General features: G+C 39.2%; 6 protein-coding genes and 1 long non-coding RNA gene across 17 annotated transcripts; all 7 read left to right on the forward strand.

The window, feature by feature from the left end:
• The first annotated feature begins 687 nt into the window (after window positions 1-687).
• Window positions 688-8,022, forward strand: gtf3c5 (general transcription factor IIIC, polypeptide 5). Its single transcript, XM_042509356.2, has 11 exons — window positions 688-1,044; window positions 1,819-2,017; window positions 2,278-2,482; window positions 2,601-2,784; window positions 4,358-4,462; window positions 4,708-4,822; window positions 5,568-5,648; window positions 6,470-6,558; window positions 6,795-6,877; window positions 7,449-7,591; window positions 7,679-8,022. Exons 1-11 carry the CDS (start codon window positions 841-843, stop codon window positions 7,882-7,884), a joined length of 1,614 nt encoding a protein of 537 aa, XP_042365290.1. The 5' UTR covers window positions 688-840; the 3' UTR covers window positions 7,885-8,022.
• Window positions 8,023-10,023: 2,001 nt separating this feature from the next.
• Window positions 10,024-15,547, forward strand: cel.2 (carboxyl ester lipase, tandem duplicate 2). Its single transcript, XM_042509188.2, has 11 exons — window positions 10,024-10,153; window positions 10,414-10,561; window positions 10,979-11,098; window positions 11,172-11,369; window positions 11,471-11,601; window positions 12,160-12,267; window positions 12,777-12,891; window positions 13,518-13,704; window positions 13,823-14,026; window positions 14,940-15,149; window positions 15,268-15,547. Exons 1-11 carry the CDS (start codon window positions 10,025-10,027, stop codon window positions 15,446-15,448), a joined length of 1,731 nt encoding a protein of 576 aa, XP_042365122.2. The 5' UTR covers window position 10,024; the 3' UTR covers window positions 15,449-15,547.
• Window positions 15,548-17,805: 2,258 nt separating this feature from the next.
• LOC121959918 (bile salt-activated lipase-like) lies at window positions 17,806-24,079 on the forward strand. The gene is made up of 12 exons (XM_042509465.2): window positions 17,806-17,841; window positions 17,942-18,036; window positions 18,936-19,083; window positions 19,192-19,311; window positions 19,596-19,793; window positions 19,957-20,087; window positions 20,923-21,030; window positions 21,227-21,341; window positions 21,639-21,825; window positions 21,940-22,143; window positions 23,479-23,688; window positions 23,806-24,079. The coding sequence occupies exons 2-12, from the start codon at window positions 17,974-17,976 to the stop codon at window positions 23,996-23,998; spliced, it is 1,677 nt and encodes a 558-aa protein (XP_042365399.2). The 5' UTR covers window positions 17,806-17,841; window positions 17,942-17,973; the 3' UTR covers window positions 23,999-24,079.
• A 1,005-nt stretch (window positions 24,080-25,084) lies between these two features.
• Window positions 25,085-42,307, forward strand: LOC121960166 (cholesterol 7-desaturase nvd). Its single transcript, XM_042509774.2, has 7 exons — window positions 25,085-25,713; window positions 31,009-31,197; window positions 32,148-32,326; window positions 33,466-33,591; window positions 34,230-34,349; window positions 36,299-36,475; window positions 39,799-42,307. Exons 1-7 carry the CDS (start codon window positions 25,326-25,328, stop codon window positions 39,958-39,960), a joined length of 1,341 nt encoding a protein of 446 aa, XP_042365708.2. The 5' UTR covers window positions 25,085-25,325; the 3' UTR covers window positions 39,961-42,307.
• A 261-nt stretch (window positions 42,308-42,568) lies between these two features.
• LOC148186221 (uncharacterized) lies at window positions 42,569-43,836 on the forward strand. The gene has a single exon (XM_088071103.1). The coding sequence runs from the start codon at window positions 42,647-42,649 to the stop codon at window positions 43,454-43,456; it is 810 nt and encodes a 269-aa protein (XP_087927229.1). The 5' UTR covers window positions 42,569-42,646; the 3' UTR covers window positions 43,457-43,836.
• A 3,287-nt stretch (window positions 43,837-47,123) lies between these two features.
• On the forward strand, window positions 47,124-53,962 carry LOC121959516 (uncharacterized). The gene is made up of 3 exons (XR_006106921.2): window positions 47,124-47,370; window positions 48,033-48,125; window positions 49,088-53,962. It is a non-coding gene; the product is annotated as an uncharacterized LOC121959516 (long non-coding RNA).
• Window positions 53,963-55,397: 1,435 nt separating this feature from the next.
• Window positions 55,398-98,719, forward strand: grin1a (glutamate receptor, ionotropic, N-methyl D-aspartate 1a). 11 transcript variants are annotated; one of them, XM_088071570.1, is made up of 23 exons: window positions 55,398-56,328; window positions 60,464-60,598; window positions 63,571-63,747; window positions 68,858-68,920; window positions 69,704-69,801; window positions 71,784-71,905; window positions 72,905-73,079; window positions 74,533-74,677; window positions 76,817-76,903; window positions 77,292-77,427; window positions 77,758-77,885; window positions 79,866-80,030; window positions 81,611-81,729; window positions 82,100-82,212; window positions 83,193-83,341; window positions 83,661-83,818; window positions 84,375-84,536; window positions 84,867-84,976; window positions 85,328-85,473; window positions 85,738-85,788; window positions 91,479-91,505; window positions 92,221-92,331; window positions 96,742-98,719. In XM_088071570.1, exons 1-23 carry the CDS (start codon window positions 56,080-56,082, stop codon window positions 96,808-96,810), a joined length of 2,895 nt encoding a protein of 964 aa, XP_087927696.1. In that variant the 5' UTR covers window positions 55,398-56,079; the 3' UTR covers window positions 96,811-98,719. The 11 variants fall into 11 exon arrangements, with proteins under 11 accessions (XP_087927696.1, XP_087927695.1, XP_087927687.1 ...); XM_088071569.1 differs by having other exon boundaries at window positions 55,399-56,328; window positions 77,292-77,436; window positions 77,755-77,885; XM_088071561.1 differs by lacking the exon at window positions 85,738-85,788 and having other exon boundaries at window positions 55,399-56,328; window positions 77,292-77,436; window positions 77,755-77,885; window positions 96,745-98,719.
• The last annotated feature ends 2,892 nt before the right edge of the window (window positions 98,720-101,611 follow it).

The following is a 101,611-nucleotide window of genomic DNA, read 5'->3' on the forward strand; positions in this document are numbered from 1 at the left end:
TTTTCCTTGTGCTTTCCAAAAAATGCATGAACTTCCCTTCACCGTAAATAATCATATTTCACTGTTTCTGCTTATGAAAAATAGTGTGATTTTGGAGAGTTTTACAGAAACATGCCTTTCAAACCATTTTGTGGGTTTTGAGGGTATTAAAAAAAGAACTATTAAAGCTGAATGTTCCTCCCCTTGGCCAAAAAAAAGCATGACGCCCTCTTCCAGGTGATTAAAAAATCTTTGAAGTGCCTTTCGCTCCTCTCTCACAAATAACAAACAGTCCCTCAACAGTAAGTTATGCTTTCAGTGATGTTTTAGAAATTTACTGTTATTATTTTCAATAATATTTCAGCTGCTTAACCACTGTATTTTTTAACTAATATCATATAATTCAATGAACTGTCATTATTTTTTTCAAATGTTTTAGCAGTCTATCATATATGTTTTCCGTAATATTTTAGGACATTTATATTTTTTTCGGTAATATTTTAGCAGTGTAAGAATATGATATTAACCATAAATTTATGCTTATAATTTAGAGGTAAAATAAACGTGCGAGAAAATATTAGTAATGTTTAAAATTAAATGTTTATCTTAAATGATGTGGACATTTGGACATGAAAAAAATGTTTTGTTTTTTTTTGTGCTTAGCTCGCGGCCTCAGTGATACGCCAGCGGAACTATTCGAGTGCGCTCACGTTTCCGCCCGGCGTTATTTTGCACTTGGACACAAACTGCACGCTGCAGCCCGGCTGTGAGCGGGTTTTCTTTCATGTAGTCTGTGTTTTACATTCACTGCAGCACTCTGGTGTTATTGCCGCTGGAAAAACACGATAAAAAATATCCAGTATGGCGGAATCAAAGGAGCTGAAGCTGGATTTTATTCTGAAGGAGCTGTCTCTGTCCCCTCAGACGGACGCTCAGGATGTCCCCGGCAGCTCGTCCAGCGTGGAGCTGCAGGACCACAAACTGGTGTGTGTGGAGTATCCGGCGGTGGTCACCAGTGTGGACAAGATGCTGGAGACTCTCGGGGGAGAAAAAACTGTCTCCAAAGTAAGCAGAATTTGACGGGGACACTCTGTTGAAAACAGTCTCATATACAGAACTGTGCAAAAGTCTTAGGACACTTTAAACTAAATTTTAGCAACTTAAAAAGATCATACATTTATGTCTAACTAACTAGTTATAACTAGAACATGCAGGAAATATATATACACTGTGACTGCATTAACAACTCAAATATTTAAGAATAAAATGGCTTCAACAGGCTAAAGTTGCAAGTATTAAATGTCTTTACCTTGATGTATGTTAAAATATCTACGTGCCATAAACTGTAAAACACACACACACACACACACACACACACACACACATACACGTCGCCAAGTCTTGTTGTCTTGTTAGATTTCCTCTTTTATTATCTTTAACGTCTGTTATAATTATAATATTTTCTAAAACCTTTGTATGTGTATTTTGTTCTGACCTTTTTGACTGTCCTACACCTTCCTCTGTTTGGCTTGATTGTTGATATCTATTTTTATTATTCTCTGAGTTCCTGCTTTGTCTGTCAGAGCACTTTTTAAAGGTGCTATAGAAATTGTATAAGGTTATTATAATCTATACGTTTTTAGGAACTGTTTAATAATTATTAAAGCACCGGAGAGAGATTTGTTATTATTATTCTTCTTATTATTTTGTATTTTGGCTCAGGGGAAGGGCATTCAACTATAAAGGGCTGTAGTTTTTATTTATTTTGCTGCCAATTTCTTTTTTTTTTAATCACCAAAATTACACCATTTATCATAGCTTTTCCTGTGATTCCCACAGACCTACGCTCACCCCAACAGACGTCTTGAGATGCGTTACCGACCTCAGGACCCTTTCTGTCACTCTCTGTGTGGAAACCGCTTCCCATCGAGCAACCTCGTCCTCAGAGTGCGGAGACGGGTGCGAAAAAAGGACCCAAAGGACTCTGAGATCCACATGGAGATACTCGGAGTCATTGGGACGACATACAAATTCCAAGGTTAGATTAAAAGTCCCCACAGTATGTGATTTTTTTTTTCTTTTCTCCACTGTCAAAGATTTTTTTGATACTTGACTGTAATAATTTTGAGTCATTTTCATAAAAAAAAACTCCATTATGTATTTTTTATTGTATAGAAGTTGTTTGAATATGTTAAAATATTTTTTTCAAAAAAGACTGATGTGGAATTAAATGAATGGCTGAGGTTAGTTGATCTGATTACAGTTTTTTGGGGTTTTTTTTGTTGGGTTTTTTTGCAGGGATGGCAGACTTCCAGTACCTCGCTGTACATACAGAAGGTGGAAAAGAAACTTCTTTGTACGACAAAATCATCCTTCGCAAATCAGAGAATCAGGAGTTCTTTGAGAAGCCCATGCCTTTCTTTCTTCCCCCGGCCAGCTTCTCACGTCTCGACAGTCCTGTGGATTATTTTTACAGAGCTGACCACGTCTATCAAAAGTCACTGTAAGGGCTCTTCAAGTGTCGTCATCCCGCGTAAACAACAATGTGAACTCTACATCTTTGAAGTAATGCAGACTATCAGAAATACATTTGTCACATTCCTCCTCCTCTGTGTTTACAGCCAGGTGCCCATGGACAACAAGAACTTTATCGGCTGGAGTCGAGCTCGCCGACCCCACAATGCCATTTTTGTCAGCTTCGCTGATCCCACCGTGCCCGCCGAGTGTCTCGAGGCAGCCAAGACCAACTGGGTACGAGTCTGCATTAAAGAGAGCGACAAGCAGGCTGAGGAGCAGCTGAAAAAGGTTTGTGTGCTGGTGTCATCATGGCCGCTAATTACTTAAAAATCAACACACACACTCTGTTTGCCAGGGAGTGTAATAACAAATAATTTAGACATTGAGGTAATTAAGATATTAGGAAATCTGAGCCACTCTGATGTAAGTTAGGTCTTTTTATTAAGGAAGGAGGGACCATAACTTACCCAGAAGAGTCCAGACTGACCATTTAAGTGCTTCCCCAGACAAAATGTAATTTCCTATAAATTCTGGCTGTTCTAATCAAATAGGGCGTTTTAACAAATGGCAAACTGCAAAGCTTAAGTACTAAAATGTGTCAAAAGTCACACTGAAGAAAGCTTAGGCTGATGAGGGCTGTCAGATTTTTTTTAGCGCTGAAACAATCAATTAGTAGGTCAAACATTTAGTCTGCATAATTGATTTGATCATTGAACCGATGGTTGATTTAAGTCATCTCTTAAAGTTTTTTGCTTTAAAATTTTATCATGAAATAAATGTTGATTGCACAATGTAATGGCTATAGAATAATCAACATTTTTCCTTTCAGCTTAGAAATAAGACACAACGCGCTCACTCGTTGAATTTTCTTGAAAAGTTCCTGTTTACTTTCAGCGTTAACCACCAAAACACTGTGTGTGTCTCCTTGAGGCTGTGCAAACATGCTGCAAAGCAGAGTTTTTTTTAATTTTTGAAACCTGCATTGTTTGCATCCACGTTCTTCTTCCCTGCTGTTACTGGTGCACTACAGCATTTTGGGGAAATTACTGTCGCCTGCAGTTCAGTGGAATAGTGTGACAGCATTGAAAGTAAACTTTAAGCATTTTATTAGGAGGGGTCAGTTTGCACAAAGTGTTAATGTACACAAACAAAGAGTAGGCCTGGAGCAATTTAACAGGACATGGCCCCAAAAAATAATGAAAATACCTGAAAATAAGCACAAAAAATGTATTAAAAATGAAAGAAAATTACTTAAAATGCTTTTATTTTATAATTTTATAATTACTTTATTGTGTTTTTTTCTGTAAAATTTTAAACATAAAATTATTATAATTATAAATATAGTTCTCTAGACATTTTTCCCTATTTTATTAGATAATAAATAATATGCTCCCCTCTTTTTTTAAACTAATTTTTAGGTATTTTTCTCATCCCCTTAAGCTAATTTCTTGCAATTTTTCTGTAGGAAAACTTCTTGCAGAGTTGGTTGTTGCCTTTTTCCACATTTTGAAAGAAATCAAACCAAAGAGCTCAGTTTTCAAAGGGTAATGTAGCTTGTGAAAGGCATCTGAACGCAGCACGAAAAAAAGTGATGTCAACCGAGGTTTCAAAGGGTTAAAAACTTACTGTACTGTAGTGACTGTATTTAAATCGCTTCAGTTTTCGACAGTTTTCACTCTAAGGGTTTTTTTCCTTAAGTCTAAATTCTTGCTTGTGTTGTACGTCGCTTTGGATAAAAGCGTCTGCTAAATGAAATTGTAGAATTGTAGAATGTCATGTGGTTGAAGTCGGAAAGTTATTTAACTTAATGTTACACAGACATGGCTTTTATCTTATCTCAAACAAAACTTTTTGTACCTAGATGTTTGAGAGTCGGCCCATCTGGTCCCGGAACGCGGTCAAGGCCAACATCAACATCCACCCTGATAAACTGAAGCTGCTGCTGCCCATCTTCGCCTACTACATGGTGAGCTGAGGGGTCACGGTGTGCCCGGAAAAGATTGTTTTCTTTGGCTCTTGCAGCCAAAAAGTAAATACTGTCAAATACGTTTTTACTGATATCATTTAGATATAGTGAAACTTAAACAAGAATCTGAATGGAAATCTGCACAGATTCCAAGCTGAAATCTATCCATTTGTAAACATATAGGAAACTTTTAATGTTATTTTTTTCCCCAAAATGCAAGTGAAACATCAGATTTGTGTTTGTAGGTGACGGGACCATGGAGAAGTCTGTGGGTGAGGCTCGGCTATGACCCCCGAAAGTGCAATGAAGCCAAGAAATACCAGTTACTAGATTTTAGGATCCGCTGCAGCACCAAACACGGTAACAAGCTCACACGCTTACTGCATGTTTTTAATGTTTCATTCAAATGTGTTTTCACTGAGTTCTTTTCAGTGTCACTGTTGGTGTCCTTTTTTTTAATTCATTTTTCTAATAAACATTTTTTATTATTTTCAGAAGATAACACTCACAGTATTACAAAACAAGTCCATAGTGTATATACACAAGGGCTAAAAAGTACATGTAACATACAAAAAGGACATTTGATGCACGATAATATACATTGGTGAAATATGAATGTAAAAACATGGTTTAGGTTACAATTTGGTTATAAAACAAAAAGAAGAAAAAAAGATTTTAAAATATTAATAATATTAACAAGAAATAGCAAATAAATCAAAATACTGACCATAACTGTATCCTGAGAGATGGAGTACATTGTCATCTGACTCTCATCAGCAACGTGTGTCAAAAAATGGTCTCGTAAAACTCATGTGGCCCTGGGTGTAATTTTCTTCCGATCTGAAGGGTATCGATAATGTAGTTTTTTGAGTTCATATGGTAAATAATTAAACAAAGGGCTTCAAATCTTGAGGCTGTACCAGGCTGTCAGTGTGGGTGGAGTATCTTTAACCCAGTTGGTGTCTATTTTTTTATATTAAAAAAGAAAAATTAAGTTGTGTGCCACTTCAGTGATATTGTACGCCATCCTTTCTTTCATTTATGAATCTTAATTAAAGGTGACGACCTGTCTGCCTGACACTGACTGTTGGTCTTCATATTTTAGGGTATTCATTATCTGACATGCCAGTGAAGGCCAAGAGGAGTGCACTGAACTACAGTCTGCCCATCACGTTCAACAAAACAGGTGAGTCTGTGAGTTATATAAAACTCACGCTAAGTAGATGTCAGTTTCCATCACTGCAGATTTTAACATTTCTAAAGACAGACACAATCATGCTGCAAGGAAAAGATAATGATGCAAATTAAATTAAAACAAGATAAAAATGGAGCCTTATTGTAGTTTTGGCAGTTTTCTGCTCACATGATCCATAAACCATCCAGTCAGACCACCAAATTACAACGCATAGTCAGGTTGTCTGAAGGTCCTTAAAAATTCTCCAGTAAAATTTTATAAATATAAAAAAGTCAGGTCTTTATTTTCAAATTTATTATCAATATTGATGTTGTTTTTCTCTTTTTTTTTGTTTTTGTCAAAATGAGTCAAACTCTTCCACGTGAAAGTCCATACGTCTGATGTTACAAATCTTTAAACTTGACACTTGACCTAAACTATATTTTTACTTTATACTTGCACTTACCTGTTTGCAAAGGGCAAATTAACCAAACTCAATCTAATAACCATATTTCTACGAAAAATCCACTTCATGTGGCCACATATTTACCTTAATGCTCAGCTGCAATGCTTAAATGAAAAAGGTGATTTGTCCAAACATCAGTCTTAAATTTATTTAAAAATTGTCTCAAAAATGTCTTGAAAAGCATTCAATTTAAGTGCTTGAAACCTGTTGACACCGTGGAATATTACCGCGGTAAATGGTTAAAACCTTGTCATGCGCGTCCTGTCTCAAACATCTGTAACAAGTCCTCAATAATCTCCTCCGTCCTGCTACTGTTGCCAGGAAAAACTGACAACATATTGGAAAAAGTGCTGTTGTTTTTTCACAGTTTCCCAGGCAGCGAGTGTGATGGAACTGTCAGCTCAGGAGGGTCCGAGCAGCAGTCGAGATCTGGTCCCAGTCTCATACCAGCTGAAGGTCCGTGACGGTGCAGTTATATGATGACATTATTGGAGAGTGGTGATAACATGCTGGTTTCAAGCTGCTTTATGTGTAAAGCTTATATTTTGCATTTATTCAAATTATTATTTTTTGTCTTCATTAGTCTTATCTTCTCTGACAAAATCGGGTGAAGGGATTTCCTGTCATAGTCATGAAAAACTTGAATTAAATCTGTATTTATTTGCCTTCTGACTTCTGTTTCATGTCCACAGGAGTCGTCTTACATCTTCAAAGAAGGCATGCTGCCTCCTCACAGACAGATGTTTTACCAGCTCTGCGATTTAGATGTAGAAAGGTGCTTTACAATGCTGCGCGAACTGAGATATTTGGTTTGAATTTCCTTTGAAAACATGAAAAAAAGAAAGAAGTGTCCTGTAAATTACAAGAAATTAGTAGATTTAAATTATTAATAAAAAAAGCAAGGGGAATGTGTCCAGAAACTTATATTTCTAATTACAATAATTATATATTTAAAATTATTTTACTGAATTTTTGTAATTCTTAAGCACTTCTCCAGGTCATTTTCTTGAATTTTCTTCTTTTTGTCTTTTTTTTTTGTTTTTAACTTTCTTTGTTTTGGTTGTTTGTTTGATTTTCAGGTAATTTTCTTATATTTTAAATATTTTTGCCAATTTTCTTTTGGTCTGTCTGAAGTTGCTCATTGCCCCCCCCCCCTGAATCTACAAAATAAATAAGATATTAAATACAGGTTTTGAAGTAAAAAATACGATATTTGCTCTTCAAAGTAGTGGAGTAGAACTGCAAAGTAGCAGAAAATGAAAAACTCTAGAAAATAACAAGAACGTCTAAATTGTACTTAAATGTTACCGACTGTTTGGGTGTAACGCAGCTGTGTGTGTGTCCAGTATCAAACAGGTGCTCGAGGAGATGGGCAATAATGAGGAGGTGTGTGACGAGCGGGACGGCTGGTGTGTTGTCGGCACCACCGACAAGCTAAGGGACATGATCTCCGCCATGATCAAGAAGGTCATCAGAGCCCAGAAACCACGTAAGGAAACATCCGTCACATCTCTCGCATGTTACTCAGTGTGTGAGTTGATGTTGTGAGTTAACTCTTGTGTTGTCTCTCCTTCAGCGTTGCCAGAATACCCCAAGAAACGCAGACGGAGAGGCCTCAGTTCAAAACTGCTAGAGAGAGATTCGGATGCAGACGAAGAAGAGGTGCAGGACGATGAGAACAGGGACGATGACGATGATGAAGATGAAGATGAGGTCGATGAGTTTCAGCCGTCTGAGGGAAGTGAAAATGAGATGGAGACAGAAATTCTGGATTACATGTAACAAAAGCATTTGATGACATTCATCTTGAATCTGTTAATATTTTTGTCATTACTCGTTTCTATAAAAGTGACATGTTTGAAATATTTTTTGTGTTAAATGTAAATAAAATAGAAGTATTTGTAGTGTTTTTTCCAAGAATATTATCTTTGTCATCAAGTGTTTTTGTCTTGAGGTGTATAATAACTTTAAAATAAGAATAATTGCTTTTTGGTTACCTTAGAATGAGCCGATTACTCTACAGTAGCCCAGAACGGACAAACCAAACACTGGCACTAGATTGGGCCTTTTTTTTTTTTTTTTTTTTTATTTAAATTTGATTATTTAATTTGCATTGGCCATAATAGTCCTCCTCCACGCATTCTGCAACCTCACCACTAGATGACAATAAATCCTATGCACTACACCTTTAAAAAGTCTTAAAACACAATTTTATAAACATTAGACCTTAACAATCTTAACAATCAATCTTCTTTGTCTAAATATGATCTTGAAAAGGTCATGAAAAACACTCAGTGTAAGTGTCTGATAACTGTAGACTAACTCAGGTAATTAACTACCTATTTATAGTAAATGAGATATGTAACATTTTGGATAGATGTTAATTATGTCCACTTTGATTTACTAAAATTCTCATTGTTGCTTCTTAGAGTTGCTCTTCATGATGAAATTCATGAAAACAGAGGAGAAAAAGGTGCAAAGGTAGGAGAAATATTCTCCAAATCCTGGATGATAGCGAGTTAAAGAATGCCACTGATTAGATGTTGTATGGAGAATTTTTGTGATCAATCTCACATCTCTAACCCACTGCAACAACAATATAACGCCAGAAATAAAATGATGACAACATATTAGCAGCAATGTGACCACACAGATAGCACTTTCACACACTCATATTGTGACACAGTTCATCTCATTTCCTCTGGGTGTCCACACCTTTCAGGCTCACAAAAGGGTGTGTCTGTGACAACCAATCACATCTGTTAAAAATGGGTCATACAGGGTTAGCCACACCTCCTCACTAAGGTAAAAGTTACCCCTCGCCCAGAATTTCCTGTAATTTCCCTGAATCACTCCTAAGATAGGACTCTTTGCTGTAATTTTTGACACACTAAGCAAAGAGCACTCGGAGAGTTTTCTCATGGTGTCGGTAAATGCAGTCTCTGATGTTACAACTTACAAATTTTGTACACAAAATCTACCACTAAACCCAATATTTCAACTGTATACAAATAGTGAAATTACTGCAAAAAGCACAATGTAGCTCAACATAACTCAACAACCATATTCTACATGAAACCTACCTTTCCATGAGACTACATAAATACATTTACTTACCTTCCTTCCTTCAGTGCTTGATTTACTAAAAGATGATTCATCCAAAAATCAGTCTTAAATTTGGTCCAAAAAAAGTCCTAAAAATAATTTATTACCTTTCCATAGTAAAACATAAAAATAGCATTTTGGAAAGATGCCGATAATGTCTACATTAATTCACTAAACTTCTCGCAAGTTAAGATAAAGGCATTAAAGTCCAACGTTGCCGAGTTAGTAAAATGGTCACAAGGATTAATATCTGATTTGGTGACTTCAGTGTGACTTTGAGTCCAGTTGGACAGCTGTGTCAACTCAGCAGGGGTTGTTTTCCTGACACACAACCGCAATAGTTCAAAATAGTTTACACAGTTAAAAATCCCATCTCAAAGGTTAGTCACATAAACACAGTGTTTTATGTTTTATCCAGCAATTTCTTAAAGTCCAATATATCTTTAAGCCAAATTAAAGGTCTTTGGTTTTTGTCAAACAAAAACTGGTTTCCCATTCACAAAATTGTGGCTAAGATTAAAAAAAATAAATTAATTAATTAATAATTTTTTTACTGCTGATTTCATCATCAGTTTCAATGTCCAATAATCAGTGAAAACCATTTGTTTCCCATGTTGAAAAGCTATAAAATTGCAATTTTTGTTCAACCGGTTTCAATCTACACATTACTTTGATGTAGCCAAGGAGGTCCTAAAAAGTGTTTGAGATAATCCATAATTAAGCATTGAGGTAAGTGCTGTTGACACAAAGTGGTTAAATATTATGTGTAATTACGTAACAGTGGGCGAAGCACGCCCACAGACTGCACGCTGGTCGGATGCTGTTCAGGGGAGGGGTCTCCTTTATAAAAGCTGGTCGACCTGATGCTCACAGTCTGGTCATAATGGCGATGCTGGGGATTTTGGTAGCTGTTGCTGTGTTCCTGGAGACCGTCTCCGCAACCTCCGTAAGTGTCACCAAAATCTTATTATTATTATTAATTATCTTCATATGTCTGTTTGACAACATATTGTAACCTTTTTATTTAAATGGCTGTCTGATTCAAACATTTTCCTTTGATACATAACTTGTCAAAAGGAAACTGAGAATTAAAATCGAAATGCAGCATGCCAGATTTGATTGGTGCATTTCTATTTCTTCAAAATCTTTGTCATTTTTGGGCTGCCGTATTAATTTCTTGCATTTCTTTGTGTTTGATTCCTGTAGCTCGGGGTGGTGTACACAGAGGGAGGTATGGTGCAGGGCAAGAACATTCGTCTTGGCTTCCGCCGTCACATGGACATCTTCAAGGGGATTCCCTATGCTGACATCCCTGGAAGGTTCGAGAAACCAAAGCGTCACCCAGGCTGGGACGGTGAGTAAACTGCAGCCCCATAACCCAAAAGAAAATGTTGGCATTGTATTTTACATTAGCACATTTGAGACAAATCAGTATTTCTGAAATGATGTAGTTCAGGAAGGAGAGGATGGTGGATGGTGTGAGAGCTAGGCGAGACGCCTGCCAAACTTCAGACCACGGTTTGAGACCAACAAACAACAAAAGCAGTTGTGATTTAGTTGGTCACTACTGTCTTTCCAGCAGCTTTTGAGGCACCAAATGTAGGTGTTCTGTAGCAATCTGTCCTGTTTTTTAGTCATAGTGCCAAGAAAAGCACTAGATTTTAATGAGACATTGATGCTTTGGATCGAGTGTTTTAAGCCAAAACACAGCTGTTTTTTGCATAAACAAAGCAGGTCTTTCCCTGCTTTTATGCTGTTTGTCTCTCGTCAGGTATTCTGAAGGCCACTGAGTACAGGAAGAGATGCCTTCAGGTGAATCTCCTCATGACAGACACCAGAGGCACTGAAGACTGTCTCTACCTTAACATCTGGGTTCCTCACGGACGCTCAGGTAATGACGGAAAAGCCAACAGAGTGTCATCCATATGAGATCTGCACTGCAACTTACTCTCTGTGTCCCGCAGTGTCCACCGATCTGCCTGTCATGGTCTGGATCTATGGGGGAGGCTTCCTGGCTGGAGGCTCGATGGGAGCTAACTTCCTGGACAACTATCTGTACGACGGACAGGAGATTGCAGACAGAGGAAATGTCATTGTGGTGACGCTGGGATACCGTGTGGGCTCACTGGGTTTCTTGAGCACCGGAGAGCCTGACTTACCTGGTAGGTGACTGTTTCTTTCTTTACAACAGGGACAGAAGTTTAGCCAAAAAACACTGTAATAATCTCAGCCATGTTTGAGTAAAAAGTTTGATCTGCGTCAGGAAACTATGGTCTTTGGGATCAGCACAACGCCATCGCCTGGGTGCACAGGAACATCCGCTCATTTGGAGGAGACCCTGACAACATCACCGTCTTTGGAGAGTCTGCAGGTGGAGCTAGTGTCAGCTTCCAGGTGAGATCCTTTTTTCTGGGTGTCCAGCTTAGTGGTTCCCAGCTGGGGGGTCACAGTCCAAAAGTGGGTCGCAAGTCCGTTCTGAATGGGCCGCAAGTGACTCGTGATCATGTAAGGATTATAGAAACACACTTTGCTTTGAAGTACAGTGAATTTCCAGCACATAGCTTTTATTTTGAAGCAATAATTATCACTTTTATTGTTGCAGTGTCCGTTGGAAATTTGAAAATCCAACAGTGATTTCTGTTTTTGCAGATTCTGGCTGTGATAAATGGTGTCATTTTGGCGCTTTATTTTCATGCCTGCGTTTCAAAGGCATGTTTTCTTAAAAACATTGCCATACATTTTTAGATAAAAAGAAAATAACCAAAACATTTTAAAAATCACCCCAAAAAATCATCAGAAATGTGTAAAGAAAAAAAGTTATTAAAAATTACCCAAGATATGAACTAAAGACTAAAATGATAAGTGAAATAAAATTCACAATTTGTAAATGTGAATCTAACTTTCATTTCATTTAGAAAAACATACAAAAATATCTGTTTTGTGTGCCCACAGACTCTCACTCCCCACAACAAAGGGCTGTTCAAAAGAGCCATCTCCCAGAGCGGCGTCGCCCTGTGCCCATGGGCTGTCAACAGGAACCCGCGCAAGTTCGCTGAAGAGGTAAAACAGCTTCTCTCAAACTTTTTTTTTCTCTCAAACATGAGTAATTTGATTGGATTTTTGTCAGAAACATGGAAAAAAAGACAATCAGAAGCTTGGCATGAAGTGTTGTGCAATTGCAAAAACATAGTAAAAGATGAAAAAAAAACATTTAAAAAATGACCTGAAAATCAACATAAAGAAAGAGAGAGAGAGAGAAAATCATTAGATTAAAAAAAAACCATCTATAATTATTATATATTTTATTTTAGCTTTTTTTTTTTATGTCATTTCCGTTTTTACCCCTTTTTTTGATCATTTTTAGGTAATTTTCTCGCAGACCAATTTTTTTACGAACTTTTGCTAATTTTTGGGTCATTTCTTGTGAAGTTGCTTGTCGCCATCCCCTGTTTTTGAAAGTAATCAAGCCCATTTGCTCAGGTTTCAAAGGGTTAACCAGAATGTAAAGGTATATCTGTATAACTTCAGGACTGGGAAACAATTACAGATGATTTGAACCCTCTCCTCAGGTTGCTCTGAAGGTCAACTGCCCCACCGATAGCACCATGGCTGCCTGTTTGAAGATGACCGATCCTGCGCTTCTTACATTGGCTGGCTCTCTTCAATTGAAAAGCTCAGCTGATAGTAAGCACAGCACTCCACACAGCTTAGTTTAAATTTCCATTGTAGACACTGTATTTCTGTAAATATGTCTCTATTCTGTCGTGTTTATCTCAATGCACCTAACTCCCAGTGTTTACATAACAGTACTGGCTGGCATATTCACGTCAGCCCTCGTATTTAGCAGCCCCTCAGCGACAAGCAGTGTTGTAAAAAAACAAAAAAGAAATTATAATTACATAAAACTGCTTTATCGATTGTTTTTTTAACAGTTTAAGTCACCTGGACTGTTTATTTTGGAGAGGAAGAGACCTTTGCGGATAATTTGCCTTCTGGTAAAAACCTCTTGAATAATGAACATTGCAGGAATTGTAACTGGGAGCACTTTCAGCTGGTTGCAATCTTTATTCCCGACAACAAGACGCCACTAAATCCACCTGAATCTTGCGCACTGCGCCTTTAAGAGCTAAGTTTTATGTTTGTTTATCAAAGAAAATCTGTAGGTGTCGAGGTGGTGCTGGGCTAAATTCCTCTTGTTTGGTCTTTAAAAGCAGATCCAGCAAATGTAAGATCACAGTACAAGTCATGTATAAAACATAACCAGTTACTACTGCATGTAATAAGTGTGTGATTGTATCTGCCTCTCTCAGAGCCCCTCGTTACCAACCTGCTCCTTTCTCCTGTGATCGACGGTGACTTCCTGCCGGATGAGCCTTACAACCTGTTCCACAACGCAGCTGAAATCGACTACATCGCCGGAGTCAACAACATGGACGGACACATCTTCACTGGTTTAGATGTTCCTTCAATCAACTCCCAGCTGGTGGACACCCCTATGTGAGTTTAAGCCGTTTGATCACAGCGTGAAACACTGACAATTCTCCAACAAACTACAGTTTGGGGTTTTATGTTTGACTTTTTATCAGACCTCATTTTCAAACTTTACTGATTGCAGCGAGGATGTGAAGAGGCTCCTGGCTGCGTACACTAAGGAGCAGGGCAAGGCTGGTTTGGACAACGCTTTCTCCACATACACCGTACCCTGGGGCTCAAACCCCAACAGAGAGACCATCAAGAAAACCATCGTGGAGATCGGAACAGACTTCATCTTCCTGGTTCCTACTCAGGCTGCCCTCTACCTTCATGCTGCCAACGCAACGTGAGCATCTCATTATAAAGATTTTGCACTCAGTTTATTTCAATCCCTTCTCTTGCTTCAGAAGGCTTTTCTTTAATTCAGAGTGACCACTATCATGGAAGTCCTGGATAAGTCATGGAATCTCACAATCATGTTTTCAATGCCTACAAAAAATGTGGAATAAGTGAAAATCAACAAAGGTTTTGCAAACATCATTGAATTGTTAACCATTTGAAACTTGAAGTTTCAACTTTGAAAAAGAAGGAATATAAAAAAACAAAAATAAACTAGGAAATTACCTGAAAAAAAGTGCTTAAATAATAATAATAATAATAATAATAATTCTGTGACATACTTTTAAATTTGTATATATATAATTATGGCAATTATAAGTAAAGTTTTCTCAATATTTTCTCAGTCTTTTTGAAAATAATTTTCTAATTTTGCTTGTTGCCTTTTTTCCTATATTTTCATAAGAAATCAAACCAATTTGCTTTGTGCTCACAATACTTGTGAAAGGTGTCTGAATGCAAGAAAATCAGTTGAGATCTAGGTTTCAAAGGGTTCAAAATCATTGGAAGTTTTGGAAAAAGAGTTGGAATTTTCTTGTGTGTAATGAATTATTACAGAAATCTACCATGGATACATTTACATGTCACGTGTCTCATCATGTGTCAGCTAGCTGAAATTATGTTTGACAAAAGTTTGATCCTGATAAGTTTGAAAAATGCCAGGCAAGTAGAAAAAAAATTGTCCTTGAAAAGTCTTGAAAAGGTTTTGAAATTTTCGCCCTGAATATGTATGTAAACCCTGACTGTAGTAAGCTAGGAAAGTTAATTTCGAGAGGCGTGAAACTTGGAAATCATCCATTTATCCAGCTCTGTCTTTGGTATTGTCATCGTCACGTCTTTCTTCTTTCCTTGTCTCACCAAAGAACGGGCCGCACCTACTCCTACGTCTTATCCGAGCCCAGCCGTATGGCCGGCCTTGTCATGCCCTACCCCAGCTGGGTGGGAGCCGACCACGCTGATGACCTGCAATATATGTTCGGAAAGCCTTTCCAAACACCACTGGGGTACATGCCTCGCCACCGTGACCTCGCCGGTTACATGATTAACTACTGGACCAACTTCGCCAAAACTGGGTATAACCCTGCAGACACAAGACATAGAAGCATCCCAGAGATAAAAGCAAACCTTAAATCACACACTAAAACAGAATTACCTCAATTCAGTTGCTGTTTTCTCTGATTGTCTCCACAGAAACCCCAACAAAGGAGAGAATGTGCCCGCTACCTGGCCTCTATTCACCGGTACTGGGCACCAGTACCTGGAAATCCATTCTAATATGAACAAGAACTATGTGAAACAGAAGATGAGAATGCGTTATGTGCATTTCTGGTGCAGCATCCTCCCCAACCTTCCCTCATCCATCTATGAATAAAGACCTTGTGCAATCACCTGTGCACCTGTACCTTACAGAGCGCCAGTATCAAATCAGTATTGCTTTATGAAAAATAAATAAATTTATGACAAATAAAAATGATATTTCCTTGGTTTTATTTTATCATGTGCTGTGCTTTAAATGCTTTACAGACTCAATTGCATGTTCAGAACCTGAGATTTGGATTTTGTTGTTTTTTGGAAAACAGATGGTAACAGATGCTGCAGTTAAATAATAGGTTTGGTAATTACTAGAGGCCCCACAATATGATTTTATCACATTACAATGTACAATGGATACAATGTTATTGCAGTTTTTAACAATTGGAAGTATGTTAAGTATTCTAGGTGACTGTAATTAATTGCAATTGATTCATTTTGTAAACTATGCAATTTACTACAGCAAATTATGACCCCAAAAGACAACTTTGCCAATACCTGTTATATCTAAAAAGATAACGTTTTCAGTCTGTGCATCTCACTTCAATCATTTTTATTGCAGCAAAATATTTTTAGTTAAAATAAATAAATAAATAAATAAAATTATTTTTATTGGTCTATTAAGCTACCAAAAATTTAATTAGTATTTGCAGTATTTAATAAATTATTTAATAAAATAATCACCACTTAGTGTTTGTGTATTGATACAATAATGCCATGCAAAATATTATAAAACCATGCTGTTGAAATTTCAATCCAAAACTTATTAAATTATATTTGGTAATGAGCTTATTGACTGTGTAAAACAGTATCGGAATTTAAAAAAACATGGTGCAGAAGAAAAAAAATTATTCAGTTTTTCTTTAGAATGCACTGCCATTTTGTTACCACAACATCTAAATTTAAAAGAGCACAAGTAGCCTAATTTTATTTTAGTATGATGGCAACTAATGTTTTTATTAAACAGCCTTACATTCACATAATTGTGTCTTTAATGTTTGGGTTTGGCTTGTAGACGCCTCAAGAGACAAATGATTTTCATTACTGCTCCAGAAGTCTGTGAGCAGCCGATGGAGGGAAGGCGTTTTTCTTATTTTTGCTGAGTTACAACCTTTTTTTTAGGTCCTACACAAAATAGTCAAAGTCAAATGATTTAAAACAAACTTGCTTAAATAATTCTGAAAATTAAAAAACTTAAAAGTACACATGTATTCATTTGCTTTACAATGGCACCCCAAAATAAGACCTAGAACTACCAATTAGCTCCAGAAGTAACATAATTAATTATATGAAGTCCACTTGTGTGCAATTAAAAGTGTCACATGATCTCAACAGGAGCCAGGACCCAGGAGCTCTCCAAACAGCTCAGGGACAAAGTTCTGGAAAAGTGCATATTATCATTAGGTCGAGTGGCCTTTTGTGACTCTACAGTTGCTGGCTGCAACAGTATCACTGAAGTTGGTTGTGCATATTGCAGATTTCTGTGTGACAGAAGGATATAATGAATGAATAAATGAATGCATTTTTTGTGTGTCATGCAACATATCGCCATAAAATCAAAACAACCCAAGTCCAGAGTAACTAACTAACATAGATATTTTCAGACAACATTACGAAGAAAGAGAAAACAATTAAAGCAAAGCAACAAAAGTATTCATAATCAAAGCATTGTTACATTCAATTCATTATGTATAAATATATGTATATATGTATATATATATATATATATATATATATATATATATATATATATATAAATATAGTTTCTGTTTACAGTAACACAGCTGCCTACAGTCTAACAGTTAAAGCCCTGCATTAAGTTAAAACTTGAAATAATCCTTTAATATTCTTGATTTTTTCTCATAATGTTTATAATATCTGTCAAGTTTTTGTTGTGACGGGACTGCTTAGAGAGAATTCAGCCTCTCAAGTAAAATACTGAAGTTCAAATTTGGTGATTTCTGTGGTTTTATCTAATCTGAAGCCGTGTGTTATTTGCTGATGTGAGAATCAGGCCACCTGTTTCTGTGAGTCAGTGGACGCATTTGCTTCACCACCTGCTTTAAAAGAACTGCTGGGCTTTCTCTCTTCTGGTTGTTAATGTGTCTTAAATATAAACATTTTAATAATATCAAAAAAAGAAAAAAAAATTCTTATAGCCTTGTAAAATGCATATCTACTTCTGTGCTGACATCTGATATTTGGGTGTTTGATCTTAAAGTTTTATCGATCACTTTCATCATTTCGATGTCGGTTATCGTAATGGAGAGATTAGCTGCCACTTAAAAGTGTCTCCAAAACACTTATTCAGACAATCTGTCCTATAATTGTGAATTTAAAACAAAACACATCACATAGCTTGTTCACCTGGAAAGTCACTCACTTTACACAGGGCTGTTTCCAATCAGAGGTCAGAAGTTCAGAGGTCACGGTCAGATGAACCACATGGTGACAGTAAGTGTGTAAAGGTTGTATAACACAACAACAGCCATATTTCCCATTCATTCTTTGCAGGGAGGTGTGTGTGTGTGTGTGTGCGTGCGTATATAAGCAGCTGGAGAGGCATTTGCTGGTTCCTGGTCGGCCATGGAGAAACTAAAGGTTCTGTTTGCTGCTATCGTGTCTCTGGGAGCGGCCTCAGCAGCCTCTGTAAGGACTGAAACTCATTAGAATTTGGAAATATGGAGTAATTAATCTGTGCTTTGCGATTTGGAAATGTTAGACTTTGAAAAAAAAACAACTTTTGTTACTGTTGGGATGTGATAATTGTTAAAACAGTGTTCTGTCTTCACTTACAGTAAGTTCACTTCATCCCTGTCAGATTTCTGGGACTGCAAATTATCAGTAGGAAATTTAAAGGGATAGTTTGGATCTTTTTCAAGTACAGTTGCATGAGGCATTAATCCATAGTCAGTGAACTACATACAGCAGGTGCAGTCGGCACGCCCCCAGTTTGGAGAAACAGGTTGTAGTACTGACACTGAAACTAAGCAATGTACAGCTGTAGATGGTGACAGCAACAAAAAATATTTTAGCCACCTAAAAAGTCCCACCTAGAAGTATTTTCATCAGTTTAAGTTTATGATATTTTAGAATATTTACACCACTTTATCTTTCAGTCACACAGCATTTTCTGATGGGAAAATTAAGCTGTTATATCGCTCTCTTTAAAGCCAGACTCCATTGAAAAAAACAGGGTTGTTTTTTTTTTTAATATATTTTTTAGGGCTTTTGTTGCCTTTATTTGATAAGACAGACGTAGTGTTAAAGGGGGAGAGGGAGAGGAGATAACATGCAGCAAAGGGCCAAAGCCGGACTCAAACCTACAGCCACTGCGGTGAAAATACAGCCTCTGTACATGCAGTACCTGCTCTACCAACTGAGCCACCAGGCAACCCAAAAAATAGTAATTTAACATCACAGAACACAGGAGCTGCTGGTCTAATGCTGCCTTGATCTGTTTGTTTGTGTCATTGTGCAACTTTTTTAAAACAGTAGGCGTCATGTCGTTATTGACAGTGAAAGCTCTTGTCTGACTCTTTTTCTAGCTCGGCGTGGTACAAACAGAAGGTGGCGCCGTTCAGGGAAAAAACATCCCCCTCGGTCTTTTCCGCTCTGTGGATGTTTTCAAAGGAATCCCCTTTGCGGCCAAACCTGCAACATTTGAGAAACCAGAGCGTCACCCCGGCTGGGACGGTGCGTTAACATTTGAATACATTATTTGTACAGCATAAATGGCAGTTTAGAAATTACATTTTTGAACTGCAAAATCACTGTAAGGACCCGATAAATTTTTATCCGCAGGTATACTGAAGGCGACAAAGTTTGCTCCGAGATGTCACCAGATCAGCATGCTGCAGACTTCAAGTTTTGGTAGTGAAGACTGCCTCTACCTCAACATCTGGGTTCCTCAAGGCCGACAAGGTAGTTTTTTTTTGTGTTTCTATTAGGGATGATCACAGTTTAAATGACAATCAATTAGTTGGTCACAAAGAATTTAACTGAACATGAGAAATTTAATAGATCGGCTGTACATTGCTGACAGAGTATATGCAAAATGTTGTTGTGAGCTTTTATTGAGGAAGAAATGCAGTTTGTATTGTTTAACTAAGGTAAGTGCTTACAATTTGCAACCCTAGTTTCTATATATTAATGTCTGAATCACCGATATGGAAGACGTGCTTAATGCTTCTCGTTTTGGCCCAAAGTGTCTTCAGATCTCCCCGTCATGATTTGGTTTTATGGAGGAGGCTTCATGGTCGGTGGTTCTATGGGGCCAAATTTTCTCAACAACTATCTGTACAGCGGACAAGAAATTTCAACCAAGGGAAATGTTATTGTGGTGTCAGTGGCGTACCGTGTGGGGACTCTGGGCTTCCTCAGCACGGGAGATTCTCGCTTACCTGGTAAGGACTAAGACAGTCGCCTGAAACTTTTTTATCAGCCTTTATTGTGTTCTTTACATTCAGATACTGGAATGAAGTTTTTTAAAGCCATCCCGGATGGCCGTGTAACAGCAGACTCCACTGTGTGGATGTGCTTTTGACAAAATATTTGTCACCACAACAGGAAACTACGGTCTGTGGGACCAGCATGCCGCCATTGCCTGGGTGCACAGGAATATCCGCTCATTTGGAGGAGACCCTGAAAACATCACCATCTTCGGGGAGTCTGCAGGTGGAGTTAGCGTCAGCTTCCAGGTGAGACCCTTATATAAAGAACATAGACTCTATGAATAATGGACAAAGCCACCACGATGTCACCTATTGGCCTGTGGACTTGGGCATTTTGGCTGTTACCATCTTGGAATTTTGGAGCCAGAAGTGACCATATTTGGATGAGAGGGTGGAGCTGTGAAGGAGCCAGTGTGGATCTGACTTATAGTTTATGGGAACGCTTCACAGACAGCTAAATAGAATTTAAACGGGTTACTCATTTAAAAATTAGTGATCAATTAGTGATTTTGTTTTTGTTACCAGGCTTTAAACATGTTTATTTCTGCTGTAAAGTTGGTCATTTCATATTAACATGGGGGTCTATGGGGATTGACTTTTGGAGCCAGCCTCAAGTGGCCATTAGAGGAGCTGCAGTTTTGGGCATTTTAACCTTTGCTTCATTATCAGCTCAGAAGTTGATGGTTTGTAAAAACACTTGTACTGCCACCTTTAAATAAGGCATGGGGTTTGTACGTTGCAACTAATGGCTTTATTAACAGCTGATGAATAATGCATTAATACTTTTTAGATAAGCAATGACCCATTGATAAGAACCGTTCAGGGGTTGCCAGGCTACAGAAAATCAGTTTTATTGATGTTTGATTCTCCTGCATAATATTTGTTCAATAAATCTTTCACTTACCTTTGCCATTAGTTACAACTTATTAACCCCTTACTAAGTTTTCCAAATGCATAAGAGCAAGTATGTCTTTCACTATACTACTACTAAGTGCTGTTTCATGCATTTTTCTGTTGCCAAAGACACACAAATTGGCTAACAAATAATAACTATGTAATCTATGTTTGTATTTCTACACAGACTCTCTCCCCCCATAACAAAGGGCTTTTCAAGAGAGCCATCTCCCAGAGCGGTGTTGCCCTCTGCCCCTGGGCTCTCAACAGGAACCCAGGCAAGGTTGCAAAGGAGGTAAGCCATTGTTAGATATCAGTGAGATGGATCCTGATGTCAAATATCCTTGTTTTACAATTATGAGACCATTTATATTCATAATTGGATTAAATACACCAGAATTTCCTCTATGGCAAAGATGGTAAATAGCGCTACAGGTAAAAGAGATCAGGATTTCTGCCAGTTTATTAAAAAACTGTCTTATTATCATCAGGTTGCTGAAAATGTTGGCTGTCCCACTGATGACAGGATGGTGGCCTGCCTGAAATCAACTGATGCTAAGATTCTCGTCATGGCTGCTCCCCGCATCAAATTCGGCACCCCAGACTGTGAGAATTACTGTCTTTCTGTATAACTGCTTTAGTTAGAGTATATATAACAGTCAATAGTCTCAAAATGTTGTTGTAAAATTAAGTTGAATTGATCCATTGTAGTCTTTCAGCCATTTAGTCATAATCCTACAATTCATGACAAAGTGCTAAATCTCTTCATGACAGTCAGATTTGATTGTGGTTTTTAGTGTAAACTGAGCTAAATATACTCAACATACAAACAAAAAATATCATATAAATGTCTGAAAGTGTGTTAAGGTGCTTCCTCAATAATGTTACATCAATTTTTCTCAGATCCCGCTGTGAAATACCTGGTTTTGTCTCCTGTTGTTGATGGAGACTTCCTCCCTGATCAGCCTGCCAACTTGTTCCAGAACGCAGCCGACATCGACTACCTCGCAGGGGTTAATAACATGGATGGACACCTCTTCTCTTCGAAGGACATTCCTTTCTTTAATAACAAGACTCAAGACACTCCTGTGTAAGGCGATTTGTCTTCAGAGGGAAGAAATTTGTTTTTTTCTTTTGTCTTTTACAGCTTAAAAACTTGCAGAGTCTTTGAATAACAGAGCTTTCTACCTTATTTTAACCGCAGAGAAGATGTAAAGAGGCTCCTTGGTGCTTATACCAAAGAGAAAGGGCAAGCTGGTTTGGATATTGCCTTCACTGAGTATTCATCCAACTGGGGATCAACGCCCAGCCAGGTCAGCATTAAGAGAGCTGCTGTGGACATCGGGACTGACTACGTGTTCCTGGTTCCTACACAGACTGCCATCTACCTGCATGCTGCTAACGCCAGGTGAGGCCATCTCATTTTATAGATTAAACTTCAGACTTTCAATATAAAAAAACTTCACCAAACACAAAAAAGTGTTGAAAGAGCGATGAACTTAGACTGATCCTATAATTCAGATATACAAAAACAGATAACTCATTTTGTAATCGTCCAGAGCGCTTCAGTTTACATATTCTTTGAGTTTCAGTTAGACAGAACAGAACAGTATGCACGAGACTACCGAAAACTTTTACCCATTTCAAATGTTATTATTCAATTGAATGGCCATTATTGGTGAATTTGGATTAGAGGGGTCCTTTTACATCAACTAGTAAGTTCAGAAGCTCATTATCAGCCCATTAAATGGCCGTTGTCAGTTGTTATTAGGAGTTTTATTCTCACTTTTGTTACATTTAGGTGTCAATACCACTTGGATAGGTTTCAAAAAACAATCATGATTTAACTTAAAATATATATATAATATACCTTTTTTTTATGTGACATGACAAATTTACCTCAGTCTCCGAGGTGTCCTACAGTCCTATATTTGTTTGACCCATCCACCACTCTGCTTATAGTGGTTACTGGTACAGTGATCAATTGCTTATATGGATCAAACAGCTTTGGGCAGAATAATTCATATATACAAATGCTATTTAAATACTTTGCTTTAAGTAATCAAGTAGTTGGCTTATAGTGTTTATTTTGGATCTTTGCATACATGACAACACATGGAAAACTATGCAACAACAATAATTCATTAAAATTTTTTTTAAAAAGTTAAATAATGATGGAGTGAGGAAAAAAAACAAATGTTACCAGGGAAATCCCCTGTCACATATAATGAAACAACAGTTATGTATTTGGGAACAATCAATAAAATTAAGCAAAAGCGAAGCTGTCCTTTTCATTACTTTATATTATTGTAATAAACATACAAATATCAGTTAGATGGTAATCTGCATGAGAAATAAAGACAAAGAAAAAAGGCAGGTTTTTATAATCAAATGCTTTTAGTGATGAATTTGACCCAGACATATGTGATTTGTATAACCTTTCATCATGAGATTTCCTCATTTGCTCCTGTCGTATTTATCACGGCCACTAGAGGTCACCACCTACCAATAGGCCAAGGTGTAGCAGGGTCCTACTAACCAGTATTGATGTGGTTGATAACGCCCATTTAATATAAAGATAAAATTCAAAGCTTGTGCAACTTAACCCAAAGGAATATTTTCATATAAATCAGTTATACTCATAATAAATTAAAACAGTACGTGGTTGTCTTTCATGTCTTTGGATCATATTGTTGACAACAGGGCTGATACACACTGAAGACACTGTGATGGTCTTTAACAGGTCTGGGCGTACTTACTCCTACCTGATGTCTGAGCCCAGTTTATTGGCTCGACCAGGCAAACCGTACCATGAATGGGTGGGAGCCGACCACGCTGATGACCTGCAGTACGTGTTTGGCAAACCCTTCACCACACCAAAGGCTTACGGGGACAGACACAGAGACCTGTCTGGCTATATGATTGCCTACTGGACTAACTTCGCCAGAACTGGGTAAATGCAACACAGAAAATTTTAGCTTTTTTTAAAAAATATTATTTTATAACAACTAATGGACACTTTCACACGTTTCCTCCTCTACTTTTTATTTATTTATTTATTTTTTTACAGAAATCCCAATGAAGGAAAGCTGAAGGTGCCCGTGGTCTGGCCTGAATACACCAGCACTGGACAGCAGTTCCTGGAAATCAACTCTAAAATGAATGAGAGCTCCATCGGACAGGAAATGAGGTTACGTTTTGTTCGTCTTTGGACCAGCACCCTTCCCAGCCTCCCATCACACAATGTCACAGATGCACAGTGATGCAGTTTTAGTGTTAAAAAAAGACAGTATACAAATGACAAATAAAATTACAAATAAAAAGTGTGTACTATAAATCTTACGAGTAAAAACAGTCTGTCGGGGTCTTTTTACGTGGTTTATTTTGACTACTTTAATATGACTACCAAAGACTTGACACAACCCTCCACCCAAATCATCTTAAGACCTGTTTAATGGCCATCAGCCCTCAATCCAACATCCCCAAAATACTTTCTATGTGCTATTTGGTTCAATGTAATTGAAAAGTGACTTGATACACAGCAAGTAGAAATAAAACTCAACCAACCAAAACAAAGCTGAAAGCACTTAGAAAGTGTGCCACTCTACTTCAAGCCCCCCAGTTTTTTTTTAAAAATGTTATTAGTTTTTAAAAAAAGTACACACATGCACACACACACACACACACACATACACACACACACACACACACACACACACAATAAATTCAGATATGTATTCCAAAAAATCATGTGTTGGAGTTGATAATGTGCCATTAGAGAGTGCATGCAAATCTACCTGCAGTGATTTGCAGACTCACTGGGCCTTTGTGGAGACTGTGCCCTCTAGTGGGGGTTCGTACTTGTAATTGATGCTCTCTGGTGCAGCCTTGTACCACTAACATAAGTGGGACTCCTTCTTAAACATGCAGTTTTGTGTTATATGCATGACTGCATAATGCACATATTCTTATTTATCTAAATTATTTTTTGAGGATGGCATTAAAAACATTGTGGCTTTTTTTCAGTGATGCCGATGTCAAATAGTGCCCATCATCAGTGTTAGGCATGATTAAAAAGGATTTTTATAATAATTTTTATAATAATGATGATATAATTTTCTGGACATTTTACCTTTTTTTTAAAATTATTTTTTAGTCATTTAATTTTAATTTAATTTTTAATTGCATGTGATAGGTGTCTGAACACAGCATAAGAAAAGTCTTGTCCTTCCAGGTTTTTAAGGGTTCAGCCAGTTTCACGTTTGCAGTCTGAAAAAAACTGTTTTTGTGGCGATTAGCGACCTTAAAGAATGAAAGAAGGCCACAGGACCAAATATTCTCAGTGCTTTTATTTTGAAAACATTTGCACGGAGCTGTTCTGATCTCATGTAATCTAATCAGGCAAATCCAGGTGGGTTGTTAGCAGCACAGAGAAAACAAGGGGCCCTAAATAAAAGTTTTGCTCGGTGCCAAACGCCAGCCGGGTGTGGCTTAAACAAAGTGGCAAATCTCGTCTCCAAAGCGTCCAGACAACTATCACATGTCAACCTCACCGACAGAGACGCTGAGAGGCGCGGACACAGTGGGAGCATGTGCACAGGGAAGGTGGCTGTGATTACTGGGCTGGGTGTAGGTGCGATGTTGATCACACAAAGCGGGGACCCAGCAGGCACCGGGTATCCGGTATGGAGGGAAACGGGTCTGCTCGCGCGCGCTGTGCTCTGCGTCTTGACCGGAGTTTCCCTCCTCGCTGTAGGGTGGCTGTACCGGCTGCTCTTTGGTCCTCTGGAGCTGCTCAGGGGCCCCGATGATGTGGGCTACATCGCCGAGGACGGTCGCTCCAGAGCCAGGGCTGCAAACGAGGTGCGCCGCAGGAGGAAAACCGGAGAGCTGCCCCCGGTGTATCCAAACGGCTGGTACCGAGTGCTGGACTCGCACCTGCTGCAGAGAGGGGAGGTCAAAAGTGTCTCTGTGCTAGGTAGGACAATCAGTGATGGTTGCATTGCTTAAAACATGAAATAGATGCCGTAATCTTACAGCATGTAGCAGTAATTGCTGGATAAAAAGGATCAACAGTGGGTAACCATCATAAGACACCAAAGTAGCAGAAATAAATTGTATTTCGTTTTGAAAAATAATTCATCATGCCCTCCAACAGACAATATTTAGCCACACTGTAAAAATAAATGTTAACTAGAGTTGTGTTTTAATAACCTACATATGGAGCAGGTCTGTTTAGTGACTTTTGCGACCTTAGTTCTCCATGCTTGGCACCTGGGAGAAGTTTCAGTTGGTTGCAATCTGCAAACTCACCTATAGATGCCACTAAATCTTACACACGAGACCTTTAACAAGATTTTGTAATTCTCAGTGCACAGAAAATAAAATGTCGTATTTACAGTAATTACATTCACACAGGGCTGGGTAATATGGAGAAAATCAAATATCACAATAATTTTCTCTACATACCTTGGTAAGATATTGCAATAATAATGTAAAAATGACTACTGGTGCTTTGACAAATTATTTACGCAATGAGATATTTGATAAACACTCATCAATAATGTGGATTTAGTGACTAAGGGTGTAAAAGCAAATAATAAAACAGAGCAGGTCTGGCGAGATCCCAAAATATCACCACTTTCCTGTCGCACAGCCTTTAAAACTTACATACAATATCCAGACGATATCTCATATCTCAGTATTGATAATATCGATATCGCCCACCCCTACATCCCTAAATCAGACTCACTCAGCTATGCATTCTTTTTTAAATTACCTTAATTAATATAATTTAGTCTCTATATTATATTAAGTGCTATTGTTAGTACAGATGATACAACTGTGATTATTCTTTGAACATTTACTTTAATTAAACAAAGATGGCACAGTTTCTTGTCTTAGTTGCCACTGCTGGCCTTTCTACAACCCTGATTTTCGCCGTTCAACCTGGCCTCCCTGTGTTTGACTGTGTTTGAGGTTGAGTTGCTTGGATAGGACAAACAAGCTCCATTTACAAAGTTTTTTAAAAGTATACCTTTGAAAAACAATGGCCTGCCCTTTTTGTTTAGCGATCATGGTGCTTAGTAACGCTCGTCTTTATGAACAAAGCCTTATTGTTTCAGATGCGTTAAGCTTTAAACTGCTTGTTTGACTTAAAAGTGTTATGGAGATGCAGGCATTTAAATTATTACATAATGGCAGTAAAGCTTCAACTAACAATGTTTTCAGTATCATTCAGTCTGCCCCTGATTAATCTTTTCCCTGATTAATGTTTTTATGCAGGCTATAAAAGGTAAAAAAAATAATGTAATTATAATTCTCAGAGCTAAGCTGACACATTTCAATGTTTTATTTATTATTATACTAAAAAGCAAAATTATATATTGATAAATCTTCAGTTAAAGGTGCAGCAAACATAAAGTTGAACCTTTTTGAGTCCATTTCTGTAGGTTATATCCTCGTCATTCAAACATTAAGTGGATCCATTTCATGCAGAAGGTCTTGAATTATTCGCATCAAAATCTTTTAACATCACCATGTCTTTTAAAATCAAATGAATCTTATGAAGTCACTTATGACTGACTTAAGAGCACTAGCTGATCTCTTTGACTCAGTGTTTATGATCCGACAGCCAGTCTATCCTGCATCACGTCTCTCTGTGATCATATAAAACTCATCATTCACAGCTTTAAAGCTTCAAACGTGTCATCCCGTCTCTGCATGTGCTGCCTGATATGTTGCAGCTCTGTTACGAAGTTTAAATCTATTTCACCTGGCAATATATATGGTTTATTTCGGCAACTTTTCATCGCTGTGCAATTTAAAACAGTTACGTGGCTCACATTTTAGATTAGTTATTCTCGTGTTGATGCGCGGTGGGACTGTTTGATCTCTTCACAGAGTTTCTTTGAGTTTGAGTTCAAAAAGGTTTCAAAGAGCGCGTGCTGCTTTTATGTGTCTGTCACGTCACCTGCCATAGATAAACAGAATATGAAAGGTTTTCTACCTGAAAAAGAGACACACCAGTAAAAAGAAACGCCTGGTCTTGCAGAGAGGATCAGCCATGATACTTTTCTTATCAACAAATGCTTAATTTATTAATGTCTGTCATAATAAGGTTATTTAGGTTGAGGTGATGTTTTTGACTTGTTTTGTGCAACCAAAAGTCCAAAACACTAATATATTTAATCGATAATAATGGTGATAAAACAAAACAGAGAAAATAAGCAAATAATCACATTTTTAAGCTGTAAATAGAGAATGTTTTGTACACTGTTGAAAACTTATTCAATCCAAATTGCTGTCACTTCATTATTGACTAATTGATCAATCAACTATAGTTTTAGCACCAAAATAAAATAAATAAAAAATACAGTGATAATTTAATAAAAGAATCCCAACTTAAAATCTGTTTATTAGCTTTTCCCAGACCGTGGACCTTCAGTCAAGAACGATGTGTCAAGTTTAATGTTGTGTTTCATTTTATGAATCTTTATCACATGTTGACTGATTAGCTGCTTTATATATTTGATTTTTATGCCTCCTCACCCGTGAATATCTCAAAAATGCCTTAGGGGCTTTTTTTTTTTTTTTAATTTGGCACAAACGTCCACTGGGATTGGTGAAGAAATTGGTAATCAATGGTAGAGGTCACTGTGACTGTGTCTGTCTTATTCTTGTGACTGTGATATCTCAAGAACGCCTTGAGTATTTTTCCTGAAATGTGGCCTGAACATCCACTTCGACTCAACAATTAAATTATTAGAAGTTGGTGGTCAAAGGTCACTGTGACCTCTCAAACAATTGTTTTTGGCCGTAACTCAAGAATTCATACGCTAATTATGACAGAATTTCACACAAATGTCTGAAAGAATAGTGATGAAGATGTGACACATTATTTGCAGAAGGCCAAAGGTAAACTTCACTGTGACTTCAAAATGTTCTGCAAAAACTTTTATTTGGCTATTATTTAACGCCATGACTGAGGAATAGAGGGGGAGATATTTGGTCAGATACTGAACTGGTGACACTTATCTTGGGCACGCACCTTGAAACTGCTATGATAGTATAGATGTTCTGTGCTGCCGCGTTGACGATTTGTTTGCATCCGAGTTTTTAGAATTTGTAGCTTCATTACAACAACATCCGTGTTTGAAGCGTGTCGACTATCATGCTACAAACCAATCTGGACAGACGTGGATGTAAACTGCAACCTGCCTGTTTGGTGGAAGGATACAACCATGAGGCCGTAATTCTAGTTTGGCAAGCACCCGTGCAGCAGGTTATTAGCTCCACACATTAAAAATGTGATGCGTATCAATGGTTAGCAAAGTGGGGGTCGCTAAATGTGTGTACTGTACATGTTGGAAAACAGTAAGTGAAGTACAGACTGTTTTAAATGCCTTTCTGTCTGTGATGCTTAAGTAAATATGACAGAATTGTGTTTTTCTTGCATATCCTCCGGTCTCCTTTCTCCTCCTCTTGTCCCTGGCCCTGTCCCTGTCAAACCGTGGCCCCCTTCAGGTTCTGCATCCTGCTGTGAATGACTGCAGCGTCTCCTAACTTTTCTCTGCAGTCATCTGTTTACATCATATATTAAATTCTGCCTAGTGGGTCTTTTCCCCTGCGCTGCTCCCACGCTCTGCGCTGTGGTTCAGTTCTGGGGACGGCAGTGCTCTGCTGTGTCACCCCTCATTTGGATGAGCCTCATCTTGGATTTCTAAGAATTTTACTGAGGAGTAATCTGACTAGACACTGCTGGAGCTGGCTCAGTGGTTACTCTTAAACACCCAGCCAGTGCTAATCTGGGCGCAATCTGAACACTGCGGTTCAGCCAAAGGTCAGGTCAAATACAGTAGATACAGCAGGCTCAGCATGTGAGCCCGTCTTCCTGCAGAATATGACCTCATACATCTTATGACCCATATTTATGTTTTTTTGAGAGGCAGTGACCATTAGTGGCCATAGTAATCATCTTCACGTTGACAGTGTTGTCACACTGACAATGTTGTCTCGTTGACAATGTCGACACGTTGACATCGTCGTTAAGTTGACATCATCATCAAGTTGACATAGTTGTCTTGCTGAATTCACTGTCACGCTGTCATCATCACTAGGTTGCTATCGTCATCATGTTGACATAGTCGTCACATTGACATCTTTGCTCCCTTGACATGATAGTTATGTTGACATGATAGTTATGTTGACGTGATAGTTATGTTGACATCATTGTCTCGTTGATATGGTCTTGTTGACATTGTCTTCTCGTTGACATGGTTGTCGTCATGTTGACATTGTCGTCACGTACATATCGTCATCAGGTTGAAATAGTCGTCACGTTGTCATTGTTGTCACATTGACATCTTTGTTACGTTGACATTATAGTGACATTAAAATCATAGTTACGTTGACATCATGGTTATATTGATATTGTGGTTACGTTGACATCGTTGTCACGTTGACATCGTCGTCACGTTGACATCGTCGTCATGTTGACATCATCGTCATGTTGACATCATCGTCATGTTGACATTGTCGTCACGTTTTCTGTGTTAGTAACAAACATACTTATTTTACCCCAAACCACAAGATTGTTTTTTTTTTCCAAACTTAAAAAAGCAGTGTTGGTGCGACTGTGACCATTTCACAACATAAACTACATGTTCAAAACTGCAACTGTGCGACCTCTTTTGTCATTTAGGTATGAGCGCGTGTTGATCGCCTGCCACCATCAGGGACACTTACAGTATTTAACAAATGCTCCTGTAGGTCACACTAGATGGTAGACTACAAACAAAAGTCCTATGTGACCAAAAGGTTTGGAGGACACGTTGCAACATATGGCATCTGATTGAGCCCAAATTTAGTTCAAACATGCATCATACAAAGTGGGTCCCGAGACCTACTGTACCGCAGCTGTAATCTATCTCTGGACCAGGCCGAGTGTTACCATCTAAATCAGTGACTTTAACTTTCAAACTTTGCAACTTATCATTTACAAAAGACAGACGGTGGAATGAGGGTGGCGAAAGCCAAAATAAGCATTTAAAGGCACCTACAACATATCTGTTTAAGCCTTTATGTATAGAGTTTGAACATTTCTGATTTTGGGTTCCACCACAGAAGTTTGTGAAACATTTCATACCAAGTTGCTGATTTCATTTTTTTGTATTTACATTTCAGGTGTTGCAGCTACCGTTGTGTTTCAAAGTGGCAGCTCATTCATGAGATAGTTTAAAGTTGTTTTCGTGAATGTTATATTTTTCCCAAGGTGAGCAGGTGGCAGTGTTTCGGGGCCAGGATTGGAAGGCCCACGTGTTGGAAGCCTACTGCCCTCACCTGGGGGCCAACCTGGCCGTTGGAGGACGAGTGGTGGGAAGCTGCATCGAATGCCCTTTTCATGGATGGCAGTTTCGAGGGAGCGATGGCAAGTGTGTGAGGATCCCCTATGCAGAGAAAGGTATGAATTAAAGCTGGTTTCCAATAGATTTTTATTCTGCAAAACACATGTAGCATTAAATAAGAAATTACAGTGTCTCAGCGCTATGATATACCTCGATTTAGTATATAATCTAAATTTACAATTAACTAGGGCTGCAACTAACAAGTGATTTTATTGCTGGTCAATACATTTTTTTCTCTATTAAGAGATTATTCCTCGCTGCTTGCTAATTATAGCTCATTCATTATTTTGAAAAAATGCAATTAATTGAACCCTTTCACACACGTTACTTGTAGGTCTTTTACGGTTTCTAAAATGGGAAAAGCCTTTCCTGGTTGTGGAAGAAACAAGATCTTGATATTTAAGCTGTTCTCAGAGCCTCAGCAGTAAAATGCAAAGGTAGTGCCTGAGGGTGGTGCTGCAGGATATCTTGTGACAGATATCTGGTGGCTAACCTGAACATTTCGGCCTGTGTGTTGGTGCAAGAGATGCTGAAATTTTTGTGTATAGTTTAAAAACTCGGGCCCATGGTGGCGCTTGTAGAAAGGTCAAGGGGTCAGCGAAAAGTATCAAGCTTGATACCCCAGAGAACATGAATATTTACAGCCAATCTGGACATATTTTGTTCAGATCTGTACATTAATTTCTGTACAAAGTTGAGAATTGGTCCAGAAGGTGGCACTAGAGGAAAGGAGTGCCCCCTCATAAAAATGTTATATCCCCTAAGGATCATGAATATGATCAGTTAATTAACTGACTTTATGGTATTATGTCATTTTCTATAGTGTTTATTCATTAAATTAGCTAAAGTTGTCTTATCAAGAGTCAATAGGCCACAATATTTGTTGGTCATATTTGAAATACAGTGTTGAAGCTGGGAATATACTATTAAGCAAATAAAATGCTACCTATTTCCCATATACCTGCAGATGGAAGAAACTGGGTTTTATTTTTATTTTGTCATTCAGTGCCCGAGTTTGCAAAGGTGCGCTGCTGGCCCAGCTGTGAGGTCAACGGTCAGATCCTGGTTTGGTTTCACTGCGACGGAGAAGATCCTCAGTGGACCGTCCCAGAGCAGCAGGAAATCACGAAGGGCGAGTGGGTCTATCGGGGGAGAACTGAACATTTCATCAACGCTCACATAGAGGTAGGTGCATATTTATGTGTGTGGATGTGTTTTTAATTCAGTTTAGTAATTTAAAGAATTGAGTACACACTGTCTGAACTGTGCTTTAATCAGTGCAATATTCTTCCAACTCTTGAATGTGTATTTAACATCTCTTACGCATATTTCATATATTGTATATATTCACACTATTATTCCTACCTACGTATGCATATATTGTGTTGAACATTGTTGCATCATACATACATTCTTTATATTTTTAACTTTGTATATGATTTAGATTATATATATTGTTTTGTAGCACATAGTTTAATATTCTTTACACACTCAACACATTATGCATATTTATCATTTTAAATATTTTACATACTAGTGTTAACATTGTTTTATTATTACTGTATTTTTATCATATATTTTATTTTTTTATATACTTTGGGCTTGTACTTATTTTTACATAAAATTCTCTATGCTTGGCATCAGAGCGACTGTGACGGACCACAATTCCCCCCTGGGGATCAATCAAGTATTTCTATTCTGATTCTGATTTTATTTGCTCACGGTGAAGATGTTTAAGTTAATTTGAAAATAAAAAAAGGTGTCAGGTGTTTGCAGTAAGCAGTATGTGCAGAATGATGCTGCAGCATTAATTCCTCTGTACTCGCCGCCCCCCCACACTGACTCCCTGTCTGTTTTAGAGTTCATTTTAAGACTTAACTTTTTGTTTGTATAGCACTTTATGGATTGGTTAACTCATAATTACCTGATCTTTTAATCTGCTACACCCCACCTGGGTCACTCAGGTCCTGGACTCGGCAGAAGCATAGTGGCATCTTGATTGTGGGCCCCAATCTGTGGAACAAATTGCGAGCCACATTAGATGTGCTCCTCCACTAAACTGTTGAAAAGTACAGCTTAAAGCTCAACTCTCTTTTGGCTTGTTAATGTACTTAAATTGATAATACTAATGGGCCTCTTATAATGGCTGTTTTGCATTACTCATTTATTTTATCTTGGTCTCTGCCTGCGTTTTTGCTTGATTTTGTTGTGTTTTCTGTGACTTTGTCATTCTGCCTTTTCATAAAGCACTTGGATCAGCTCATGTTTTACATGTGCTCCAGAAATTTATTTGACTAAACCTGACTTGACTCTCACCCCTACAGGAGATCCCGGAAAATGCAGCAGACATCGCTCACCTGGCTCACCTGCACACGCCAGGCATTGTCAGCGGAGTAGATCTGCGTTACACCAACAGCAAAACATGGGAATTTTTGCGGCATGACTGGAAGGTAAGAATCTGTCTCAGCTGGAAGATACCACTCATAATGGTGCTTTTACAATCCTCCATGCCAAATTAGTTCAAAAATTTCAAAAGCATTAAGGACATTCTTAACATACTGTTTTAGGCCATGCCAGAAGAGAAATAACCACATTTTCTTTATTTTTTAAATTGAAAATATTAAATGCAATAATTTAAAATCAGGTGTTTCTAGCATGTGAGAAGAAAAAGAAGAAGAATATATGCCTTTTTTTCTTTTAGCAATTTTTGGTCAGTAAAATTTTAGGTAATTTTTTAAAAAAAATTGGTGATTTTTTTTTCTTTTAAAATGTTTTAGAGATTTTTAAAATATTTTTGGCAATTTTATTTTTCTCTAAATTCTTTTGGTTGTTGTTTTTTTTCTCTTTTTGGCAAATTTTAAAGAAAACATGCCTTTAAACTGCAGGCACAGAAATAAAAATGATCAAAATAACACTCTTCAGCCAGAATTTTTAAAAATAGAAATCATTGTCTGAATTCCAAATTTCTGACAGTCCTTTGCACAAATCATGTGGGATGAACACTTGGAGGACTGTTGATCATTGTATTTCTGTTTCTGGATGCGTCTTTATGTTCTTTGTCATCTGCATGTTTGTGTGTTTATTTAAGGTTCAGTGGGAACCAGAGTCAGAGCCTAACAAGCATTGTTCTCGAATGTTGGTGAAGCATTCGCTCACTGTGTTTGGATGCCACTGGCCTCTTCTGGATGTTCGTGTCGTGGCCAGACAGGTACAGTTAAGTTCATATATTTACCCTTTAGTGCAAACATATAACCGAATAAAAACTCAACAATCGATGCTATAAAGATGACGTCAGGAAGACATAAAGATTCTGAGGTGTATTATGCTTTGTTTGTATGGGTCTTATCTTGAGGTCAGAGGTCTAGGGATGATTACGTCTCGGAGTTAGATGAGTAGAATATTGATACTAGGCTTAAATGACATGGACTGTGGCCCCTTGGGGGGTTATTTTTGTGATTGAACACAATAGGTGAGGAATGTTTACTGATGAATGTGTAGATGCTTGTACCTATTTAAGAGACATGCATGAATTGTAAGACAGAGATTCGCATTGGTCCTGAATCTTCTCCCTGGCAGACCATGGTGCCTGGTGGATGCTGAACTTTGTTGTAATAAATTAATTCTTATGCAACCAAGTCGGTGTCAGCGGCGGTTCCTTCGTCTACACATCATTGCTACTTAGGAAACAACGACAATTCTTTAAAAAACAAGAAGAATAACAGACAAAAGTCAATAAAAATAAAAACAAATAAACAAATATAATGTAGATTGTTTGGGTTTAGTCCCATAGTCCACATACACTTTTTTAAGCAATAATTCTGTTAAAATTTAAACAATGATCACTCACCTTCATGGCTTTCCAGATAAAAATATATATTGTAACTCAACTCAAGAGCACAGAACTGTATTTCTGTAAATGAATGTTAAATTATTATCATTATTGTATGACGTCTATTATTATTATTTTTATTATTATTATTATTATTATATAGTGTTTCTCTTAGTGCAGATTTTAAGTGTTCATGAAAACAGTTAGAGCTGTACCGAATAGTTCGAAGTTTCATTCATTACGTTGACATTCAATTCTAAGTCATCATTTAGATGCTGCAGAGTTTTTTTGGCATGACTATTCATGCTGTAGACATTTAAAACCTCAACAGAAGCTTCACATGTAAGAGTGACATTTGGTGCAGCCCCAAAAACTGCACAGGGCCCGAACATGTGAACTGTGTGGGTTAGAACAAAAGCGATAATTACAGAACCAGCAGGTGGTCTGAACTCAGTGTTCATATAGGTACAGCAGAGAAAAATGACGGTCTGGTGCGAATGACGCTTTAGTTTTGCCTGGGTCATTAGCAACTACTCCTTTCATCTTGAATAGTGAATTTTATATGATAAATAAGTGTTCTCTGAAACCACTAATCTCAGGAGTTTCACCAGTTGCAGAGGGAGGAGGATCCTATAAGATCCAACACAAAGGGGGAAGATGGTTACTGTAATGCATGTAGGAGGGGATGTTAGCAGCCTCATTGTTGGATGAAATTATATACATGACAATATGAGAGGCGGTCATTACTGGGCTTAATCATGCATGTAAAGGAGTCGTTCTCTAATAAATCATCTGCGTTCAGGTCTGATCAACACACTGTTTCTATATAAAAACTCTGTAAGATGGGCCTGTGTTTAAATAACTCAAAATATAATTTATTATCATTTTTTTTGTTGTTTTATTTATTTTTTTGTCATGTTATATTTAATTTTGTTAATTACTTTAAAATTCGTTTTAAATAATGTGGAAACATTTGTTGGACAAATTTGATGTTTTATTAGAAATCAACTTGCTCATAATCGTGGTAACAATGCATAACACTGTAAAATTTTAATTTTATGAGGATTTAACATTAATAAAAATTGTGTTTATAAATCTGGTAACTAAATGCTTATTTACCATAATTATGAACACAAGTATTTAAGTCGGTAACCCATACAAATTCATTTATTCCAACTAAGTTTTCCATATTATCTAAAAGAAATTCTAAAGTGTTCTAACACTTTGTTATATATACTGTACATAAATCATTATTTAGATATTTTAATACAACATGCATATGTAAAAAATGAATACACAGTGATCTCATACATCTGTCTGTGTTTCAGGTGGGTCCAGGAGTGGTGTTTCTGCTGTTTGACCACAGTTTCTTGGGTCGGGGGGTCATCGTGCAGTGTGTGACTCCAGTGGAGCCTCTGCTGCAGTCTGTCTCTCACACCATCTTCTATCAGTCTAATATCCCACCGCTGGTGCCCAAATTCATCCTCAAAGCAGAGTGCATTCAGGTGCAGTACACACGGGCCTTCTGCTATCAGTCACACAGTCCGTCACGCTGTTTGGTTTCACTGTGTTTCTCAGTCTCTGCACCCTCGTCAAAATACTGTCCAGCAGCAAAAGACTGCGACAGTATGTACATGAGGTTCATACAAGGTGCTTGAGGTCCTTGAAGTACTTGAATTCAACACTTATGAATGTAAATCATTTAATACCTTGAAAGGTACTTGAATACTTGAGAGGACAAGTGAAAGATGAATTATTTTATAAGATGTATTAGTTTGAACTAGGAAGCAATGCACTGTTGGTGAAAAATTTAAATGGTAAGAAAAACACACACTGGCTCACCGTCAGCCATTAGTTTTTATCTGTAATCATGCAGTCAATAAGCAGCAGTTAATTAACAATACATTTTAGGCCGTGGTAGCACGTTTGCTCCATTTACAAATTTGCACAATTTTCTTGCAACAGCTGGTTGTGGAGAAAACAATTTCACCCTTAAAAATAAAAATGAAAACTTGAAAGTCCTTGAATTTGACCCACCTTTATCTGTACAAACCCTGTATGCATAATATACATAATATGCAACTATTTTCAATAATGTACCCCTTTAAAAAAGAATTCAGCCAAGTATCCCCTCACCAGTGAAAAAACAATCAGTATCAAAAACTGGCTCTGTAGCTGCATTTGTTGCGACAGGCAGTCTGTTCACGCCAGTTGATGATTGCATTGAAAATAGTAGAGTGTTAAATACAAAATGTGGTTTATTAAACGTGCATTTACATTTTTATTGAACTGATTGTAGTGCAGTTGTTTGTAGGAGTTATGTATAACTGATATTACTTAAATTAAAGTATCTGATCTGCATGATTATAATTTACATACCTCTTTTAGAAGACTGTTGTGTATTCGTGGTGAGTTTGTAATTTAGGATTGCTGTGATGTGGAGGGATCTTTGTGTGCATTTGCCTCCCACTCAGCCTTTGGTTTAACTCTTCCTCCTCGCTGGCACCAGAAGTAACACCACACAGTCACAGAAAAGGTGTAAATAGCTCTCATTAAACTTGATAATTAGCTGTGTGGTGAAGCGAAAGAACACAGTCGCTGGGTTAAGAAATGGAAAAACAATGAATTGGCTCAGAAAACAAAAGATAAAAGTATTTTTTCTGAATAGGTAATGGGTGGGCTTGCACTAAAGCGTCCTTAAGAATTTGGCCAAAATAAGTTTAGCAGTTGGATCAGTCACAGAAAACAGATGCAGAGGGTGATTGTGTGCCGTTCTCAAAGACAGGTCCACCCACAGACATGTCTGGAGCCTGAAAAGGTCCAATGTGCTTTTTGTTTGTTGGTCGCATACAAAATAAGAAAAAAAAAATGACCCCCCCCCCAAAAAAAAACCCATAATTTTCAAGAGAAAGGGTTGTCATTATGAAATAGACTAAACCGTTGTTTTAATTAGAAATACTGAAAATGTTTTGTTGGAATTTATTTATTTTATAATTTATATAATTATAATAATTTATTTTGCCAGCCTCCATTGGCGCCCCCTAGCGGCTGAAAGCTTTCCCCTTTTTACCACGTTATTAGCAGCCCCACTTTAAGTGTAACTGACAGTAAGCTGAAGCAGACTCGGATTTTCGAAATTTAATCCTTCCTCCAAAATACTGCACCAACATCCTCTGACCTTTCTGGCTCTGCTGCTGAGGTGCTAATGCAATAATGTGGCCTCTTACAGACACATATCAGTAGATGCCTGTGTTTTCAGGACCGGGCACTGTTTGAATTTTTGTAAATCTTAAGTGTGGATACCATAACAATACTTTTTTCTATACATTTGAGAATATAAACATTTTTCTCTGCTAATCATTTTTCTCATTACCATAATAAGTGAACTGAAAATACGCAGCCTGACAAGAACTTTACCAAAATGAAATGATAATTAAAAAAATCAGAATTAAATGAAGAACTACTTGATTCAAGAATGAAGAGAGTAAGAAAGTTTTTTGCCAATGATTTATGTGAGAATTTACAGTAGAAATACACTGTTTTGAAAATAACCGGGTTCTGAATGGGTTAAATTTTGTCATTTTGTTTCTGGCATTAACAAAGAGCCACCAGAGGAGCCTCGGTTTAACGACATTTCAAGAGGTGGAGTTTGAGTTTGAAACGAAATGCCAAATCTCAGCAGCTGATGGAGAAACAGTGGAGTGACATTTAATCAGCTTCACACAGAAAGCCCTGCCGATTAATTCTAATAAATTAATGCAGCAAGACGGTTAAAAAAGGAAGTTTTTTTAGTCATTATTTGATTTTTAATCCCTGTAAAGTGAAAGTGTGTTTGTTTGTTTTTCTCAAATCTTCTTTAACTGTGTCACCTGTTTTATTAACAAGTGCTGGAGGGAAGTAATGAGGATGAGGAAGCGCTGAGCATAAAAACAAACATGTATAATTGACTAGAAGGTTTTAAAATAAACCTATAATCACGGGTGGATTATGAGACAGTCAGCCTGTGGGTACAGATATGGAAATGTCTCCACCACATAGGAGCAAAGGCTCAGATTCTGGGGTGGTTTCCATCTCTTTTTGTTGTCTTTTTACATCTCTGTGTGGTTATTTTTCATTTTGATTGATTTTGTGGGTTTTTGTGGTCATTTTGTGTCTCTTTCAGGTAATTTTGTGGGTTTTTTGGTCACTTTGTGTGTCTTTGTAGTCATTTTGTGGGTTTCATGGTCATTTTGTAACTCTTCCTGGTAATTTTGCAGGTTTTTCGGTTGTTTTTGTTGGTTGTCTCTCTGCCCCAATTGGTTTGCTCCTTCTCTAGTAATTTTCTCTCTTTGCAGTTCATTGTGGTCATTTCATATCTCTTTCTGGTAATTTTATAGGGTTTCGGTCATTTTGTGTGTCTTTGTGGTTGTTTTGCCCTCCTTTATATCCATTTTGTCTCTTTGTGGTCCCTTTGTGGTTATTTTGTGTCTTAGTGTGGTAATTTCATGGGGTTTTGTGTCTCTCTGTGGTAATGTTATTGGTGTTTTGGTCAATTTGTTTTTCTTTGTGGTTGTTAAGCCCCTTTTTGTAGTCATTTTGTCTGTTTGCACTTCCTTTGCGGGGCGTTTTTATGTCTGTTTGAAATCTCCTCCTGGTCTGTATATGTTAATTTGAGTGACATTTTGCAGGTGAAAGTCAGACGAGTCCCTCCTGGGCTTGTGTCCTGTAGGCCTGTTCAGTAATCCATCCACGCCTACAGTACATCATATGTGTTAACATAAATTACCATTCATATTTACTCAAGTGTACAAGCCTGTGCAGTGACCTTCTTCTGTTTTCTTGTGTGCAGTTTGAGCGGGACGTGATGATCTGGAACAATAAGAAGTACATCTCCAAGCCTCTCCTGGTGAAGGAGGACGCAGCCATCCAGAAGCACAGGCGCTGGTTCAGTCAGTTCTACAGCGAGAACAGCCCGCGGCTGCAATACCAGCGCGACACTTTAGACTTCTGACCCCGCTGAACTACAGCAGGAGAGATCAGCAGAGAAGATGTCAGGTCAGGGTTGACATTAATCAGAGGTCTCAGAGGTGGGCGTCCAGGATTGATTTTTATCTCTCACGTGTAATAAATGATGGGACACCTGCCTCTTTTAAAAGCCTGAACCTTACGTTTAACCTTATAACCTCCTTTTATAAGTCTAATTGAAGTGGATAATTCGACTTAACAGCTTTATATACGCAAGTGCCTATAGCTGTCAGTGTGTGAAAGGATTCAGCCCTTGAATGTGAAATTATAATGAACCAGTGCTAAAATACAAAAGAAGCAATACTACGCACACCACAATTGCCTCGTTTTAACGCCGATAAGATCATTAGATTGTCACTTTTCTCTGCAATATGTGAATTATACATAAACAGGATATACGTGTAACCAGTACAGTCTGATCTGTGTTTTCTTTGATATGAGTTAATATAAACCACCTGCCTGTGAACCACTTCTTCTGCAGTAATGTCTCACAATACTATGATTTGGTATCGCTTTCTTTCTCACTTTGGCTTTATCTGCCTCTGCTGCAGGTGTGTTTGTTTTCTCTTTGATATCTCGGGTTACTCAACGTTTAGCTGATGGTAATTTTTGAGTCATGGCAGTGTAATACGTAATTCATGGACACATGCTTCCATGAAATAGGGGCAGCATTTTACCTGTCTTCTAGTGGGTCCATATGATCCAAATTTATCCTCAACAATTGATCACAATAAGTAAAAAAAAATCCTTTTGAAGGTACATTTATAGGCGTGAACTCTCCTGTAGATTTAATCTTGGGGTTAAGGCAAAGATTTGGTTAAAAAACAGCTTTTTAGGTTCTGGTTTTGGTAGCTCATCCAACAAGTGATGAGACGACCCAAAGCGAGCCAATGAGGGCGCGTCAGGCTCACAGCACTGATGTGTCTGACGCAGGACGTAAGGCACCACACCCAGATGAAACCTCATGATTTTAGAGAGTCCTGCAAGAAAACAGCCATATCACAATCCTGCAGTATTTCGGCATTATTTGGTTTGTTTTGCTGTGTGGTTTGTGGCATGGTGGGCTCGCTCTTTTTTTCCTGAGCTGCACTCAGACACCCGGACCCCTAATTACTCTACGCCAATGCTAAGCGCCGTGTCTATGCAGGTGATGGTCTGCAGTTAGGCGTGGCTGGTTCAGACACTGTGTGTCTTTGTGTTTTGGTTTGTGACTGTGTTTTGTCTCTGCATCGACTGCTTTTACTTTTATTTTTTATTTTTATTTCTATGTCTCTGCGCCGCGAAGAGCTGAGGCCAGAGACGTGATGTTTTTGGGTTGTCTGTCCGTGTGGTACGTTCTTGTCAACATGTCTCAGATTTGACACAAACATTCTCTTGGAATCAACAATGACCCAAATTTGGTGGTCAAAGGTCAAGGTCACTGTGACCTTGTCTGTTTCATCTTGTAAACGTGATATCTCAAGAACACCTTGAGAAAATTTCCATAAATTTCCACACAAACCTTTGAGTTGCCCCGAGGTTGAACTGCTTAGATTGGGGGGTTCAAAGGTCAAGGTCACTGTGACCTTGCATCCATCTCATTTTTGTGAATGCAATATCTGAAGATGGCCTTGAGGAAGTTTCCTCAAATTTGGCACAAACGTCCACTTGGACTCAAGAATGAACTGATTACAATCTGGTGATGGAAGGTCAAAGGTCAAAGGTCAAGGTCACAGTGACCTCATACATAATGTTTTTGGCCATAACTCAAGGACCTTGGATGCCCACTGCAAAACTGTGCTAGCTGTATAGATCTTCTGCAAGATGTGTGTGAAGCAGCCGTGTTTTCACAGACATGGTTGTAAACTGTCAGTGCAGCTTGACTGGTGCGCGGAGGCAAACAACCACGTGGCGGGAGGTCTAGTGGTGTCTTGCACTTCAGCTGGTTCAGCTCTGCGGCGTGAAGTATGTATAGTTTAATTTGAGTAACTGCTGTAGCAGATCTGCTTGTACGACAGTGGACTCATTACTGACTTAATCACTGTTGACTACAATGCTGTGGGGCTTTATCAAACGATACTGTGCTATAATCTGCAGTCGCCTGTGGTGATGTGGTGATTATGTGGGATTGCTCGGCATTACATTTTAATTTCCGTTAGATTGTCAGATGGTCATAGAGGAGGGAAGGCACATTTCACAGCAAATAACCAGCGATGTTAAAAAGCACAATACTTGCTGTGAATATCAGATGACCTTCTCTCTTCTGCTCCCCCGTCAATATTAAAATGTATTTTTGTCGCTGTCTAATCTACAGATGTACTGTTTATTTAAATATGCAAAATAAATCCGTCTGCTCGCCTCTAATGTGTTTGCTCATGCATTTCTCGACTGGCAAAAGCTTTCCGTTGCACTGAATACATTAGCGTGTTAAATTGAGTGGAATAGTGAAATGTTCACTGTACTACTTGGCCAGTGGCACTTCTCTGAGGCTCATGTTATTGCTTAGCACTCCTTATCTGTGAATGTGCTTATCTTATCTGGGTTTATGGTGGAGAGGACTGTGTTGCCTTTGTTATACTGAAGCATTACATTAACAATTGGCTCACTCGAGCTTTGTTCAGGAAGAAAGGAGGTTGTGCTGTAATAGGGAAACAGCTTGTGTTCGAACAGACAGAATCTTTTTGTCATGAAGGATGGCTGAGGCAGATGAAAGTGACAACGAAGGCGTTACACTTGAAGTCAAGCACGTGCCGGCTACAGAAGAGACTCATGTCAGAGTTTTTTACACTACGAGGGGCGAGCAGGAAGACGAGAGCCTCTCCGTCACACAGCCTCTGCTTCAGCACAAACATCAGGACAGCCGTGATGAGAATCAGGAAGCAGACACGCGAGCAGCGACAGATGGGGCTGACCCAAAGACATCTGTTCCACAAGAGCTGGAATTGGCTGGCAGGGATGAGCCGGGCTGCAGTGGAAGTGTCAGGAGCTTGTGCAGTGACAGCAGTCGGCACGAGTGCCCCATCTGCAGCGAGCTGTTCGACTCGCACGGGGATCACCGCATCACCTTGCTCCACTGCAACCACGCACTGTGCCACCACTGCGTGGCTGGCATCATGAGACGAGCCAAGGTCCAGGGACGTCTGCAGTGCCCCTTCTGTCGACAGACCACCCCGCTCCTGCAGTGGGAGATCAGGAGGCTGCAGGAGGAGTCGTACAGTAGCAACATTTATGATTACGGGCCGGCTCTCGTCATCAGCCCTGCCCCTGCACTCCAGGTCAACCCGGTGTCACCGTTGTGCTGCTTTGCTGTGGAGGGGCAGCCGGAGACACACACACGTGGACGCTGCCCTTGCTGTGTTTTCGGAGGCCTCAGACTGATGCGATCACACTCGCTCTGCTTCTCCATCACTGCCCTGCTGCTGCTCTTCATGGTGCTGCTGGGCTACTTCCTCTACATGGTGGTTCCTGGTTTGATAATGAATGTATTTTTTAGTAACGACTAAGTTTATTGGAAATCATTTGAGTGGTTTCAGTTTTTTTTACTCATCTCCAAAATGGTTAATAATTTAACTGCTTGTTAACTTTTGTGATACTATTACAAAAAAAAGATCAAATGTCATATTTGACAGTCAACAGGGAACTCACAGTGTAACTCAGAGCAGTGGTTCCAAACCTTTTTCCTTGACCCTTTGAAACCTACAAAAATTGGTTTTATTTCTTCTAAAAACGTGGCCTAAAAAATAGCAAGAAATTATTAAAAAGTTGCAAGAAAATAACCTGAAAATAAGCACAAAAAAAGGAAAGTAAAAGCAAACAAACAATACATTAGCTGGAAAAAGTGTAGAAATTAAAAAAAAGTATTCTTTTCTGTAACATAAATTTTATTATAATGATTAATAATGATTATAATGATTAAATTATAATGATTCTACATATATTTTTCTGGACATTTTTCGTTATTTTATTTTGTTTTTTATAATTTTCTAATATTCCCCCCATTTTAAAACTATGTTTTAGGTAATTTGCTTTGTCACTGTTTCAAAGCACTGTTGCAGGAATTTTGTACATCTTATAAACACCAATATTGTGGTGTATTTTAGCTGGTATTTAATTTTTTTCTTGTGTTATGGTTCAGTTATAGAAATGCTCTTTTTAGTAATTTTATTGTATTTTTGTTCTAAATCTCTGTGTAAAAAGGGCTGAGGGTGAAGGCTGTGTGAATACCGCTTGTGTTCAGGTCGTCGCCGTGTCCTTATCCTGTGAGATGTATTTTAAGAGAGAGATTGGACTGCTGTATATACATAAAATATTTCTTTAACCACTTAAAAACAAGAAGGCCTCACAACCCCCCTTAAAATTTTGGCGACCTTCGGTCGGATTTGGTCCTCCAGGTTGGGAACCAGTGACAGGAATCATTTCTTTCCTCCAGCCAGTTCCTCTGCACTGTCAAATCTCATTTCAATCAGAAAGGACAGATGAATGAATGAAGTACAAATAACGTTTAACATAATATGGGTGAACAGATTCACAGATGATTCGTGCTGATTAAGATTTAAGAATACGGCTTTAATGTTTGGACACCAGAGGGAGATTTTTGCGATTAAGGAACATGTGAGCGGCAGCAAGATAAATCCAGACTCTGGTGGAGTTGGTGGCGGCTGATGAGGCGGATGAGGTTAATGAATCCGAGAAGACTAGACGGTGATGGAGGTGGAGGGTGTGCACGGCTGCAGCATTAAAGCACTAGAGAAGAAAGAGAGCCATATTTAAAAATGAGAAGCAGTGAAATGATAGCCTGACAGAGAAGGCGTGTCACTGTTGGTTGACTGAGAATCAGCTGTAGAGCAGCTGATGACTCAATGTACAGTCCCGACGATGACAGCGAGAAATAGTGAGCATACGTGCAAAGAGCGAATGACAAGGTATGAGAGAAAAATTACAGGCCTAAGCATGAAAAGTATTGTCTTCCTGACTGAACTTTCACCAGATTTTCATTTATACATCCATTGTTTTATTAACGCTTTGAAACCTGGAGCAAAATCACTTTTTTGTGTTGCTTTCAGGCGCCTCTCACAAGTGTTTCAACCTTTAAACCCTAGGGAATTTGGTTTGGGGGAATTGGCAAGAGGCAATTTGGTAAGAAATGTTCAATAAATTGGAAAAGCTAGGGAAAAATATATAGGAAAAAAGCAGGGTAAAACAATACTTATAATTGTAATTGCATATTTAAAATTATCTTGCAGAATTTTTAGAAAAATGTTATTGTCTTTTTTGACTTTCTTTTTTTCTTTATTTTATTTATATTTATTATTATTAATTTAATTTTATTTTTACAAATTTTCATTTTATTTTCCTGTACTTTCCTCTAATTTCTTGCTCATTTTTGGGTCATTCCTACTTTCATTGCTCATTGCGGCCTTCCCATGTTAATAAAGAAATCACGTCAGTTTATTCAGGTTTCAATTATTAACTGTCTTGATTAAGACTCATCTTTGGACTCAGTCATTTCAGACTAAGGCCTGTATATCAGTCTTTTACTGTAGATATTAAAATTGGACAAAGTCCAATCTGATGTTGACAAATGCTAACTTGATTCACTTGCAGGTGCACATGAAAAATTAGTTTTCAATACTGTAAACTTATTGGGGAAAAAAGAGTCATTCAGCATGCAGAAATTGATCATACAGCTTTTTCAAAATATCTCTCAAAGTGAGAGGATCCAGTCTCTTATCAGCTTGTCAACCTCTGACTTTTGTTGTCTTTGAAGAGTGACGCAGCTTTGTACTGTAGGATTTGGTGCCAAGGATAAATGGGGGTTTGACTCGGGATCAGAACTCTTCATATCTTTCTGGGTCTCGTATTGACCTACTTCTCGTCAGCACAGCTCGGATGCTCTCTGCTGTGACTGCCGCATATTCTTAGCAACAAAAATCCAGCTTGATCTCCTTTCATAGTGCACATGAGGGAGACTTGGCCCCTACAATTTAATCCTTTGTATCCATTTTATTCATTCAAAGAGAGGAAGAAAGAGAGCAGTGATGAAAGCTGGAATTGAAGCTTTTATTAGTTTCTTTCCTCTTTTTTTCCTCCTTTTTTTTGTTGTTGTTGTTGATGCACGTGCACTTTTAAGTTTGTTGCTATGTATCTGTGCTATAAAAGAAGTATTTCACTGCTTGAAAGGTGGTATTTTTTTAGCTGTGATCTTCCTATGCAGTAGCAAGATCAAATACTTTTGAAATTGTTGCTAAATAACCAGGGAAAACTGAAGAAAGGGATATGGTATTAACTTTGGCTTAACAGGTAGAAAAACTACAAGTACCAGAATGCACTGCATCAGACTAATAAATGCGCCCACTGGTAGCCAACTTCCCTATAATACATCCATGACTGGCAGGTGATATAATGCAATCTTTGCTTTAGACACAGAAAAAAAAATAAATCCATAAAATCTAAGAGAATAAAAAGGGAAACAATATGGCATTAAGACTTACTGATGTAGGTGAAAAATGTACATTTTGAAAAAAAATATCTGAAACATCAAAACATTTGTTTTATAGTTGTTTTCATTCTATTAAGTTTCGGTCAGATTTGGAAATATATGTTTCAAGGAATACTTTGAAGTTCAGTCTCAAAGATGTTATTGTTTATGTTGAAAGCCATGGTAATTTAATGAATTTTATGACAACCCTCTTAATCCTGTTAGACGGGCTAGATTCCATATCCGATACAAAATTTGCAAAATCACCGCCCTGTTTTCATTTATATATATATTTTAGTTTAATGTAGTCTCTTGAACATATAAATAAAAAGAAAAGTATATTGATATCATCATTATATATCATTACAACCTGCTTTTTCTACTTTGTCTTCAGCATGATTTTAAAATGTTGCCTTTTTTAATTATAATTATTTAGTTATTTATTGTTGTTGTCTTTTTGACAATTTCTGCACTCTATGATGTCTGACTCAGAGTCGCTTTTACTGTTTATTCTAGTGCACTAGTCTGACTTTGTACTATTCAGTCTTGTCAATAAAGTTTTAAAATTTAAAAAAAATAAACAACATGGTGGCAGGCAGGTAACCTTCTCATATAAGAGTTAAAAGGTAAATAAAATAAATATGTTTCTGAAAACATTTTAGACGACAAATGGGCAACACATTAACAGGATGTTGTTTTATATCTCATCAGCACTGTCTCGTCTCACAGTTTGATGTGAGTTTGGTCTGATTTTGACCGGGAGACAGAGAAGCAGGCGGATTTCTCTCTTGACCCTCTTATACACTCTTCGTGTCCGTTTTGGCGCGCGTGCGAAAATGCGGAAATACAATCCGCAGTGCCAACAACGGCACGAGAAAAAAAACCACGAGGAAATATGGAAAAACGTGCTGAGAGATGAGCTTGAAAATCTGGCTGCTGGTAAGATTGAGTTAAATTTATCAGAGTTGATTTGGGTCTAAACATATGTTGTTATGATGCAATGTCAGCTGCAGCCACGCGCTGTACTCATATTTGGACTAGACTCATGTTCAGCCGAGTTTTTGGTTGCATGCAGAAAATGTAAGTCTTTTTAAAATGCGTGGCAAACTTTAAAGATACACCTTTGAGTGTCCTGGTGGCTAAGTGGATTAACCATACAACTGGTTATTTCCAAAGCCACACTATTTAGTATGCCAGAAAATGATTTAGCATGTCCCAATAATAATAATAATGATACCAGTAGTTTTATTTATATAGCACCAAAGCAGAAATGGGATACATAAAGGGTGATACAGCAACAGAAGGTAGGGTTTGAATAAATTCAAAGTAGAGGACAAATGGTGCAGGATGCAGGATGCATAATGTCTGTGTAAAATAATACAAAGAAATATACCATAAACAACACCAGAAACAATAAAAGCAATCACACCATAAATAAAAGGAAATAGATAAAACATAGATTAAATAGATAAAATAAGTAAAAAGAAATACATAGTATGCTAAAATCAGGATGCCAAAAATGTTCTACTGCATTCAGATGAATATTGCAGTATAAGCCAGCATGCTCTTCTTGCTATTCTAACCCACAATCCTCTTTGCAGCAGCAGATATTTCAAACAGACGGAGGCGCAGACAGATGACGGCTCATTGACAGGTGACAGGAGCTGTCATGACAGATGACAGTGCATTCATTTGTGAGTACTGCATTATTTTTTCTTCTTCTTTTTGAAGAACAAGAGGGTTGAAGCTCAAGATGCAATGTTAAGACAAGGTATATGTCCAAAATGATAACTCAGTGCAGCAGTATATACTTTGCAAGGGCAGCTGCAGTACGTACTGAAGGTAAAAAGAAATACTATCCGATTCGGCAAAGGAGTCTAAAGGCCCTGAGACACTCAAACGACAGTCAGCCTTTGGCGAGCCTCTGTTGATCTAGTCTTTCTGGGTCACGATAAATATGCCTTGTTCTTTCAACTTTGGATAGTTTTGTTAATGTGCTAACTGGCCAACAAACATCAAAGACAGTCTTTCAGTTTCCCTTTTTGAACAGCAACTGCAGACAATTATGTCTTTCCATTCAGATGCTCATTGGCTGTTGGTTGTAGTCTTTGCGTTGTGTTTGTGTGCAACACATTTCAGGAGAAAGCAATAGTAATAAAGCCAACAATTATGAAGCAAAGGTTACAGCCAAGACATGATTCTCAAAAATGCATTCCTCATATTACTTATAAGTTCTACTACTACTGCAGGAATCTTGCCTGGAGCCCACAGATGAAGAGACATAATAACAGCTTATTGTGTGTAAAAATGTTGAGCTGCACCACAAGGACATCATGCAATAATCTGAAAAGACAAGTCTAAGGCTCTCGATTGATCACAGACTAAACACACACTCATATCAAGTACTCTATCACTTTAAAGTGGAACAGGATCACCACGCGGTCTTTCAAATCCTCTTTTATAACATGATCAGAATCCTGATTCTCCTCTGACTCGGTGGACTGTCAAAATTACTCAGGCAAAAACGAGGAGCTGACAAGCATCTCTAATGCGAAACTCAACATTGATCCATATTGATTAGGCCTGCTGCCCCCAAAAGGCTTTGCAGCATGTTAGCTTGAATCTAAAATACGGATATTCTTTGTGTTCTCCGCAGCATGAATACTTCAGCTCGACATGGGGACAAGCAAGGAAAGCCAGCACAGAGGGGGCTCACACATGTATAATTTATTCGAGGACTTCACACTACATGAGAAACACATCAGATAGGCAGGCATCCATCTGCAGATGAGTCATTGAGGCGATCCAAGACTCTGTTTGTGTCAAAGCACTGGCAAGAGCGTGACCTGTTTTGCTCCTCGCTTCGATCAGATAATCTGGTCAACAACCGCGGACATCAGCTCCATCCAAAAATGTTGCCTGATGCATTAAAGAGACCGACACATGTATATTTATAGTACCGCTCTTCACAACATTGCACTTGGATATGATCAGGCTGGAGAAAAAATGTTCTGGGAAATGCTCTCATCTGACGCAAAGAGCATTCGAGGAGCTGAAGACACGCAGTTTGCAGACAAACGCGCTGCTGTCATGCTAAGCGTTAAAGCATGTAGGAGTTCAAGTGTGACATTATTTCCTCCTTCGCTCCCACTTTGTGCTCGATGCATGGGTGATTCTGTGATTAAAGGCACTTTTAACCACTTTATATAATGAAATAAATGAAGCTAAACAACTCCAGTCTGTTTAAAACATCTAAAATTAGAATATTCTAGGGTTTTTTTGTAGTGCTATCAAAGCAAGATGTTATCAGCACTGCAAAAAAAAGAAAGAAAGGACTGTTTTTCAATTTTAAATGAGATGAAACAGGTTTGAAAATCTCTCAAACGATTTGCTTTGAGTCAATTTTTTTGTTTTGATGTCAAAAAGCAATTTTTTTACTACTATTTTCATTCAGATACAATGTATTATTGTGTTCTGCTTGTTAACAGCCATTAGTGGTTTTGACAACCAACCAAAAAGTCACAATATTGATGGAAACAGAAGAAGTCAAATGTTACGTTTCCCCCACATGCTGGAGAAATTGAATCATAACAACAAACGCAATACCTTCATAAAAAAACCAAGGACCACAATAATCTCTCAAGAACATAAATATGAGTAATATTCTCTGAGCAATGAATTCCAGTCTAATTAAAACTGTAATTAATCATACAAATAAAAAAAAACTTTGACAAATATGACACATCAGTTACTTTGGCAGGCAGAGAGAAATCAAGACAAAGTCCCGAAAGAGTCTCATGAGTGTGAGATGTTTCAATAGCTTGTTTGCAATCACGTGTCTATTATGACGCATGATGAAGATAATGTTTTTAAGAAAAAAGTACGTAGCTTTAGCATTGTTGGCCGACATTTGAAAGATTACATGAGTTAAAGCGATTTCGGCTACATGCACCATTAAGGGATTGAGCAGTAAACAGCCAGCGCATGTGTGAAAGATCTCCATTTCTGCACCGGAAAATTGGAATGTGGAGATGAGAATGGGAATTGTTGCGTGGGAAAAATGGGGAATAGATAGCTGAAATGATTGTGTGCCAAAAAAATGTATATTAAAAATAAAAAATAATGAACAATGAAGTAGTTAAAGCACAAAATGGGCTTGTATAAAATGGGGGAGCAAATTAAGTTTGAATTTATTTCATCATCTGATTGGTGGAAAGTGGAAAAAAATCATTTCGCTCTTTTTTTTGCCAGCTGATTGGTGTTTAAAAGACGGTATAACAATTTATGTAATGTATTTCAAATTATTAGTATTATTGTTTTATTTATTTATTTAAAACTTATTTTAGATTTATTTTTGCAAACTTCCAGTTTAACCTTTTGAAACCTTAGCAAATTGGCTTGAATTTTCTTCAAAAACCTGTGAAAAAGGCAATGAGCAACGGACAATTAAAATGACCCAAAACTACCTAAAAATTAGTGTAAAAAAAGAAAAAGAAAGTAAACAAACAAACAAGAAAATGACTTGGAAAATGTGCAGAAAATGTATAATTCTGTAACATCATTTGAAAAAATGTAATTATGATGGTTATGGTTGCTTCAGGTTTCAAAGGGTTAACTAACAATATTATTTATTGGTGAATGCTGTTAAATTTTTGAATTTTAATTATCATTTGCTTGCTTAGGGAATCCCTACCTTTTGACATCACAACAACAAAATGATTTTATTGACAGTATTTCCTCAGAGTTTGTATATATGCTCACATTATTTTTTTAATTGCTCTTAAAGCCTGTTTATTTTCAGGTAGTTTATCTGTTTGTAAAGTACAACTCATGTCAAGTTTTGCTATTTAAACAAAATTGTCTTGCAAACATACAGCCTGATGATGAAGACTGCGTTCTGTGGTGAGAAACGGTTTCTGTATTAATCCAAACAGCAGCAGTTTCACCACACGTACAAACACACACAAACCCTCATCGAGCCTTGCACAGGGCTGTGTGGGTGGTGTGTGTGTGGGTGGCAGCGCAAAGTGTGAACTCAATAGTGTGTCCTTGTGTGTGCGTCTCTGTGCAGATTGGTGTGTGTGTGTAGTTTAACACCCTGCGATGGTCTTTGTGTGCTAGACTACCTGCGCTTATTTTTGTGCGCTAGTCTGAGCTGGAGAGTCTTTAAAGGACTCTTGTGTTGCTCCTCCAGCAAACAAGCAAAGTTATTATATAATGGCTGCAGAGCAGATTGGTCCTGCTTTATTGATGTGTGAGTGCTGGAGGAGTGGGCTGCAGGAGAGGCAGAGGAGGGCTTCATAACCTCATTTAATAAGAGGCCAGCACGCCGTCAGGGCCGTCCAGTAAGTGGCGAGTTTACAAACGGGCTGTGGCAGCCCCGCAGAGGCTGGGAGGGAAATCATTAGGTGCTCTGTTCAACACCATTATTTTTTCACTTATATTCAGTGGTTTGAATGTGGCACGGCCGCATCTCCTCCCGTCTGGCATTTCGGAGGCAGTGTGTTTTATGGCTGCAGGATGTCTCAACTTTTGCTTATTCACTTCAGTGAGTAAAAAGGCCTTTGAAAGTGGATCAGCCCAGGCTGAGCTCCAGAGGGACACTGTGTATCAAAATCCTGGCTCCAAACACACCAACCAGCCCCAGTTTCATTAAAATGTACACTAATTATGTGTTCTACACCGGCTGTTATATAAAAGATACAAAAAATGTTTGTCTCCTTTGAAACTGTAATATTGTTGTGTTGCCTTGAGGGATGATTTCTTCCTCTGCTTCCACTCTTTTCTTTTTTTATTTGTTGATTTATATAGTTGGCATGGTGATGATAGCAATCTCAGGTTATGACTGTTTTTAATGATATTTTTTCATGTTTTGTCACTTTCCTCTTTCACGAAAGGTATTAGAGATTTTCTGTGGACCTTTATTTGGTCAAACTACTTAAGAATCTACTGTCCTGTTGGGCTTCATTTTGTTTTTTATATACCTTTTTTTGAACAATGGATTAGAAAATCACGTGAAATTATCAGAATTGAACTAATAATGGAAATAAGGTGTACAGACATGTTGACATGAGTTTGCATTTATGTGGACTATTAAGAAATACAAGCATTTGCCAGAGCCCTGCTGCACCCTCATTACTTATTTAGCGTCTTGATTGCTGTACAGTTTCTGTCACACAGAACTCATTCTGAGGTGCTCAAAGTTAAAATTAAGGCAAGACATTATTAAGCCAGCTACCCATAAATTATTTTTTAATGGTCCACTCAAGGGCATAGGTTTTGTTTCAATATTAAGGGGACACATATGAAACAGAGAAGCCCAATCTCACACCCTGACTCGTCAAATACTGCTGCCCAACCTAACCATGGACTTTTGTTGCCTAAACTTAAGGAAGTAAACCTAAAAATGAAGTGTGTTTCATATGTTGTAAGTTCATTTTGAAAAAGACTATGCGTGTAACGAGAAGAAACTGTACATATCCTGTGAAAACGGAAATGTATTTTTAAAAGATGCTATGCATGTAACAAGCGTAAATTGACGCGATGTCCCTGAATATCCAAAACTGATGCAGGAGGGTAGGTAGCGGGTCAAATTTTGACGTGTATCCACTGACAAAGCAGCAGTATATAAAGATTTGGGATGGGAATGTGTTTGGGGTTCCTCTGCCAGGAAGTTTTAAGCATCAAACACATCATTTCCTATATCCTGGTGATTTTTTTTCTCCACAACTTTGTGCATTTTTTTCATATTTTTTTTTGACAGGGACAAATGCACAAAATCTAAATTATGAGGAGGACATGTCAGTTGCCCCCCCAAAAATCTATACCTCTGCTTAAAGGGATACTTCTCCAATTTTTAACCAACTTTGTGTCAAAACAATGTGTGTATATAACTGTAGTTGTTGTTTCAAACGAATGGGGATGCATTATGTCACTCAGCAGCTGGAGCGTTTATTGGTCTGGTGTGGCACAGTGCATTCTGGTTTTTGTAGGTTTTCTACCTCTTTAGCGAAAGCGTACTTTTTCCTCTGTTTTCTCTGGTCATGTAGCACCAATTTTCAAAAGTATTTACTTCTGTCTACTTCATAGACGGCCTAGTTTCATGTGAGAAACCTCTTTATTGGTGAACTACTTCTTTAAATTACATTTTTCTTGTCTTAAGTTAAGACGAACAGCAAAAACCCCACACCAAATCATATCCGAGACAAGCTCATTATGGAAGCACACAGCCAGCAGCTGATGAATGTTGATTTCTTCAGCCTTGTGATTAATTTATCAGCTCACTGCAACACAGAGAGACACCACAGTGTTGTGTGATTTATAATTCAGAACGCTTTTCGATCATTTTATGCTGGCCTCGTTTCCAAAAACACCTTTTTTAAATTGCAAGAATTGTTTATATCAGGAATAAACACAACGCAAATGCCCCTGGGGCAGAATATCCAAATAATTGACTATTAATAATCAGAATGATAAACGGCTGTTTGAGTAGAGTTCATGCAATGAGTCTCTCTGACTAAATGTCGTTTTATGTTTTCATTTTTGGGCGCATGTTCATTTTGTTAAAGTCATTTATTTCGACATTTCCTGCTGTGATGAGTAAACTCACTGTCGGCTTGTCAGGGAATATTTCCTCTGTGTACAGATCCTCTTTGTGCACGTTCGCGTGCGTGTGTGTTGTAAAAAAAAAAAAAAAATCTTGTTTCCAAGGTAACCAGGAGGTTGATTCTGCTCATGTATTATCTTGCTGCAGGGATGCTCCCAACAGTTACTGAATAAGCGTGGGGTCACAGACCCACAACGACATCCACAACAGTGATTTTACTGCATGTCCACTGTACACACATGCACACACACACATGATTATGGAGAGAAGTCAGGCTTGTGTTGAAGTGTGACAACTGGAACAACAGACGACCCTGACATGATTAATGTGCTGTCCAGGAGGGCACTTTACACATAGGCATGCAATAAATCAGACTTTCCTTGTAGTTTGCAGGAGAATAAGTCACATCAGAGCCCGTGTGCATGGCTCAACTCTGACCTGAAACACACTAGATTGCTCGTGCAATCAGGCTACATTTGGGGAAAAATCTCACAACCGCTTCATCACAAATCGGCCGCATTAACCCCTTGAAAAATGGATTGGCATCAGTTTTCTCGTGCTGTATTGAGATGATTTTCAAATGCTAATGCTTTAATTGGTTTGATTTCTTTGAGGAAAAAGGCAGTGATCAACTTTACAATGTCCCGCACATTGCCAGAAATTAGTGAAAGGTGAGTAGCAAATGTTCTGACAATTTGTTTTAAAAAAGAGAACTTTTTTTTTCTATGTTTTTAAAAAGATTTTTGCGGGTCTTTTTCTTGTTTATTTGTGTTTCACACTTGTCTTTTTTACTTCAGGTAATTTTTTTAGGAATGCCTGATACTGGATTTTTTGCTGATATCCAATATGCCGATATACTTGATAATTCATTTGCCCAATAACTGTTACCGATATCAATATGTTGACATTCTTACCCAACTTATTTTAGTTATCATGTCTCTTCTATAGTACAATTAACATCATATTATACATACGCTTCATGTGATGACCCACCAGCAGATCAAAACAAACAATATAGCCTAAAATGCTTTTTAATGTAAGTAATATTCATTCATTGTGCAAAAAAAATCATTTTGTCATTTATATACTGTGTGTGTATATATATATATATATATATCTGTTTGTGATATCGGCATGATTCCGATTCATTGTGCCGATATTATGTGCATCCTTACATTTTTTGTTTTTTTTTTCTTCCTAATTTTTGGGCCATGTGTTGGTTAATTGTTTATTAATTTCTACCCATGTTGAGATAATTTGCTCAGGTTTTGAAGGGTTAACCAAGCGCACATATTAATTTTGCAGACTATCCACGCCCTGCAGGTATGCTACTTGAACATGTGCGCTACCCCCGCTGATCTTCCCTTTCATGTCATATTAAGACGAGCATGGTGGTCGAGTGGGTTTTAAACACGCTCGTTACATTTATTTTTCATATGATCAGCTTATGCTCCCGCATTACCATCATCTTCAGCAGCAGCAGCACGCCAACGCGCAAAACCTCAGAGTGGGGAGCCGATACGCCGGGAGCGCGCAGTAACACCGCGGCGCGCATGCACAACTGTCAGCACCAAGGACAGCAGCCGCTCAGCCCGGAGCGACCAGCCAGCGACGCATCGGGGGTGATCAGTCCGCACAAAGTGCACGGAGCAGCGGCTGCAAGGGAGCGACACACACCGCGGAGAGGAAGCCGCCTGGAAGCTTGGACAATGGTTTAACTCTTTCTTCCAAACCGCGGGGGGAGGTTTGAGCAATTCTGCAGAGGAGAGCACAAAAAAGTGGACAATGCGGTTTCTATGTCCCTGGTTGACAGCCTGCCCCTAATATGCACATTCCTCCGCATTGCACATAAAATCGACCCTTTTTTCAGTCTCCTCCATTCTTTTTTTGGCCTCCCTCCCTTCCTCGCTCACACCGCCCACCTGGATCGTGTCGTGCATTTATCTAGCTGAGCCGTGCTGCTGTCCAGAAGCTGGTCGAGCCGACCCGCCACCGGGGAGAAAAGCGACCGGGCTGTACTGTGCTGTTTGGTGGTCCACACGATGCGTCTGTTTCTGCTGGCGGTGCTCTTCTCGTGCTCCTGCGCGCGGGCCGGCTGTGAGCCGAAAATCGTCAACATCGGGGCCGTCCTGAGCCAGAAGAGATACGAGCAGGTCTTCAAAGATGCCGTGACCCAGGCCAACCAGGTCTACGGCAGGGATAAATTCAAGCTGACCGCCATCTCCGTAACGCACAAGCCCAACGCGATCCAGATGGCTCTGTCCGTGTGCGAGGACCTCATCTCCAGTCAGGTAGTTTGCTGCCACCTCTGCATGGGCGCTAAACCAAACGTCTCAATAATGTGTGTATCATAACTCATGCTGTATGTGATCCATGCACACCTCCACCTAACTGTCAAACTGCTTTGCTGTTGGATGCATCAGTGTTTTGGACCCCCTTGTAATAGAAAGTTGGCTCTTTTAGGCACATGTGTCATAGTCCGATGTGTTATCTCACTCAGGTTGGACCAGAGTGCTTGTTTTGACTAGATCAACATCAGTCTTGAACTCTGAATCCACTTCTCCAAAGCCTCACATTAGCACACTAAGCATTAACACTGAAATTCATCCGCCCATACATTACAGGCTTGACATTTGTTCAATTTGGCACCCACTCCACGCTCATACACCACAATTTAGTCCACTTTGTATGGTCGTAATACAGAGAACTCCCCACAGACCCATCTGTTTAGCAGACATCCAGAAATAGGCTTTGGTTTGGGGCATATCTCGGATGAGAGGGCAACTGTACGTTCCAGGACACACAGCTGCAGATCTACTGAACTGCAAAGGAACCAGTGAGGAGTGAAAATGTGCAGTACGTCATTTAGAACAAACAACTTGGCTCTGGCTGTGTGTGTGTTTATGTGTGTGTGTGTATGTGCCATGGTAACATTTTGGCAAGAGGGACTGACGGCTGCTGGACAGTTTCTGCAATGTATATTCAGGGGTGGATCAGTCACTCGGCTGCAGTCGGTGTGATATGATGCAGTGGTGATATGAACAACTGAGTCCTATTTTAACCCCTTTAAACCTTGATTGACATCACTTTTCTTGTGCTGCTACGAAAACATAGGAAAAGACACTTGGAAACCCCAAAATCGCACTTAATTTGGATATTAAGATTTTTTCTTTAAGAACTAGGAAAAATATCCAGAAAAACAGCTTTTCTAATTTTCATATTATATATTTAAAATTATTTGACAGAATTATTATATTTTTAAGCACTTTTTTTCAGGTCATTTTATTTTTATTCATTTATTTTTTGCATATTTGTTTTTTGTGCTAATTTTCAATAAACATTCTTATGCTTTTTACTGATTTTCAAATTTCCTTTTAAGTTGCTCATTGCCTTCTTCCTATGTTTTTGAAAGACTTCAAGCCAATTTTCCCAGGTGTCAAAGGGTAAAAATGTACATACAACAAAGAGCAAATATGCTCATGTGCTGCAGAAACAAAACATATTTCATAATGCATAATGAGTTTGAAGCAAAATGCACCGACCGTCCTCTCTTGTGATGCTCAACATGGCTTTTAAAAAGCGCCAATGGTATGTCACAGCATGTTGGCGGTGTGAACTCACTCTCACTCTCACTCCTTTTTCTCCCACTCACATAATGAGGCTTCATGCGAACAAAAAAAAAAAAAAAACCAACACACCCACAGCTATAGTGCTGCTTTCGTGTCCTTGGGTCTCTGCTTAATGTAATGACTCTAATTGATACAGGCTTGTAGAATAACACTGTCGCACCCAGTCTCCTGTCACATGCTCATCCAAAGCGTGCAATCCACCCATTAATCTGTACAGATTACACCAACAATTGTTCACTTCTCCACACACCTCTCCTGTAAATTAGACAGAAATCACATCTGATTTCCAGAGAAGGTCCAGATTTTAACGGGCGAGACTGGCTTGTAGGCAACAACAGTTACTGCGAGGGGGAAGTCTGTGGCAGATGGAGGAGTAGATGCCTGGGAGCGGTGCTTGGAAGATAGACCTCATTTTTGACCCAACCATACGGGCTGCTCATATCCAGTAATCCATGCATGCACAGCCATGCCAACTTTACTTCCTCACTTCCTTCACATCTCCAAGGCATCTTTTCAAGGCTGAGCTCACAGAAGTTGTTTTTTACTACTAGAGTATTGGCCAACTTTAGTTTGCTTAACCTTCTGAAACCTGCTGTGACATATCTTTTCTTGCGCTGCTTTAAGACGGCTTTCAAAAGCATTTAAACCTCTGGAACCTGAAAAATGGTTTGATTTCTTTTAAAAACATGGGGGGTGGTAACTTTGCAAGAAAGGTCCCACAAATTGCAAAAAAAATAGCAAAATAAAGACAAGAAAATGTCAGGAAATGTATTAAATATTATCAAAAAGCTAGGGGTAAAATAAATCTTTATGTACTTAAAATTATGTTACAGAAAAAAAAGATTTTTTTTATTTTTACCATTTCTTAAGGTAATGTTATCACCTGTTTTTTTTTTGTTTTTGTTTTTGCTAACTTTTAAGTAATTATAACTTTTGAATAATTTCTTGCTCATTTTTTGGTCCATGTCCTGTAAAGTTGCTCAGTGCCTTCTCTCCCGGTTTTTGAAAGAAACCCAGCTAATATTCTCAGGTTTCAAAGGGTTAAACAGTGAAAATTGCTGCTCTGTAATCTCTACATTTGAGGAAAAGTGTCCTTGTATTTTCAGGATACTGTATTTATTCTCTGTTAAAGGAAGACTTAATTTTTGACATTTTTGTTTTTACCTGTTTCTCAAGGTCATTTTTTAAATTATTTTTAGGCAATTTTCTTGTAACCTTTTACTAATTTCTTGCCTTTTTTGGGGGGCCAACAGCCACAAATGAATATTAGTCTGCCAGCCCATGCAGTGAGAACATTTTGAAACAAAGGGAAAGATTTCTTTTCTCTTCTTTCTCTTCGTCACAGATGAGTTTGTCCTTGACTACAATTTATGTAGATATTCAAAATGTTATTTTTAACCTGTTATACAACATTTTAGAGCAGCAGCTCTTAAAGACGAAAATCTTGTGTTTAAAGTGTGCTCAAATTTAATTCAATTTGAGATAGAAAAACAGATGTTTTACTGCCAAGGCTGGATTACCGATCAGGCAGAGTGGACAGATGCTCAGGAGCCCCAGATGCCCTACTTACTGTGTGGGAATCAGTTTATGATCATTTGATTGATAATAAATAATTAAGTGACTCCTGCATTTGGACCTAATGAGGCTTCACCTTACAAATACCATCTCTTACACAGTCCATATTCTTATATAGATTATTTGCATTTATTCCACTTAAAAGCCAAGCTAAAATGGGACCGCAGGGGGCTCCAAAGAGGGTCACATCTCACTTAGTGCCCTGCTGTTAACACAACCCTTCTTAACTGATAAAATCTTGATAGTTCAAACATGTGTTTTTTTCTTCAACTATGCTGAAATGAACTATTTTACAGTGTAAATATCTATCATACAGTTCTTTATGTTAACAAACCTTACAGAGACTTGTGTGCATTGTGTCCTGTTGACATTACAGCCTGAAACAGACAAAACTGGTTCATATATTTTCTCTTTTTGTAGTACAGATTTCCGGGTGTTAGAACTCGTTTCTGGGATTCTTCATCCACCTGTAATTTATTTTGCAGCATGTGCAAGATACACTAGCTAATGTGAGCTTAGAAATGGAGACTGTAAACATCACCAGTCAGTCACGTTTCGTCTCATGTAGCTATGTGATGTCACTGTTTTAGCCGATGCCCAGGTGCTTGCTTGCGCCTACGGACTGCGAGTGTGTGCAGCAGGATGCTGTCTGCAGCCAATGGTGTCATTAATAACAAAGATTTTCTTAAAGTTGCATACAGAGCCTTCAAGGCCGGAGATACACTTGCTGTTAACTACACGCATGTATGATAGCCACCACGCATCCTCTGCGTCGGTTTCCCATGTTGGCTGTGCAGGTCCTCAAAAATGAACACAATGCAAACGTGAGATGCAGTATGCAGTATACAAACAGCAGGGGCAGTGTAGAACCAAAGCAGACACGCAAAAGTACTGATGGTGCTTTTCATCATCTATCTCTCGCATTGGCAGCATGAGAAATATGTACTCCTCACTGTCCCAACGTACCACCGATGTGTCGCCTTTTCTGCCTTAAAATCAGCATTCACATTATAGTAACCTCCTCAAATCGTGCCCTGTCTCGTGCGCCCTCTAGAGGTAGCCTCCAGTAACAGGTGTCGTTTAGCCAAGTCTGTATACAAAAACGCAAGGTTAAACAGCAAGTCTGTCTCCGGCCTAAGTCTTTGTCAGCGCACGAGTAGCAGTGTTTGGTCTTGATGCCAGAGCCAAAATGACAGAGCTTTCTTCTTCTCTGCCTCTGCAGGTCTACGCCATCCTGGTGAGTCACCCTCCCCAGTCCAACGACCACCTCACTCCGACGCCTGTCTCATACACTGCAGGCTTCTACCGCATCCCCGTGGTGGGGCTCACCACCCGCATGTCCATCTACTCCGACAAGGTGAGTGATGGATGAGAGCGATGGAAAGAGCGATGGAGGGAGAGGAAAACAGGAGGCGAGTGAGCAGAGAGCGAGGAGCTCCCCTGGGGCGGCTTCAAAAGCTTCTTAGATTAAACGTCCCATCACTGTCCATTAGAGGAGCTGTGATTAAATGGGTTTCCACCTGAAAACTGAAAGGACATCATTAATAATGCCTCTGACCTGAGTTATGTTTTTATGAAGCACAAGCCTCTAAAATGAAACTTTAAAGCAATCAAACAAATAAAATTCCTAAGACTTTAATAACTCAATTTAAAGTCTATTTGAGTGACATCTCGCCTAATCCTGCAATTTAAAGGGCTCTTTAAAATCATCCAGGGATTTAAAGGAGCAGAAGGGGTCTGTCTGTGCATATATGAAAGCATTTTTTTTTTTTTACAAGTTGTTTGTCCATTGGTGATTGGATTTGGCATTTGTTTACTGTCTTAAATCTGTTTCATTAACACATGGTGTCTCTCTTTTTAGAGCAAATTCAGCTGCAGGCGTTTTAACTTTCAACATATTCAGTCATGTCAGTGTTTCTAGTGTGTGATAAAAAGAGTAGATCACATGGTGAAAAATACATGGACACCTGAACACTCCTAACCATGTGGTTCCCACAATCATCGAAAACCTGGAAAAGTCATAGAATTTCACAAACTCCTTTTCCAGGCCTGGTAAAGCCATGGAATTTGTTAAATCCTTGGAAGTTTTGGAAAAGGCATTGAATTTTGTTTTGTGCTATGAAATTAAGTGTTGGAATAATCTTTAGTGTATAAATTCCATGTTAATTAACATAACAGAGAATTTATTAATTAATTTTCTCCCAACAGTCTGTCTCTCTCTTCATGTTTTCCAGCTATCTGGAATTATGTTTTAATAGAATTTGAATCTGAAGTGTTTGAATAAGAGAAAAATAATGTTGTGACTGTGATTTAACATGTAGGGTCATAAATCCTAAAGTTGGGATATCTATGCCATGCCCCATTGCTGCTTTTTACCCCGTGAAACCTGAGCAAATCAGCTCCTTTTCTTTTTCACCAAAAAAATATGGGGACAAGGCAATGAGTAATTTAGGAAATGGCCCAAAAATTAGCAAGAAATTAGTCAAATTGCCTGAAAATGAGCAAAGAAAAAAAAGAGAAAAGAAAATTACCTTAAGAACATTCTAAATATAAAACAATAAATAAATATATTTCTTTTCTCTAGCATAATTTGAAATATATAATTATAAGATTTATGGACTTTTTTAATTTTTTGATAAAATGTAATAATCTCACTGGAGCTAATTTTCGAGTCAATTTCTTGTCACCTTTGACTTATTTTTTGCAATTTGCATGAAATTTCTTGGCAAATTGCTCATTGCTTTAAAAAAAAGAAAACAAACCAGTTTTCTCAGGTCCCACAGGTTTAAATTTTTGTGAAAGGCATCAACAAAACTGATTCTCCAAAGGGTTAACTGCGTTTTTGAGACGGTGCATTGCTCTTGTTATACATTATGAATATTTTTGGAAATTTTATTATGAGTTCATGAAAAAGTCATGGAAAAGTTTTGAAATTTTCTCCATGAAGATGTTTGGGAATCCTGTGAAGATGTCGTTTGAAAGCTATGAAAAAAAATTTCATGTAACTTTATGGCTACAAGAGAGAAAGACAGACAGACACTTTTATTTGTCCTTGTGGTGAAATTGGTTTGCAGCATAATTACATTTCATCACATCACAAAGTCACCTTAGACACACTCACACGATATCATGACGGTCACTGATAGACTCACAAAAATCATCCATAGACTTAATACACCTGTTTGAAACCTTAAAGGTTTGTGGAACAAATAAAAACTCACCCACAATGTCTTTTTCATCAGTTTGTCTCTGCAGATGCATGCCATACCTAAAGTAATCCCGAATAGTTTACTGGCCATTGTTACAGTTTTTCTGATCCTTTTTCAGTGGCTCATTGGCATCGCCAAACCAGCACATGATGCAGAATGATAAAACACTTTCTATTAAAGCACAGTAAATATTTTGAGCTCTTTGTTGTGGACACTAAAATAAAGCTTTTTTTTTTTAGAGAGGACATTCTTTGTGCTCATGAGATCAGTCCACAGGTCCCATTTAAACTATGGTCCACCTCAGTGCCAAGGCATTTGGCACTGGTCTTTAAATTAAATGACAAAATGCTTGTAGATCAAAAGATTGAAGTTTTTTCTGCTCTGATGCCCCTCTTGGCTGGGCAGTATCATTTGTCAGCATTACAAAATCCCTTACCCTCCACTTTTGGAAGAATAAGTCTATTTAATGATGTTATAGTGCTATGGTTAAGGTTTGGCTTGACTACTTGTTTAGGGGGGTTGTGTCATTACAGTTACAGTAATAACCACTTTTTTAGGAAACGCTAATAGTCATAGTTTGAAGAAACCAACTGATCCTGTAACATCAACTACACATGATCTTTTCCTAACAATAACCAAATTTCTTTTGTATCTGAACACAACCCCACGTTGCAATGAGCAACATAACACAAAATGACAAAAATTAGACCCAAAATATTTTATAAACTATATGAAAATTGCCTAAAAGTTAGGGGTAAAAAAACAACAAAGGAAAAAAGCAAACAAACAACCAGGGAAATCACCCAAAATAAAGTGCTTTAATAATAGTAATTCTATAAAATAGTTTTAAATATATAATTATGATAATTATATGTATAGTTTTTGGGCTATTTCCCCCCAACTTTTTAAAAAACAATTTTCCAAATCAACTAATTCATTTCAATTTGCAGAGCAGTTCTTGTTGCTCACTGCCTTTTTTTCCCCTTGTTTTCAAAAAAACGCAAACCGACGTGCTGAGATTTCAAAGGTTTAAACACTTGTGAAGGCATCTGAGCGCAGCACAAGAAAAGTGATGCCGACCCAGGTTTCAAAGGGTTAATCTTTATTTCCTGCTCCACAGAGTATCCACCTGTCCTTTCTGCGGACAGTCCCTCCTTACTCCCACCAGGCGCACGTGTGGTTCGACCTGATGCGCGAGTTCAACTGGAACCACATCATCTTGATAGTGAGCGACGACCACGAGGGGCGGGCTGCCCAAAAGAGGCTCGAGACCCTCTTGGAGGAGCGAGAAACAAAGGTGAGACGCTCCGGCTCCCAGGCCCTCCTCCCTCCCCAACTGCGAGAGTGTGTGAGCATGAGCGCGTGAGTGGTTTTTTTAAAACCTCAAAAGGTCTTCTATGTATGTAACTGTTTTCCTTTCTGTTGTGTGGCCACATCTCTTTCTCACCATTGTGTAAACATTGGCTAACATTCCTAGAGACATCAACAGCGTCTAATGTGGTCTAATCTGACAAAAGTTTGTACGTTTATTTGCTCATCTTCACGTTGCTTTTCTCCATAGTCCAAATTATCCTGTGTCTTTCCACGTTGGGAGCCAAATAGCGGACTTTAACTTGGGGCTTTGCAAACCATCACAGACTGAAAGTGTTTTATTGGGGCCGTGGCGGAAGTCAGGTGTTCCTCTCAGTGCGTGATGAATGGCCGGCTTCATTATTGTACACAGGGGCCTTGTGTTTATTGCGCCCTGCTAGGTCATGTTCACATGATACGGGAGATGGTTTCGCCTTTTCAGATACTGCTGATGCAACCATTTTAAGTGTAGCTCTGAGCAGTGTATGTGGGTCAGTGAAATGCTGATCTTCTTTGAGCCAAAACAGACTTGAGACTGCATTGATGTGTGCCCTTTAGGAACGGAGAGAAAGCAAGAGAGGGGAAAAACAACTGCCATCTATTTCATCCATTTAATAAGACGAAATTACCCTGGGATATTTTTTTTTTCCTCTATACTCTGTGACACTTGTCCCTCTTGGGCTCTTTGCTGTAATTGTGTGGCAGAATGAAATGAGTCCTGATTCAGAGATTTAATTAAATCAGAGGCTAAATATGACACGTACCCGGGGTAATTTACAGAAGGCGGCTACAGCTAAAGTGCTTAAATGAAGTGACCGGGATCAGTATTGATTAGCAGCCATATATAGCAAAGCATGTCCAACATTTGGGTTAATCAAAATTTGCAGCCTCTTCCATGTTGTTAAAACAATTATACTGTCAATTCATGTGACTCCCATCCTGCATCAGAAAAGAGGATACTAAAAACCTTTGATGAGAATCCAGGAAGTTCCTTTTATGTTTGCATAATATGAGTTTGGATCTCGAAATGAGCCCATCTGTGTGTCCCATTCAAATCTCATAATACTGAGGGAAGTTGCTGCAACTCTCAGCACTATGGAGCTTTAATTACCCATATATTTAGTTATGATTGCAGGGCCAGCTCCAATAATGTTGTGGCCCCAAGCAGAATTAATTTCAGAATCTCTCCAAATGTGGGCAGAATATTACACTGGAAGCCTGGTCAGACTCAGTGAAACAGATATAACATATTTTTCTTGCTATAAACAAATCCCATTAAAAGAACGAAGCCAACAATACATCGATCCTGCTAACTTTGTACTTTCTATCTAAAGTAGGGATGTCCCAATCCGATCTCAAACATCAGATTGAGGGCTGATCAAGGCATTGTTTGACTGATCTGGATCGGGAATATTTGGCTTATAGAGCATACGATTCTTTTGATTTATTTTAGCGGTCACCCATGTTTTTACTTTCATGCAGAAAAATGCAGAGCGCAGCCTTCGTCACCTCTGCTTCACCTTTCTGTTGAATTTAAGAGCAGCGGCTGAGCCATGCTCGCCGTGAATCACCAGACAAAATAAAAGAAAACGCAGTATGAGACTGTTTATTTTCTATATTTACCAAAGTTACGAGCACTCGTTTGGTTCAGCTCAGTGTGAGAGTCTTGTGTTAGTTTAGCTATAACGCACGGTGTTTCTCCGCCCCAGTTGGAGAGAGTAGAGGAGTGCAGAGAACTACAGCTATAGTGGGACATCCCTGTTTAGGTATTCATCCTCAGCTGTTGTTGTTGTTGTTCAGAGATGTGATGGTTGGTCTCTGTGGTAGACTCCTTCACCAGCACCTCTTCCACTGTGATTGGACCAGAAAAAAACAAATGTTTGACACAGATTAGACAGTCTCATCACGCTGCTGTCGTTTGTAGCGTCGTGTAAATATGCAGCGCTACCATTGCAAAGAATGAAAAGCATACTCTGGCCTCAGGGAAAAAACACTATGCTTTTTGAGGAACTGAGGCGAAGCTGTTGCTGCAGCTGCACTTGTCGCTGTCTTCCACAAGTTGTTGATCTCCGGTGCTGGTCAGCGTTCTTTTTCTTTTGGCATTTATCAGCAGACTAGAACACTTCTAGGAGTATATGCTGCCCCATCATGTGTGGAACAGTTGCATCCCTGGTACGGTACTGGAGAAAAGTGAGAACCTCCATGTTTTCAGAATCTTGGCATCAACTTGGTACCATACTTTTGGTTCTCATGAAATCCCTACATACATATATAATACTTATTTGGTACAGCTCCTATAAAAATTGAATACAAAAAGTGCATTAACCCTTTGAAACCTGAGCAAAAATGGTTTGATTTCTTTTAAATCAAGGAAAAAAAGGAAGAATTGTTCTGCATATTGCAAGAATTTGGCAATTATTTTTATTAAAGCTAAAAATAATATATAATTATCATAATAATATACTTAAAATTATAACATTTTTATAATAAAATTATTATTTTTTAGCACTATTTTAGGTCATGTTTTGTACTTTTGCTAATTTTTGGGCCATATCTTCTACTGTTGTTCATTACGTTTTACGCATGTTTTTAAAAGAAATAAGCCAATTTGCTCAGGTTTCAAAGGGTTAACCGTGAAAAAAAATAACATGAATATGCAATCTTTAATTATGTTGAAACATCACAAAATATCTAGAAGAGAATATTTGGGAGAAACAACATTTGGGAGTCCCCTGCTGGCCTCTCACAGCTACTTTGCACATCACATTACATGTATAATGTACACATATAACACAGCTTTAGCAGGTAATAAAACCTGCACCAGCTCTTTTATTGTCGGTTTGTTTGGACGACGATATCAGCTAAACGCGTAATCTGTAAACACATTGACAGCTTTGACTGTTTTTGGTGATGTAAATGGATGTTCGTTCTGATGTGGCGGACAGCAGCGTTGTCGCATTATGCTCTAATTAAAAGCGAGATGTGTTATTATTGCTAATCACCCTGCTGTGCTGCATAAGCTCAGTAAATTTACATGTTATTTTTAGCCTCATGGCAACTCGTTAGCGAGGTCGCACAGTCACGGGGGGATCACTGTCACCACCAGCAGACAGAGGCTCTGGACACAGTGGATTTAGCCAGAGTGCAAACGTGGCCAACACAACATGAAATATTAATGCCTGACTGTGGATACAAAAATAGAGTGCTGAGAAAATCTCTTGGGGAAAAAAAAACGACAAAGACAGCTGGATATACTCATGGAGAGGATTTCTACACGCTGAAGATACATAAAAGCTCCCAGGTTAAGGGTGAATGGTAGTTACACTGTAGTTAAAATACTATGATTGAATAAACTGTAATTGATGTTGAATGTTCTTATAAAGGACATTAAATAAGTAGAACTATGTAAAAAAACTCTGACAATTTGTAATAACACAGAAAAAGGCATTTTGCTTCTTTAAATTGTGATTATGACTCAGGATTGAGCATTTTAAAATCAAACAGAATATCATGACTAAGTTAGTTACCGGATGACATTTTTGTGAGTTTGCTTGTCATCCTGACTAACTGTGCCGATGCGCGGTCACTGTCAACTTTGTGAAGGGAGGGAAAAAAGACCCAGAGTGCACTGAGGTGTGAGCTGTGAAGCCAGCTGTGTAAGAAACCCTGTGAAGCAGAAAGATGATGTGTTCCCCTGCAAAATGGCTGCCAGTCTCAGGCAGGACTCCAGAGTGTCTCCTCTAACTGAACCGGACTGCAATCCAAAATGGTGACGTGTCAGGTGTCCGAGTTCAAGGGACACTTAGTTATTTTTCAACCCTGACAACATTTTCTTTCTTTTTGTGTGTCTAAGTGACAACTTTAAAAAAAAAGATCCTGAGTGCTGCAGCGGCGAAACAGGCTGCAATTTAATCCTTTGGGACAATAGCAGATCCTCAATTTAAGTCCACTAAAAGTGCCCTTTTTGCTACTCAAAGGCTCATATTATTATTTATAATACATAGAAGCAAAATATTGGTCTTAACAGCAACATATTAAACACATGAGACACAAAGTTGAAAAAGCAAATTCAAAAGAAAAAGCTAAAAGACACACACACACACACACACACACACACATATATGCATATATGATATGTGATGTTATGCATCAGATAAATAGTAACATTAATGGTAAAACTGTGACACGTGAATATGTCAATATGTCCATAACATATGTTTGTATGTAAGTATGTATATCCACCATGTCTATATTTTCTTTTGTTCTATTGCCCAATTATTTAATTTATGTACATATATATATTTTTTTGTTTTTCTATTCTCTTTTTGTCCTTTTACTATTTGCACTGTGGGCATGGAGAGAAACGCACTTTCAATTCCTGTATGTCTAACAAGCATGTCAGGATTGACAATAAAGTTGACTTTGACACTGAAAAATACTGAAAAAAAGAAGTATAGTAACCATAGTTTTCAAGCAGCCTATATACTTCAACAGTATAAGTTCCTGAAATTCAGTTCAGTTTTTGGTTTTTTTTTGTGTCAAGACTTTCAGTGGCCCCATCTGGCCACCCCTATGAGAAATTTCGAAGGGCCCAGTTGTTGAAGGTATGCAATAGTGTTGTGTTGAAAATCTGATAGCTCTAGCTGATGGCCATTTGTTAAAAGTTGTTTCCAGTTGAGCGTTGTTAGTTTCCAGTATGGTGAAGAAGAAACACACCAGATGGCTGAGCTGCAATTTAGCATTTTGTGTTAATTAGGTTGGAGCCAGAGATACAATTATTTCTTGTAGCTAATCCATGGAGATGAATCAGCATCACTGATAATTCATGCATCGAATACATTCAATGCACTTCCCTGATCTTTATTCATGTCTTTAAAAATGATTTCAGCGTTATCATAAAGCGGTCTTCTCTGATGTTTTGCAAGCCCCACTGTTAAAGATCCCAATTTGAAGCAGAAAAGTGGAGATTTGTTGGAATGCTTTACTGCCCTCCATTTTCAACTGTTTATAATATTTTTCTGTGTCTGCATATTTTCTCTGTGCACATTACTCATCAGAATAAAAAAAGGAACTATGAAAACCTCGACCAACTGTCCTATGACAACAAGCGAGGACCTAAGGTATATTTGCATGGTCAATGCACGCCGCCCACCAACTTTCCAAACGTAGCAACTAGAAACCAGCCCAAACCAGTCACCAGCCGACCCAGAAATGTCCCTCTCTTGGTAGCACGTGTTTTCTTTAATTTTTACTTTGAGACATTTCCCTATGATTTAAATGAAGAATGATTTTGTTATGAAAAATCTATAATTTTCGGTCATTACAAGAAAAAAAAGATATCAGTGAACAGCGCCCCCGCTTTTATCATTTTCATTTTCTCCTTCAATAAAGGAATGCATGAACTCAGAACACACATACTCACACACAAAAAGAGTTTGCAAGTCCATTCCTTTGTGGAGAACCGGTAGTGTGGGACAAAACCGTTTCCCAGATGCTACTTCCTCCTGTTCTGTAGCACTTCCCTAGTTTTCAGCAGTTTTTTTGTTGGGGGAAAACGTCCCCCTCACCCCCCTCCACCCGTTTTTAGTTACTGGTTGCATTGACCTTCTTCTTCCCCCTACCTAACACATGCACGTCCTTCTTTGGAGCCTTGATAACCCTCAGTTTGCATGCAAACAAATGCAAAAGTTTTTTTTCCCTTCAAGCTTTTTTTTTTTTTTTTTTTTTTTTTTTTTTTTAGTTCAGCCGGTTCCCCTGGATCGCTTTCCTTTTTATCTCTGTCTCCCGTTTTCAAAAAAAAAAAAAAAAATCGGCCAAGCTCGAACCAAGCAGGTAAAGAGGCAGCATGGTGTCGAAGGTAGGGAAAAGTAGCTGGCTTGACCTTTCTTATGCCCCGATCACAGGCAGAGAAAGTCCTCCAGTTCAGCCAGGAGACTAACTTAACTGCCCTGCTGCTGGAGGCGAAAGAGCTGGAGGCCCGAGTCATCATTCTGTCCGCCAGGTGAGATGTTTATCTCAAATGTCACATAGATTTCACCTAAAGTCCCAAAGGGAGGGTTGGTGAAAGTGTCATATTTATCTCACAACTGCTTCGGAAAAGCCAACTCATGATCCAAGAAAGAATTGGGTAAAACAAGATCATTTTGATGGTGAAGGTGATGCTTAAACTAGGGCCGCAATTAATTATTTTTCATTGTGATTATTATTTTTTAAATGAATCCTTCATTCTATAAAATGTCAGAAACCAGTTGTCAGAAAAAAAATACGTATATATTTTATTTAGATTTTTTGGGGGGAGTTCCTCCTTGTGATGGTCCTACGTTATAAACCTCTCTGAGGTCAGTTTTGATTTGTGATATTGGGCTATATAAATAAAATTGAATTGAATTTTAACAAAAGAGAGAAAAAACAATTAATTTATTACCAATATTTTTTTAAAAACTGTTGTTTGAAGAATTACTTTTAATTAATCAATTTTCAAAATCAATCCATTAGCCAATTATTTTAACTTTATCTTAAACCTAATTTAATTTTAACATCTGCTGGTTCTTTATGTTTAATTACATCTAAGTTGTGTCTATGTTTTGTTTGTTTTTCGCCAGATTTAAAAAAAAAAAAAAAATATTACCATAGGCAAATGCGCCCAAAGTTGTATGAAATGCTTCTTGAGACACATGTATTTCTCTTTGATGCAGCCCTACAAAAAATGTTTATCTTGTGCAAAGTGGCCACAGGTCAAGACCACTTTTGGACACAAAAAACAGCAAAACTGGTTATTAGGAAAGACTAGGAAAGAGCTGTGATTGAGCCAATAAAACCAGGTATTTTAGGCCAAAACATTATCCTCTCCCAACCATAACCAAGTGGTTTTTCAACCTGCCTGCTACATAATAATGTACAAATATTATTTGTGGTTTACATAAATGCACAGTGGCAACATTTATTTTTGAGATTGGGTTGCAGAGAGACATATTGCATATTACATGTTTGACCCAAACCAACCACAGCCTGCGGTCTTTTGCAGCTTAAATGACGCTTAAGTGATCAGAAAGGGTCTGACTTTACTGTTGGACCTGCCAGTACCACCACCATCACACAGTTGTGTGTGGAAGAGCGCTGTGTGCTTCTTTGGGGTCAGTCAATGTCACAACATGTCAAGAAACTTCCAAACTAGACGAGACGGGGCTAAAAATAAATCTGACATGCTTGTCTTTTTGGTCAGATGTTGTGAGGCACCGTGGATGCCGCGTGGGATGTCTTTCACTATGACACATTATGCCAGATGAGACGGATCATTTTCATGCCTGTGCAACATTCATTTTCATTCCAGATATCCATGTCAATTAAGGCAGGCCGTTATCTGGCTATTTTGTAGTCTAATTCCAGCACGGGGTTTGTATATTTCACACTAATGAAGGCATCATATAGCTTTGATAAATGGAAATATATACATGTTACAGTCATACAAAATGGATTTTTTTTGTAACTTAAGAGCTAATTAATGGAAATTTGAACGGAAAACCTTGCCTCAAAAGGTAAAAATTGGAGCAACACGGTAGCTGAATCCAGAAAGGGCTGTTTGCAAGAAAAAGAGAATTTTCTTCTTGAATTCAGTGTAACACAGGGTGAGTCACTGATAAAAAAAAAAATGATCATTTTGGGGGGTGAAGTTTTCCTTTAAAAGAAATTTAAAAGCAAAATCAGGGCTCAAAAGATTAAAAGTTGGGGTGTCCTAATAGCCTAATACACAACATAAGAAATGCACTAAGAAAGAGACATAAATAGTCCTAACTTTAATCTAATATATGTAATAATAATAAGACATTTCACATTAATAAAGTCATGTCAAGAAGTACTTTGCTGTAATAGGTTGCACCAACTTTGAGTTAATCCCTCACTCCTAAAAATGAGCACAGAATTTCTTTCCTTCACATTCATTCAGCATGCTGTGTAAAAAAAAAAAAATCTTTTGTCAAACCCCAGTGAGGAGGACGCTGCTGCAGTGTACAAGGCTGCCCGCTTCCTCAACATGACTGGCTCGGGGTACGTGTGGCTGGTGGGCGAGCGGGAGATGTCGGGTAAAGCCCTGAGCGAGGCGCCAGACGGTACGTTCATCCAGCAGAGATCAGTGGGAAGTACGAGTTAACCCCGGCTTTCACTCAAAGGCCGATCATAACACACACAGGCTTAGAGGGATTAACGGTTAAACGATGGATGCATTTCATGATTGACTGTATAACTGCTTGTTGTGTGTTGAGCATTTAAACGTTTAAGCATTTATGTGTTTAAAGGTTTAAATGAGCTGTGTATCTACAGTACACTTTTAGTTTAAATGTGTGTGTCCTGGATTATCCAAAGGTAATTTCATTGTGCTATTCTGCCATATTAATGCCCTGGTTTCTAATGAGTTACAAAGGGAGAGTTTTGCAACACATAGCTGATAGAATGGTAAGCTACAACAGCCTTCTCTTGTCTCTGTTCCTGGATTTTTTCGCACAAGTCTTTCACTATTTTTTTATTACTTTGTGGTCACAAACGTCAAGCGTCTCTCCCCCTGGGCACTTTAACACAACCAACCCCCTGCAGAGCGTTTGTTGTCCTGTCCATGTCCAGTCTTTTCCACCTCCACTGCAGCTTCTCCCAGGAGTCTGCAAGACTGACGGACCTGGTTGCAATCAGAAAACTTAGCTGAAGTTGGATTGTTCTTTGGTTCATTTTTTTTTGTTTATTCCTAACACAAATATTGCTTTGCCTGTGCTGACTCCCAAATCCTTAACTGGTAGGGCATTAAAAAAAGATCCAACTTCAAGGGACTCTTTACACATGCTGTGAAAAGGTCACGAGTGGCAACATCAGCAAAATGATCCATTTATTCTGCTGCCGTGTCCCATAAATGGCAAGATGTGGATATTTTCTAAGTTATCGTCCCTGAGATTAACTGGCAACGATGATGGATCATGCCGCCGATGTCTGACCTTTATTCAGGATGTCTAAACCGGAGGCCCTATAAGTTTTTTTTACACTTTGTGCATTGCAAAAAGGATCCAGAGAAGCTGTAGCGCACTCAGGTCAGTGACTATGTTTTTTCGTTGGCCTGGTCTCAGGTCTGATCGGCCTCCAGCTCATCAACGGGAAGAATGAGTCAGCACATATCAATGATGCGGTGGCTGTGGTGGCGCAGTCCATCCAGGAGCTGTTTGAGAAGGAGAATATCACTGAACCCCCGAGAGGATGCGTGGGCAACACCAACATCTGGAAAACAGGGCCACTCTTTAAACGGTAAGCCTGAATACACACGTTACTTATTGCTTTAATCAACTATTTTTTTAACTATAAGACCGGGGAAATATTTCAGGAAAATAGCTCGAAATCTATAAATTTGACAATTATGGCATGAAGTGGAAACAGACAATGTTTAAACAATTCCCCTACTAGTGTTTCTAAGTGGTATTACTGTTGGCGCCACTGTTGCAGGGACGGCTGGATCACTTTCTGCTTTCCTCCGAGCCTAGCAACGGGGCTCTTTTTCTGTTGCCGGGTAGTACAGTTACTTACAACTCGGCCTCATAGAAATACTTAAAGTTGACCGGAAGTCTTAATGCATTCTGGTTAGTGAGTAAAAGATGTGTTTTATGTAACTTTGCACGTGTTCTCATCTATAGTCATTACATTGTGCTTTACTAAATAGTGATACTGCAAACAAGCTTGTCTGTTTTCCACTTAAAATTAGCCGGATGAATCAGAACAGCTGATTTTCAGTTTAGTAAATTAAATTTGCTCAGTTTCTTGAGGCTGAATTCTACATGGTTTTTAATCACCATTAAAGCTGCACTAATCAATATGTTTAGATTAACAATTGACTGGATGTGCAGCGTGAAAGGAGTCAATTGGAGTATTGAACCAGCAGATCTGCAGTTCCCTTCAGTCCTTACATTTTCTCCCATTTTTGTCAGTTTTGACTGAAAAGCACAGAATCAACTCTTTATTTGTAGATTTATCACAGGTCCTTCAAATCCTTAAGAGCTGGTGAATTTGAGGGGAAAATATCAAAACCATGTTGTTGTTTTTTTTTAAATAGACATGTGCTTAAATATATATATTTGGTGCAAGAATAGAGAGTTTGTTTTATATTGTGTGCCATCACAGCACAATTGAGAAGTATTAATTTGTGCCTCTCACCTTTTTAATTATTCTGCAACTCCTACTTCGTTATAAAAATTCTCAGTATTGTAACAGTAATTAACCTTGATCCATGCCTCTAGCTATGCAGTGTTGGATCCTCAAACTTTAGGGAATTGGGGCTGAGAAGTTCATTTGGTTGACTATCTGGTTTATTATATGTTCACATAAACATATAAAAAGAATTACCAAAAATGTGATTTTTTTTTTTTTTTTAGACGGTGCGGGTAAGCTGATGTTTATGACTTCCTAGTGACAAGCCGCTGAGTTTCGACTGACCCAGTTAGGTTGGTTTCTCAGCAGAATAACAAACACATGCGGTGACAAAAACAGCAGATATCAGCTCAGTAATGCGATTCTGCCCTGTTCATCATATTTTCAACAGAAAAATATGACGAATCAGTCGTTTTACCACATACACTGCACTGAGAGCCTCGTGTCAAACGATACAGAATAAAATGCGCTGTGACACGCCTAAATAGCAGACACACGATATCCATGCACGGACACGTGTGTGCTCATCCACTCAGATAATCATTTTTATTTCCCACAGGGTGCTGATGTCATCTAAATACCCAGAGGGCCTCACAGGGCGCGTGGAGTTCAATGACGATGGGGACAGGAAGTACGCCCATTACAGCATACTCAACTACCAGAAGAGTCGCCTCATTCAAGTCGGGATCTACAATGGAACGCAGGTAAACTGATGCACAGAGGCGTCTCTGGATATTTGACACAACTGTGAAGCAAATTCATGGGAATTTCTGTCCATTCTCTGGTTTATACTCAGCCCAATGCCGTATCATCTCCATGTACATAGTCATCTATTTTTTATTTGTTCTGGACATGCAGCTCCAGTTTTCTATGTATAGAACAATGCAGATAATGTGGGGCAGGTCAGGCAAAGCCAACATGATGCTGCAGCACTCTGTCACTGAATTTGAGGGCTATTTTTGAAATATTTGCAGTTTTATTTATTAATGAATTGGAGCATACATGAAAAATTTACTGCACTCTCTCAGACTGTTTCACCTCTAACAACAGTCCCTGTGTCTGGTAAGAATTTAAACTTCTGGAAATCAGCAACATCAAGATTTTTTCAAGAAGACGGAGTTGCTCTTAAATATGGGCAGATTATGAGACAATAAGCCCCTAAGCACAAATATGCCAAAAAATTTCCCGCCACCTTTCCTACATACGGGCAAGACACACAGACTTTGTGCTCGCTAAGCCTCATTTTGTTATTGTTTTGTGTCTCTTTGTGGTCATTTTGTGTTTCTTTGTAGTCGTTTTGTGTCTCTTAGGAGCATATTTGTGTCTTTTTTTGTCTTTTTATGTCTCTTGCAGTCTCTTTGTTGTTCCTTTGAATCTCTTTGTCTCTTTGAAATCATTTTGTGCCTCTGATATGGTATATTTTATTTTTTTAGTTTTATGTCTCTTTGACATATATTTGTCTCTTTTTGGTCATTTTGTGTCTCTGTAATTGTTTTTTTGGCACTTTGTAGTTCATTTGCATGTCTTTGTTGACGTTTTTGTTTGTTTAAAGGTAAATTTGTGTCTCCTTGAGGAATATTTTTGTCTTTTGTGGCTGTGTTGTTTCTCTTTGTGGCCATATTTTGTCTCTTTTGGGTCATTTTGCGGCTCCTCCTGGTTGGTACGCATATATTTTGAGTGACATTTTACAAGTGAAGGCCAGGTTGCCCCTGACATTTTGTTTCCACGGGCTTGTGCCTGGTAGGCCAGCTCAGCTGCTCTTAAAGCATTAAAAATGTCTGCAATCTTGTGAAATGACCAGTTGATTTTTCCAGGATGGACTGCTGTAGTATCATTTAACCTTTGACTGAATCATGTTTTGCCGTGAACCACGTCCATGTTAACTGCATTCAACTCTAGAGGGCAAGCAGGAGCTGCATTTGAAAATGACACCTCACAATGTACTTTATGAGCCCTCTGTACACGAAACATAACTGCTGAATATTTTAAGAAAACATAACCTAATTTCCAGATTTCCCAGCTTTCAGGCACCCAGTGGTTTCCATCTCTTTTAATATGAAAAGCAAGATGCCAAACATTTAAGATTTAGTGCCTGTTATGAAACAGCACTAATAGCACTATTAACTAGAACCACATAAGAGTGAATTCAGAGTGAGTTTAGTTTCTGTGTGTGTTGTATTTACCTAATCTCATATTTGAAAAACGTTTATCTGTTTATCCATTTCCCAATTTGTAAGACATTTTTTGGTAAGACTGTTCTTCCTTTAAATTAATAATACATAATGTTGCATGTTCGATGTCTAAATGAAATAAAAACAATCAATGGATAGGTCCTAGAGTATAGTTGTTGAGTTAAATGTCAATTTGCTGGGAATAAATAGCGTTAACGTTATTTGAGTTAGGAAAGAAGAATAAATTAGTTGATCCATGGCACACTTTTTAAATCACTTGCTTTTTAATTTTTGGGCTTAGACGAATATGAAGTATTTTTAAGTCAAAAGTTCAGGTCTTTTTTGTTTTTGTGAAGTCTAAAGTCATGAATGTTGTGAGTTCAGCCTCTGATATTCAAACAGACCAGCCATGCAAACACAGCAGAGAGTAGAGACTGCGAGGATCAGCACTTCAGCTCGCTGGTGATAGGTGTGATAATAATAACTTCCTGAAACCCTCAGGTATGATACACAAGTCAGAGGTTGATGAAGTAAATAAAAGAACCGCTGAGCTATGCTTATATAAAGCTGACTCATTAGTGATGCTCACCCACGGTGCTGCAGCCTCATCAGCATCACGCCTTCTGTCAGCACTCACCTATGATACTGCGTATGTGTGCGGCATCCCCGCAGGTGGTAATGAACAATCAGCGGAAGATCATCTGGCCCGGAGGAGAGACCGAGAAACCACAGGGCTTCCAGATGTCCACTCGATTAAAGGTAGGCTGCCTCGGCTTCGCTGCTGCAATGTGACGTTCTTGTCTACACAGATAGAGCGCGGAGCTGAGCTGATATACTCGCGTTGGACAGTGCGCTGACACTTGTTTCTCACAGGGGAGTGAAGTTTATCTATGCTCGTAAAGGCAGCGGTGATATATCTGCTTTGACTTTTATCTCTTCAAATTTGTCACAGGCCCGCCAAGAAGCGCTCATCTGTATCCTTGTCAGTTATTTTTACATTCATCTGTCCGTCTCTGTGTGTCCATGTGCATCTGGGAGGCTGAACATGGGTATTTGTGAATCTGCTGGGTTTTTCCAAGTCCCTCGAGGGCAGCACAAATCCAGCTCTGACTATGTGATAAACAGCTTTCTGTCCCGTCTGTTGTAGATAGTGACGATACACCAGGAGCCATTTGTGTATGTGAAACCCACTCAGCCGGATGGAACATGCAAGGAGGAAATGACATTAAATGGAGTCTTAATTAAAAAGGTTATCTGCACTGGGCCCAATGAGACCATCCCAGGTAACCTATCAGGGACGTTTATATTATCACTGTGCTTTTACCGCACCCGCCAAACACCCACTGGAGATGCATACATATATATGCAGTAGGTATCTATATATGTATGCATGTAGCTGAGTGTGCCATTCAGAATGAGTGATTTTCGGGATGCTGGGACGTGCTCGGTGTGTATGCTGTGTTTCTGGCAAGCAGTGTGAGTGTGTGTGGTCGTCTGCAGTGCACGGTGTCACGCATTTCGTTCAGTCTACGTGCGCCGCCTTTGGATTAAAAAGACTAACGCTTTCCCGCAAGAATGATTGTAACTTGTAACTGTTGCTGGTTTTGTTACAGGACGCCCAATTGTGCCCCAATGTTGTTACGGATTCTGTATTGACCTCCTTATCAAGTTGGCTATGACCATGAACTTCACCTATGAGGTGCACCTGGTGGCTGATGGGAAATTCGGAACTCAGGAGAGGGTTAGTTTTACGTCACAGCAGTCTTTGTCATGTTTTTGCATGAGGCACAGTCTGCACGCAATACCTCACATTTAATATTTTAAAGATATAATATGCAGGATTTAAAAAAAAACAACAACATTGTATAGACTCATGCAGAGATAATCCCTGCTTGCATCACTTATGACCTACTGGAAGGGTGTGGTGGTGATTTCCTGCAGAGACTCTGCCCTCTGCTTGTATTGTCTTATTTTATTCTTATTTTCTCAGCACGCTGTGTTTATGGCCGTGTACCCTCACAGCACTCAGGTGAGGTCAGGGCTTCATAAAAAGGCAGCAATCAGATACCAGACCATTAGCAGCAGATGTCAAAGATACACAGCATCAAAAACAACAACAAAAATGCCAATAAAGTGTTGCAAAGCTCCAAAAGTGAATAAGGGGTCCGTATTTGCTTTCACTTGTAATGGCAACAGTAACCAACAATCCTGAGTAGTATACCTTTAAATAACATAGATATGTTTGATCTTCCTATTTTACTCCACTAACAATAGTGATCTCACTAATTATTCAGAGCTGATGTCAGCAGGTGAACTTGCCCATCATCACTGATCTGTTTTTGATCGTCTGCAGTTGACGATCAGGCAAGCAGCAATCTCCATAAGTGAAGTCAGTTTGAGAGTGCTACTTAGTTGTATTGTGAAAGGAAAAAGAAAAACAGATATGAAAATCTAGCAGGGAAAAAGAACATTTACTTAGTACCGGCCACGTATGGTTGAGAAAAACAAAGGAAACGTGGTACCCTAAAACCTTTTTATTTGTCAGTTATTGACTTTTTTTGCATTAATGTCTTTCTCTGACTTCAGTCTCACCTCAAACAAGTTTCTGGTTGTTTTGACAGAGAGTAAATGATTTATTTGTTTTAATGAACAAAACAGTGTTATGTGATTAATATTTTGCCAAGTGATCACCAGTGCAACTGAAAATATGACGGATTTAAAGCATACTTCACCTCCCAAGTGACCATTTGTATACCAATAACTCACCTCGTTTGTTGAATTTTTTTTACAAAACCTTAGAAAAATCTTGATAAATATAATAACAACAGCAAAACTATATGAAAAACGTGTTCACAAACAGTCTCATTTATCCAAACAGAGAACCCTTTCTATCGGGGAACTGAACTAAAAGTGAATCTCATCTTTGATTTCTTCAAAATCAGACTCCACTGACAAAAGCAGTCATTTTACCTCACTGAATACAGGACCTGCTGGTCGACCACTGCCTCCATCAGTCAGTCTGTTTGTGTTATTGTGTGAGTTATGTGTTTCATGGGGTCAGTTTGGACTCACCAAAGTTACAAAATAACACAAATAAACTAAGTGATTGACACAGTGGTAGACCAGCAGCTCCGGAGTTCAATGAAGTAAAATTACTCTTTTTTGTCAATGGAGTCTGACTTTGAAGGGAGCAAAGATAAGGTTCACTTTTAGTTCAGTTCTGTGTCAGAGAGGACTGTGTGTTTGTGTTAACGATAAACCATAATCCTCAAATCATTTTGCACAAAAGCTTAAAGTGGCTTTAATTCAAATGACTATGAAAGTCAATGACAATGTGAAAGGGGTCGCTCGAAGGGATTAACCTGCAGAGAATTATCACCTGAAACTGCAGCTCCCCGCAGCTTTAAATTCAGTTTTTATCTCAGCAGATTTATTTTTTCTCTGGAAATATTCACCTCTAACCCAGAAATGGCTTGTCCTTGTAGGCATGAGCACGATATTCCACACTTTTGGTGTACTTCAGTGCATGATCTTATCAATTCCTGCAAATAAGCAAGCTCTCTTATGTAAAAACAGAGCCAGTTTCAAAGATGTGGCGCGCGCCTTGTATCCCCACTAGGCTTAACCCAGATCCTTAAAGCCTGCAAACCTTCTGCGGTCGAGACGACAGCGGGCTGATAGCTGATTCTCATGCTCACATCTTTTTCTTTTGGGACTCCAGGTGAACAACAGTAACAAGAAAGAGTGGAATGGCATGATGGGAGAGCTCCTGGGGGGCCTGGCTGACATGATTGTGGCCCCGCTGACTATAAACAACGAACGAGCCCAGTACATCGAGTTCTCCAAACCCTTTAAATATCAAGGCCTCACCATCCTCGTTAAAAAGGTAAGTGTACACTTTAAGCACATCTGCGGAGTCAAATAACCACAGGGGAGCTGCACACATTGTTCAGCTGCAGAATCCTCTACCCCCTAAGGCAATATTTGTCCCTTGTGTATCCACTGTATCACAAATACCAAATCCCCAATATAACCAACTGTTATTTTATACTTTAATTTCTGCAGCACAACTACAGTTGCAACACAGTGATAAAACTTATGTTGGGAAATACAATGCAGAAATTTAAATGAAATTTGCTAATTTGCATTTGTAAAAACAAAGAAAATATGTCGTTAGAGGGACATTGTTCTTATCATTTCACCTTATGTGGACAGCAGAGCAAATGTGAGAAATATCCCAAGTTAAAGGGCAAACTTTTTTAAAACCTGGACCTTATTTTCCCATGTTTTGTGTCTAAATCACTAATGGACACAACAGTTTTTTAAATTGGTCCTGTAATGGGTGAGAGTGCTGCAGACGGCAGCAGCAAAACAGGCTGCAATGTAACCATCGGGGCATTTGTGTACTGCCCTTTACGTTCATTAAGTATTTGTTTTTGCCACTGACAGGCTCCGATTGTTACTACAAGTGTCTGATAACATTATGGAAAGAATTATTGTTAAAGAGAAAGATCCTTTTTTGTATGACCAGAAACAGCCCTGAAATCAAATTACCAAACCCACTAGACTCCATTTAAATAAACAGTTATTTTGGCGTGTATAGAGCCAGCATATTTTCACATCTAACTGGGTGAATTAAGGGTTTTTATTTCAACCAAACCAGAGCTGGTTATGTTTCTGGGTAACCAAAAAAGTATCTTATTTTTTAACAAAAAGGTCAATCTCTGTAGGATTCTTTCCATAATGTTTACTTTAAATAACCTGAGTCTGTCAGTGGCAAAAACAAACACTGTTGTCTTCAATAGTCACTTAGACATAAAACACAGAAAATAGAGTCAAGGTTGAAAAATACACAAGTTACCCTTTAATGACTTATATTTGCATCATTCACCTGAAAATAGTAATCCAGCTACTGTTCATTTTTGTTGTATCACAACCTTTTTTTTTTAAAGGATCATAACTGTGTTTTTATCCCCTTTACATTTTAGCCCATTTGCTGCAAATCATTGCATCGGACTATTTTGCAAATAATGCTGTTGTGTTTTAGTGTACTAGGTGTCCAAACTAGTGTTATTTCCGGGTATCCACTAGTTTCCGTCCGTGTTACATTATTATTCTGAGGTGATGCAGTGTTGCTATTGTCACCTTTCTTTCATAAATGAGAATGCAAACTTGAAGTTCACTGTGATTTACAACACAACTCAAGCAAATTTAAAGAGTCAGCATCATGATTTTTAATTGGCACAGACATAGACAGAAACACAAGCATTCCTGGAACAAGAGGAAGAACAAAAATCTAAAACTGTAGCAAACCAGGTTAGAAAATATGTCAAATCTAGTGTATATGGGTTGAAAATTTCAGGAGATAAACTTGGAAATAGACAATTTATGTTAGTGTATAACGATCAAACATAAGGTTATTTACGTCAGTATCAGTGAATAACCAACTGCGGTGTGTGTTTTCAGGAAATCCCTCGCAGTACGCTGGACTCGTTCATGCAGCCGTTCCAAAGCACGCTGTGGCTGTTGGTGGGTCTTTCGGTGCATGTGGTGGCGGTGATGCTTTACCTACTAGACCGGTTCAGGTACACGGGGGACCTGTGTGTGTACGCGTGTGTCCATGTGTGTGTGTGTGTGTGTGTGTGTGTGTACGTCCTCTCACGACTGAGTCGGTGAACGTGTGTGCGTACATGTGTGTACATGCACTCCTGCAGATCTTCCCTCACTGTGGACACGGAGGCAGACAGAGGTGAAGATTGGCTCCAACCATCCCACCGCTCTGTCACTGTGCCGCCGTCTTTGTCTCTTTACTTTCAGAGTCCGTCTCCCTCTTTGCTTTTGCTCGCTCATGTTCAGTTCCCTTCCCTGCCTGGGGTCGCCAGGGTTTTCCCCTCTACAGGTTCACAGCGATTTCTCACTTTATCTCCTGCAACCCTCCCAATTTCTTCCCTCTAGCCCGTTTGGAAGATTTAAAGTAAACAGTGAAGAAGAAGAAGAAGATGCCCTCACCTTATCGTCTGCTATGTGGTTCTCCTGGGGAGTGTTGCTGAACTCTGGAATAGGAGAAGGTGAGCCGAAGAAAATCATCACTGTAAATCTCCAATTAATCACCAGTCAATGCTGCCTTTCTCCCAAAAATGCTGTAACGTTGTCGAGTACTTTGGTCTTTACACAGTTTTGCAGTTGTATAAAGACCAAAATCAAGGCGACTGTGGCTCCAGGCGTTGCCTCACTGTCATGTTTTTCTTAGAGGATGACAAATTAATTCCTTTCAAATCACATTTTGTAAAGAACGTCGGTGACGTTTATACCTGTTGCCGTTGCTTGATCATTTCTCCTCCAGTTTTCCTTTTCATGTCAGTCTATTTATAGCAGGCTTTATTTTTATTTCTTTGGAAACGTTGTGCAATTTTTAATACAAAAAGGGTTGTTATGGTTTTATTGTTGTTATGTAAAGTAGCGGCAGTTATAATGGTGGTAACAGGGAGCACTGTTAAAACTTATTGCTACTTATTGTGGTACAATTGGTGATTAACCCTTTGATACAACAAAGAACAACTTAACAAGAAATGGCCCACAATATAGCAAGAAATTAATAAAAAGTTACAAAACAAATTACCTAAAATAATCAAAAATGTTTATTTTGGTAAAAATAAAAAATATTTTCTGTGATATTCTTATCTCCTTTAAATTTGGATTGTGTGAGGCTTCATACTATGACCTTATTGTGTTTTCCACCTCTATTACCTCCCAGGTCTTGTTATCTGCAGCATTTTCGTTTAAGAAAATGTTCAGGCGAAGAAAATATCACTGACAGTTGAGGGGAAAACTTAAGAATGCTACCTTTCAAATGAGACCATGCACTACAAAATGTCACAAAAACAGCTTTCAGTTTATTTTGGGTGTGCCTTGGATTGGCGTTCTTGGTGAATTTAGGTGAGTTTTACAGGACCGCTAAGAGGAAGTATCCAGCTACAACACATCGCTAATTCAGTCAGAAATCCACAATTACTGAGCTGAAAGGTTGGATCTTGATCTCACCACACAGGTGCGCCGCGCAGCTTCTCAGCGAGAATCCTGGGTATGGTGTGGGCTGGATTTGCCATGATCATTGTGGCTTCCTATACTGCCAACCTGGCTGCCTTCCTGGTGTTGGACCGGCCTGAGGAGCGCATCACCGGCATCAATGACCCAAGAGTGAGTGATACCAGTGTTACTATTAGGGATGTCCCAATAAGTTTTTTTGCTCCCAATCCCAATCTGAGTCAATCGTGCTCTCAGTTAACAACGCCTGTGTGACTGCGGACGTAAACAAAGGATAGGGCAGGACATGTGCCTCAAAATAACCGATCCGGATCAGTTAAGAAATGCACTGATCATATGGATACAGATCCTGTCGATCCAATCGGGACATCGTTAGTTACTATGCAACAATGTTTTTATTTATATAAAAAATCAATGTTATGCATAAATTAGGAGTCATTACTTGACTCTTTTCCTTTTTTTCTTTATGCAGCTGAGAAACCCATCGGACAAGTTCATCTACGCCACGGTGAAGCAAAGCTCCGTGGACATCTACTTCCGGCGGCAGGTGGAGCTTAGCACCATGTACCGCCACATGGAGAAGCACAACTATGAGAGTGCCGCCGAGGCTATCCAGGCCGTGCGTGACAAGTGAGTCTCGGCCAGGCCGGGCCGACCAGAGCACGTGTCGGCCGGCTGCTCGACCTATCAGACACACAGATTAGGGCAAGGCCAGTCAGCTCAGGGGGGGTGGAGGGGGGATGGGGGTGGAGGTACATGGACCTCCGGACCAGGTGGAAGCGGCGGGGTTTACTGCGGCGTTCCCTCTGATCCAGGCCCATCGCCCAGCTCAGACAGACGTCAGGGACAGTGGACGTGTCAACAGCACTGGGACCAGTGTGAGGTTAAGCTAACATTGAGTCGAAGAGCACCCTTTTTCAGGTTGTACCCAGACGAACATCTTTGAGATGGGGGGAATCCAATGGGGGACGCGCCCTCACCCATCTGGCATTGGATTTCATTTGGGCCATAAGCAGCGGTAGAGATTGCTGGTAAACGCTGAATGACACACACGATCTGGTGTGCGAGAGAGAGAGGGGTGGGAGCCGTAAATGTGTATGTAAATCATTGTACTGTTGCACCGTAACCCCCTCCTTCCCCTCCTCCTCCTCCCTCCTGCTCCTCCTCCCTCCCCCCTCCCCCACAGCAAGCTGCATGCTTTCATCTGGGACTCTGCGGTGCTGGAGTTTGAAGCCTCGCAGAAGTGCGACCTGGTGACCACGGGAGAGCTGTTTTTCCGTTCGGGCTTTGGCATAGGCATGCGCAAGGACAGCCCCTGGAAACAGAATGTGTCCCTGGCCATTCTCAGGTCTGTCCCAGCCGAAGCTGCATTACTCGTATGTCTTTTTTTTTTTTTTTTTGGGGTTTCTTTTCAATATGATTTTATGGTCACGTATTGACCATTTATAGCCATCCAATACATCGCCTTATGTCACATCTCTCTCTGTATCTCCCCTCTCCTGCCCTCTCTGTCTGTTTGTCTCTGTCTGGTTATCGTCTGTCTGTCAGTACACCTGTCCTGCTGTCCCTGTCTCATTTATGTTGCTATCTGGGGAGTAAGCAGCTCGGGTTATTCCGTCATTTGCGGACGTGTATTAACTTTGTCACCTCTCTCCCCACCACCCCCAACCCCCTGCAGTTCTCATGAGAACGGCTTCATGGAAGACCTAGATAAAACCTGGGTGAGATACCAGGAGTGTGACTCAAGGAGCAATGCCCCAGCCACACTCACCTTTGAAAACATGGCAGGTATGGTCCTTAAGGCGTAGAGAAAGCCTTAAAAGTGATTGGACAAAAACTGCAGTGGTAAGGTACTGTAGACCTTTTTTGTCCAATACCTTTACAAAAATCGTTGTTTTAGTGTCGGCGTGGGTGTGTGCCGTACAGTATATTGTGCTGTGGCTTTGTGCAGTTGTTCCATTAATATTGTGCAGCTGCCCTCGACAGTAGGAGCTGGTTGACAAAAAAAACAAGAGGGGCGACCGCTGAGCATGACGGGCACACCATGCATTCATGCTCAGTGGGAGCAGCGTTGTTGTAGACTAGCAGCTCACATATCTCTACTTCTGCTTTCTGTCCGTCTGTCCCTTCACCCAACAGGAGTCTTCATGCTGGTGGCGGGAGGTATTGCGGCAGGGATCTTCCTAATCTTCATTGAAATCGCCTATAAGCGCCATAAAGACGCCCGCAGGAAGCAGATGCAGCTGGCCTTTGCGGCGGTCAATGTTTGGAGGAAGAACCTGCAGGTAGGATTGATCCCCTCTGCTCGCTCACTCACACCCAGGGTAGAAAGGCTGGAGAGCCAACAGCGCCCCCGCCTCATGGGGGTTGATCTCGAGCCTCTCAGCCTTTTATTTTAGGAGCTTTTCATTTTGCAGTGGTGGTCAGACTGCCACACATGAAAAAAACGTGCTCTCTGATGCCTTCATGGCATCCTCAGCGGCCACCGTGTAGATCCTAACAAGTTCCCAGAGGCCAACGGCGCCCATGTCTCTTGTGTGTGCCTGCAGGACAGTAAGGAGGCCTCTGGAAGTCAAGCGGTGGCCGGGACCCCCTCATTAGTATGTAACAAACTAGAAGAACCATTTCCACTCCCATGCCACCTCTCGCTGTTAGAGTAACAATAAGATAATTAGCCTTGTGACCCTCCAACATAATGGACATCCCAATTAAAACTTCACCCCGTGTCCATGGCATGACCTAGTATTATCTAAGCTGCTGCTGGGGCGCCTACACACTTCATAAGGTCAGATGATGCGGACATGGACCGAAAAGAAGCCAGCCAGAAGCATCATAAAAACAACAATAACAATGTCCGGTTGATGCACTTTGATCGCACCATTATTGATTTCCATTCTCTCCGAAGGCCATACTAACAGCAGCAACGCAATGCAAATAGAGCATAAAGACTAAAATCAATGCCCTGGCACGATCACACCGCAGTGACTCGCCTAGTACTTTAATCCTAAATGTTACAGTGTACAGTATGTCTTCTTATCCACTGCAGTGTCTATAACATATGAGTCAGACTTTTTGTGCATGCCGGGGGGCTTCATGCAAAGCAATGCAACGCAGGTGCCAATTTCAAGGAATAGTTCAGATTTTTTAAAGTGGGGTTGTATGAGGTACTTATCAATTGTCAATGTACGACATACAGTAGATGGCAATCAACACACTTGCAGTTTGGAGAAGCATATTAGCTTTAACATGGAAGCATAGCAATTTAAAGCTCAGGATGGGGGTCAGCAACAAAATATATTTTTGCAAAAACCTGGAAAAGTCATGGAATTTGCCAGACCTGGGAAAGTTTTGGAAAACCATATATATACCCTTAAAATTTAGCAAAAAAGTCGCAGAATTTTGTTTCACAAACCTGTATAATAACACAGATGTGTTCAAGGACTGTTGGAAGTTTGAAAATCCAACAATAATTTCTGTTTTACTGTTTCTGGTTGTGATAAATGGTGTAAATCAGTTTTTTTCCTCTTGAAAAATCACCCAAAAATAATTGAATTTTAAAAAAGTGCAATTTTTTAAAAGAAAGCATGCCTCCAAAACCAAAATTTTAAAGCAAAAGAAATCACCAGAATTTTTTAAAGAAAAAACAAAATCCAAAATACAGCCATTTAAAGTTGTTTGCCCCTCCCCTAAGCCACAATAAAAAACATAAGGCCCTCTCCAATGCATGGAAAAGCCATTGAAATGTAATGGTAAAACTGTGTATGAACCTTGAATATAGCATGCACTGAAACTGATGTTGCTATGTTAAAGTTGGACCTCTTTTAGGAGGCTAAAATACATTTAATTGTGGACCCCCATCCACAGCAGTACATTGCATAGCTTCCATGTCGGACTCCAGCCTGCTTCTCCACATTGGGAGCATGCTGACCGTCATCTACTGTATGTAATATAGTGACTATGGATAAGTACCTCATATAACCCCACTTAAAAAAAATCCAATATATCCCTTGAAAGGGTCAGCTCAGCCAAATTCCAAAAATAAAATGCACTGCTTGTTTAAGCCGTATCTAACCATGCAGGTTGGTTTTAAGGGCTCAGCTTTTAAGATATCTTCCCCTGAAATTTCTGCCAACAAACTGATAAAATAAAATGGAAGTTGTGACTCAAAGACATCTTCATGAAAAGATTCTACAAGGAGTGCATTTTAAGTTTTTTGAATTTGAGTGAACCAACCCTTTTAGCCACAATAAAGCGGTAAGGTCCTCCGTTCAGCCCATGAAGAACATGATTTGTTTTTTTCTAATGCATCAAACAAGGCTGTGACGCGAAACTCTTGATGGTTCACTCCCTGATTGGATAGCTTGGAGGTGCAGGGGTTCCACATTTTATGTTCAGCCACACTGTGAGTCCGTGACGCAGCCTGCCTCTGTTAAACCTTGAACCTAAACTCAGTGTTTGGCAGGGCTGGAGGAAGGTACAGTATGAAGTCACAAGTGCCTGCCAGCAAATCAGTGTCCTTCAGAGAGTGTCTGCCATCGACCTGACTACTGTTTGTAACTGTCGTGACTGTCCTCATATGGATGTGCGTTCTGTAGGCGCAAACAGCAGGCGTATGCATGCCAGGGAAGTTGGGGGGCGGGGGTACATCACTGAGAAAGGAGAGGGACACACTAAACTGCCCGTAGACTCGCGAGTTTCCGATCCATGTCAGCGATGATCACGTCGATTTTCCTCTGCACCGCTGAACAAAGACGGCTCATGCATGCTCATCCTGCTCATCGGCCATCACTCTGAGCCCTTGAGCTAAACTAACGGACACACACAATCTTCACCGCCCTAAATATAACTGCCATAATGGGGTCTCATGCAAGAAGCACACAGAGGGAGCCCGCGAAGTCAACTCGAGCTAATACAATCTGCTCGGTTCTGCGTGAATATTATTCAGCGTATTATTCATACTGTTTGGGTGCACTGATTAGATTACTCACCGTGATCTAATTTTCACAAATTAAAAACGACAACTTGGTTATGTAGGACACAAGCTCATCACGACGGATCACAGTTTATGTGGCCTCCTCCTTCCTTAGTGCAGCAAGCACTAGAAACCTGGAGTCCCATTGTTGGCATCATTTTTGACTGCTTGTACGTGTTTGTGTGTAATGATGTGCTTATACTGCCTCAGGTTGGTGTATTATGCAAAGCACTGTGCAGTACTGTGCACCCACGTACCTTTAAACACAGAGACGTAACCTGAGAGAATGTGCACTTCTGACTAAATCTGTTTATGTTCTACATCCCTCATCCTCTACATGCGTTAATGCTCCAAAGCCCTCAAAATATAAGTTCATTAACGACAACACCTCCAACCATCGCGCCCGCCCACAAGGCTTTGCAAAGAAAAAAAGGTGCATGCATAGTAAGAACTGCATGCCTAATTTATTTCAACTTTAAGGAGCTGTAGCCAGAGATGTAGTGGGCATAGACCTACTTCATCCCACTTAGTGCTTATTTGTGTTTTGGTGAGAGAGTTTTGCAGCCCTTTTGAAGCTGATGTAAATCTTTATGATCTAAATTCATAATTTGCATTATACAAAGTATGCATGTACCAGATGTACTGTGTAGCCCAACAGACTTTGCATAAGATTTTATCTCTTTTGTGTCATAATTGAGAAAAACATAAGGCAATAACTTTCCTAGTTTGGTTCATTCTCATTGCATCGTTTTCGGCCACAGCTGCCAGCTGTTTCTATGGAAGCCCATTTCTGACATAAAAAACATCCTGTGAGTGTAAAACACTATAAAGTAATGTCAAACTTTCCCAAAATAATGACTTGGTATAATTTGTTATTGTTTTGAGATATCAAGTCAATATTTTGAGAAAGTCTTTTTTAATTATTACTATTTTAGGATACTAACCTATTATTTTTGAGTGGGTTTCTCATAATTTTGAGATACTTACTCTTTTTGAGAAAGCTTCTCATTATTGTTGAGATATTTTGAGAAAATATTACATTATTTTAAGATGAATATATAATTTTTTCCTCATTATTTTGACATACCAACTCATTTTTTTGAGAAAGTTTCCCATTATTTTGAGATTCTCTAAAGTCTCTAATTATTTTTGAGAAACTTTACTTAGTTTAGTTGAGATACTAAGTCATTATTTTAAAAAAGCTCCTCAATATGTCAAGGTACTAACTCATTATTTCAAGAGTCTTTCATTTTTACGACTTACAGGGTCCTTTTTTTCCATCACAACAGCAAAAATGGACTTCCATAGTTTCCAACACAAACGACAGGCAGCCACAGTTAGTGATAAAGAGACAGATATTTTTCTCAGGAGTTTGTGGAGACCAAACCAGAGCTAACAATTTGCTTACAAGTCTGCGTTATTAAATTCAAAAGGTGAATGTGTCTATTTTTAGTTCACAGCTTGTTTCACTTGCTCTGAGTGGACAAAAAAAGTTATTGTTGGTTTAAAAGTCATGACAGCGATCTCACAAGGTTTCACAAACATTTCTGTCACACTTCCAATGTGGCTCATGTCTGAATTGAATGCAGTCATGTTAACGCAGAGACGCATCCTCTAAACATTGATGCTGATGCCAGTATATCTGCTGATATTGGCCGATATTATCTGTCATACTCTGGGATGAACTTCACAGGCTTCATACATTTTAGATTTACTTGGTTTGAAAGCTACTAATTATAATGTGTTATGAATTTATATCATACAGATTTATGCAGCTTTATCTTAAAATGTATGTTACTGGTTTCTATTAGTGTGATCAGTGGTGCTGATTTTGTTGACCACTACATCTCTGAGTGGCTACACGTCTGGCTTTTCCCTTTTAAAACAGATGTTACTCAGAAGTGCACAGTCTGAAAAATACTGAAACTGGTGTCAGTTTGGGATGAAAACAAAATGTCACAAACCCTGCAGCGTGATGATGATGACGACGACGACGATTATGATGATGATGATGATGATTATGGTGTATGATGATAATGCACTGCAGCGGCTCGCTCCTGTTTCCAACAAAGAAACAGGTGGCTGCTGTACACTGTGCGAGTCCCATGCCACGCTTCATCTGATGGTCCGGCATGCCGTGCATGGCCGGGACTGTGCACACGCAGCACCTCATCAGGGCTCAGAGCGGCCAGACTGCACTCCTGCAGCCTCACACGTGTAAGAAATGGGGGGAAAAGTTAAAAAAAATCAAAAGAAGAGACAGTGACGTCACTTGGGCATTGATTTTTCCAAGACGCTTACAGTTAGTCACACAGGCTGACTTACTCCATTTACTAACATGAGATGTCATCTTCCAACAGGAAAAGCATTTTATTTATACCTGCGCTAAAATGGGAGTGAGGTCGTACACCAATCACTCCTCCGCCGGCTCTCATCTATCCTCCACGCCAGCTAACGCCTGCTCGCCACCTGATATCATGCCATTAGGGGGTTGAGAGAAAAAAAGTGCTGGTTGGCGGGGTGATGGGTGATACAAATGTGCCCAAAAAGTGCCTAGTCATGTGACCTGATGATAAAGGATGTACTGCGGGGGCCAGTGCTGGCCAGGATTGATTTGTCATGCTATTTGTTTTGTGTTTACTTATTCTATGTTTTCCCCTTTTACCCCCCCTCTCTCCATCCATAAAGCGTTTTGGCATGTTGAAATTCACACCACACTGCCCCGCCCGGCTAAAGGGCCTCCCTTCCTGCAACTACTCATCCTCCACTTTTACTTTACTAACATCCATCTTAGAGCGCTTTCTTTTTCTTTTCTTTTTCTTTTTTTTTTTTTTTTTAGAAATAGCATAATTTAGCCTCCACGTGCTTAGATAAAGTAGTAGAAATAGCAAATATTATTTCTATTTTTATTTCATTTTGCACTTTCACTTAGATTAAGAACATGTTTTGCAGCTATAGTCCTTTACAAACTTCTTTTTTTACGCACTCATCCTCCATCCCATTCCCTGGTGTGTGGGGTGAATTTCCATTATACCACTTTCGGGTATAATGACTTTAAATGGGCTTAAATTAACTTTTGTCGCTGTTGTTTTCCCTCTTTGATATGCATCTTAGTGGCCTTTGATAGCTTCTCGACTTTTTATACCTGCCTGGCTTTGGATGTGGATGTTTGCTTTGCTAGTCTTATTTATTTTTTAATTTTTTAATTATTCGCCCTTCTTTTGGTTCCCTTGGCTTTTGCTTAAGGATCTTCTTTAAAGTAATAACGATCAAGTGGATGGAAATTTATTTTATTTTTCTTTTCTTCCCCCTATGCAGCCCTCTTCCTCTCTAGAGACTCAGGATGTAAGAATACCTTAATATGAGTTTTTTTATTTTTGTTGTTGCACACAAACACCCAGATATTGTTCTGAGAGTAGCTGTGGGGCACTCTGATGGTATGAGGGAGGGAGGGCATCAAATTGGCACGCCATCTTGTAAGGTTAAATCTGCTTTTTTAATTTCTTTTTTTGACAGGACGCAATTTCTAAATGTGCAGAGATTTTAGATATTTTTAAGTCATACGTAGCCGATCCATAAATTCAAGATCTCTTGTGTGTTGAGACGAGGAAGTTGCGACTGTGTGTTCAGCATACAGCCAGAATATTTAGCAGTTTATAACGTAGGTATCACACCCACTGACATCTTTACTAGTCATCACTCATTCCAATGCATTTCTAGGGGGTCAAGTGCACATTTCTAGAGGACTACCGCGCCATCTTGTGCAGTCCCAGTGTGATAATGTTGCATAAAATGTAGACGAATGCCCTTACATCAGACTGAAAAGACTACTTCCACGCTCACATCTAACAGGCTTTATCCCTTTCTTTCTCCCTCTTTGCGCATTTTTACATATCCAAATGCTGTAGTCTTTCTCACAAGGACCCTCCCTCTATTTAGACAATATAAAATAAGGTAACGGGTGGTGGGGTGGGTGGTGGTGGTGGTGAGAGAGAATGGGTGAGACGTTATCACCCCAGCCAGAGGACATGAATAATGTTTCTACATATATTCATTTTAGGATAGGAAAAGTGGTAGAGCAGAGCCCGACCCCAAAAAGAAAGCCTCTTTTAGGTCCATCAGTACCACCCTGGCCTCCAGCATCAAGAGACGTAGGTCCTCCAAAGACACGGTAAGGAGACAAAGAAGCAACATCTTCCCGTTTCCTTCTCTCTCTTCTCCTTCTTCGTCTCCTCCTCTTCCTGTCTCTACTTTCCTTTCTCCTCCTCTGTCCTCTCTGCCTACATGTCCATACCCGACCTCGAGAGACTCCCATGTTCCACTCACCCATTTCCACATGGCTCCGCGGCCTCCGCCACGTGTCTGTCCGTCCACCATCGATCAGCCATCACCATGTAGCATCTGTAGATCCTCTACAGGCCGGAGAGGGCATCAGTGCAGGAACTCAGGTCAGGCCAGGCCAGGAGCTGGGCTCTGAATTTTGGGGGGGGGGTGGCGGCGTCCCAAGTGTTTTTTTAGTGGCGTGTTCTTCTGGAGGAGAGGGGCGACAAAAGCAAGCAGTCTGCCAGTGGTGTTCTGTCTTGGGCTGCTCTTCCTCCCTGCCTCTGGTTTGGACGTGGGTTCTGGCGATTGTGTCCTGTTTTGGTGGCGTGGCGGTGTGTGTGTGTGTGTGTGTGTGTGTGTGTACTGTACTGTACTGAAGCATACAAGATATATGTGTGTTTGCGTCCGTGTCTTTTTGACTGCTTGATCCTTTCCATCGTTTCTTTGCACCAATCCCGCCCGCACTTCCTCTGTTTGGGTTGTTTGTTTGCTTTTGGTTTTTGAAAAGCATGCGCTGGTGTTTTGTCATTTTTTCCCCCCCAAAAAAAATCCATTTCCAAGGTGACGGGCGGTCCTCCTGGGAAGAAAACTAATGTGTTATCTTATTTATCAACATGTCTATTTCAGGATCATGGATTTCTATTAATCAATTTTACTTTTTGCTTTGTCATATTTTCTTTGTCATAATTCTTGTTTATTTTTCAGTGTCCTTGTGGTCTGAACTGTGCATGCTTCTTTCAGGGTATATTTTCAGGTGGTGATGACAGTCTTCTTTTATGTTTTAATTATTGTTTTGACGAACTACAGAACTCCGAAGCCTTAGACTCTCACTGTGTTACAAATACAAGCGTTTTTATTCTAAGCCGCCACCTCTATGTCTTTGCTTGACTCCTTTTTTTGCAGCACAATGAGAGTGTCAGGTTTTCTCCATTCCTTCACAGTTCAGTTGAAAAAGTCCTGCTTGTTGCGGTCGGGGAGATTGTGCTCCACAGGCTTGGAGCGCTCTGACAAACCAGTGACCCGCGGTCATTTGTGCCCAGCTGCTCCGCTACACACATAGCTGGTCGCTGACCAAATCTGGCACTCTAAAAAGAGAAAGAAAAGGGAAAAAACAGCAATAATCTCTGGAGATAGCACAGACACCTTCATGGAAAAGGCGCCTGTACCAACATTGTGTTTTGAATGTGTTTCCCAGGGGAGATGTAGCCTATGGGGGTCACAAAGTTAAAAACTTTATTGTGTGTTTTTATTTGATCTCCTGTCTTTCTCTCTTTCTCTTATGTTAACTATGTTTTTTATTTATGGATGTTTCTGCATTGAACCACCTTTACTCTCCCCTGGAGGTTTCTCAGTAGTCGCGTTTGAAAAGAAGAAGAGTGGGATCGCCATTGTTGATATGTCTGGGTTCGGATGCTGGTTTTGGGAGCCCTAGCTGGGAAAAACAAAAATGTCTCAAGTGGAAAAATAAAACAGGACATAGTAATGGAAAAAAAAGATGCTCCAATTGAACCCATCCCCAGTCTTTGACCATTATTTTGATTTTATATAAATGTTCTTCTTTTATATTAATGGATATCAATGGACTTGAGTGTCAGTGTCCCTCACCCACATGCCACACTGCTCCTCTCTCCCTCTGCAAGCATGCCGACGACTCTGACTGTCATAGCTGTAGTAACAACACATCCTCATCCCAACTCGTCAAATATCGCCGCTTGGTCAGCGCCGTTCACTTCGACATATTATGCGTTAGGTTCCCTTTTGCATTTTTGGATGCTCTGGGACAGCGTGTCAAATTACGTCTGTTAACTGCATTATGTCTTTTTAAAATACATGTCCATTTTCACAGGAAATGTACAGTTTCTCATCCTATTTACGTTTATTTTTTTGTGCAACACAAGGTTTAGGTTTAGGTAACAAAAGCACATGTTTAGGTTTAGAAAAACACAGCACAATTCGGCTCAACAGTCATACAGGAAGCAAACAGCAGGTTCATGGGTGAAAGTCCAGGGTTTGTTGGACACATCCACAAGCCCTCTGGCCCACACTAAATAGGACTTAACAGCTCCTTTTAAGGCTTGGGAAGTATCTAATTTTAGATACCTTTTTGAAAATTCACTGGGGTATGTGATGGTATAAGTGTGTGCCACTAGCACACACGACAGCGAGTGCAATTCTTCTTCTCAGCTTTTCAGACTAATAACCACACTTTAAAAACTGCAATATGTTAGGAAAAGTAATATTCCTCATTATAATTCATTATAATGCATTCAAACTTGACAGAAACAAAATAAACGTCTTGGTTTTACTCTTGCTAGTAATGTAGTTAGTAAGTCCACTTTTCCAACAATCACCAGCTCTGGTTTAGTTGAAATAAACACTTAATTTTCCAATTTAGATGTAAAAAAACATGCAGTTATTGCCCACCATCTCTCTCTGCCATTGCCGGCCGCCAGCTGTTTACACTCCTGTAATTTACCCCTCCATAACTATGTATCACAGTGTCTGTCAGCTCAGCTGCCTGTTCAACTAGTAAAGACCAGAGACTGACCTCTTATGATGGTACTGACAAACATACCGTCAGGATTTCTAAATATCCTGGCATACCGCGATACTGCCCAAGCCTACTTCTTTTAATACATCTTTACCGTAGCGTTTCAAACCGACACCACCTGCTGGCGTATCATACTGATGCAACCGGTGCCGTCCAGCCTCATTATAAACGGAACCACCCGCCGGCATGTCATACCCTTGTGAAAGGTAGCTTTTTGCGTCTGACGCCGAAATCACTGACCAAGAGGCGGCATTTGACAACTTCGGAGTGAGAACAGGCTAGTAGTTATAGTAGCAGAAATGCTCATTTTGTAGTTCTTTATTACATAGAATCGCCATAGTTTTTATGACCATTAACTGTAGTTGTGATGTCAGTGAGGTGTCTCTCTTTTGCTGGTCCACTTGACCCCAGTAGGGTTCGCTGTTAGCAGGCCCTCAAGGTACAAGACATGAGGAGACCCAAGTGGGGGCTGTAAGCCATATGATGATGCAACTTGCGGGTCAAGGAGATGAGAGGCATCCATTCTGATTTTTAATCTGAGAATTTGACATTTGACTGGTGTGGATGTTGCCTCATCTGTCAGCATGTTAGTTGCATCATATCAGCTTCTTAAGCTCATATGCTTGAATGTATTGGCTCTAACAGCTTAAAACGAGAGGCACGTAAATCCTGAGATCTTGCTTAATTGAGAAAGTGCGGGAACGCTGAGGCAAGACTCTTCAGTGTTTTGGTTCTGCAATATTAATTTCAATGTACTATCAAAAGATGTTCTCTTGCACATTTGGATGTTATGAAACAGGTTTTTCCCAACAAAGTGCCGTGAGTCAGGATAATGATTGGCATCTTGGAAATCACTTCGGCTGCAATGAACATAATGCAGACGAGTTTTTGGCTCCACCCAGTCTCACTGTGTTCCAAAACATGAAGCTAATCCCCAAAAGAACAGCATGTTACCAGCCCTATTATGATGCAATCGACTATTTTCACTTTGTGTAACGAGTGATTGTTTTATCAGGTATTTTTTGCTCATTAGAACAAAAAAAAGCAGCCTCAGCATTGTCAAAACAAATATGGCTTACTGCTGTCAGACCACACACACTCAAAAGACTCAAAGGCAAAATCACTGTTGCCATAGAAACACCTGCATGGATTCGGGATCTTGTTTCCCCTCTCAGCACTGTAGACGCCTATAATTCAACGCACTCTGCTTTAAAAGAAGCACAGTGAAGCGGGGACTGGACGTAAGAGTCCCGCACAACAGCACTTTGAAATCAGACGAAAATCCATCTTTTCTTCCACCCAAGCTGCTAAAATTAGAAAAGCCGCTTGTCTGCATGCATACAAATGACTGTGGGGAGATAAATGAGCTGTCTGTGTCACCCATGGCAGGGAATTATCACCCTAAAAGATAAATGACACCTGATTCAAATGTGCTGTTGTCTTGATACAGGACCTTACGTCTGCTCCCAACTAGCCCAACTCAGGCACAACCAAACAAAAAAAACTTAAGAGATTCAACAAAAACTGCCAAACTTAGGTTTGCCTGAGTGGGGTTAGAGAACCCTCCTGCTTCTAAATTTCTGCAGAAATGAAGCACAGGTGTTCTTAGAGTAAGAAATGAATGCTTAGATAAGTTGCAAATGCTTCTTTTGTCAAAAAATGACTGTTTTTCGTCCTCCTTCCCCCCATTTCTCTTCATCTCTGCAGCAGTACCCACCCACTGACATCACGGGCCAACTCAACTTGTCTGACCCGTCTGTCAGCACCGTGGTGTAAAAGAGAGGGAGACACCGTGGTTCGCTCCCCAGGGAGAGAGGAAGCGAGATGAGGGAGAAAAGGAGGAGGAAGTGGAGGCGAGAGGGGGGAGGGAGAGCCCATCTCCTCGTTCCCTTCGCTGATTCGGAGCCGGAGCTTTTCATTTCACCGCCAGCCGATGGAGCTTTTGGAGGAAACCCGCTTGCTGAAGAAGTGTCTCAAAAAACACTCAACTTGCACCTTTTTTTTAAAAAAAATAAGTCAGGATTACCTGGCATTAGATGTTCCCTGAGCATGCACGTTAGAGACCATCTGACTCACATATACAATATTTTCCTTCTGTATATTATTAGCAAACTTATTTAACCTTGTTTTGTCCGTTTACTTGCAGAAATTTACTTAATGTTTGATGTACTTTTCAAATTTCCTGTATCAGTTTAGCAAGCCAGGTTGAGTTTAGTTAAGTTTAAGGATAAACCAGTACTGTACTCAACATATCACTTCCAATTAGGGCTTAGAAACCATAGTAATATCTAGTTTTTAAACATATACTGCAATACAAGACGTACTGTACGCTTCAATGGATATCAAGTGTTTTTTAATAGGAACTACCTGTGTTTTTATTGACACTTTTTAGAAGTTTCTTTCATGAGAAGCACTACTAATGGCACTAATGTTGAATCTAACCGTGAAGATGATGGAAGCATGTGTGTGCTTGTCTATGAATAAGAGCTTTATTTATATGAATGATGAAATTGATAACTATTTTGAAGATCAGATTCTGTAGTTTAAATCTTTTCCCCCTTTTAATTTTGTACTAATCTTCCAAAATGCATGTTTTTGTTTTTAATTTTTTAGCAAGAACTCTGAATCTGTTAAGCGTAACTTCTATTTATAGCAAGAGATAAGCAGGTGAATTTGCAATCTGATGAAACAGTTTCGTATGGCTGGTGTTTCTACATCCAAATACTCATCCGGGAGCCATGTTGCTTTTGGGGACGCCCTCTCTCTTCCTCTCTCCTGTCGCGGCAGTCTTTCTCATTTCCAGTCTCCAAGGGGTTGCATCAAAGGGCCAGGTTTTTCACCCAACCTGCACCCGGTCTTTCGTGCAAAACCTCCAACCCGGGCGCAACACCTGAGAGCTTTTGCACGAAGGGGAACCCGGGTGAATTCAAAGCGTGGCTCAGCTTGCGAGCTTGTGTGCAGTCCTTGGTTAGATGCAAAAAACTGGCCGTTTCCCGTTTTCTGGAGCTGAGAAACCACTGCTGTTTGCTGAAAAAATACTATCACTTCCTGTCTGCTCTCTGGCACTGCTTAGCACTTTATGCTGAGGCGTCTCCCAAACTGTAAAATAAAGATTTATCAAGACACTAGAACCACTATAACATCAGCCATTCTCCACTCCAACATGTTTTAATTTCACAAATCGTTTTTTTCTTCATTTTAATCTGTTAGAAAGATATCGACAATTTCATTTCTGGAATTAATTGCTTCTGATCACATTCTCATTCTGGCCTATGCATGCTTTCGTGTTACTATCAGTGCTTGAGTTTGTTTTTGGATGCGTGCTGTTGCTGTGTACAGTCAGCCGAGCTCTGTGTGGAGCACTCAAGTTGAATGAACTGTAAATATAGTTTGGTTAGGTGTAGATAGGGTTAAGGAGATTGTACTGCTTGTGTTATGATTGCAGCAGAGAATGTCTAGTTACACACACACACACACACACAACAGTTGTGATACACAAGCATGCATCAACACATACACCCATTCACACACACACATACACACACATGCAAACACACACACGCAAACACAAACACAAAACCCCTTAAGGGAGGAATCACTTGTTTTTCTTACCTTTTCCAGTAAAGATCTTGCATTGAATCATCTTGTTTATACAACTGTAAATAAAATATACTTGCATTGCCAAGTCTAACCATTCCTGTGATTTTATTGTTTTAAGGTCTTACTGACAATATTAATTTATCTGTTAAATTTCCTTTTGGAATAATCGGTTAATTTTAATGTAAGAAATTTCAGGAAATACTGAAAAATTACAGCTCAATTGCTAGAAAAAAAATGTTTCTGTAAACTAAGATTTTACACATTTCATACATAGGCTACTATAATGATGTTTTTAAACTGACATAGTATATGAGCTGACTGTCTTTGGGAGGCAATGGGAATTGTGAATGGAGCGATATATGTGATATTACAGACATATTTTTCCAACACCAGCAAGCAAACAAAAACTGGTTGTGTTTTAGTGAGTCATTGCTGTTTTTCCAGCAACAGGTTTAGAAATGAAAATGTTTTTATCTGAGAAATTGCTCATTTTCCTGCTGAGAATCTGCCCCTTAAACCACGCATTTAAACCAAAAACATAATGTTTTCCTAGCCATAACCAAGTGGTTTTAAAAAAACTTAACCACACGTATAACACAGCCTCATTGAATCATACATTTTGAATGTATCATCTACATCATAATGGGAAAATATTATGTATCTGTGGTTTGAAGAAATATTCAATGCCAACATTCTCCTGGCAAATTTACTGAAAATGCTCATCCCAAGATTCCAGCTCCCAAAATAATATCCTCAAATAGCTTTTTATATCCAACCATCAGACCAAAACTAAAAGATATTCACTTTACAATAACAGAAAAATCTGTAAACCATCACATTGAAAAAGCTGCAGTCAGGTGATAAATTACTTAAATTATTAATGATTATCAAAACAGTTTTTCCATTAATGGATTATTTGTCCCACCATGCCAGAATAAATAACTGAAGTAAATAAGTAATATTTTTATAATAGCAGTTCAACGACAACTTAATTTTAAAAGTTTCAAAGCTTCACAGTTATGAAAGAAGAATTAAGCAAAAACTAAACCAAAACACACGTGTGGCTTCTTTATCAAAGAAACTTTATGAGCATTAGTCACTCTGACATCCTTGTTTTGTTTCTTTGGTCTTTCTTTAGATTGTATAGCTGAATCCTGACTGTTGGTATCAACCCTTCATATTCTGTTTAACTGGAGGCAGCAAACAAGCTCAGACAAGCCGAGTGTTTGTAACCTGCCCAGCAGGAAGCAGCAGAGAGCTGAGGGGAATTACCAGTGTGCATATCATTGAACAAGAGTCAGATAGACACCAAATACAGCGAAAACAAGACACAAACATGACTACAAAAAATGTAGGCTTATGTCAGCAATGTGTTTGTGGTGGTACAAAAATACTTAAAAAAAAAAAAAAAAAACAAAGCCAGAGGGAAAAAAATCGAATGCATAAAATGAACATGTGGAAGAACCAGGTTTTATTCAAGTAGAAATTAATATTATCTTCTTTACAATGACTAAATCTGTATCCTGTTTTGCCTCAAAAACAGCTGGTTAAATTGTTGTGGAATTGTGTACAGACATGCATGGTCCCCTGAGGATATATTAATTTTACAGTTGGTACAATTGATTTCTTTACATAACTGTTTTCTCAGCTTCACTTTGCTTTGACTGTTTTTTGGCAAAAGTCAGAGTGCTTTTTTGGTTTAAAATCAGCACGTTAACATTGGCATTTAGCTCATAGCACCATTCAGCCTCACAGAGCTGTTAGTGACTAATCAGCTATTCTATCTCTTGTTAGTATCTGGTTACAGTAAATTATTATTAGATTTAGATTCTGCACCATCGTATATTAAAATAACAAGCATGATCAAATCAGTGATTTTTTTTTCTTTACCTCTGCAGACAATGTAAAAGGTCTTGTTGAAAATGGACTGACATTTATAGACCGAATCACGATGTTCGTTTGTAATAAATTACGGGAAGAAAATTCTTCTTGTAAAGCAAATGTATTGTTTTACAAACATGACATCAAACAGCGCTGAGCAAACATGCCTCAGTGAGTTAGTACATTGCTTAGCTTTTGTGCCATCAGATTTGATTTTGTCAGAGATGCTAGTCTATTATCATAAATCACAATCAACCCAGAAGTAAGTGTTTGTGTTGGCACAACGTCATGGTGATTCAGTCTATACATTTAAGTTTCCCTTAACAGCCAACATATTTAAACGTTAATAATATGGCCCTTTCAGTAGTAGATACCAATATTATCCTGGTATCCCATAGCAACGACACAGTCTCTGTCACAGTTGGTAAAATCTTTAATTAAATTATGAATGTCATCATTAATAAGATCATGGCTGTCGTTGTTAATTAATGACAGACCTTGTTCGGAGGCAGAGATGGGTCATAAGATATTGTCAGGTGAGACATTTGTTCTGGTCCATTGACCTTCTGCCCCGATCGCAGCCGCCGCTCCGTCACAGTCTGCCAGAGAGATTAATGTTTCTCTGAGAGCTGATTGGCCCTCTGGATAACAGCCTAATTGTACTGGTGTTATCAGCCCTCTTCTAGAAGGACGCAGTGTGATTTATAGCTGATATTTGAAAGAGTAACTGTCCTTGCTGTTGACACAAATGTTAATAAAAACTAAGATTTTAGGAAAGATTTAGAATTAAGAGCTTTTTAGCCTCAGAACAGAATCTGGTAACATAAAGTATAAGGGTTTTTTTTTTACCTTAAAATAATTAATTTCTCTTAGGAGGAATAAAAAGCCACCAGTATGACGGAGAGAATGTGAAGGTACGGCAAGCCATGTGCGACTGAGGCACCACGTTGTAAAGTCAGCATGTCACATTTCAATGACATGCATCAGATTTCTTTGCTTTCTACCCCCCTAAAAAAGGTGCAGCCTTAATTTTTTTGTGAAGTAGGCTACCTATATGCATGGGCAGATTATGAGACAATGGCCCCCTGGGTACAGC

This window comes from Plectropomus leopardus, chromosome 20 (assembly GCF_026936395.1).
Source record: "Plectropomus leopardus strain MGB_pleo_1.0 chromosome 20, ASM2693639v1, whole genome shotgun sequence".
Taxonomy (NCBI): domain Eukaryota; kingdom Metazoa; phylum Chordata; class Actinopteri; order Perciformes; family Serranidae; genus Plectropomus; species Plectropomus leopardus.

Coding starts and splice junctions, on each gene's coding strand:
- gtf3c5 (XM_042509356.2), top strand. CDS start 841: ATGGCGGAATCAAAGGAGCTGAAGCTGGATTTTATTCTGAAGGAGCTG. Junction 2,785..4,357: donor CTGAGGAGCAGCTGAAAAAG/GTTTGTGTGCTG, acceptor TTTTGTACCTAG/ATGTTTGAGAGTCGGCCCAT. Junction 6,878..7,448: donor TGCGATTTAGATGTAGAAAG/GTGCTTTACAAT, acceptor GTGTGTGTCCAG/TATCAAACAGGTGCTCGAGG.
- cel.2 (XM_042509188.2), top strand. CDS start 10,025: ATGCTGTTCAGGGGAGGGGTCTCCTTTATAAAAGCTGGTCGACCTGAT. Junction 13,705..13,822: donor CAGCTGGTGGACACCCCTAT/GTGAGTTTAAGC, acceptor TACTGATTGCAG/CGAGGATGTGAAGAGGCTCC. Junction 15,150..15,267: donor ACCAACTTCGCCAAAACTGG/GTATAACCCTGC, acceptor TTGTCTCCACAG/AAACCCCAACAAAGGAGAGA.
- LOC121959918 (XM_042509465.2), top strand. CDS start 17,974: ATGGAGAAACTAAAGGTTCTGTTTGCTGCTATCGTGTCTCTGGGAGCG. Junction 21,031..21,226: donor CAGGCAAGGTTGCAAAGGAG/GTAAGCCATTGT, acceptor TATTATCATCAG/GTTGCTGAAAATGTTGGCTG. Junction 21,342..21,638: donor CAAATTCGGCACCCCAGACT/GTGAGAATTACT, acceptor AATTTTTCTCAG/ATCCCGCTGTGAAATACCTG.
- LOC121960166 (XM_042509774.2), top strand. CDS start 25,326: ATGTGCACAGGGAAGGTGGCTGTGATTACTGGGCTGGGTGTAGGTGCG. Junction 31,198..32,147: donor GATCCCCTATGCAGAGAAAG/GTATGAATTAAA, acceptor TTTGTCATTCAG/TGCCCGAGTTTGCAAAGGTG. Junction 32,327..33,465: donor TCATCAACGCTCACATAGAG/GTAGGTGCATAT, acceptor TCACCCCTACAG/GAGATCCCGGAAAATGCAGC.
- LOC148186221 (XM_088071103.1), top strand. CDS start 42,647: ATGGCTGAGGCAGATGAAAGTGACAACGAAGGCGTTACACTTGAAGTC.
- grin1a (XM_088071569.1), top strand. CDS start 56,080: ATGCGTCTGTTTCTGCTGGCGGTGCTCTTCTCGTGCTCCTGCGCGCGG. Junction 74,678..76,816: donor GGATCTACAATGGAACGCAG/GTAAACTGATGC, acceptor GCATCCCCGCAG/GTGGTAATGAACAATCAGCG. Junction 85,474..85,737: donor TTTGGAGGAAGAACCTGCAG/GTAGGATTGATC, acceptor GTGTGCCTGCAG/GACAGTAAGGAGGCCTCTGG.